Consider the following 121,896-nt stretch of genomic DNA (forward strand, 5'->3'; position numbering starts at 1 on the left):
TCTCAACATCTTCCCACATGTCTTCTTCAGGAGGTTCTTCTCCTATAGGCAAACGGGATAAAGCATCAGCGTTTACGTTGGTCTTACCACTGCGGTATTTGAGGTCGAAACAATAGTTCGCCAATCTGGAAGCCCATCTCTGTTCGAGAGCACCTAGCCGTGCTGTGTTTAGGTGAGCTAGAGGATTGTTGTCTGTGTAAACGGTAAATGGTGTAGCCGCAAGGTAGTCTTTGAATTTCTCTGTGACGGCCCACACAACACCAAGCAGCTCTAACTTGAACGAACTGTAATTGTGATCGTTCTTCTCAGCACCTCTCAAGCTTCGGCTGGCATAAGCGATGACTCTCTCTTTGTTGTCCTGGACTTGTGACAGTACAGCTCCTAGGCCTTGATAGCTGGCATCTGTATAGAGACGGAAAGGATGGCTGTAGTCAGGATAAGCCAGAATTGGAGGAGAAGTCAATAAGGCTTTCAAAGTCTGGAATGCAGTTTCTTGTCTTTCAGACCAATCAATTAGGAGTCTTCTGTTTGAGTTTTCTTTAGGACAACCACGTAGCAATTCTGTCAGTGGTTCCGCTACCTGTGCAAAGTGAGGTATAAAGCGGCGGTAGTAGCCCGCGAATCCTAGAAAACTTCTGACTTCCTTTACTGTCTTTGGAGTTTCCCAGTCTTTGACAGCAGAGATCTTGTCAGGATCAGGCTGGATACCTTCAGCACTGACTACATGACCTAAGTAATTGACCTTTGGTTTTAGCAGGTGGCATTTTGAAGGTTTTATCTTCAGGCCGTGTTCAATAAGAACCTGGAACACTTCTGCTAGGTTGTTCAGATGGTCTTCATAAGTGCGAGAATACACAACAACATCATCGAGATACAGCAAAACACTCTGGAAGTTGAGGTGGCCAAGACATCTCTCCATGAGTCGCTGGAATGTTGCTGGGGCATTGCACAACCCAAAAGGCATGCTATTAAACTCATAAAGTCCCATCGGGGTGGTAAAAGCTGTCTTTTCTCTATCCTCAGGAGCCATGGGGACCTGCCAGTAGCCACTGGTTAGGTCGAGAGTTGAGAAGTATGCAGCTGAACCAAGAGCAGTGAGGGATTCTTCAATCCGTGGAAGAGGATAGGCATCTTTATGTGTGATGTCGTTCAGTCTTCTGTAGTCAACACAGAATCTGATGTTACCATCCTTCTTTCTTACCAAAACGATAGGTGCTGCCCAAGGACTTTGACTTTCTTGGATGACTTTGGTGTCTTTCATCTCCTTTATCAGCTTCTTTACTTGCTGGTAGTTAGCAGGAGGGATTGGACGGTATCTTTCCTTGAAAGGAGGATGATCACCTGTGTTGATTTTATGCTGGATCAAAGAGGTTTTCCCAAAATCAAGTGGATGCTTGCTGAAAGCTTGGCTGTGCCGTTTCGCAACTTTGATGACACCATTGATGTGTTCCCTAGGGGTATTCGCATCCCCAATGTTGAGTTCATTCCACCAGAAGGTAGTAGGTTTGTGAGTACCTCCGGCAGGGACATGAATTGACTTTTGATAAGCAAGTGCTTCATCATCTAAGATGTCTTCTGAATTGAGCTGATACAGTTGAGCAACTGACTTAAACTTGTGCAATTCAATAGGTGCATCACTTAGGTTGACTAGCCGTACTGGTACTTTACCGTTGGAGACGGTGACGATGCTTCTGGCGGCTTTCACCAGCGGCTGTCCTTCAATCTGAATAGGATCAAGAAGAGCTTCGTAATCTTCGTTGTTAATGCCTGGACGGACTCGGCACCAGATGAGAGTCTCACTGTTAGGAGTCAGAGTGATGGGTCTGGCATCCTGGATACGGACACGACAGATTTCACCATTACGGTTAGCAAACTTCTGCTGGGCACAGAGCACTTTGATGGTACGTTGTACAGCTTGCCTGTAAGAAAGAGTAGCAGTAGGGAGAGAAGCATGCAAAGCATCTAGCAATTCAGTGGATACATGACGCATAACATTCATGCCTAATACCACTGGTGTAGCCATTCCCTGAGACTCTGTAACAATTACACCTTGTCGTGGTAATTCACGATCACCAATACGAATGGTAGGTTCCCAGTAACCTAGTTGGGATATAGGCTGACCATTACTTGCAATCAAACGTAACTTCGCTTTGCCCACAGAATTTAGTATGTCAGAGTCCCAATATTTCTCAAAGGCTTGTTGCCCAATAGTTGTTACTTGTGACCCAGTGTCCACTAAAGCTTCTAATGGTACACCCTCAATCCAAATAGTTATGTACGGGCACTTGGAGACGAATCTGGATGTCCATGGCGATTGTCCCCCTGGGCCTTTGGATTCACCTCCCGAGGGGCGGCCCTTGGCCTCGGTGGTGTCCCGTTTAACTTAAAGCACTGGTATTTGTAATGCCCAACACGCTCACAGTAAGTACAATAAGGACGTTCACGTGGTGAAGACCGGTCAGGAGGAAGCCTATCAGGACTTGGGCGGCTAGAGTGAGGCTCTGCAGGCAATGTTCTAGATAAAGAGGGCTCACATGATGCAGACTGGCCTTTTAATTCCTTTAGGGCTTGGCAAAGAGATTCCACTACCTGAGCAAGAACATCGGTGGTAGAGGGCATAGTGGCAGGAGTAGGAGCCTGTACAGTCTGAGTGGCCTGCATGGGCACAATAGGAGGTAATGGAGATGCAGCGGAGATTCCACCAGCCAGGTCTGGGGAATATGTGGCAGAGTAATAATTAGCACAAGGTGAATCAGTTCCCACTATTCGTAGGGCCAAAGTCTTAAAATCTAGAAAAGACATGTCTGGATTTTGGGCTGATAGCATGCGGAGTTGACTCTGTATTAGTCGTGAGTCCACACCTTCTATGAACCTGTCTGTAATAATGCTTTCTGCAGCAGTAGGATCAATGTTGTCAACTTGGCGCAGAGCCCTATATGCTGACTGGAGGGCAAGTGCATAGTCTCTGAGGGTCTCACCTGGTCTCTGACGTCTGTCATAGAATTTAAGACGAACCTCAGTTGGTGATTGGACTTCGAATTCTTTTCTCAGACGCGTGAGGACCTGGTCAACGGTGGTCTTTTCTGTCGGTGGCCAGGAACGAACTTCCTCAGCAGCTGGACCTTCAAGTTGTCCTAAGAGAAGCTGTACCTGTTGCTTGGGAGAAAGTGATACAAGTTCAAGAGTACGCAATATCTTTTCCTGAAACTGAGCAAGGGTATGAGGATCCCCTCTGTAACTTGGAAGACTGGAGGGTCCTATAAAGAAAGGCAAGCCTGTCGCTATAACAGGAGTTGAAGCAGAGATGGTAGCTGTCTCCTGAGGTGCAGGAGAACTGGAGGATGAGGTTGTAGTGTTATCTGCGCCAGACAGGGCATCTCGAGGCGATGTAGACATTTTTGCAAAAATTAGGATACTGTCTCTTTAAGTAAAATAATAAGGCTTCTGTCTCTTTTATGAAATGCAAATCTCAGCAAATACAAAGTCACTTTATAAAATGCACTTATCTGTATCCCAGGAATGGCAGGTAACAGCAGACAATGGCAGTGGAGGTTCTGGCAGAAGTGATGAGCAGGAGCTGCAGGCAGGATGATCACTTTGATCCTTGAAGAGATAAGGAGTCTTTGCAAAAAGAATTGGGGGCAGGGAAGTTGGAGTCTTGTTACAGCTGGGATGGATTTGGATTCAGTGTTGGATAGAGATGGCGACACCCAGTTTTGGCACCTGGGGGAAGTTTGGTGGGGGGAGTTTACTCCTGCTGAATTGCTCAAGAAGCTAGTCAATCCAAAATGGTGGAATATGCAGTCACACAGCATGGCATACAACAACACAGTCTTTAGGCAGGCACAGAGGCAGAATGCTTTCACCCCCACTTTGTAGAGAGTATCGGTTAGTCTTGGAGCAGTAGTTCTCCAGAAGCAACATACAGTCTTTAGGCAGGCACAGAGGCACAATCCTGTTCGTGACGCCACAAAAAGGGGTTTGCAACACTCAGGAGGGCCAGGGCTGGTATCACGGTAATATATCAGATGTGGCCGGCTTGCAGGGAGTCCCTGGGTCCCGAATGTGCACAAAATTTCCCTTTTTGATGTCCCCGACTACCCTCCCCTGCGTGATATCTGACAATGACAACAGACAACCAGGCTTCGGGGGTAATCGTTGCTTTTCTTTTTACTAGCAGGACAAAGTAATACACATGTACATATGGAGGACTTCTTCACATACAATACAGCGATCTTTGCAGGTAGTGTCCAATTAGCGGAGGATGGGGCAGAATGCTTTGGATAGTGGTTGCTTGGCAGTTAACTTGTATATACTTGTAAAGATGGCCTGTATCCAGGGGGTTAGTCCTCAACAAACTGGGTACACGTATGTAGAAGAACAAATACAATTTTTCTTAGCAGCGGGAGATTCTCAATTTCTGCCAGACTAGCTATGGGCTTCTTTAAATATAGATTTGTCCCAAAGACTTACTTGGATAGAGATATACGTGGGGGGTCCCAGATGTATGGATAACCAAGTCCATCAACTTCAGCACTTGTAAGATTAGAGCTTCAGAGGAAAACGCTCTCTGAGAAGGGCCTTGAAGATAGGGAAGAAGACATCTCTGCTTGGTGCACCCTGATAAGTCGGAAGCCATTATCCATGCTCCATGTGCTCTGTCTCACAGCTGTGTCTACACTTGTAGCCCCACACAAAAGACATCAGCCAAAAACGTCCCCAACCCCCTCTAGAGAGGGTGGTCACTCAACTCTCCCTCCAGGCCAGTCAAGGGAGCCTCATTGGTCCTGGAGGTCAGCTAATCATAATGGACACTCCCTTTACAGTTACAACTCAAATTACAATGGCAAAGTATAGGCAGGTGCAGTTCACAAAAACATCCACAAGATGGCGCATTAATAGACCCCCTGTGTGCTGGCTCTGGAAGAATAGAAATATATAGAAGGAATGAAGGGGGAGGAAAATATTTACCTTATATGAAAATGTCCATGCTATCTCGGTCTGCATTAGAGGGAATTGGACTAGCAGTACCGGGACATTACAATAGTACCAAACACCCTAAGGCTAAGGCCCCACATTGTGGAAACACAGTTTTTTTGTTGCAGATTTTGCTGCGTTTTTTTAATCCAAAGCCATGAATGGCTACAAAAGGAATGGGAATATACAATAAGTTCTTATACTTCTCTTCTGCTCAATTCACTCCTGACTTTGGCTCATAAAACTGCAACAAAATCTGCAACAAAAAAAGCTGTATTTCCACAACATAGGGCCTTAGCCTAAGGCACCGTGTTGCGGAAATGCAGCTGTTTTTGTTGCATAATTTGCTGTGTTTTTCTGAGCTCAAGTGTATTGAGAACAAGGGAGACATATAAGAAACTTCCTAAATATTTCCCATTTCTTTTGTAGCCATTCTCGAAAAAATACACGCGCGTTTACTCAGTGTGAATGCACCCTTAGGGTCCATTCACACGGAGTAAGGCGAGGCGTTTTTTGTGCTTATTTTGTGCTTATTTTTACGGCCATAAAAAGACATTTCCATTGAGTTCTATAGTAAAATACGCCTGTATTTTTACGTCCGTAATTTTACGTCCGTAGGCCTTCTGCACACAAATGGCACGGATATAGTTTACACTGACCTATAGATTAAAAATAAATTGACAGGGCTGCAAATGTGAACAGATATATGACAGGTGTAGGAAAGGTATAGGACACATATAGGACCTGCTCTATATTTTGGAGCTCTTCAATATGGCCCAGACACACAGCTGCAAAAACAGGATCTATGTGTATGGGTCCATTGAAATGTACAGGTCCATAGTTTTATCCACAATTGTAGATAAAAGTCTGGCCCTGTGCATTACAGTTTAGCAACTCCATGTGCCTCATATTAATAGCAGTTAACCCCATCATGTCCCTCACATTAACCCCTGTGTAAGAGTTACTGATATGTGAGACTTGGAGGTAAAAATTAAGCATCTTCATTATTGAGGTCTTTTATTAGTACCTCCATATGTCTCACATATTAGTAACCTTTATATGGGGCACACAGGGGTTAATGTGAGGGACATGATGGGGTAAATTGCTATTAATGTGAGGCACATGGAGTTATTAACACTAAATTAATAACCCCAAATGACATTAACAGGCATAGTAACTCTAGCATCTACCTGTTGTGTGTTTTTTTCACTTTCATTTTGCTAGCAGCTCTCCTCTCCTCAGGGGCCTTTGCAGGGATGCAGATGGCAGAAGCTATCACTATAGCAGGCAGAGACCACAGCGATTAAGCCCCACCCCCTGAATTTCCTGCACCCCTATCATTGGAGGGCAGTGAGAGAAGGGGAGTGTCCTTATGCCTCAGCTCTAGCAGAGCACTGAAGGACGCTCCGACTTCATGTAATTCCTGCAGGTCTCGAGCTGCTGGCGTGCCAGTGAAATATGCCAGGAGTGCCACTCTTGGCATACGTGCCAGGGGTTGCCGACCCCTGCTGTAAAGAATATCACCAAATGCTGTTCATAGTGCAGAGGAGAAGCTCCGGCAAGATGGCAGCCCCCATAATCATGTACAAAAAATAGAATAAATAAATTTACAATTAGAAAATTAAGCATATTAGATTAAAAAAAAAGATACATTTCACATTTCTAATTTTAAAAGATAAATGTATAAAAAAAATAGCAATAAATTCCCTTTAATTCTTGGGCAAATCCATGTACTTAGTTATAGTGTTAACATTCAGCTAGGGTAGGGGAGATCTCAGCACACATTCAGTCTTCGGAGGCTGTTATTTTGTGTACGCTGCGTAATGATGTATTTGAAACCACTTTTCTATGGCTTTATTTAAGAAAGAAAGCGTCTCTGTGTGGCCTTGACTGAAAAATTTCACACTTAGCAGTGAAATACAGTTTATACAATACAATGAAGGTTAAAAAGAACTTGATGTTCTAAAATTATGCAACTATTACGAAAATTGTAGGGACAGCAATTTTGTAGAGAAAAATCGGAGGTACAATTGTGAAATAATGCATCTTTGTTCTGGTATTTTATTTGGAAGCTTTCCAGTTCCCTAAGTACGAAATTTAGGTTGTTTTTTTTTTTGTTCAATAAATAGCACTACATAGAGGTCTCATAACTACAACCCCCCTCCCCATGTGGTAAACAGTAACATCTGAACACAAACATATACATTATTTACAAAGTATCCACGTCTATATTTCTCTACACACAATATACAATACATGTATATTATATTCTATGTATCCAACACACATCACATAACGTACAATATGTTCTTTTTTATTATCCTAGAGCAATCACATGACCATTGTGCCAACCACAACAAGCTAAGATTAGGGTTTAATTGATGGTATGAAAGTTACATTTTTTAAAGGGGGCGCGAACGTTCTTTTCTGTCCATTAAGCTAATTAATAGGCTGGATAGGCGACCAAAACAAAGGTGCAAAAATAGCTTTGTGGCTGTAGTGATAGGGCTAATTACTGAAAAAATAATGTTTGTAATACTGTCGTAGTTCACAATATACTGTCTGGTGTCACACAATGCATTAAGTGTCCGCTGAGGCCAATGTTCATGCTAGACTTCAGTGATGTAAAGCAAAAGAGTATGATAGCACTGAAAGCACCAATGAGGTCCAAAGGGTAATATTACACAGTGCCTACCATAGTATAATATGTGGCCCTGAGCCCCCCATAGTGGCCCCACATGGTATATAATGCTCCACACAGTATAATATATTCTCAAGTGCCCCAACACTACAGTACATAAGCTCCCCAGAGTCACCATACAGTATAATACCCCTTAGTGGACCCCTCATAATATAATATGCCCCATACAATATACAAGGCTCCCCACAGCATCATCCCAGTTTAATGCTCCACAGTATCCTCACACAGTATAATATTCTCCCCACAGTGGCCTCACAAAGTATAATATGCTCCCCATAGCCTTCCCCCCACCACAGTATAATGCTCCATGGTGTCCCCCACACACCATGCTCCTGAGAAGCTTCACACAATATAACATTCTCCACAGTGCAGAAGAATAAATCTCAGAGTATAATATGCTCCCCAAACAACCCCCCCATTATAAAGCTCCACATTTTGTTTTAGTTTGGGCCCTGCACAGTATAATATTCTCCTCAGTTGTCCTGCACAATATAACATGCTACCCAGAGGCCCCCCAGTGTAATATGACCCCCACAGTGGATCCACGTACCGTGCTTCCCCGAAAGTAGGACACCCCCCGAAAGTACGGCATGCGGGGGGGGGGGGGGTTCTGTTGAATTGCCTAATATAAGGCACCCCCGAAAATAAGACATGCCCAAAAATCTTTGCAGCTGACTGAACACTGTGCTCTGTGCTCCGTGTGCACAGGAAAGCCGGCTGCTGCCTCTGCTGTTGTGTCCACTGTCCCTGCTGCTGTAGGATGAGCTCTCCCAGCTCATCCCAGAGCCAGAGGCAGCAGCTGGCGTACAGAAGAGGCAGCAGCCAGCTTTTCCTGTCAACACGGAGCACAGAGTACAGCATCCAGCCGGCTGCAGTGTCAGTGAAGTGATGATCACTAAGCCCCGGCCACGAAAGGCCCGCCAGGACGAACAGTAGCACCAGCGCTACTATGAAGATGGGATAGGTAAGTATGATACCTTCTCCCCTCCCCTACACTACCTACAACCGGCAGTCATACTGACGCTCCGCTAAGGAAGTGCCAGCATGACTGCCGATTGTCATAAGACGTCCCCCGAAAATAAGACAGGTCCTATATTTAGGATGACAATTTAATATAAGACACTGTCTTATTTTCGGGGAAACACGGTAGTATAATATATAAAATATATAAAAGTAATATATAGTAAAACAAAAATGTCAAAATTACACCTTTTGCTATTTGAAAAATACAATTAAAACAAAACAAAAAACACAACTACCCTGTTTTTCCAAAAAAATAATCCCTACCCCGAAATTAAGCCTTAGCTTGACTTTGTAGGGTGTTTGGAGTAGGCATGAAATAAAAGCTGTTCCCAAAAATAAGCCCTAGTTAGTTATCGCCTCTAGTGCTAGGTTATGTCATGTGACATGACGGAGATGGAGAATAGGCATAATGTAGCTCCCAACTGTCCTGGACAACTCCCACTACGGCGGGGCAAAATCCGCTCCCGTGCTCCCAAGTTCTGGTCCAGAGTCCCACGTCCTGTGCCTGAAAAATGAGACCTAGCCAGAAGATAAGTCTTGGCCCTTTTCCAGAAAAAAAAAAAAAAATTTAAGACCCTGTATTATTTTCAAAGAAACACGGGTAACGTCATTGCACCTGAAAATGTCAGTCATTTTTAGAACACAACATTTATTATCTGTACTTTGAATGCTGCAACAAAAAAGAACAAAGCAATTTTTTTAAAAGGGTTTTCATTTTACAAAAGCAGCAAAACATATAACAAATCTATACTTCTGTAAACCTAGTGACCCCAAGGGTAAAGGCTCTACACTGTAAATAAGAGCAGATTCTTTTTTCTCGCTGTTATTACAGGGCACTTTGACCTGCTCTTATGGGGGCTAGAGCACTGCAAAAAATGATCAATTTTGAAATGTGTATAAAAAATCATATTTCTGTCCTGTAATAATAAATTTGAGATCATATTAAGCGGATACTAATAGAGCTGCCCCTGCCTCCACTAATAAGACCCCCTGCACAGTGCAGAAAACAGGGCTACATGAACTGCCAAGCAGGAATTATGTCTGTTGTGAACGCTCTAGTCACCAGATTGAAATCTACAATTTTTGTGCATAAAGACATGAAAATTTACAATAATTAGCAAAAAAAAAGTTTTTTTTAAAAAAAACTATGCTGTGCATAAATATATGGTTTAAATTCTATGTTGTTTTTGATGATAATTACTGTATTTTTTTTTTTTATAAAGTTGTCTTCTTTGATGTTACTACAGTCCTTTGTAGTATCAGTCGATTCATCTTCCTTAATGAACAATTCGGACTCTTTTGCCAGCACAGATCGCGCTGAATCCTCCAGACTGCTGTTCCTTTTGGAGCACAGCCCATGATCAGCATCAAAATTCTTTCATTCCCAGATGTAAGCATGCATAAAGAACATCATCTGGTCCGCTGTCGCACCATCCAGACATTAAAAGAGCAGACGTCTTGTTCATTCTTAGTAGGGAATCTGTCACTTTTTTAAACTATTTCAACATATACCCAAAATATTTTTTTTTTCCGATTGTATATGTTTTAGTTTTATCTTCAGGAGATCGTTGGAATGGCCTTATAAATTAGATTTATGATATACAGGCTGCCAAATACGTCTCTGTAATGTGTCAGGAGATCATTTAGCTTTGATGGCGAAAGTAACAGTAGGTTAGTATATAGTCAGATAAGGAAGGCTGGTAAGAAAAATGTAGCTGAAAGGGTTACAGAATTAGATAGGAGATTACCCTTTACAGACCACAGTATAGGACTTAAAGGGGTTGGCCACTTTCAGACCAATATTGACAAACAAATGTACAATAAAAAGATATACAATTTTCCAATATACTTTCTGTATCAACTCCTCATGGTTTTCTAGATTTCGGCTTGCTGTCATTCATTCTGTTACTTCTAGAGGATAAAACTCTGACCATGGTCATGTGATTTACGGTCCATGGTCATGTGATCTGAAAGTGGCCAACCCCTTTAAGTACAGGATCTTGTTTCCTTGATGTTTCTTCCTTCATGTTTGTCTTATATCCAACCCCTTTATGTGTAAGATTGCTGGGGGTCCGCATTAGTGCTTCATTCACAGGAAACATATCGGGGAAATTTCCGTCCCCTAGCAATCTGACATTTATCCCTCATCCTGTGGATAGAGAATAAGTGTCTTTATGGCACAACCCCTTTTAGGCTAAGGGCTCCATGGGACAATCCGCAGCTCTAAACCGCTGCTGGAAAAACTGCGGCAGGAAAGTATCACGGTACTTCCCGCTGCACTTTAAACAGAAAGTTAGCAGAGTTTTCCTCCGCGGACTTTCTGTTACAATTATATCTACACGGAAGCCGCCGACGTTTCCGTAGATATAATTGACATACTGCGATTTCCAACACCACGATGGATTTGGAAATCGCAGCGTGTCCACACTACAGTTTTTACTGCAAAGTGGGCTTTGGATTCGCAATAATCCCATCCACTTTGCAGTTACTGTACAACACCGCGATTTTTCCCGCAGCAGGCAAATCACAGCCCCGTGGGGCCCCGGCCTTAGGGTGCATACAGTCCTATGAAAAAGTTTGGGCATCCCTATTAATCTTAATCATTTTTTGTTCTAAATATTTTGGTGTTTGCAACAGCCATTTCAGTTTGATATATCTAATAACTGATGGACACAGTAATATTTCAGGATTGAAATGAGGTTTATTGTACTAACAGAAAATGTGCAATATGCATTAAACCAAAATTTGACCGGTGCAAAAGTATGGGCACCCTTATCATTTTATTGATTTGAATTCCCCTAACTACTTTTTACTGACTTACTGAAGCACAAAATTGGTTTTGTAACCTCAGTGAGCTTTGAACTTCATAGCCAGATGTATCCAATCATAAGAAAAGGTATTTAAGGTGGCCAATTGCAAGTTGATCTCCTATTTGAATCTCCTCTGAAGAGTGGCATCATGGGCTACTCAAAACAACTCTCAAATGATCTGAAAACAAAGATTGTTCAACATAGTTGTTCAGGGGAAGGATACAAAAAGTTGTCTCAGAGATTTAACCTGTCAGTTTCCACTGTGAGGAACATAGTAAGGAAATGGAAGACCACAGGGATAGTTCTTGTTAAGCCCAGAAGTGGCAGGCCAAGAAAAATATCAGAAAGGCAGAGAAGAAGAATGGTGAGAACAGTCAAGGACAATCCACAGACCACCTCCAAAGAGCTGCAGCATCATCTTGCTGCAGATGGTGTCACTGTGCATCGGTCAACTATACAGCGCACTTTGCACAAATAGAAGCTGTATGGGAGAGTGATGAGAAAGAAGCCGTTTCTGCACGTACGCCACAAATAGAGTTGCCTGAGGTATGAAAAAGCACATTTGGACAAGGCAGCTTCATTTTGGAAACAAAAATTGAGTTGTTTGGTTATAAAAAAAAGGCGTTATGCATGGCGTCCAAAAAGAAACAGCATTCCAAGAAAAACACATGCTACCCACTGTAAAATTTGGTGGAGGTTCCATCATGCTTTGGGGCTGTGTGGCCAATGCCGGCATCGGGAATCTTGTTAAAGTTGAGAGTCGCATGGATTCCACTCAGTATCAGCAGATTCTTGAGAATAATGTTCAAGAATCAGTGACGAAGTTGAAGTTACGCCGAGGATGGATATTTCAGCAAGACAATGATCCAAAACACCGCTCCAAATCCTCAGGCATTCATGCAGAGGAACAATTACAATGTTCTGGAATGGCCATCCCAGTCCCCAGACCTGAATATCATTGAACATCTGTGGGATGATTTGAAGCGGGCTGTCCATGCTCGGCCACCATCACACTGAACTGAACTTGAATTGTTTGTCCAAAATACCTTTATCCAGGATCCAGGAACTGATTAAAAGCTACAGGAAGCGACTAGAGGCTGTTATCTTTGCAAAAGGAGGATCTACTAAATATTAATGTCACTTTTCTGTTGAGGTGCCCATACTTTTGCACCGGTCAAATTTTGGTTTAATGCATATTGCACATTTTCTGTTAGTACAATAAACCTCATTTCAATCCTGAAATATTACTGTGTGCATCAGTTATTAGATATATCAAACTGAAATGGCTGTTGCAAATACCAAAATATTTAGAACAAAAAATGATTAAGATTAATAGGGGTGCCCAAACTTTTTCATAGGACTGTATGTAAAGAGCAGGCTGAGCATATGTGCCACTGTGGAACACATTGTACTGTGTGTGAGCCACTGTGCGGAAAATTGTAATGTGTGGGGGCCACTGTGGAACATATTATACTCCTATCGTAGTTAGGTTAGGAGCATGTCATATTATTAACATGCTAGATTTAATCAACATTAAAAAAATAAATAAAACTGGACTGCCCACTCACATATTAAGCATTAATCTATTACCTCTAACCTAAATTGATGTAATTGAATATGAGGTCCATGGTATTAAATTGGATCAACTTGCACTTAGTCACTAACTTCTCCATGATGACCTCATCCTAGTTGGTCACTACAATGCATGTCATCCACCACCACTATGCCATAACTGTGGGGGGAGAGACCCAGTAGCCTGATAGAACCCCTACTGCCAAGTTTAGCCTCCATGACTCCAAGTTCCACCACCCCACAGTCACAGCACCGCAGCAGCAACCAACACCATGCAATATGGCACCACTAATAGATCATCTATTAGTCTGAAGCAGACAACCAGTTCACCTAGATTCATTCATGCCGTCCATTTATTACTGCTCTGCATCTTCCTCAAGCTTGGGAGATTTGTAAATCTGCATTATGGATTATTGATCATTGTTATGTACGGAAGGCTATTATTATTAGTCTAGTCAATAAGACAGCATTTTTTTCTCAGTTGCCAGAGAGATAATATCTATCTGCGAATAATAAGAGGGGGGAGATGAGGACAGAGTTAGTTACTGACAATACAATCTACCTTACTGAGTATACGGCGTATGACCAGGGCAGGTTTGTCTGGCAGTTAGAAGCATGCTGGCAAAAACATTGATTGTCTTGATTTCTCTGGCCTGCCCCCGCACTATATTTCTAAGGATTTCTCCAGCAAAGAACAGAACACTTTGTACACACAGTGAGATGACAGGTGACTGCGTCTGTCTCTAGCACGCTACCTCTTAGCCCTTGTAGCTGAGTCTGTATGCCAGGCACACGTATACAATACTCCCTGTTTAACTTAACATTTTATTAGGTGCCATAAGCAGACGATGATTTGACATACTCGACGTGATGTTGGATTACTATTGCTAAAATGTCTGATGTATCTTTGCTAATAAAAAAGAAAGAATAAATGAAGTTATCGATATACATTTATTAATGAAATGCCAGCCTGCTAGACTGCCGTGGACGCTGGGCTCAATGCATCACCGCTTCCCCGCAGAGGACCACCAGCCTCCATCAGACTCACAAGGCAGATAGAACTATAGCTTATTCCTCACATCAATGAGAATATTAAGAATCACAGGCGTACTCTGAACTGATGGAAATGAGAATAGCGAGTGCAATGTCTGTGCCCATGGACTTCTCTAAGAGGTAGAACAGTGGGATCAAGAGATATAGTCCCTATATAATGCCATAAATGGCTTACGGCTTTGCTATGGTGTCAAATAACGTTAAAGGCTATTGAAATGCTGCTTTGCATGAATATTAAATCATAGTTTGCAAAATTTAGGGTGCCCATACACAAATCACGCAAGTCACAATATCACAAATTGATGCAATTTTGTGGTAAGAACAGGTGAAACGTGTGGCTTTTATTTATTTAACATGTACTTGCCTCAAAACGACAGTAATTTGTAGGAAAAATGTGTTCATTTTTGTCATGCAGTGCTCACATCATGTACAGGCAACCTAAGGAGGCTTTTAAGGACTTCTATACAATTCTGCTCAGCGCTCGATACCAGATTTCAATATAAAGTGTGAACAACAAGAGTGAAAATGTTGAATAGACCCAATGTCAAGCACATCGTGATATATACCAAATACTATTAAAACAAGAATGAATTTATCAATACAATTACAATCATATACAGAATATAAGGTGCATTATTCTCCAACACATTGTCACTATTTGCAGACAGCGGCTGGTCAGTGATCTGTTATGAATATTATTGATAGCAAAATCAACATAATTCATGATAGACTAAGGATATGCTCACACTGAGTTTTTTGGCAGCGGATTTTGAGGCAGAATCGACCTCAAAATCCACTGCCAAAAACGGCTCCCATTGACTTCAGTGGGAGTCACTCGCTTCTTTCTTCCGCTAGCTAGTAGTGGAAAAAAGAAGCGAGCTGCGCTATCTTGCCGTGGATTCTGTGGCTGACTCAGCGAGGCTCCCTCACGATTAGGTCCATTCATTCAGGCCTAATCAGGAGCGAAATGCCGTAACGGGATGCCGGAGCACTGCACCAGTGTCCCGTTGTGGCTATCCACGCAGAATGTTCACATGTGGAATGCAAATTCCACCGTGTGAATATACACTTAACTCCTCAGGCTGCTCAAGAGCCATACAGTGCTTTACGTAAATTCAATCCAAATACACTGGGACTAATTTATTTTCTTATTTGCACCTGAATTATGGGTTGTTTTTTCTCAAATATTTGCACAAGCACACTCCACTAACTTGGCTTACAAAAAGGCAACCAAAAAGCCCTTAGTATAGGCTAAAGAATTGAAAGAAATGTATGAACCAGTATGAGATAAGTTAATACCAGTGGCGTAACTAGGAATGGTGGGGGTTCCGTGGCGAACTTTTGACATGGCCCCCCCCCCCTTCCTGACCAACACCGACGACCTTGACCGACCAATCCCCCACTGCATTCCTGTGCGCTGTATTATGCCCCATAGTGGCCCCTGCACACACTATTATGCCCCATAGTGGCGCCCGCACACAGTATTATGCCCCATAGTGGCCCCTGCACACACTATTATGCCCCATTGTTGCCCTGCACACACTATTATGCCCCATTGTTGCCCTGCACACACTATTATGCCTCATAGTGGCCCCTGCACACACCATTATGCCCCATAGTGGCCCCTGCACACACCATTATGCCCCATAATGAACATCCATGAACAATTATTATACTCTGGGGTCTTTTCAGATCCCAGAGGATAATAATTGGAGACCGGGGGGGATACAAACATAAAAAAAAAAAAAAAAAACCACTGTTACTTACCTATCTCTGGCTCCCCTGCAGTCCTCGGTGGTGTCGGCAATCTTTAATGACGTACAGACGTCACATGACCCGGGACGCAGGGACGTCAGACAACTAGGCTCGATGCCTGTACGAGAGGTAAGTAACAGTGTTTATTTTGTTCTCTTACCTCTCCCAGGTCTCCCATCACTATACTTGGGGGTCTGAAAATCCCCCCGAGTATAATAGTTCTTGTGGGGACCGCGGCGTCACTTACCGATTCCGGCCCCTGCCAGGATCAGTAAGTAAATAGGGCCCATTACTGGCTGGTGTAACTCCAGCTGGTAACGGCCTATTAAGAAAAAAAAACTTGCAGGGGTAGCGGCTGTTGCCAGCCCCCTAATGTCCCGGCCCTGTGGCAGCCACTACCCCTGCTACCCGGTAGTTACGCCACTGGTTAATACACTTTTCACAAAATAAACATTGGCAAATAAATAAAAGCCAAGGCAGACAGACAAGTGGCATAAAAATAAATCAGCCCCAATGCTTAACGGGATCCTATCATTAAAACGCAATTTTTTTGTGACTAACACGTAGGAATATCCTTAAGAAAGGCTATTGTTGTCCCACCTTTAGATGTCTTCTCCACGGCACCGTTCGGTAGAAATCCTGGTTTTCATTGGTATGCAAATGAGTTCTCTCGCAGCACTGGGGGCACTCAAACAGCACTGGGGGTGTCCCCAATGCTGCGAGAGAACTCTCCAGCGCCGCCTCCATCTTCTTCTGGAACGACCTCTTCACGCGTCTTCTTCCGACACTGGAGGTCAAACTTCTAGGCCTTGGGCAGAGCCGACTGTGTAAGCGGCCATTTTTCTTGTGGTTGCGGGCATGCGCAGTCGGCTCTGCCCGAGGCCTAGAAGTTTGACCCCCAGCAAGTACAAGTCTTGAAAATGGTAACTATAATATGTCTATTAGAAATGCTGATGAAACTTTACAGAAAATTGGAAAACCCCTTCACATTTAGATAAAGTCTCCAGCTTTCAATAAATGCAACCATTTACTGTAAAGTTCCCCAATTTCTACTTCATACTTTTCATAGTTTCGGTCATAGTCATCATACCTTTCATGCTCAATAACAAGTGAGAAATAACATTTGCTATAAAATATGAAATGCATGGGAAACTATACAAATGGATCAGATTTTGCAAGGTTTTCACTTAAAGATACGATAATTTTATTTAAAGAATGTTCTTATGTACAGAGCTATGAAGTGTTTACGTCCAAGCCCCCCCACCCTAAGATTGCATATTTTGAACACTGAGCGATTCCTGATCTTATAAAAATATATATGATAAGTGAAACTAAGGAAATATGATATACAGTACTTTATTATTCTCTATTCTCCTTTCCCCACCTCCATCAACCCCCAACACTTAGCATCCCTCAATAGGCCGCTCCATTGATTCTGCCGAAATTTTTCTCTAGCCCTCACCATTTCAAGCGGACAATAAAGAGTATAACTATCCCCAAAGTTTTCACAAGGGGTTAAAGGAGAAAAAGACTCACACAGTTTATTACACAATTATTCCTGAATACATACGGTAAATACCCCATATGTGGCCATAAAATGCTGTATGGGAACTTGGAACCAATACCCACAATACTCACATCACAAGTTGTAGCCCCATCACTGGTAACACATCACTATATAAAAAAAAAAAAAGGAAAAAATATGCAACAATAAAAATAACAATAATAAAAGATGCAAAAATTAGCCCAAACACAAAAGATATCATAGCCCTCGAGATTGGCCTAATTGACCTATTCCAACAATAATTATATATGTCGATAGATAGATAGATAGATAGATAGATAGATAGATAGATAGATAAAATTCAGCCTATATTACATTATTTCGTTATTTATTTCCGTCTGAACCCTTCTCTTCAGTAAGGTCATGCGACTCTCACTCTGGCTGTGATAAAAATATGCATGGAGTAATGCAAAGATCCCTGAATTTCTGCACATTGGACTGTACCATACAGGTTCTCCACAGGGGGAAACAGATATTTCTGTCAATAACTACTGATGAGCAGACAGTTCCTGTCACACAGTTATAATGAAGAATTTCACAGATATAATACAGTCTCTAGATGCCCATGTGATGTTTTTCTGATCCATCGTGGGACTGATAGCAAAGCAAAGATGAGAGTGCAGTATGTATGCAAGAAGCCTGGTAAGGAGTACAAGGATGGAATTTTTTTCTGAAATGTGCAGAATTAAAAATTACAAAGATGACACGTAAAAAACGAAAAAAGTAAATTTACTTATTCAATTTGACCTTTTTCCCCCTTTTCTAGGTTGTCAGCTGACTCTTAAACAACCCCCCTTTTTCTTAGGGTTCATTCACACGATGTATTTTGGCTCGTAATCTGGCACGTCTACGCCGTGGGAGCTTTTGCGGGCTGTATACGCTCCCATTGATTTCAATAGGAGCCGGGATCGTATACGCGGCGCTATTTTGCGGCCGTGATTTTGCGCAAAATCACGGCTGCAAAATAGCGCCGCGTATACGATCCACGCTCCCATTGAAATCAATGGGAGCATATACGGCCTGTAAAAGCTCACGCGGCGTCTACGTGCCACATCACGCGGTACTTTCCTCCGTGTGAACTTACCCTTACTCCTCTACATAAAAAGAATTTCTGAAAACATAAATACAACAAATATAAATACGATTACAAAAAGGTTTCATATAACTTTATTTTGACAAAATTTTGATTCTGATTTTTCTTAATATTCTGTTCCCATTGTCAATTTCTCAGCACTACCTATATACATTTTCAGTATCTTCCTCCATTGTTTGCAAGAGCATGTTACCTTTCCAGTCCTGTCTTCCTTCGCCTATCATATTATGAGCAGCTTGAGCATGAAGCAGAATCGTACATTCATGTGATCAAAGTTTTTGCTTCTCTCACTTCTCTCCATGTCAACTGAAAACAGTCCTGACAGTGACACATTCCTGATAATTGAGCGGCCGCCGCTGGGATCCTTGCCATGTCGTCCAACAATCACAGTCCTTCATTTCCCTGAGAGTGATTTTATTTTTTACTGAAAGTGACATTCAAAAATCGTATTTGGAGCATTATAGAACAAGATGTTTGACACCTATATTACATACGACCATACTAGTCACAGCATCGCATACTACAAAATAGGACCACAAAGCATCAGTACAGAAAGTAATGCACAAGGGAGGAAAACGTCAAACACCTTTGGGAGCAATGTAGTTAATTTATGTAAATTTATGAATTAAAATAAAAATATGGATGGTTTTTTAGGAGAAAAGGAGAAAGTATTTTATATCTTGTTTATAGCTCAACAAATAATATTATGTAAGTACAATGGGGGGCAGAACACAAAGCATAGAAGAAGCATCTTGTGACATCAAAATATGACATAAGAAAACAATGCAATATAATAAATATAACCATATACACATACAAAGACTTTTAACACGAAATGGATATTGGAATCTGGAATTGATTTAATGTAGGGGCTCATTGCTTCCAATGTCCCAAAGTAGGCACTATACATGATGTATACATTCTTCAAAGCAAGTCAACTTAAGGCTGTGGCCCCACGTTGCGGAAACGCAGCTTTTTTTGTTGCAGATTTTGTTGCGTTTTTTTGAGCCAAAGCCCGGAGTGGATTGAGCAGAAGTTAGAAGTATAAGAGCTTCCTATATATTTCTGATTCCATTTGTAGCCATTCTTGGCTTTGGTTCAAGAAATCCACAACAAAATCTGCAAGAAAAAAAGCTGCATTTCTGCACCGTGGGCCCACGTTGCAGAAATGCAGCTTTTTTTCTTGCAGATTTTGTTGCGTTTTTTTGAGCAAAACACAGAAGTGGATTGAGCATCAGGTAGAAGTATAAGGGCCCCTTCACACGGCGTAAGCGCTCGGCTCATTCCAAGCCGTACACACGAGCGCTTCTAAACACTTCCCATTCACTTCAATGGGAGCGCGCGTAAACCCGGCTTTACGAGCGCTCCCATTGAAGTGAATGGGAAGTGTTTAGAAGCGCTCGCGTGTACGGCTCGGAATGAGCCGAGCACTTACGCCGTGTGAAGGGGCCCTAAGAACTTCCTAGATATTTCTCATTCCTTTGGTAGCCATTCTTGGTTTTGTCTCAAAAAACCGCAACAAAATCTGCAAGAAAAAAAGCTGCGTTTCCGCAACGTGGGGCTTTAGCCTAAAGGACATTCATGAATATGGTCCTTTTGTTTGACCTCGTATCGGGCCAGAATTCATGGGTATAGCTATGTCTCTAGTGGTATATATACTAGTATTCCATAGACACCAAATTTTAAGGCAAGTTGGGGTGGCATAGAACGGGCAACAGTTCCAGATATCTCCATTGTTTAACATTTCCACAACGAAGTCTTTTTTATTAGAACATTTCAGTAAGAAAAAAAATGATCTTCCTACATAATGTATTTTTCCTGCTGCCTGCTCCCGTCACAAACACATTATTATTCTCTGGTGTCTTTAATCCTCGCTTTATCAAAATAAAAGAAAAATCGCATATTGTGGAACCTTTTTTTTTTTCTTTTGGCAAAATTAATAAAATGTGCTGCACAGTCTGTTTCTGAGAAATTCTCTATCGATAGCTCCTGCAAATAATACTTGTTACATGGGGAGAATGTTAATGGGCATTGCCCACCGAGGGCTAATTTACACCGGCCCATGGAGCTAAGGGAAGGGGGGGGTGAATACAGTATGTTTCCCTAGAAACCATCAATACAAAAGTGAGGAGAACAGAGGCCATACACACACAAGAGCAAGCGTCGATTTCTGAGTCAGATGCCCTCCTGAGATTCTATGTTGCATTTGTCCCAAAGGATGAGGTGCAGACCATGAATGAAGCTCGCCTTATGATTCATTTTGGGAAATTGTTTGCACGGCGGGATCAGCACCGTTTCCAGAGCTTTTCCAGAGCTCCCCCCCAACGACAGCTCGAAAGGACCGTCTGAACTCTTCATTCTTCCAGGTGTAGATGAAGGGGTTAAGCACAAACAGAAGACAAAGCAAGAGCCAGCTCCCCGTCTCCACTCCTCGGGGTAGTGGCTGGAACAGGCCGTAGAGGACTGACCATGCAAAGGGCTCGGTGGTCACGGTGAACACACAGCAGACAATCAGCACGTACAGACCCAAGCGTTTGTCCTTGCGTGGGCAGGAGCAGGGCAGGTTGTGGACCACCTGGAAGTTCAGGACGCTCACTCTTTTCAGGCTGACCTGCACTTTTCGGAAAATGCGAAAATAACAATGAAAAAGGATTACTGTTTGGCTTAAAACCGTGACCGCAGAAAGGATGGCAGTGTACAAACTGGAGGCGGGGACCTCGTGGCCCCAAAACACATAAAGTCTAAGTTTTGGGCACTGAAGGCTTACTTCATAAGGCCGCTGTCCGAAGAGCCAAGGAAGTAAAAACGCAAGAGGCATTACCCATGCCATGGCGATCATCCACTCCGTGTTCCTCTTCTGATACACAGTATGGTATACGGTCGGCAATTTGGTTATGAGCACAAAACGGTTTAATGCAATGAGAGAATGGGATAATAGAGAGACCGTCATCCACAGGAAAAAGACCCCCTCCATGAATACCCTGTAAGTAGGGTTCTCCAGGCGACCGGTGGAAATTAATATGGCTTCTTGAGGCATCCAAAACGCACAGACTAGGAGATCAGAAACGCAGCCGTTGACAATGAATGCATTACTAGTTGTCTTGAGTTTCTTGAAAGAGCAGACCAGGTAGATAACCAGCACGTTGGCCATAGTCCCAGACACTGAGTACACAGAGTATGCAGCCGCCACCAGGACACGTGTCCCCAGAAGTCTCTCACAAGGCTCTGGGGGAGACGTCAGATTGTTCATCCTGTAGAAAATGAAGAAGCCATTCCCAGAGCAAACGTAAAATGGGAAAGTGCATGTGTGAGAAGGAGCAAGAGAGTGAAGCAGGCAGCCAGAGAGGGAGAGAGAATATGAGATTGAAGAGGGAGGGGTGACACGGCGGTGACAGCTCCCCGTCTTATACTCTCGGCTCACTTTACGTCTTTGTGACATTATACTCTAGGAAAAAAAAGCTTTTGTAATGGATTATTCAACAGGTTGTGAGGCAGAGAATGGGAGTCGATACTGCAGTGAATGTGAAGTGGATGTCTCTCTTTTATGTTTGTCGCCATGAAAATGTGTAGAAAAGTGGTTAAGGCTCATTATTGAGAAACTTCTCATCTCTAATAGGTCCAGCAAGACACGTTACACATGACAATAAGGGCAATGCCGAATATGATAGGGGAGCGGGGTACACGTTATACTCTGCACACTGGGATATATTAATATCAGGCTTGTACTTAAAGGGGACCTGTAATCCTTCCTGACACGTCTCTTTGTGTACATAGGTATTTCCCATAATAGTATTTTTTGTTGGAACTCTGCATGGTGCCATTCCTCTGTTACACTTCCTAGAACATTATGAATAAACCGACAGGGTGTTACAATGGGGAGGGGGGCTGCACGGACCTTGACACTATCCAATCATTGCTGACTGTGTAGGGACACAGGGGGAAACGGCAACAGATACTTGTCAATGTATTCATACATTTCTAGGAGGAATAACAGAGGAACAGTATATTGCAGAGGTGCAGGAAGAGATGCTCCAAGATTGTTATTTCATGGAGAAAATAAACACATGTAAGAAGAGCTGGCAGGTTCTGTTGCTGGGCTACTATCATTATAGCTGGGCTACTATCATTATAGCTGAGCTACCATCATTATAGCTGGGCTACTATCATTATAGCTGGGCTACCATCATTATAGCTGGGCTACCATCATTATAGCTGGGCTACCATCATTATAGCTGGGCTACTATAATTATAGCTGGGCTACTATCATTATAGCTGGGCTACCATCATTATAGCTGGGCTACTATCATTATAGCTGGGCTACTATCATTATAGCTGGGCTACCATCATTATAGCTGGGCTACTATCATTATAGCTGGGCTACCATCATTATAGCTGGGCTACCATCATTATAGCTGGGCTACTATCATTATAGCTGGGCTACCATCATTATAGCTGGGCTACTATCATTATAGCTGGGCTACTATCATTATAGCTGGGCTACCATCATTATAGCTTGGCTACTATCATTATAGCTGGGCTACCATCATTATAGCTTGGCTACTATCATTATAGCTGGACTTTCATCATTATAGCTGGGCTACTATCATTATAGCTGGGCTACTATCATTATAGCTGGATTACTATCATTATAGCTGGACTACCATCATTATAGCTTGGCTACCATAATTATAGCTGGGCTATTATCATTGTAGCTGGGTTATATCAGGCTATGACTAAGGAATTCAGGGTTCCGAAATGCCTCAGCTGTGACGCCAAATCTACATCAATATCCTTCGGAAATATCTATATGCCACCTCTATGATGTTATATTGTTTTAAATGGACTGAATAAAAGTTTGAAATTTTATCCGCGGCTGCTGGACTTCTCTTGCCTTTCTACTACCATTATAGCTGGGCTACTATCATTATAGCTAGATTATCATCATTATAGCTGGTTTACTATTATTATAGCTGGACTATCATCATTATAGCTGGGCTACTACCATTATAGCTTGACTACTATCATTATAGCAGGGCTACCATCATTATAGCTGGGTTATCATCATTACAACTGGGATACCTTCATTATAGCTAGGCTATCATCATTATAGCTGGGCTACTATCATCATAGCTGGGCTACTATCATTATAGCTGGGTTATCATCATTATAGCTGGACTCCCACCATTGTGGCTTTAGCTATACAGATACATTTAAAAGTCATTTAATAATTTAATAGCATTGATGAATAAGCGAGTCAGGGACATTATTAAACTACTGTCCACTATCCAAAAATATAGGATACATAGGAGCATATTTATCAATGCAATTGCGTCGGTACTCTGAACGCCATTATTGCCATGCCCCTAACTCTTTACTCCACTACCTGCACAGAATTGGAAAAAAAAGGGGGCCTTGCTGTATAGCAATACGAAGCGCAACTTATTGCAGACATTTTTGACACATTTTCATTAAAAATGTGGATATGGTAGAGCAGGGATCACATGATGGCAACAACAGAGATTGGCTAGTATGATACATACAATATACAGTAACTGGTACATTCAGGTCAGTGCTGGTGAGGGGAGAAGCTAAAAAGAATCTTAGGGTGTGTTCAATTACAATTATATCCAGGGTCACTGTGGTGTCTAGGGCCATCAATATTAGAAAGATGGATAAATCCTTTAAAGATTTGTCCAGGAATTGGAGCAACTCATCTGTCTGGCGGGAGGTGGAAAATAATAAATAAATATAAAGCGCACTCACCTGTCCCCGTTGCTCTGATGTCTGCCGCTAGTGTCCATTCAGTCTCGTGTCGGTGCCTCCTTGCTGGGAGTCCTGCACCTCATGTGACCGCTGAGACCAATTAGATACAGGATTTCCAGAAATGAGGCGCTGCTAGGAGACTGAACAGACATAGAGGGGGACAACGGGGTGCTGGGGACAAAAGCTTAATGAAAAACACTGTTTTAAAAAATACATTGTGATTCACCGCAATTTTTTTCCCACAGTGATTTCTAGCTGCGTTTTGCTGTTGGGCCTAATCCTTATTATTTCAATATACTGAGCATCACACTATAAGGATAAGGCCTAACACAGTGTCCCGCAGCAAAAAAAGTGCTGCAGGAAAACCCCGGCGGCAACGCATCAGTTTTTCCCACAGCGCTTTTTGCATAAATTCCACAGAGGTTTCATCTGAGGACTTTCTGCTTCTTTTATACCTATAGGGAAACCGCCAATGTTTCTGTAGGTATAAGTGACATGCTGCGATTTCCAAAAACCGCAACAGTTTTTGGAATTGCAGTGTGTCCGCTGCGTGTATTTTTCTGCAATATGTGGATGGGATTGTACTGTACACACTATATACCTACACACTCATAGGGTCAGGGGATAATCATACACATTAGGGAGAGTGTGTGCCTACATAGGCATACGGAGACTTACAAGTCATTCCTGCTCCGCTAGGGATTCTGGGTAAAAATATATGCAAATTATTCTCCAGGATGTAATTAGGAGAACAGTGCCTCTGTATGCTGCCCTCTAGGGACAGCCCCCTTAACATCATGCATGACTCAGTTATAAAGCCTACTGACATGATGCGGAGTATATTGCCAAATTTGTATTTCTATTCCAAAAGGAACAGATTCCCAGCTATGGACAGCACTGTTTTGGTCTTTTGGACCTCCTCAGCATAGCACAGGAGAATAGATTTGCATATTTTTTACCCAGAATCCCTAGCAGAGCAGGAATGACTTGTAAATCTCCATACACCTATGTAGGCACACTCTCTCCCTAATGTGTACGATTATCCCCTGATCCTGGTCTATAGTCTCTCACTTTACCAAATCAGTATCCCTGCGCTATGCTGAGGAGGTCCAAAAGACCGAAACAGGTCCTCTTTAACCCACATGGAGAAACACCCCCTGGCCCTTTGTGCCCATGGGTACTGCCGTAAACAACATGTTGTGCTATCACTGACCTCTATCCAAAAAGCTGACAATCCTATTAATAGTGATTTGGTATCAGTTCATCCTATAGAAATAAATAGAATGGTCCATTATGACCTGGTCCATTATGATATTCCACCATGTCTAATCAATATGTGGTGGTAATAACTGGTGATGTCTTCACTGCAGCTTTATTTGCCTCTTGCAAAATCGATCCTGAAATCTCAAGATCGGCTCAATCCTATTCAAGAGAGTATAGTCATAGATTGCAACAATAAAAAAACCTCATTTTGAAGGTCTTCATTGACTTATTTTCACTGAATGTATATAATTGACTGCTATAAAATATAGTTGATTGATTAGCTAGCTGTTGTTTTTGCTACAGTATACACTTCCATTTGATTTTTTTGTCAGCTATGAAAGGGGTTAATCCATGAATACCATGAATACCATGAATGCACCCATCTCCAATCACACGGGTGCAGCTAGTTTTACATGCTCTTTTGTTCTATGCTGCACACACTTCGTCCTAAGGGTGCATTCAGACTACGTAACGCCGGGCGTGTATGAGAGCCGTACACGCCGGCATTACGACAGACTGCCGAACACTTCCCATTCACTTCAATGGGAGCGCTCGTAACAGCGGCGTTTACGAGCGCTCCCATTGAAGTGAATGGGAAGTGTTCGGCAGTCTTCCGTAATGCCGGCGTGTACGGCTCTCATACACGCCCGGCGTTACGTAGTCTGAATGCACCCTTAGATCTGTACAAGTGGAGGTGAAAATGAACCGGCCCTCACAATATGAAGCTGATTGAAAAGTGCGCTCGCCATAGAAGATTTTTACACTGCTGAGCTGTACCTGTGGCTATCCATCTGTTGTACTTGTTCTTCTATGATATAATAATGGTTTGACCAATTTATTTTTAGTGTAGTATTCTGTATCTGACTACAGACATAATGCTTATTGCAGCGGCGTCGCTGAAAGCTTCTGAGCCCTAATGCAAAATCTGTAATAGGGTTCTGTGCTGTCCTTTTTATGTAGATGAGCAATGTCGGGGCCCCTCAGGCCCAGGTGCGGCTGCTACCGCTACAACCCATATAGCTACTCTCTTCACTTAGTAATTCTAATAATGATCAATATTGATAGTTAGGTCTATAGTTCTGAAATAACCAATATCTGCTCCAATACTCAGCATATCAAAAGGATATTCTCTACATTCTTTCTTGTTTGTTAATGAATAAAGTTGTTTCCACTGCCCAGCCATTTTACCCACGACTGCCGAGCCAATTGCACATAAAACATGTTAAAAATATTGGAAAAGCCCCCGCACCCCCATTCCTGACACTAGCACAGACACAGCAGTTGGAAGTTAAAGCAGAGAGGTTGACAATCTGGTATTAATAACCCTTTAGATGCTGTGGTCAATAACAACTGCAGCATCTAAATGGATTTAGAATCAAGGGGTTCCCTCTAGTAGGCATTGGCACCCCAGAAATGTGATAGCAGATGGTAGTCGGGGGGGCATAGTGAAGGCATCAAGGTCTACTTTCCACTCATGCCTAATACACTGCCTGTTATTTTTGCATTGACAGCACAATAAATTATATTGCTTAAGAAGTGTATTGTGTAAATGATCAAAAGATCACAAGTTCAAATCCACTAGTGGATTTAAATAATTAAATAAAGTTTTATTTAAAAAAATAACAAACAAAACACAAGGTAAAATATAATAAAACTTTCATCCCCCATCCCACAATATACAAAAAAAAAATCTAAATATAATAGACATAGTAAGTATTGACGCATCTGCAATATAACTTAATATTATTTTCCCTGCTATTATTATTATTGTTGTTTATTTTTTTAGCGCCATTGATTCCATGGTACTTTACATTTGGGGGTTTACATACTGTACAGAAAAGTATACAAACAGATATAATACTAACAATGGCCGACTGGCACAGTGGGATAGAGGGCCCTGCCCGTGAGGGCTTACAATCTATGAGGGAAGGGGGCATAGAGACAGAAGGAGAGGGGGAGACTGTACAGATGGTGGTGTGGTGACAGTAGTGTTATTGGGGGGTGTAGGCCTTCCTGAATAGGTGAGTCTTCAGGGCCTTCTTGAAGCCTGTGATTATGGGGGTCAGTCTTATGTGTCGTGGTAAGGAGTTCCAGAGTATGGGGGATGCACGGGAGAAATCTTGGAGACGGTATGTGAGAAGCGGATGAGAGTACATGCGGACAGAAAACTACTTCATGATCTACTTTCCTGTCCAAGTGACTCGTGCAGACACCGCACAGAAAAGACACAGACCCCATTATAGTCTATGGGGCCCGTGTGCCTTCACTGCTCACCGTTTGTTAATGTGTTCAGTATTCCATTCGGGGGGTCCCCATGCAGACTCCCCAAATGGATTCCCGAACACAGATGTGAGCCAGGCCTAAGATAGCAGGAGAGACAAGTTCTGTGTCTTCCTTGCATTTCTCTAAACTAAGTTAACCATTAGATCATTAGTTTTATACAGTCAAAGCAGAAGCGACACAGCAAATTTTCCTTTGTACTGGGATACCATGTAAAAAAACGGACTCGGCTTATGAAAATCACAAAGTCATTTTAATGTGATAGTTACTGCAACATTTGTATGAAAGCTTATAATATAAGAAACCACCTTCGTAATACTAATAAGTGACATTTAAGTGCTAAGCGAATAAGTTCAGCAGAAACATTGTAGACACACTATTAGCATTCCTAACACAGAAATGCGCTCCATCAGGATTTATTAATCTATTAAGATACTGATATGTTACAGAAGTGAATTAGCTAATTGGTATTTAAAGTGCACCTCCGAGTAGACACGATCTTACATAAATCAATAATGCAAGCAAAGAGATTAACCTTTGTAACATGTCTCATTAGTAGTGCCGCTTTAACCATAGGGCCAATGGGTCCTGTGGTAGCGCGGGCCCCCTTTGGATAGTGAGACAGTCCAGAATTTTCTGTCCCACTTTTTAGGGCAGTGGGTCCGGTCTGCACTGATGAGTTGAAGCCAGTTATGAAGTAGGGAGCTGTCCACTCTCTGCCTCACCACCCAGCCGCCATCTTTGCTCCTGGTGTCCTGGGAGCAGGAGGCGCGATGTGGTGACATCACTTACATCGCGCCTGTTACTTCTTAAAGACTCCGGGACCAGAGAGAAGAGTGAAGAGGGAAAGGAGAGTAATAAGGTTTAGTTTTTTCTTTGGATTATATACAGTGTGGGACACAAAACTGTAGAAGCAGCCTGGGGGCCATGACACTGTAGGAAAACATATTGTAGGGCAACCTCCTGAGGGGTCGGGAGACAAAATACTGTGGGGGCAACCTGAGGGGTTGGGGGACATGACAATGTGTGTGGGACATACTGTGGGGGTAACTTGACGGTTTGGGAGACATGACAGGGGGAACATGATGCTGTGGGGGCAATCTGAGGGGGACATAACACTGTAGGGGACATGATACTGTGGGGGGCAACCTGGGAAGGGGGGGAACATGACACTGTGGGAGCAACCCGAATACAGGCTTGACAGTGTGAGGGCAACTTGTTGGAGGTACATTACACTGTGTGGGCAATCTGGAAGGTGATATTATGAGGGGTCATTATGGGGCCACTAGGGAGGCATTAGCCACTAAGGGACGTTATGCTATGTGGGAGTCATCTAGGGGGCATTAGAATTTGTGCAGGTAGGTGATGGCGATAGGTGGGTCCCACATATGAACCCCACCAATGTGTTATAACGGCCCTGCTTATTAGACAAAAATGCTTCTTTTTCCATTTATCAGGCTGCCTTTCTCCTTCCCTGCATCATCAAAGAGCTATTCTGGTAACAATAACTTACCCTCAATCCATAGGAAGAGGAGCAACTTGCTGATCAGTGCAGATCTGACTGCTGGGACCCTCACAGATCGCTGGAGTGTTTTGTGCCCCAGTAGGAATAGAGCTGCAGGTTTGAAATGAATGTCACTGCTCCTTCATTTCAATGGGAAGCGCTAGAGATAGGTGAAGTACAGTGTTCAGATCTCTGTAGCTGAATGAGGGGTGCCCCCTTTCATTCTTCCACTCTAATAAAAAAAACACCCCAATTCTTGTGATCAGTGATAGTCCTAGTGGTCAGACCTGCACCGATCAGCAAGTTATTCCCTATTTTTTGCATGGGGGTTATTTGTTGCTTCCGGATAGAGTTGCTTATAGTAATCTGCAGAGAAGACGGACCATGGGGAAGGAAGCAAGTGCAGAAAGAGGAGAGAAGCTGACAGACAGACAGACAGACAAAGAGGCTGCTGAGGGGCATACGAAGCTTTCTGTCTCTCCTAGTGCTGAATTCACGGCTATAGTTTCTCTCTATAGGATTAAATGGTGTTTTGCAGAAATTATCAGAGAAGTTGAAGAGTCTTCTCCTCTCAAGTGACTGATTTTATCGGTGAATTCAGTGTAAGTGAACAGTTAAAGAAACAAGAGAAAGAAGATAAGGTACATTATACAGTGATGTGCAAAAGTTTTAGGCAAGTGTGGAAAAACTGCTGTAAAAGTAAGAACGGTTTCATAAAAGAATTTATTTTTAGTTTATTTTGTCAAATAACAAGATTAAGTGAATGGACAATACATAAACCTAAGTCACACCAATATTGGGTGACCACCCCTTCCCTTCAAAACAGCATCAATTCTTCTCTGTTCACTTCCAGACAGGAAGGTTGTTCCAAACATCTTGGAGAACTAAGCACAGATCGTCTGTGGATATAGGCTTGCTCAAATCCCTTTATCTCTTCATGTAACCCCAGAGAGATTGATGTTGAGATCAGGGCAATTTGAGAGGGTGGAATTGCACCGGGCCCAGGAGCCTTAGGGGGCCCATAAGCACTGGAATCAGTATTGGGATTGCAGCTTCCACCTGGCCCATAAACCAGATTACCATAAATGATTAAACTCCTTAGCACCTGTAACCATCACTATCAAGAATTTGCTGTAGGGATGAGGTAGGGGGCCTCAGACAAAAGATTGCATCAGGGCCCACAAGACTTTAGTTACGCCACTGGATCAGGGCTTTGTGGGGGTCTTACTATCACTTCCAGGACTCCTCTTCCAAAGGTCATCATGCCAAATATTGCATGAACTTCAAGAGCAAGAGCAGCCTCCCAAAAATGGCCGCCGGCCAGCATTCGCACTCGGCTCTGCTGGTGTCTCACTGGCAGAGCCAACCGCGCGGGCGTCGGAGGTGACGCAGGAGGAAGACGACAGAGAAGGGGAGGATCCAGCCGAAGATAGAGGCATCGCAGGATCGTGTTAGCGAGCAGCAGTGGGGACGCCCCCATAGCATTTTCAGTGCTGGGGCCCGCCCAGCTCGCTGCCAGAGAACTAATTTGCATACCATTAAAAACCGGTATTTCTAAGGAACGGCGCGGCGGAGATCACATCTAAAGGTAAGAGACGAATAGCCTTTCTAAAGGCTATTCCGACGTCTTATCCACAAAAAAGAGGTTTTAATGGTAGAATCCCTTTAAACATTACTGTAATTGAAGAAAGAGGTATTTTTCTCCAATAAAATATTTACACAGTAACAATGTTTCCTCTCTTCACTCGTTCTATCCATTTATGTAAGTTTCTGTAGGTACACTTCAATTTTTGGATGTTTTGTACCTAACAGACAAAAGCAATAAATTCTTTATACAATAAACATTGCAATTTTACATATAAGATCCAATAATCTAGAATCTCCGCTAATCTGATTAACAAATCATTGTGTAGTGGTTCAGCATTTGCAGGGGAAAAACTGCAGAAAGAGCAAACGGTACAAAAATATGTTTGTAGTGTCTGAAGGCAAGCAGAAGACTTGCGTAGGTAATATTAAAAGACGAAATCGTCTGGAAAATGTGATAACGCACTTGAGCAGTGTGTAGTAAGATGGAAATACCAATGCTTCCATATTACATCTCCTAGACACAATGTTCTCATCCCAGCAGCCTTACTAAGGGTCATTTATAGAGATGAGCGAACACTAAAATGTTCGAGGTTCGAAATTCGATTCGAACAGCCGCTCAATGTTCGTGTGTTCGAACGGGTTTCGAACCCCATTATAGTCTATGGGGAACAGATACTCGTTAAGGGGGAAACCCAAATCCGTGTCTGGAGGGTCACCAAGTCCACTATGACACCCCAGGAAATGATGCCAACACCTCTGGAATCACACTGGGACAGCAGGGGAAGCATGTCTGGGGGCATCTAACACACCAAAGACCCTCTATTACCCCAACATCACAGCCTAACAACTACACACTTTACACACTCAATACCACCTCTCTGACAGTAGGAAAACACCTTGAAACATGTGTATTTGGCACTTGCAGTGAGGAGAGCTTGTCACCAGCAGTGAATTTGGCCCTTGTAGTAAGTTGAGGTTGGCACCAACATTTGTTTTGAAAATCAGGGTGGATTGAGCCTCTAACCAGCAGAGTTTGGGCAAATTCATGGTGGAGGGAGCCTCTAAAAACCCCAGTTTGGACCAATTCATGGTGGAGGGAGACTCTAAAAACCCCAGTTTGGACCAATTCATGGTGGAGGGAGCCTCTAAAAACCCCAGTTTGGACCAATTCATGGTGGAGGGAGCCTCTAACCAGCCCAGTTTGGGCAAATTCATGGTGGAGGGAGCCTCTAACCAGCCCAGTTTGGACCAATTAATGGTGGAGGGAGCCTCTAACCAGCCCAGTTTGGACCAATTAATGGTGGAGGGAGCCTCTAACCACCCCAGTTTGGACCAATTCATGGTGGAGGGAGCCTCTAACCAGCCCAGTTTGGACCAATTCATGGTGGAGGGAGCCTCTAAAAAACCCAGTTTGGACCAATTCATGGTGGAGGGAGCCTCTAAACAGCCCAGTTTGGGCAAATTCATGGTGGAGGGAGCCTCTAACCACCCCAGTTTGGACCAATTCATGGTGGAGGGAGCCTCTAAACAGCCAAGTTTGGACCAATTCATGGTGAAGGGAGCCTCTAAAAACCCGTTTGGACCAATTCATGGTGGAGGGAGCCTCTAACCAGCCCAGTTTGGGCAAATTCATGGTGGAGGGAGCCTCTAAACAGCCCAGTTTGGGCAAATTCATGGTGGAGGGAGCCTCTAACCAGCCCAGTTTGGACCAATTCATGGTGGAGGGAGCCTCTAACCAGCCCAGTTTGGGCAAATTCATGGTGGAGGGAGCCTCTAAACAGCCCAGTTTGGGCAAATTCATGGTGGAGGGAGCCTCTAACCAGCCCAGTTTGGACCAATTCATGGTGGAGGGAGCCTCTAACCAGCCCAGTTTGGGCAAATTCATGGTGGAGGGAGCCTCTAAACAGCCCAGTTTGGGCAAATTCATGGTGGAGGGAGCCTCTAACCAGCCCAGTTTGGACCAATTAATGGTGGAGGGAGCCTCTAAACAGCCAAGTTTTGGGAAATTCATGGTGGAGGGAGCCTCTAACCAGCCCAGTTTGGACCAATTCATGGTGGAGGGAGCCTCTAACCAGCCCAGTTTGGACCAATTCATGGTGGAGGGAGCCTCTAAACAGCCCAGTTTGGGCAAATTCATGGTGGAGGGAGCCTCTAAAAAACCCAGTTTGGACCAATTCATGGTGGAGGGAGCCTCTAATTAGCCCAGTTTGGACCAATTAATTGTGGAGGGAGCCTCTAACCAGCCCAGTTTGGACCAATTAATGGTGGAGGGAGCCTCTAACCACCCCAGTTTGGGCAAATTCATGGTGGAGGGAGCCTCTAACCAGCCCAGTTTGGACCAATTAATGGTGGAGGGAGCCTCTAAACAGCCAAGTTTTGGGAAATTCATGGTGGAGGGAGCCTCTAACCAGCCCAGTTTGGACCAATTCATGGTGGAGGGAGCCTCTAAACAGCCCAGTTTGGGCAAATTCATGGTGGAGGGAGCCTCTAACCAGCCAAGTTTGGACCAATTCATGGTGAAGGGAGCCTCTAAAAACCCGTTTGGACCAATTCATGGTGGAGGGAGCCTCTAACCAGCCCAGTTTGGGCAAATTCATGGTGGAGGGAGCCTCTAAACAGCCCAGTTTGGGCAAATTCATGGTGGAGGGAGCCTCTAACCAGCCCAGTTTGGACCAATTCATGGTGGAGGGAGCCTCTAACCAGCCCAGTTTGGGCAAATTCATGGTGGAGGGAGCCTCTAAACAGCCCAGTTTGGGCAAATTCATGGTGGAGGGAGCCTCTAACCAGCCCAGTTTGGACCAATTAATGGTGGAGGGAGCCTCTAACCAGCCCAGTTTGGGCAAATTCATGGTGGAGGGAGCCTCTAAACAGCCCAGTTTGGGCAAATTCATGGTGGAGGGAGCCTCTAACCAGCCCAGTTTGGACCAATTCATGGTGGAGGGAGCCTCTAACCAGCCCAGTTTGGGCAAATTCATGGTGGAGGGAGCCTCTAAACAGCCCAGTTTGGGCAAATTCATGGTGGAGGGAGCCTCTAACCAGCCCAGTTTGGACCAATTAATGGTGGAGGGAGCCTCTAAACAGCCAAGTTTTGGGAAATTCATGGTGGAGGGAGCCTCTAACCAGCCCAGTTTGGACCAATTCATGGTGGAGGGAGCCTCTAAACAGCCCAGTTTGGGCAAATTCATGGTGGAGGGAGCCTCTAAACAGCCAAGTTTGGACCAATTCATGGTGAAGGGAGCCTCTAAAAACCCGTTTGGACCAATTCATGGTGGAGGGAGCCTCTAACCAGCCCAGTTTGGGCAAATTCATGGTGGAGGGAGCCTCTAAACAGCCCAGTTTGGGCAAATTCATGGTGGAGGGAGCCTCTAACCAGCCCAGTTTGGACCAATTCATGGTGGAGGGAGCCTCTAACCAGCCCAGTTTGGGCAAATTCATGGTGGAGGGAGCCTCTAAACAGCCCAGTTTGGGCAAATTCATGGTGGAGGGAGCCTCTAACCAGCCCAGTTTGGACCAATTAATGGTGGAGGGAGCCTCTAAACAGCCAAGTTTTGGGAAATTCATGGTGGAGGGAGCCTCTAACCAGCCCAGTTTGGACCAATTCATGGTGGAGGGAGCCTCTAACCAGCCCAGTTTGGACCAATTCATGGTGGAGGGAGCCTCTAAACAGCCCAGTTTGGGCAAATTCATGGTGGAGGGAGCCTCTAAAAAACCCAGTTTGGACCAATTCATGGTGGAGGGAGCCTCTAATTAGCCCAGTTTGGACCAATTAATTGTGGAGGGAGCCTCTAACCAGCCCAGTTTGGACCAATTAATGGTGGAGGGAGCCTCTAACCACCCCAGTTTGGGCAAATTCATGGTGGAGGGAGCCTCTAACCAGCCCAGTTTGGACCAATTAATGGTGGAGGGAGCCTCTAAACAGCCAAGTTTTGGGAAATTCATGGTGGAGGGAGCCTCTAACCAGCCCAGTTTGGACCAATTCATGGTGGAGGGAGCCTCTAAACAGCCCAGTTTGGGCAAATTCATGGTGGAGGGAGCCTCTAAAAAACCCAGTTTGGACCAATTCATGGTGGAGGGAGCCTCTAATTAGCCCAGTTTGGACCAATTAATTGTGGAGGGAGCCTCTAACCAGCCCAGTTTGGACCAATTCATGGTGGAGGGAGCCTCTAACCAGCCCAGTTTGGGCAAATTCATGGTGGAGGGAGCCTCTAAACAGCCCAGTTTGGGCAAATTCATGGTGGAGGGAGCCTCTAACCAGCCCAGTTTGGACCAATTAATGGTGGAGGGAGCCTCTAAACAGCCAAGTTTTGGGAAATTCATGGTGGAGGGAGCCTCTAACCAGCCCAGTTTGGACCAATTCATGGTGGAGGGAGCCTCTAAACAGCCCAGTTTGGGCAAATTCATGGTGGAGGGAGCCTCTAAACAGCCAAGTTTGGACCAATTCATGGTGAAGGGAGCCTCTAAAAACCCGTTTGGACCAATTCATGGTGGAGGGAGCCTCTAACCAGCCCAGTTTGGGCAAATTCATGGTGGAGGGAGCCTCTAAACAGCCCAGTTTGGGCAAATTCATGGTGGAGGGAGCCTCTAACCAGCCCAGTTTGGACCAATTCATGGTGGAGGGAGCCTCTAACCAGCCCAGTTTGGGCAAATTCATGGTGGAGGGAGCCTCTAAACAGCCCAGTTTGGGCAAATTCATGGTGGAGGGAGCCTCTAACCAGCCCAGTTTGGACCAATTAATGGTGGAGGGAGCCTCTAAACAGCCAAGTTTTGGGAAATTCATGGTGGAGGGAGCCTCTAACCAGCCCAGTTTGGACCAATTCATGGTGGAGGGAGCCTCTAACCAGCCCAGTTTGGACCAATTCATGGTGGAGGGAGCCTCTAAACAGCCCAGTTTGGGCAAATTCATGGTGGAGGGAGCCTCTAAAAAACCCAGTTTGGACCAATTCATGGTGGAGGGAGCCTCTAATTAGCCCAGTTTGGACCAATTAATTGTGGAGGGAGCCTCTAACCAGCCCAGTTTGGACCAATTAATGGTGGAGGGAGCCTCTAACCACCCCAGTTTGGGCAAATTCATGGTGGAGGGAGCCTCTAACCAGCCCAGTTTGGACCAATTAATGGTGGAGGGAGCCTCTAAACAGCCAAGTTTTGGGAAATTCATGGTGGAGGGAGCCTCTAACCAGCCCAGTTTGGACCAATTCATGGTGGAGGGAGCCTCTAAACAGCCCAGTTTGGGCAAATTCATGGTGGAGGGAGCCTCTAAAAAACCCAGTTTGGACCAATTCATGGTGGAGGGAGCCTCTAATTAGCCCAGTTTGGACCAATTAATTGTGGAGGGAGCCTCTAACCAGCCCAGTTTGGGCAAATTCATGGTGGAGGGAGCCTCTAACCAGCCCAGTTTGGACCAATTCATGGTGGAGGGAGCCTCTAACCAGCCCAGTTTGGACCAATTCATGGTGGAGGGAGCCTCTAAAAAACCCAGTTTGGACCAATTCATGGTGGAGGGAGCCTCTAAACAGCCCAGTTTGGGCAAATTCATGGTGGAAGGAGCCTCTAACCAGCAGAGTTGTGGGAAAGCAGGGTGGAGGGAGCCTCTAACCAGCAGAGTTGGTGGAAATCAGGGTGGAGGGAGCCTCTAACCAGCAGAGTTGGGGGAAATCATGTTGGAGGGAGCCTAGTATTAGCAGAATTGTGCAACGCTTATGGTGGATGAGTATGAGGATGCGGAGGAATTGGAGAGGTTGAGTACAGACATGGAGTTTCATGTTGGGGTGCTTTACACAGGTGGGCACAAAAATGAAGGCTCTATCCAGTGGTGGTTCATTTTTATCAAAGTGAGCCGGTCGGCACTCTCAGCTGACAGACGGGTGCGCTTGTCAGTGATGATGCCACCGGCTGCACTGAACACCCTCTCAGATAGGACGCTGGCGGCAGGACAGGACAGCACCTCCAAGGCATATAGGGCAAGTTCAAGCCACAGGTCCAACTTCGACACCCAATACGTGTAGGGCGCAGAGGGGTCGGAGAGGACAGGGCTGTGGTCGGAAAGGTATTCCCGCAACATGCGCCTATACTTCTCACGCCTGGTGACACTAGGACCCTCCGTGGCGGCACTTTGGCGAGGGGGTGCCATCAAGGTGTCCCAGACCTTAGACAGTGTGCCCCTCGTTTGTGTGGACCGGTGAGAACTTGGTTGCCTACTGGAGGAACTGCCCTCCCTGCCGCCAACGTCACATGCTGGAAACATCTCCATCATATTCTGCACCAATTGCCTGTGGCAAGCATTGATGCGATTGGCCCTCCCCTCTACCGGAATAAAAGACGAGATGTTGTTTTTATACCGGGGGTCAAGGATAGCAAAGATCCAGTACTGGTTGTCCTCCATGATTTTGACAATACGCTTGTCGGTTGTAAAGCACCCCAACATGAACTCAGCCATGTCTGCCACAGTGTTAGTTGGCATGACTCCTCTGGCCCCACCGGAAAGTTCAATCTCCATTTCCTCCTCATCCTCCATGTCTACCCATCCGCGCTGCAACAATGGGACGATTCGAAGTTGCCCGGAAGCCTCCTGTATCACCATCACATCATCGGACAACTCTTCTTCCTCCTCCTCCTCCTCCTCCTCCTCCATTAAACGCAGTGAAGCGGACAGATGTGTGGACCTACTCTCCAGCTGTGACGGATCGGATGCTATCCCTAACTCCTCTGTGTGATCTGAGTTATCCCTGATGTCAATCAGGGATTCTCTCAGAACACACAAGAGCGGGATTGTAAGGCTCACCATCGCATCCTCAGAGCTCACCCTCCTTGTGGACTCCTCAAAGACCCGTAGGATGTCACAAAGGTCTCTCATCCATGGCCACTCATGGATGTGAAACTGAGGCAGCTGACTTTGTGGCACCCTAGGGTTTTGTAGCTGGTATTCCATCAAAGGTCTCTGCTGCTCAACCACTCTATTCAACATCTGAAACGTTGAGTTCCAGCGTGTGGGGACGTCGCACAAAAGCCGGTGTTGTGGCACATGCAGGCGTTGCTGGAGAGATTTTAAGCTAGCAGCGGCTACTGTCGACTTGCGAAAGTGGGCGCACATGCGCCGCACTTTCACCAGTAGCTCTGGAACATTGGGGTAGCTCTTTAGGAAACGTTGCACCACTAGGTTGAAGACGTGGGCCAGGCATGGAACATGTTGGAGTCCGGCAAGCTCCAGAGCTGCTACCAGGTTCCGGCCGTTATCACAAACGACCATGCCTGGGCCCAGGTGCAGCGGCTCAAACCATATTGCCGTCTCATCGAGGAGGGCATCCCTCACCTCGGAGGCAGTGTGCTGTCTGTCCCCCAAGCTGATCAGCTTCAGCACAGCCTGCTGACGTCTACCAACGCCAGTGCTGCAACGTTTCCAACTCGTAGCTGGGGTCAATCTAACAGCGGAGGAGGAGGCGGTGGCGGAGGAGGAGGCGGTAGAGGAGGAGGAGGAGGGGGGTGTTCTTCTCGTGTCCCTGCCAGGAATGTTAGGCGGGGAGACGAGGTACACCGGGCCAGTTTGGGAAGCAGTCCCAGCCTCAACTACATTCACCCAGTGTGCCGTCAGTGAAATGTAGCGTCCCTGTCCGCATGCACTTGTCCACGCGTCGGTGGTCAAGTGGACCTTTGTGCAAAGCGCGGAACTAAGGGCCCGCCTGATGTTGAGTGACACGTGCTGGTGCAAGGCGGGGACGGCACACCGGGAGAAGTAGTGACGGCTAGGGACGGCATAGCGAGGTGCCGCAGTTGCCATCAGGTCCAGGAAGGCGGGAGTTTCAACAAGCCGGAACGCCAACATCTCCTGGGCCAGCAGTTTAGCGATGTTGGCGTTCAAGGCTTGCGCGTGTGGGTGGTTAGCAGTGTATTTCTGCCGCCGCTCCAATGTCTGAGAGATGGTGGGTTGTTGTAAAGAAACGCCTGATGGTGCCTTTGATGGTGCAGGAGAAGGAGATAAGACAGGACCAGGGGAGGATGAGGTAGAAGTCAACAAAGTGGCGGAGGCAGATGAAGTGGTGTCCTGGCTCGTCCTCTGGAGTGCATCGCCAGCACAGTCAGCAGTGGCAGTGGCAGAGGCAGAGGCAGTGGCAGTGGCGTGAACGGCAGGCGGCCTTTGTCCTGCCGTTGCTGCCTGCCACTGATTCCAGTGCTTGGATTCCAAATGACGGCGCATTGAAGTGGTGGACAGGTTGCTCTTCTCAGAGCCCCTAATCAATTTCGAGAGGCAAATTGTGCAGACAACACTATATCTGTCCTCGGCGCATTCCTTGAAAAAACTCCACACCTTCGAGAAACGTGCCCTCGAGGTGGGAGTTTTTCGGGGCTGGGTACGAACTGGAACATCTTGGGAGATTCCGGGTGTGGCCTGGCTTCGCCTAAGCTGCTGACCTCTGCCTCTGCCTCTAGCTACCCTTTTTGGTGCTGCACCTGCCTCAACATCCACACTACTTTCCCCGCTTGACATCCCCCCTGTCCAGGTCGGGTCAGTGTCCTCATCATCCACCACTTCCTCTTCCAACTCCTGTCTCATCTCCTCCTCCCGCACAATGCGCCGGTCAACTGGATGCCCTGACGGCAACTGCGTCACATCATCGTCGATGAGGGTGGGTTGCTGGTCATCCACCACCAAATCGAACGGAGATGGAGGAGACTCTAGTGTTTGAGCATCTGGACACAGATGCTCCTCTGTTAGGTTCGTGGAATCGTGACGTGGAGAGGCAGGTTGAGGGACAATGAAAGGAGCGGAGAACAGCTCTGGGGAGCAGGGACAGTTTGGGTTATTGTTCTGTAAAGCTTCGGAATTTTGGGAGGAAGGAAGACAAGACTGTTGGGTAATAGGAGGAGAGGAGGCAGAGTCTGACTGGCTGCTGGACAATGTGCTGTAAGCGTTCTCTGACAGCCATTGCAAGACCTGTTCCTGGTTCTCGGGCCTACTAAGGTTTGTACCCTGCAGTTTAGTTAATGTGGCAAGCAACCCTGGCACTGTGGAGTGGCGCAATGCTTGCTGCCCCACAGGAGTAGGCACGGGACGCCCTGTGGCTTCACTGCTACCTTGCTCCCCAGAACCATTCCCCCGACCTCGCCCACGGCCTCGTCCACGTCCCTTTCCGGGAGCCTTGCGCATTTTGAATTCCTAGTTAGAAATTGGCACTGTATACCAGTAGTAAAAATTGTGGGTGCACGTAACCCCAATATATTCTTTGAATTCCCAGTCAGAAACTGGCACTATATGGCAGTAGCAAGAAATGAGGGTATTTGTATTCCCAATATACTCTTTGAATTCCCAGTCAGACAATGGCACTGTATACCAGTAGTAAAAATTGTGGGTGCACGTAACCCCAATATATTCTTTGAATTCCCAGTCAGAAACTGGCACTATATGGCAGTAGCAAGAAATGAGGGTATTTGTATTCCCAATATACTCTTTGAATTCCCAGTCAGACAATGGCACTGTATACCAGTAGTAAAAATTGTGGGTGCACGTAACCCCAATATATTCTTTGAATTCCCAGTCAGAAACTGGCACTATATGGCAGTAGCAAGAAATGAGGGTATTTGTATTCCCAATATACTCTTTGAATTCCCAGTCAGACAATGGCACTGTATACCAGTAGTAAAAATTGTGGGTGCACGTAACCCCAATATATTCTTTGAATTCCCAGTCAGAAACTGGCACTATATGGCAGTAGCAAGAAATGAGGGTATTTGTATTCCCAATATACTCTTTGAATTCCCAGTCAGACAATGGCACTGTATACCAGTAGTAAAAATTGTGGGTGCACGTAACCCCAATATATTCTTTGAATTCCCAGTCAGAAACTGGCACTATATGGCAGTAGCAAGAAATGAGGGTATTTGTATTCCCAATATACTCTTTGAATTCCCAGTCAGACAATGGCACTGTATACCAGTAGTAAAAATTGTGGGTGCACGTAACCCCAATATATTCTTTGAATTCCCAGTCAGAAACTGGCACTATATGGCAGTAGCAAGAAATGAGGGTATTTGTATTCCCAATATACTCTTTGAATTCCCAGTCAGACAATGGCACTGTATACCAGTAGTAAAAATTGTGGGTGCACGTAACCCCAATATATTCTTTGAATTCCCAGTCAGAAACTGGCACTATATGGCAGTAGCAAGAAATGAGGGTATTTGTATTCCCAATATACTCTTTGAATTCCCAGTCAGACAATGGCACTGTATACCAGTAGTAAAAATTGTGGGTGCACGTAACCCCAATATATTCTTTGAATTCCCAGTCAGAAACTGGCACTATATGGCAGTAGCAAGAAATGAGGGTATTTGTATTCCCAATATACTCTTTGAATTCCCAGTCAGACAATGGCACTGTATACCAGTAGTAAAAATTGTGGGTGCACGTAACCCCAATATATTCTTTGAATTCCCAGTCAGAAACTGGCACTATATGGCAGTAGCAAGAAATGAGGGTATTTGTATTCCCAATATACTCTTTGAATTCCCAGTCAGACAATGGCACTGTATACCAGTAGTAAAAATTGTGGGTGCACGTAACCCCAATATATTCTTTGAATTCCCAGTCAGAAACTGGCACTATATGGCAGTAGCAAGAAATGAGGGTATTTGTATTCCCAATATACTCTTTGAATTCCCAGTCAGACAATGGCACTGTATACCAGTAGTAAAAATTGTGGGTGCACGTAACCCCAATATATTCTTTGAATTACCAGTCAGAAACTGGCACTATATGGCAGTAGCAAGAAATGAGGGTATTTGTATTCCCAATATACTCTTTGAATTCCCAGTCAGACAATGGCACTGTATACCAGTAGTAAAAATTGTGGGTGCACGTAACCCCAATATATTCTTTGAATTCCCAGTCAGAAACTGGCACTATATGGCAGTAGCAAGAAATGAGGGTATTTGTATTCCCAATATACTCTTTGAATTCCCAGTCAGACAATGGCACTGTATACCAGTAGTAAAAATTGTGGGTGCACGTAACCCCAATATATTCTTTGAATTACCAGTCAGAAACTGGCACTATATGGCAGTAGCAAGAAATGAGGGTATTTATAACCCCAATATATTCTTTGAATTCCCAGTCAGACAATGGCACTGTATACCAGTAGTAAAAATTGTGGGTGCACGTAACCCCAATATATTCTTTGAATTCCCAGTCAGAAACTGGCACTATATGGCAGTAGCAAGAAATGAGGGTATTTGTATTCCCAATATACTCTTTGAATTCCCAGTCAGACAATGGCACTGTATACCAGTAGTAAAAATTGTGGGTGCACGTAACCCCAATATATTCTTTGAATTCCCAGTCAGACACTGGCACTATATGGCAGTAGCAAGAAATGAGGGTATTTGTATTCCCAATATATTCTTTGAATTCCCAGTCAGACAATGGCACTGTATACCAGTAGTAAAAATTGTGGGTGCACGTAACCCCAATATATTCTTTGAATTACCAGTCAGAAACTGGCACTATATGGCAGTAGCAAGAAATGAGGGTATTTGTATTCCCAATATATTCTTTGAATTCCCAGTCAGACAATGGCACTGTATACCAGTAGTAAAAATTGTGGGTGTATATAGCCCCAATTCTATTGCTAGGGGACTTGCAGGGTATTTCTGGGGTGAAGGTGGGGGGGCACACCGTTGGAACGGGTATCGGGGTATATATCGGGTATACGGGAATACACTGACAGTGTATTCCATTCAGGATCCTGGGAAAGCTGGGTTGCGGCGATTGAGCCCGTCAGTGCCACGTTACACTGACAAGCTTCTCCCTGGAATTTAGCTCTTACAAGAGCTGTTGGTTGTCTTCTCCTTCCTATCCTAGCCTGTCCCTGCCTACCCAGAATCTAAGCCCTAGCTAGCTGGACGGAAACCTCCGTCCTCGGTGAATTGCAAGCTCAGAATGACGCGAAGCTGGGCGTCGCTGTTCTTTTAAATTAGAGGTCACATGTTTTCGGCAGCCAATGGGTTTTGCCTACTTTTTTCAACGTCACCGGTGTCGTAGTTCCTGTCCCACCTACCCTGCGCTGTTATTGGAGCAAAAAAGGCGCCAGGGAAGGTGGGAGGGGAATCGAGTAATGGCGCACTTTACCACGCGGTGTTCGATTCGATTCGAACATGCCGAACAGCCTAATATCCGATCGAACATGAGTTCGATAGAACACTGTTCGCTCATCTCTAGTCATTTATTTAGCAGTAATTTCAGCACCAATGACATACGTCACCTTAATCAGCCATATCCTTATATCATAAACTGGAGCATTGCCAAGGCAAAACCTACCAACGAAAGACATCTATAGCTCAAAACACCCGTTCACCAATCACTAAAATTACAGGGAATTAAACAGCATGAGAAAAACAGTACTTTACCGTGTGATGTTTATGGCAAATCCTTCCATTGTTCTGCTAGAAGTTGAAAAATGTTATTCAATCTCTTTATGTGACAATCATATTCCATTAGACAAATGCACAAAAATGGGAAATGAAGGACAATTTTACACCCACATAGGGGAGATGACAATATCGCAGATATTATACAAATTTAAACATGTACATTACGTCTAATGTTTCCCAATGATGTTATGTCGTATGTGGTCCAGGTTATTGTGCGGCTACATATGAAATGTGCTCGAATCATTTGACTATGTGTCTAAAGGGGCTACATCAGAGAGACGGTCTCTTCTTATATTCACTTTGATGGACTTGGCCCTCTGCAAAGGAAATACAAGACTGGTCAGAATTTCCAGAATCTCAAAAACTAAACCTGCAACCATCAGACAATCTGCAGGGTAACTTCATTTCAAAGGGATTATTTTATAAGTTTTCCCATAATCTTAGATGGGGCTGCAAAGGTAGAAATGAAAAACGTTGCCAAAAATAAGTGAAAAATGCAAAAAAGAAAAAAATTCCCAGGGTACTTCTAACAATTACGGTATTGTGCACATCAACATTTGGTGTGATCGCCCTTTGCCTTTCATCAGTTCTTTTATATAGACTTGCAATTTTTGAAGGAACTCAGCAGGGAAGGTTATTCAACATATCTAGGGGAACTAAGGACAGATCCTCTGTGGATGTGCTTGCTCAGATCCCTCGGTCTCTTCATGTAATCCCAGACAGACTGGACGATATTAAATACATTTATTTAAAATGACATGAACTTTTATCTAATGCAGTTTTAATTACCCCACAACTACACAGTGTGAATTCACCCTCAGAGCTATACCATCCTATACTTCCCACCCAGCCACCCCTACGTAGCACATATCAGAATTCATCCTTTACCATCACCCTGAATGACTCCAGAAAAGTATAATGGTCCAACACAGTATAAAGCTCCATTAGGCCAGGTTCAGACAGGGTTTTTTTTGTCCGGAATTTGACGCGCAGGCCACCTCAGATTCCGGACCAAAAACAGCTAGCCGCGTCTGGATGCCGGTGCATTCCGCTCTGGATTAGGCCCAAATGGGAAGTGTCGCAAGGCGGATGTCCGTGGCTGAATCAGCCGCGGAATCTGCCTGATGAAAGGCCATGTCGCGATTTGTTCCCGCTCACGGAAAACGGAAATAAACGGCTCCCATTGATTTCAATTGGAGGCAATTCTTAGAGCAGGATTCCGCGTCAAAATCATGACCAAAAAACCCCATCTGAACCCAGCCTTAGAATATGTTCACACATAGAAATCTGCCTTTTATTTATCTATCGAGACAGAGATTGCAGAACAACGTGGAAAAAAATCTGCGTCCTGCTCGATCTTGCTGCAGATTCCGCAACTTGGGACTTCCTGCAGATTAGGCCCATTCGTGGCAATTCAGTAGAAGAAAATGAAGAGGAATTTCTGTTCCTCAGTGGCCCCTTTATAGTGGTCGATTAAAGGGGTTGTCCCATCACAAGGATCCTATCTATACTGCTTGTTAATGTGGATGTAAGACTTTTCCTAAATACACTGCTTCAGCAAAACTGCTTTGTTTGTCCACTATCTTACTTTATTCAATTCATTGTTGACACCTCCCTTGACTTATCTGCTCAAAAGTCAAGTGATGAATCTGCTGCTCTCAGGGGGGAGGGAGGAGGGGCTAAGTGCAGGGGAGCGAGCCTGTGTTTCTAGCTATTCTTGTGTCTATACCACGTGACCTAGGTCCTGCACTCAGATAGGGGAGAGGAGCTGCTTTCATTTCTGAAATTTCCCCACTGTGGGACTATTAAAGGATTATCTTATCTTATTTCTGAACTCGTCTTCTGTTCTCCCAGTTATCAGGCTAGCTAATTCAATTGTGTTCATTATGGCAGAGACAGGCAGTCTCTGTATGTAACATAGAATGGAGTTGTTCCTGCCTGTAATTTATAGTCCAATATTGAGGACCTTTGATGACATCACTGGCCCTTCAGCCACCCCATAGGATCACGCTATGCGTTGGGCGGAGCTACACGCTAATTTGGGGTGGAGCTAAACGGCAGGTTGCGTGTGAAACCCCACCCACCAAATGACACAAGAAACCAGGAAGAAAGAAGATTGTATAGCAGTGAAGACTGGTGATTATGCGTCGTGGGAATACCCCTTTAATGCTTAAACATTGTATTCAACCTATCTGCATCCGAAGTACAGGCAGAGTTAAATGAGAACGTGTGGGTACCCTTCCATCAAAGGATTGCCGCACCCCAGGAGGTTTCCACAGCAACCCGTTTGGAAACGGTTAGGGGAAAACGCAGGATGATAGTCAAAATTTTAGGAGTATACACTATATCAGAGATCAGCAACATTCAGCACGCCAGCTGTTGTGAAACCACAACTCCCAGCATGCATACTTGATGACAGAAGTGACTGCAGCATGCTTGGAAATGTAGTTGCTGAAGGTTGCCGATACCTGCTTTGCATAAATTAGGTGTAACACTAAACTCAACTCAAAAGATATTAGAAAGCTAAAACGTAAAAGTGGAAAATCCCTTTAAATGTTGTCTCCATGTCACTTTGCTGATAGTTGTGTTCTAGATCTGACAGCGGTGTCTCTAGCATCACATATTTGTACTGAAATGCATAGTCTGATGTTTTCTGTACTCGACTGTCCTTGGAAACCATCATAACGTTGCTGGACGGAGAAGAGAATGATTTGCATTTATAAGCCTTGAACGTTTTTTATTGCTATTCAATACTTATTTTATTCTTCAATCCAATTAATAAATGTAACTCTGAATACGACTCAATAACCAGCACGGCCTATTCCTAAAAGCAGTTCAAGACTGGGAACCTTGGTGTACACTTTCTATTCCTCAATGACAAGAAAGCAGCCTTGACCGTTCAAACGCTTGAAAATATATCCAAAGTGAAAAACTTAAAGCTGCAACACAGGGAATTCCAACTTTGAGTTTATTTTCTGAGCAAAAAAGTTGACTAAGGTATGCTCTAAACTTTAGGAATATACCAGTTTCTTATGCCATTCAGATGTTAGTATATCACATTTATATTATACGCATATATTAGCTTCTGCACGGGACTTCGTCTGTGTGGACTTCAAAATTGGGTCCAGAGAGAAATGAAAAATGTGTAATAAAATAAATAAATCGCCTGCTCCGGCGTTTCAGCAGCTCTCAAGCTGGCCTGCCGCTGAACTTGTTCCTGGCACAGTGCCTGTAATTGTTCCAGCATCTCAGCAGATCACTGGGATGCCACATAATGATGATCTGCCTGATCCGGCATTTCAGCTGCTCTAAAGAGCCACTTAACGAGTAGCTTGCTCAATCCTCCTCAGCTCCGCTTGAGGAAAAGTCTGTTAACTTCTAGCTACCTTCATAGCTCTTGTTTTTGGAGAATTTTGCGACACATTAGATTTTCGTAATCCCAGCATGTTTAAATATGGGAAACTGCCAATTTGGATTAAAGGGGTTTTCCCATCTCAGTGTCTCAGCACGCTGCCTAGAAGACACAGAACACTTATGCAGATCAGATAATATGCAAATGCTTGTATAGAATGGACTCAGTGTTATCTGTGTGTTTACATAGAGAGATAACAGACTTGGTTTTATCAGCAAAGTGCAATTAGCTGAATTGTCTTGCAGTTTAACACAGCATATTAACATAAATTCATAACAGTCGTTAAGCCATGTCATTTACTGGGATAAAAAGTAGCCTTTGTGTTAATCCAGAACTCAAGGCTCAGTCTCTGCTTTCTGATGTGGGTTCCATAAAGGGTTTTCATGGAAGACCACCTCAAAAATCTGCTCCATAATCCTCTGTGAACATTCCCTATCTGCAAAATGTGTCAATGCATGCTTGCCTTTAGTGAATCTTCTGTCACGTACCTGAAGCATAGCACTCTGTGTATTTTTTTCCATAACCTGCTTCTGTATGACCACACGGACACACTTGTATAATACAGTTTCTTTATTAAATAAAATAGTAAAATCAATAAAAACAGTTTCATTGGAAGGGGAGGTAGAAAGACTTCCATTGCTGTACATTTATTACGAGTTCTTCTATTACTTTAAACTAAACATAATATTCCAGTTTCTTCAAAAACATTTTCATCTCATCACTTTTTGTGTCCAAGTAGTTCATAGTCTCCCAGGAAAATAAGATTACTGCGACAGTCAAATTCACATTTCACCAGAGCTAAGCCACACAATGGCCGCCACTAAGCTAAACAGCTGAATTGGACATGTATTAACACTTTGTAGGATCTAAATTGCTTTCTAATTGTTCATAATGGCGGGAATTTTGAAGCAAAAGGCCAGTAGTCTGGCTACTGTGGGCCATACAAGCAAACCAATGACTGTAATATGACAATATAGTGGGATACCTAAAACGTTTATTGCTTTATACAGGTTCATTGTATTGTTCTGTTCATTTCATATGAGCCCAGTTCCAACCTAGAAGTAAAGGTGTGACTACTTTAATTCCAATGTCCTCTTTTTGCCAATGTTCCATGTACAGGGGATTCAGAAGGACCAGTTACTGTATGTTGTACGAGTCGAAAGCTGCCCCAATTGCCTATGACATGGCATTTATTCTAATAGACAGTAGAAATCTGCTAGGCTAAGGCCCCACATTGGTGACCCCCCCCCCCTTTATGGAAAGCCCTAGCAGAAGGCTAATGCTATGTGAGCCTAGCCGTGACTGAAGTCACACCTGACATTACAGATTATGAGTGGAGTTGCATTTGTCCAATTACGGCATCTAAGGCCTGGTTCACATCTATCTTTAGTAATCCGCATGGGGAAGTGGTGAGCACTGAAAGCACACAGACCCCATAGCCTAGAATGGGGTCCGTGTGCTTTCCGCACGGTCTCCACACGAGTTATGCAGACAGGAAAGTAGATTGTGAAGTACATTTCGCTCTGCATGTTCCATGTGGAAACTGCACGGAAAGTACACTGACCCCATTCTAGTTTATGGGGTCCGTGAGCTTTCATAAGCTCACCGCTTGCCAATGCATTCAGATGTCCATTCCCTGAACAGATTACCGAATGCAGATGTGAACCAGGCCTAAGCCAGAGATCAGCAACCTCTTGGCCTCCAGCTGTTGTCAAACTACACTTCCCAGCATGCACACTTGATCGGCTACTCTTGAAACTCCTACACAAGTGACTGAAGCATGCTGGGTGTTGTAGTTTCACAACAGCGGATGCCTTCAGCTTGCTGATCGCATTCCAAGCCACAAGACTGAACCAAAAATCCAGTTTACAGTTCAGGAAATAACAGCTCTTATTGCTTGTAAATATCTAACATGATCTTGACAAGGTTTGGATGGAGGGATGAATGGATGCTGTATGTAATGTTTCTTTGATGTGCCCATATTGACGGTGATATGAAAGGGATTCACAGATTTAAAAAACATCCTGATCATTTTGCTAGAAGGCAAAGCACTTCAAGATACACGCCAAAGATAGTAAGATGGCAGCTGAGACATACAGCTGAAGTGCAGATTACATGGGAAGTATTCATTTTTTTTAACACCATGTTTCTGTAAATCCTATGGATCCATTTCCTTACATCAGCGTTATATCGCATGACTTGTATTGCCCAAATGGGCTGATGTACAGTATAGAAAGGGAATATTGATAAGGCCCTTTAAAAGTAATAAAGGGCCTAAAGCAATGTCATAATGCAAGAATAAAACATTACTACTGCATAAAAATGATAGGATGCCAAACACCAAACAAGATGGTGCACATTAGTCAAAATCCTCACTGCTCTGCACACCATGAAGATGCCCGCCTCAGTCACCATGTTGGCCAGGGACTGGTTGAGTGGGCATCTCCAGGATACCAAGTAGAGGACAGCCGCAGAGATACAGGTTGTGAGAATTGGGGAAGGACAGGAACTGAAGCGTATAAGGTTTTATACATCATATAGCTAATATATATATATATATATATATATATATATATATATATATATATATATATATATTGTATATAGGTCCCCATGTTTAGCCGTTTTATGTAGATTTTCCCTTTACCATGCCACTGCAATGCACTGTTGTAGCTGAATTGTACAAGCTAGTGAGAATGCATATGCATTGGCTGAATTGTGAATTTTGGGGATAGGGTTAAAAAAAAAAAAAAATTGTTTTCTATCTGTTACACTTGAACTACAAATCATTATTCGTCATGTATAAAATGAATGGACATTGCAACAATATGTGTATGTACATAGCAAACAAAACAGTCTACACAAAACAAAGCAAATAAAAAATTGTATTAATTCATCGGTTCCATCCTTGTGTGCAGCTATTGAGATCCCAGCAGCCATTACTTTGCATTGAGTGGTCCACGCTTCACTTCCTATTTGCATTAGTTTGAGAAATAAATCTTACACACATTTCCACTGTAACAAAACAGACTCAACAGTCTTATATGCCAGAAGAGTATTTTAGTTCAGGAAACAGGTTGCAGACCATGATCATATGGAATAAAATAACTTCCCCTACTATATAAAAAAAATCAACTGCTTTCTTCCAGAAACAGCACCACATTTATACAGAGGTTGGGTCCGGTACTGCAGTCCAACCTCGGAAGTGAAGAACACTGAACGTTTAACTGATCCCGTAAAAACAAATGCAAATGGATGTCAGACAGAAGGACGCTCTTTTACATATAGTTAAAGTGTCTGTTGCTGTCTTGCCCTTCCTATACGGCATCTGTTTGTGTCCATTTTTAACGGATCCAGTAAATGGAGTTTTTCAATGATGTCATCTGAATATACCCTTAATTTCATAAAACCCAGTAAGGGTGCTGTGTAAGTTTTCACCTATCCAAAAAAAATAGGTGTCAAGTGTCCGATTTGTGGGTGCCCAATAGTTGCGACCACCACCGACCACTACTATGTGGCCCCTTGTATCGATGTCAGAATGAAGCAATGGTCACACAGGTACACTGCTGCTTCATTCGTCTCTATGGGACTACTAAAGAGAAGCTGAATAGTGTGACAATCTCCTGTAGTCCCATAAAGCACAATACAAGTAAAGGGCGCCTGTGCGACAAATCAAATGGGGATAAAAGTGACCCCTATTTTCATGATGGGAGGTCCAGTGGTTGGACCGCCACCGATCAGACACATAACCTATTCCACAGATAGGAGATAAGTTGTATAGGTGGCACAACTCCCAACAACTCACAACATTCAATAATACACTGAAAATGAGTAAAGATAAACATATGGTATAAGTAACAGCAAGTGACAAGAATTCAGTATGGCATGTGTGACAGCAAGTGACAAGAATTCAGTATGGCATGTGTGACAGCAAGTGACAAGAATTCAGTGTGGCATAAGTAATAGCAAGTGACAAGAATTTCCACTCAATAAATTACATATTAAATAAACTCTATATTTAACAACAAGGTATAAATAGAGCAAATGTACAGTAACTTGTACTAAATAGTCACTGCAGCTTTAATTCAGTGAGGTTTCTCCAAGTTAAAAAAGATGTGGCTGCCATGGTCTTAAAGGGGTTGTCCAGTGTGGATTCATTGATGACCAATTATCAGAACAGATCAGCGGGGGTCCGGCCTGTTAGAAGGGGCTGCAGAGCTTGGACAAGTGCCAGGGCTGTGGAGTCAGTAAGCCAAACCCAACTCTACTTTCCATTTCCCAACTCTGGTTGTAAACTCAACAGTAAAGAGCGCTAATTCACAGGCGTCAAATCCAGCCTGCGTCCTTGTGTTCTGTAGCCCATGGCCCAGGGTCACATCTGCAATGAAGGCAGGGCCTCCCATGAACTAAGGAGGAGGGCGGTATTCTTTTTCAACCAGCTGCTACTTATTGTAATATTGCAATAGATAGCGGGCAATCATTTACTCACCTATTAACACTCCTGACCAGGCATATTGCAACACAACGCTGAAGAATTCAGAATTCAGTGCGCCCTGGTGGTGACGGGGGCCAGTCTGGACAGAAGCGTGGATAGGTTAGTAAATGGGCACTGTCCAAAAAAGGGTTGGGGGTGTCATATACTGTGTGGGAGAAAATAAAAGGTGTCATATAGAGTGTGGGGGCAAAAGGGGGGTCATCTACTGCATTGGGGTCCAAAAAAACCTTATTATGTGTTACAAGATATCCAAATGTTCTGTCTTCAGCTGGTAGGTCTCCAATACTCTATAGCTGGGGAGTGCTGTGGCCCTTCCAGCCAAACACAGAACAAACAGCTATAGGGGTCACAACAGTTGCCATTGTTACTGGGTCCCTAAACCAGGAGGCCCCCATAGGCCCCCTCACCACACTACTGCCTCCATGTGTAAGGAAATCCATACTTTCCTCTTCTTTCAGCAAAGTACAGATGAGGCTCTGGGCTGTGCACTTCTTATAACGTCCTTCCAGCCAGATAGTCTTCTGGTCTATGATATAGCTTGCAATGCGATAGTGCAGGAAACAGGGTGGCCTGGAGGATAATAGAAGAGGTGCACAGCCCGGAGCCACATCAGCACTTTGCAGAAGAAAAGGCAGGTGTGAAATTCATCAAAGTGGGGTGGCCTGGACTGTATGAATGTAATCTAGGGTGAAGTGGGGGAACCATTACCTGTGAGAGGGGGTCACCAATATCAATGTTAGGGAACAATTAGGACACTATTACCCATGGAGGGGAATGTTATCTGTAGTGGGGAGACAATTAGGACTCTATTACCTTTCTGTACTAACAATATGTTAATGCCTTCATAGAGCTATAAGTGTAACTACGCCAAATTGGCTACGTTTATACAGTCGCAGAATTACTAATGAGCCTTTGAAGACAACCATAAGGCTGATGTGGCCTTTGGTGAAGATGAGCTTGAACACTAATATATACTAATATATAAAACTAATTCAGGGAGTCCAGGGTGTTGGACCCCCACTGATCTTTTATTGATAACCAATACAGAGGACAGGTCCTCAATTAAAAATCAAAAGTGAACAACCCCTTTAAGCACATTATGCATTGCGTTAGTTAGGCGAGGCCATTCTAAAACAGAACCCTAAAAAAAGGGGAAGCTGCCCGAAAAGAAAAACACAAATAGGAACACTACACTACAGTCGAACTACATGTCTCAGGATGTTCATCTGGGAATGATATGAACATCCATTTACTGAATATTTTATAAATATTAGATTAAAAAAGTTGCACATCATCCTTCAACCGTCCCTACAACCATTTGTTTCCTTTTTCCAAACGCCTTATACCAGCGCCCTTATTATCAGGTTATCCCATTATTGCATTTATATAAAATGTACCCGCATCAACAATGCAGGTAAAGAATAATCCACAGCAAACATCAATATAAAAATAGGATTCTAGACAGAAAAATATATCTTCCGATTTTTTTTGGTTACAAAGATATCCTAAACTTGAAAATAGATTTCATAAGATATGTCGATATATATATCCCTCATCTATCTAATGTATGTATATATACATATATATGTGTAAGTATACATATATACATACAACATATATAAATATACAACATATATAGCTATATAAATATATACACACACAGTGAAAAACAGCTCCAATGCCAGATTGTTATGTCTAGCATTTCAGTAATGCACGTACACACAGTCATAATATGGCACATTTTAGCACCCCTACTGTGGCCACAATACATGACCTTCCTTGGTTTTGGCTAAACTGGACACAAATCATGGCGGTCTCAGTTCAGTTTAGTTTAACAGCAGGAAGTCTGGATGTTATGACCATAACATGGATGTTAAAGGGGTTGCCTGGTCCCAAATGGATTGTTCATACTGTAGACCTATCCACTTTATGTATATGTGATCCAACACCCGGACCCTGCACAGATCAGTTGTTCCAGAAGCCTCCGGGCATTGAAGGTTACAGCAGTGGACAAGGAGCTGCTTGTTCCTATTCAAGTAATGGGAACTATTACTTGAATAGGAGCAACCTGCACACGCTGCTCGTCCACTGCAAAATTTCAGGGCCCATACCTATTGGGTGGATAGTAGGGTTGAGCCGATCTTGAGATTTCAGGATCGTTTTTAAAATCCGATTTCCGATCATTTTCCATTCAAGTGCAAGTCAATGAGATTTTTTAATGATTGAAAATCGGATTTTAAAAATGATCCTATTCGCTACACAGCGTGGAGTCCAAAAATTGAAGGCTTCAAATTTTGGACTCCACGCTGTGTAGTGATTAAAAAAATCCGGCCGGCCCCCCCCCCCCCCCCCCCCCCGCTTACTTTCACAGAACCGCTGCCGCTCACTGGAGCTCCGGCCATTGTTCTCTGTCCTCTTCTCTCTCATGCAGATGCCAGCAGAGTCCCGGCCTCCCTAGGCTAGTGTTACTGATGCTGGGAGTAGGCAGGGCTTGTTGTGGCTTAGGAGAGTGTGGGCGGGTACAGGGCGGGGAGATGTCTCCCCTCCCAGTACCCGCCCACACTTTCCTAAGCCACAAGCCCCGCCTTCTGCCGGCAACTGAATGCGAAAGAGGAGGACAAAGAACGACAGCCCGGAGCTCCGGTGAGCGGTGCGGTTCGTTGAGCGATTGGAATTTCGTTGCCGATCTTTTTTAGGCAGGATCGGAACCCGATCGCGAAATTTACTCGATTGCCGATCGGGATCCGATCTTTTCCGACCCCGATCGTTCAACTCTAGTGGATAGGTCATCAGTATGAAAAATCGATCTGGGGCTGGACAACCCCAAAGTGACTGCATTATGGTTGTGTGAAAGCAGTCTAACTGTAAAGTCCTGGGGAGCATTGTAAGGAGTCTTTAAGAGATGCTTCTTTCTGATACTGATGATAGACTTCCTTACCTGTCCCTAGGCAGTCAGTGCATATGTTGTATACCAGTGGAAAGTTGTGACCTCCAAGAACAAGGGCCTAAAGACATTGCAGAAGAAACCTTGGGAAGTATCTTCCGGCATTAGTCTTCACACTTCCCACTGCAGCTGTCAACTTCCCATGGTCTGGCAATTTTGATAATCCAGCATTCTATCTATGTGGTCCTAAACCTGCCGGATTATCAGAATTTACTATATATGTACATACACCTAAACATTCTCTTATTAGTACATTCGTATTATCAAACCAAATATGTACAAATCAGCTCTGAATTCTACAAAAAATAAACTCAATATAAAAATCCAGTTCATAAAATAACAAAAAAAAAAAAATCAATTAGACATGTTTAAAAAAAAAACAGTCAGTAGCAGAGCAATGTACGTCAGTAGTGGTAGATATCATGCATTCATTAGCTTTCATTAAGCTTCAAACGCTATCTGGACAATGGACTCCTTTTTTTTGTTTCGCCTCCGTTTCTCCATGGCAAAGGATTCACGACTGGGAAAGGGTTAACCGCTGCGTGGGCACCTTTAGAACTGAACAGATTCAGACTGAAGGGACTGGAAGAAAAGAGATGCATAGTCATTATCTAGCAGAACCACGATCAATAAAGAAATGGGGAGGGGATGGGGGGGGGGGGCTATAGAAGGAAGCAGAGGGAACAATGAAACTCAATGGACTTTTAGGTCCAGTAAAAATGTTTACACTGCCAAGATTGGACACAAACGGAGGAAACTCTCCATATTACATACATAAAATGATTGCATATAAAGGGTCCCCCAAGAAAAAAAAAAAGCACCCTGCTCAATGCTGCAGTGGATTCCACAGAAGTTTCAGCTGCAGGACCTGCAGTGCAGCCCACACCACCGCTCAGTCCCAATCATAGGAGCAGAGTCAGCGAGGGCAAGCCATGGCTCAAAGCCAAAAGGGACGGAAAGGAAAAAGGAATTTAAGGTGGAAGTGCACCTCAAATACCTCTCCCATTTCTGCCGTAAAATGTAGCCAATGGCCGAAAAATAGGAAAGTAAACCATATATTGTTCAATCCCCTGGGAATCTTATCCAACAAATTCCCCACCATTACGATTTCAATGGAAAATCCTAATTTCAGTCTTCACACGTAAGGTATCTTTCCTTTGCCAACATAATTTCCTGAACGAGTTATCGTTGCAGGGATCAGGAAAGCAACTGTATGTCAAGTATTTAAAACGTCAGTTTCCTACTCAATAAGTGGTTTTTTTGACGTCTCAAGAGATATGAAAAAGGTTTCTGAATATATCCTCCCGTTTCTCATTGTCTGCAGGATGCACTCGATTCTTAAAGAGGTGCTCCAGTGGCCCCATACACATCTGACAAGGAGCTTGTGTGTAATGCAATGTTGTTGAATAACTTAATGACAGTGTTAATGTGAAGTTATATGCTCTCCTCTGCAGCACTGAACTCTTCTCTAATCTTCTCATGTACACAGCGTCTCCTGTATGAGCAGGTGGTAAAGCTCACAGTGCAGGTCTAGGAGATCATGTTGTAATAGAAATACTATGTCTCTGCTCCTCTGATGCTCAATGTCAGTGCTTCATAGAGGAGCATATAACCTTAAAGATGCCAATAAGATATTCATTAACATTACTATACACACAGGCTCATTTTCAAATGGAGGGGCCATTTTTTTATTAAATGGACTACTACTTTAAAATCTACTAGCCACAAGACCGCATGGAAATGAAACTTAACTTATTAAAGAGAACCTTTCATGAAAAATTAGGCCTCAATCTTTCGCCAACCAGTTATCCAGGAGGGTAACAGATTTACAATGATGTTCCTCTATATCCTGGCCTTAGAATACAGTTTTCAAATGCCTCAGCAGTATACAAGCTGGTTCCTATGCAACTTATAGCCATGCTGTGTAAGGCAATGTACAAGGATTACAAACATACCTAGGAGGTGCCTAAATCATTTGGCATGTTTGGGGGAATAAACATTTTTTTTAATTCTGTATGTAAATTTATTTATTGGTGTAGCAGAGGGAAGGGAGAGGTAGTTTAATTTTTTATGCTGTCCCTCTCTGGACAAACTGACCCCATAGCTTAAACATATCCTTTTCCCCCTGGAGCCATTGTCACAACTCCCATCTAATATGTCACTTGTGCACAATGGGACACAGCAAGTGTATGTGCGGTACTATAGTGAACACTGTACCCAAGGAGAAACATTACTTTACATGCACCTGTCTACCATGTTCATGTCCCATTCGATAAGGGTGTGAAATTTTAGTTGGATGCCATCACAATGGCTCAAGTGGGGAAGGGGTCGGACATGTTATAGCTGGTGGGTGGGTGTGCTTGTCAAAGGAGTGAAGCATGAAGAGATGACACCCCGGTGCACCAATAAACTTATGTGTAAGGAATAAAAAGGTGTTATTTTTGCAACCAGGCCAGATAGTTCAAGAACAGCAAAGGTATGTTTGCCAACCTTACACATTACCCTACACCAGTGGTTCTTAACCGGGGTTCGATCGAACCCTAGGCCCTATGCACGGTTCGTTTTGTGTACCAGTAAGAAAACATATACCTATGTCTTGAATTTGGAAAAAAATCATATTTGATTTATCCCTAAAGAAGGGTTCGGTGAATGTGCATATGAAACTGGTGGATTTGGTACCTCAAACAAGGTTAAGAACCACTGCCCTACACAGAACTAAAGTTGCATAGGCACACATGTAGTAGATTCCCTTTAAGGGTCTAAATCTTCAAAACATTATATAACTTTCTTGTAAAACCACATTGACTATCTATTCTAGAAAGACAGGCATTCAACTGTTTGCAACATGTGCCACTCGCTGCAAGTGATCTCAGTAACCTTAGGGTCCATTCACATGGAGGAAAATGATGAGGAATTTGGTGTGGAATTTCAGCTCTGAAAAAAAGCCTCCTATTGACTTCAATGGGTTCTGCTAGCTAGTGGGAAAAAAGCTAGCAGAACCCATTGAAGTCAATGGGAGGCTTTGTTTTCAGCATGGAAAATTCCTCACCATTTTCCTCCGTGTGAACGGACCCTAAGAGTTAAAACATTCCATTCTTCAATGTTCATATATGGGAAAAAATAAATCAAGTGTAGTAGCCCTTCCTGCTTTGATGGGTTAAATTTCTTCCAATTTAGGTTATCCATAATAAACATATATGCATAAAACATGTTAGGTAAGCAAGGCAGCAAGGCTATGTTAGCTAAGACCAAACCTAGGGCAGGAAGGCATAAAGCATAGGCAGGAAGGTGTACCATCAACCTGTTAGCCAGATGGTAATGGGGGTACAACGTGAGGACACTTACAGGAATAGAGCGGCTCAGGTAACGTGCAGTGGAAGTGAGGCCTACGTATGTGGGTCGGACGGGTCCGTATGAATCATTGCCAGCAGTAGGAACATTCCAGTTACGGTTGTTGTTGAGCTCGCCTTGGCTTCGGCCATGAGGACTGGAGGGGTACAAGCTGGAAGGGTGAACCAGGGAGTAGCTGGGGTGGGAGAGAGGAGAATTGCGGGAGCGGTCTAACTCTTCCAGGGCAGAGTTGAGATTCCCAAGCGAGCCAGCATACCGTGAAGTTACAGAAGAACTGAGAGGAGAAAACATGAGGGGATATCACAGAGCCTGGTGCACTGACACAGCGAATGAACATGCAGGAGAATGACATGAACTGATGACATGCTTTCATAGGTCATGCTGGAGCTTGTCTATATGCAATTAATGAAGCAAATACAGTATAAAATATTGCACAAATGTTACATATCTAAAGCGTCACCGGCAGGGAAAACTGCTAAAATACCAATAAAACTGTATATACATATATTCATACAATTCATTACAAATTAGCAATATACCATCTTATGACAAGTCTAAGGACACATGTGGCCAAGCTAACTCAATTTCTTATAAATGCAACTGGATTCCACAAAACGGATGCTATTTAATAAGTGAGCGCGCGAAACTACAGGAAATATTCTGTATACTGTAGAACAATACACGGGAGAGTAAAAAGTCTACTAGTGATTATTATTTCCTTTACAGACTGGACCGTGCTAGGATGACTTTTAGAATAAACTAGAATATCAGATGAGGTCATAAAATTTCCCTCTAAAGTGGAAATAACTTGTTCGCTTTCAGTAGTATAATGGGAATTTCCAGTAAGAAGAAGTAGAGATCTGGACAGCCGGAAGAATTAATTCTCCAAGTATGGAAAAAGCTCAAGATCTTGTCATCCATAGAAGCCCATGTCTCTATTCACATACCACATATATAGATGTGCCTGACAGATAACAGATCTGTGTATGTATACTAAATCCTTCATGTACTGAATTATTCATTCATGAATGGACCCCCTTGTTCTATCTATCTATCTATCTATCTATCTATCTATCTATCTATCTATCTATCTATGTGTATGTGGTGCCACTCAACAGCATACATTTAGTAAGGCGGACCTAAAGCGGCCTAAACTTGGCGCATTTTTGCTTCACTATGGCACAACTCAGACACTGCGCCCTGATCTCCAATTTTTTTTTATATGAGATAGTGGGCAAAGCGAGGTGGGAATCTAGATGGGATTAGGTCACCGACTGGTGTAGATCTGCAAACAAGCATACCTACATGTGCTAGAATTACTAGAGGTATGTTCACACAGGCTGAAAAATTTGCTTCAGGAATTAAAGAAAATGTCTCACTTTTCTGACCTCCCATTGATTTCAATGGGTTTTTCAGGCTTAGGCCCCACGTTGTGGAAACGCAGCTTTTTTTGTTGCAGATTTTGCTGCAGTTTTTTGAGCCAAAGCCAATAATGTCTACAAAAGGAATGGGAAATACATAGAGAGTTGTTAGAGTGCATTCACATGGAGGAAAATAGCGCTGAATTTGGTGTGGAATTTCCGCGCTGAAAAGAAAGCCTCCCATTGACTTCAATGGGTTCGTTTAGCAGAAAAAAGGAGCCCACTGAAGTCAATGGGAGGCTCTTTTTTTTGCGCTGAAATTCCACACCAAATTCAGCACCATTTTCCTCCATGTGAATGCACTCTTAGTCCAAGGCCCCACTGGGAGAAAACGCAGCGCTAAAGCTTTAGCGCTGCGTTTAGCACTGCGGAAAGAAGTGCGACTTGAACGCATTGCGGTTCTTTCCGCAGCGCTTTCAACAGAAAGTTCACACAGTTTTCCTCTGCAGACTTTCTGTTACAATTATATCTATAGGAAAGCGGTTGTGGAAATCGCAGTGTGTCCCTAAAGTGGGCATGGGCTTCACATGAATCCCATCCACTTTGCAAGTAATGTAAAACGCTGTGATTTTTAACGTGGTGTTTTCGGCCAGTGGGGCCCGGCCTTATACTTCTCCCTTCTGCTTATTCCGCTCCTGTCTTTGGCTCAAAAAACGCAACAAAATCTGCAACTACAAAAGCTGCATTTTTGCAACGTGGGGCCTCAGCCCTGAGGTGGAATCCGCCTGAAGATACGTCATATCTCTTTTTTTTCTTTAGCTGAAACAATTCAACTAGAGGAATAAAACTGCTACTGACCCCCATTGAAATGAATGGGATACTGCAAAAAACTCTGTGTGAACATACCCTAAGAGGCCAAAGCCTCTTCATAATGGAAAGTAGTGACTGGGGATGACTCACGACTGGTTTAAGAATGGCTAGGATAATAAATCCCCCCCATGTTCTAGAATGTGGCTATGGCCGTATTCAGTCCAAGGGCCCATCACTTAATCTCAGCTGCAGACCATTACCGGATGTGAAACTTTGCTATTACAGAGTGGCCAATACTGATATATGCTGAAATGAGCTAGTGTTTCACTTGGGCTGGGTTTACATGGTGCGTTTTTGGCTGAAAAACACATACGCAGTTTTCAAAACGAGATGTAATATTAAAAAATGCAGGCACTGAGCAAAAACACATTGTGTAAATGCAGCCTTATGGGGAAAAAGTGAAAGAAAAGATGGCCCTATACTAAACTGTGGTTATAGCCACATTCTGGAAAATCGTCATTTTAACCCCTTGAGGACACAGCAATTTTTTATTTCCATCTGCCCTTTCTGCCTCTGTCAGAATTCTGCTCCAGATAATGTATAATGGCAAGTATATATATATATATATACGTGGCAGATGATACCGCTAAGAGTCATTAGTACAATGACATAATAGAATTGTCACTTGCAATGATAGTACATTATCCCACGCAGACATTCAAGAGCGACAAAGGTGTTAACCTCTTCAGTGCCAATCATTAGCTCATCTCCAGCTTGTGCTTTTTATTCCTCAGGCAGAGACGTCCTCAACATGATCAATGTCAACCAGAACCCTGAACTGAGCTTTAATGCAGCAATAAGTTTCCATCAATTCTGACAGTATAAACAAGGCCTCTAAACCAGATATAAACAAAGCCTTAAATCTTAGGCCGAGTACAGACAGGGTCTTTTAGGCTGGATTTTGACTCGGAATCCGTGTCAGAATCCGGCTCAAGAAACCGCCTACCATTTCCTTTTTTTCGAGAGAGAGCGAGAAAAAAGAAGCGATATGCCCTTTCTTCAGGCTGATTCAGCCGTGGACGTCCGCCTTGCGGCACTCCCTTCCAACTAGGCCCATTCATTTGGGTCTAATCCAGAGCAGAGTGCCGCGACTGGATTCCGTGCACTGTATGCCACCGCCTCAAAATCCGGTCCAAAAAACTCCCGTGTGAACCCGGCCTAAAGTATACATACAGAGAGCTGCGTTGGTCACTCACCATAAAAACTGTAGTGGAGGGTGTAGGTACTGCAGCACAATCCCACTGAAGTCTATGGGACAGTGCTGCAGTACCTTCACTCGCTGCTAAGGATAGACCATCAATACTATTGATGACCCCTTTAATTTACTTAAATACTACAATCTAGTAATCTTGCCCATAGATAATAAATTCTGGAACTCACCTTTTGACCTTGATGGCTGACCCTGAACTCTGCCCTACTCTTCTAGCAACTGCTGATGTGGACGCAGAAACCCTAGACGACTTCAGTGGGGACATTGAACCTTGGCCACTGTTAGAGGCGATTATCCTAAAAAATGAATTTAATTTTTTTTTTTCAATCATATCAACATGAGGCTACAGTAACACTAACGTTGTCTGATCATTTAGGGGCTCAGGCCACCATTCCACTTAAAATACGTGGACTCTTATGTGCTGATTTTGAGCGGAAATCTGGTGGACTCCATTATAGTCTATTTTAAGCAGATAAGGTTTCAGTTTTTCGGCTCCACAAGTGGACCTGAAGAACAGAAAACCAAATGCTAGTGTTAACAAAGTCATTCTTTGCTACAGAGTGTACAAATTAGGTTGTTATCCCCAGGTCTGTGGAGTCCATAGGCTACGATTCGTGGTCTGACTCCAAACTCCTTCATAAATGGTGGACAGCCATGGTCAGTCAGAAGCAGTACAAAGCCTCTAGTTAATTGAAAAGCTAGTGACTGAACTCCTATGAAAGTAACTATTTAACAAATTATACATCAAATTATACAATACCAATAATTGTACAATATAATTAAAAATAATAAATAATTTTATTTTGGATCCGAGTCGGTAACTTTTTTCTGACTCCAACCCAAAATTGTCCACCACGGACTCCATGGCCTTGGTTAACCCCTCCTGCTCAGTGATGCCACAATGGTACAGAGCTGTGCCCGCTACATTTCTGCCGGGTTCCTGCTGTATTATGCAGGCAGGATACGGATCTAGCTGTCTGAGTTGTAGAAAACTTTGAATCTGTTTAAGTGCTGTGGTCACTATTACATTAATAAGAAAATACATTAAAGGGGCTCTATCATTGAGAAAAGTCATTTTTAGATAAGCACATCCTTGCATAGCCTTTAGAAAGGCTATTCCACACCTACCTTTTGTATGTAAATTGCCTCAGTAGATTTTGAATAAGTCCATTTTTACTCATATGTTAATGAGCTTCCACTATGCACTGAGGTGTCTCTCTGCACGGTCTGCTCTATGTGTATGTATAGCAGAGATAAGTCATCAGCACAGCAGCCTCTCCTATACATACACATAGAGCAGACAGTGCAGAGAGACACCTCAGTGCATAGTGGAAGCTCATTAACATATGAGTAAAAATGGACTTATTCAAAATCTACTGAGGCAATTTACATACAAAAAGTGCATGTGGAATAGCCTTTCTAAAGGCTATGCAAAGGATGTGCTTATGTAAAGATGACTTTTCCCAATGATAGAGCCCCTTTAAAGAGGACCTTTCATGGTTTGGGGCACAGGCAGTTCTATATACAGCTGGAAAGCCAACAGTGAATTCAGCGCACTTATCGGCTTTCAGGATCTGTGCCCTGGGTGAAGAGCTAGCGGTGCCGGTACCGTAGCTCTTTACAGTCAGAAGGACGTTTCTGACACTCTGTCAGGAACGTCCTTCTGAACAAGCAGCACCAATAGCGCTGTACTGTGTGAGCGGGGAGGAACGCCCCTCCCTCTGCTCACAGTGCTCGTCCATAGATGAGTATTATCAGGAGGGGAGGGTGCACCCTTCTGATTGTAAAGAGCTACAGTACTGGCACTGCTAGCTCTTCACCTGGGGCACAGATCGTGAAAGCCAACAGTGCGCTATATTCCGCGCACTGTCGGCTTTCCAGCAGTATATAGAACTGCCTGTGCCCCAAACCATGAAAAATCCTCTTTAAGATATTCTTTCATGAAGTGACTTGTAAAATAAGGATGAAGCCTAGTCAATTTTACAAAAAGGGATTACACCAAGTTTTTAAATTCTCCTACCAATATGATATGGGATAACTGCATAATTGGTGGGGATCTGACCCCAAGATGGAGGGATCGGTACTCTAGTCCTGATGAAGTGGCAGGTCAACCATGCACCATGTTGTTCCATTCACTCTCTATGGGAGCGCTGGAGATAGCCAAACGCTGTACTTGGCTATCTGCAATGCTCCCTTAGATAATGAATTGGGTGTCAAGGTGAATGCTTGGCCTTCTGCTCTACCAGGACAGTAGCATTAGATCCCCATCCTGAGGACTAAGCAGTTAGACTGATCATGAAGTTCTCCCCTATCCTATCAATGGGAGATAGCTTCAAGACTTGGCATAACCCTTTAAAAAAAAAAAAAACCAAAAAAACAAATATCGGTGTTCACAGATATCAGACATTATGGTTTATTCTGGTCATGTTGAATTTTTCAGCTGATCAGTGCTGGAGCCGTTCTATAGATGGGCACTGCAGCTGTCCAGCAGGTGATCACTACTTCTCCCAATAGGGAAATAAATTGATAACTACAAAGTCAACTAATTGGCTGAATCAACCTACAGCCAAATGGAAAACCTCAATGGACAAGCAAAAGGTAATACAGCAATGTATAAAGCAACCAATTTGGTAATGCAAATCACCTGAAAGGCTGTGATGTAGATCTGGTGTGGGGTTTCATTTCCTCTAGCCTGTAATGGAAGAAATATTATATCATGAGTTAGGGATATAAACCTTAAAGTACAATCATTGACCTAAAAAAAAAAAAAAATCCACACACTTCCAGATAGAAATGTCAGGTTGCTGCAAAACTTGGCATGTAGTTTTGTCTCAGGAAGGTAAAGGTTTAAAGGTAAAGGTGGGTGTTGCCACAAGAGGGCATAAACGTACTTCCTCTGAGGCCAGAAAAGGCTCTCAGAGGCTACTTTTTGGTAGTGTACCTTTTGGTGACAGATCATTGATGGCTGCACATCCCTTTGACGTATTCAAAGATGTTTTTCCCAGTTGACAGACTGATAGGGGGCACTTGATTTTACAAATGGTTGTTTCAATGAACTTCCCACCATCTAGGCCGTTATGACCTAGTTGTTAGGAGGAGACGGGTGCTATGGTTATGTGAGGGGACACATACATGGCGAGCAGGCTCTAGAAGAACCAAACAGACCACCTGTGGGGACAACTGTTAGATCCGCCAACAAGCACAAGCAGCTCACACCATTTCCTTGTCCACCATCCACAGTTGGCACCTTCATTACAGACCCCCACCACCCCATGCCCAACCATATTTCATATTATATCCAGACGAGATTTCCCCAATAAACTTATCATTTGTCTCTAATATAGTAATCATGTACACATATCATTATATTTGACTGAAACAACGCCTCCTTGGTGCGTTATATTTTTTGTCAATGAGAGTATACAGTATTACAAAAGTGGGAACAAATACATTATTAATAATTCTTAAAGCAAACAAGTGAGACAGTGAAATACTTGGATGGAATGAAGACTAGATATTGCGAGTTCTGATTACCGTAGAGCTCCTGTGGTGGCCGACCTTGGCTGTCTTCTGCTTTTTAAGGCACGTAATTTGTCTCCCTGTGTTAATCCATTTTTCTGTTCTAATTCATCCTCAGAATCAATCTGCAAGTGAAAAGCCATTCTATTTAAAGCATGTCGGATAAAACAATTATCAAATCGATGGCAGAGTATTTTAAGACAATGAGTGTGAGTTTCAGAGTATATATAAAAACCGGAAGGGTACAAGGAATGAAGCACAAGCAAGAAAGCAATTTACAGTACTGGCGGCGATGGGGAGAGTTAACAATATTAAAGGGGTTGTCCCATCACAAGGATCCTATCTATACTGCTTGTTAATGTGAATGTAAGACTTTTCCTAAATACATTGCTTCAGCAAAACTGCTTTGTTTGTCCACTACCTTACTTTATTCATTTCTTTGTTGACACATCCCTTGACTTATCTGCTCAAAAGTCCAGTGATGTATCTGCTGCTCTCAGGGGGGAGGGAGGAGGGGCTAAGTGCACGGGAGCGAGCCTGTGTATCTAGCTATTCCTCTGTCTGCACCACGTGACCTAGCTTCCTGATCTCAGACAGAGGAGAGGAGCTGCTTTCATTTCTGAACTCGTCTTCTGTTCTCCCAGTTATCAGGCTAGCTAATTCAATTGTGTTCACTATGGCAGAGACAGGCAGTGTCTGTATGTAACACAGAATGGAGTTGCTGCTGCCTGTACTTCATAGTCCAATATGGGTGGGCGGAGCTACATACTAATTTGGGGCGGAGCTAAAAGGCAGGTTGCATGTGAAACCCCGCCCACCAAATGATGCAAGAAACCAGGAAGAAAGAAGATTTTACAGGAGTGAAGACTGGTGAGTTTGCGAAGTGGGAATACCCCTTTAACACTGTAGGAGTTTTATAAAAGAAAGAAAATCTGTAAGAAAGAAGCGAGTACTGTACAATGAGGCCAAGGCATGAAATGATAAAAAGACAAGCGCTGAGGGTGGAGGAGGTAAAAAGTATATGTAGAAAAGACTAAAATAAAGGAAAACAGGACTCATTAGGATTGTCCGGCCAACCTTAGTGATTCTATTCACATTAGTGTCACGTCTTCCATTCTTGCTTCTATAATAATTCAATTAATTATATATATATCACCATTGGCTGAGCTCCAAAGTCCCATAGAAAAGATTTCTTTATATATTATATTCTACTCTGTGTCCTTCTTTGCAGAAACACAAAAATATTGCTCTACCCTGCTCACTTGGCTGCGCCTCACCCAAAACAATACTACAGCTCTACTTATGCCACAGTCCTGTGTTGAGGGAGTACTAGGCAAGGTTATGGTATGTTTACACAGCGGAAAATGGATTCCACGTGTGAAAATACTGCACGGCTAGCTGCGACGGAATCCCGATGCAGTGCACTGACATCCCGTCACAGCATTCCGCTCCGGATTAGGCCCGAATGAATGGGCCTAATCGGGAGGGAATCTCGTGCCGTGGACGCCGCGGCTGACTCAGCCAAGGAATCCGCACCAAGATTGGTCATCTCGCTTCTTTTTTCCGCTAATAGCTAGCGGAAAAAAGAGACGAGTAGCTCTCATGGAAGTCAATGGGAGCCATTATGGCATGTGGATTTTGAGGCGGATTCCGTGTCAAAATCCACTGCCAAAAAACTCTGTGTGAACTATCCCTTATACTTATTTTATGAAGATTCTGTATTACAATGTACACGTTTGTGAATATCTTTTCCATTGCTGAAGACTTTATGTAATGTGAACAGTCTGCACCTTTAGGGTGAGTTCACACATAGTTTTTTGGTCAGGATTTTGAAGTCGTATCTGCCTCAAAATCCTGACCAAAAAGACAGCTCCCACTGAAATCAATGGGAGCCGCTCAGGAGTTTTTTCTGGCTCCTGGACAAAAGAAGCAAGATGTTCATTCTTCAGGCCGAGTCGCCTCGAAATTCGGCCTGAAGACACTCCCTCCTCCGGACTAGGCCCATTCATTGGGCCTAATCCGGAGCGGAGTGCGCGGTTGGATGCCGATTCAGTTTACCGGCTTTCAGTCGCGGCTACACGACTTTTGGTCCGGAACCTGAGGCGAACTCCGCCTCAGGTTCCGGACCAAAAATCGCTGTGTGAACTTACCCTTAGTCTATGGTCATCTCCTTTGGATAGCATTAATGACAAATACCCTCTAACAAAACAACATGGTGGCTCAGTGGTTAGCACTGCAGTCTTGCAGCGCTGGAGTCCTAAGATCAAATCTAGCTAAGGACAACATCTATGAGGAGATTGTATGTTTTCCTCATGTTTACATGAGCTTCATCCCAAATATATGCTGAAAGGGAATTTAGATTGTGAGACAGTCTTGACAATATCTGAAAAGTGCTGCGGAATATAATTACAGTATATAAGCAAGACAAGATTGTACAAAGGAATGGACTTGTGTATGGTAAATTAAATTTTCCTTTGGGACATGGCAAAAAAATATTTTTTTATTTTTTCCTTAGCTAAAACAAGGTCAATCTTAGGAGAAACCTGAAGATGAGCTGGATATAATCCAAGAGGATGCATCAAGAATGTGGAGAGGAGATGAATTCTTCAACTAGACGTGTGAAAAGCAGGTATGAGGAGAAAGCTCAAAATCATGAGAACAATATCACAAGAGGGCTAAGACATGTAAATGTTCAAGAAGGAGGCTAGAAGATCTGAGAATGTCTGTCATTAATAGGGATAATGGCTCCATTATGCTACCTTTGAAGGAAAACACTTCTTGTCAGGGCCAACGATGAGAGATTAGTATGAGGGAAGCGGAGCTTTTATACGGCGCACTCTGTGCCCCCGCACTACACTTATACAAATGAGCGGACTGCTCGCAGCCCCAGAACACTGAAATAACTCCGTCACGCAGCAACTTACATCCATCTTCAGATCCTGAGCTCATACGTACATGGAACATACTTCGTATATACAGTAACAAGCCTTATAGGATCATGTGACACCCAACACACAAGTCAAACACATAGAAATCAGAGTCATAATCTACATCCTATAGCTCTCTGTTGGTGGTTGTACATAACAATCGAGGGGAAAGGATGTCATATGTATTAAAAGCAATTGCCAGGAAAGAAACTGCATTTCGTTTTTTATTAGATGCAATAGTACAGTTTGTGTTCTGGCCAAAATGTGATCTGAACATACTCTAAGCTTTACAATAATATGTTTTATGCATAAGTGAATCATAATCCTATTTCTAGTACATTTGTTTGATGCTAGGGTTCACTTTTGGGAATTCTCTTCACTTGTATGTATGTAGTATGGGCCTCTTATTTTTTTAGTGTAGTATTATAGCGCCACAACTTCATTGTACGTTCTAATGTGAGTTCAAGGTTTTTCGATCCAGTATGGAAAACTAATAATATCACATCAGAAACATTATGCCTTTGAGCAGAAGGAATGTGGCAAACTACAAGTATGCATTAATCCATCCGACACTCGTTCATCTGGAAAGGTGCAGGACAGATATACAGCCCCATGTACATGACCATATTTGCTTCCAGTATGTTGTCCACAATTAGGCATCCATAATTGTGGATCATATACAGACCCTTTCATTTCTATGTCCCCATATACACATCCATCACTTTTTTTTTACAGATCAGTTTCTAGGCCTGAGATGGCAAACCTATGGCTCACTGTGTGGGAACCATTTCGCAGAAGATTGTACAGTCTGGGGGCCACTGTGGAATAGATTGTACTGTGTGGGGATCACTGTGGAGCAGATTGTATTGTGTGGGGATCACTGTGGAGCAGATTGTACTGTGTGGGGATCACTGTGGAGCAGATTGTACTGTGTGGGAGCCACTGTGGCACAGATTGTACTGTGTGGGAGCCACTGTGGTGCAGATTGGACTGTGTGGGGCCACTGTGGTGCAGATTGGACTGTGTGGGGCCACTGTGGTGCAGATTGGACTGTGTGGGCGCCACTGTGGAGCAGATGGTACTGTGTGGTGACCACTATGTTGCATATTGGCCTGTGTGAGGGCCCCTTCACTATTTTTATCATACAGTATCTGATTTATAGCAGACGTGATATTAGTACAGGCTGTAAAATCACTGCATGATCACTATAAAACAGATCCTGTGCAAAGTAAATCGTGAACATTAAATTATACCAAATGCAAACTATTATCTTTCAGTACAAAGTTGTTTTGTATCATTGAAAGCTCTGTAAAGCCCCATTCACATGACTGTATCTTGCAGGTCTGTAATTGTCCACAATTGTGGATCCGCACAGTATTGAGGTTAAATTGCCGTATTGGCACTTGGCGATAAATTAGTGGGTTTTGGGTTGCAGATTGGGCACTTGGTCTCTAAAAGGTTTGCCATCAATGGGCTAGGCCATTGAAATCATTCAGAAATGTTGAGCCCAGACTCTCCCATGCAAGTGTATGGGATCATATAAGTCTTTTTGCAAACCGCAGAAGCCACACGGATACAAGTTGTTTATGAATTATATGTAAGTTATGCTGAAATTTGGATTCACAAGTCTTGGTCTGACACTGACTGAAGGCAAACAAAACACAACAATAACTTTAAATGGGTTTCAGAAAGTGGTCAGAAAATACAGGGATTCGCCTCAAAAGAGATGCGGGCTAATAACGCAGACAGAACTGTCAGATTTATGTAAATGATGGGAGCTTCATACATTATTAAGTATGAGCTCTACACATTGTGTGCACATAAAGGTTAAAGAGGGCACCACATTTGTTCTGTGAGAGCTTTATAACAAAACCAAAATGTATTCTTGGCCAACAGTTACATTGCTCACCAACAGTTACATTGCCTGTTATATCTACATGCTGTGCCCCCCCTCCTCATGTCCTCCAACCACGGTCGGGCTGTATTATCAACATCACTTCACACAGAGAACTAAATGATCCTGCAGTGTGTCTGTGTTTCTTTCTTTTTAGTTGCTATGATTCCTAGGATTTCTCTATCTGCCATGAGCTTGTATGTGTTTCTCTCTTGTTATATACTACTGTACCATCCATGAAACTGTATCACTGAAATTTCCCCATTGTGGGACTATTAAAGGATTATCTTATCTTATCTTAACTATGGCTGTAACTTACATGATCTTCCATCATGTTGGACAGAGTTTGATCTGCTACTACTTTACAATTGGAGCTGTAGCCCTATCTGCAGTTTTAAGCCCTCTAAGTTTTGTGGGGTAGCGGAAATTCACTGATGGACCAATGAATAGCCCTGCGTGACAATGTATTCACCGGTAACATGAATTCAATAGTACTTTGAGTCATTAGCTTGGATCCATTTTTAGGAGACACCCTGAATATAAGACATAAGGACTGATTTACTAAGCAAAATGCACTAAAATTCTGGCATATTTTGCACCGAAAAGGGGAAGACTTGATCGAAAAGGGGCATGGCCTTGTGGAAAATGGGTGTAGCTTCAAGGCGAAGGGTGTGGCATAACTTACACCTCTGTAACAAAAATGTGTCAAGAACTTTTAAGCCAACAGGAGGTGTAAGCTTAGAGTAGGACAGTCTAAGAATACACCAAATAAATCTGGCGCCGTTTCAGATGGTTTTGTCCTAGTTAGATAACTTTTAGACACTATTAGTAAATCTAAGCCACAGTGTAATAAATCAAAACTGTATAAAAATTCAATGACCCATGAACATACTAACCTCGCCTGATCTATCCATACTATGATGGCGACTGAGCCTGCTGCTCACAGACAAATCTTCAAATTCCGATAAGATTCGGTTCACTGTCCCGTCTTCCATTTGGATCTGTTTTTGTTTACTCCTATGCAGATCCCCCTGCAACCACAGCCAAGTCTGCTTCCTAGAAACAAGAGAATATTCTCACAATTCAATGTATTTAGAGAGACAATGATAAAATACAGAAACTGTTCTATTTGCACTGAAAGAAATGATATTTAAGTAAGAGACATCTGATGATACTTGACAGTGAGCTGAGGTGACTTATTTTACCAGGCTGGTATTGGCATGCATACAAGGTAATTCTAGTGCCAACCAACCTACCATCTGTATACTCAAGTGAAGTCATACATCCTGGATGAGAACCGATCATGCAATGTGCTTACAATCTGTAGACAGCATGGGATAGAATAGGCAGAGATAGATAGCTTTGTGGGAGAAGATTCAGCATAACCTGTCATTTATCCATTAAATTTGTTCTGTACTGGAGGTGAACTTATGAGACTGACAGCTCTATATGCACAGTCACAGGGGGAAGGTTGTCAGTCACTGATAGGACCACCTCCGACTTCTCTAAATAGAAAGAACAGAGAATTTAACGGATAAAATAAAATGATATAAAATCATTTCCCATAAGCCTATATCAATCTGCTCTATGACATGCTGCCTGCAGACTGTACTGTATTTTCCATGTGACAGGCTCTCCGTCAAGGTCTCCAAAGACCCCAACTGATAACTAGAATCAGGTTTTCAAGACCCCTGTTCCTCCACCTTGCACAAACACGGTGAAGAGCAATGTAAATGGAGTGACAGTCAAGCATGTGCCCCATGGCGTAACTCATTGTCTATGGGGCCGATGAAAACAGCTATATACAATACTTGTCTGCTTTGGCCAGACCCATAGACATTGAATGAAGTGGCAGGGTGAATCCATGATCATTGCTCCATGCAAACCTATCCTTGGTGCATAACTATATTTAGAGCCCATCAACAGTGATCAGTGAGGGTCCCGGAGGTCAAACATACATTCAGACAGTGCGTCAATTATGGCACAGCCCCTATGGGATAAGCATAGCTATATAAGCCACCTGCATTTTGTCATTCCCAGGGACAACCTGCCAATGATATAATACTTCAATGGATGCCTCAATTCTCTCAACTATGTACCACAAGTTTGAAAGAGAGATGACAAAGGCAATGGACCTACCATATATAAACAGACATGCTTGCTTTATAAACCTAAAAATGTCATTTTGGCATTTTCATCTAATATTTACTGCAAAGAACAATGTAAAAGGACAGTCCCTATAGGACCAAATACAACTATTTCTGTAAGGGGGGGGGAATACGACAACATATGTTTTATACATAGAGCAGGTAACATCAGAATGGACCTGCAGTGAGTGATGGATCCAATCTGTGTAACCTACTAATGTGTTGTTGTGAACATCAGGGGTGGTGTTAGTAAAGCGGCGGTGATTCTGACACGTAAACTCATTGAAGTCAATGGGATTCTGTTTTGCAGCGCCGATTCTGACACAAGTTTATGTGTCAGAATCAACGTCGCGTTATAGCGTGTGAATGCCCCCTAAAAATGATGACCCTTTTGAATGATTCACATGACTTAGGCTGGATTCACACCAGGACTTTTCTCCGTATTTTTCAGGCGGAAACCTGGCAGACCCCATTAGTCTATGGGGTCCGCGAGATTCCTTGGGTAACAGCTTTGTAAGCAGATTGGGTTTCCATTTTTCAGTTACCCCAAGCGGACCCGAAGAACTGAGACCCAAGTGCAAGTGTGAACATAGAGTAAGGGTTTGTTCACGTATATCCAGCCATTTTCCCATCTGCGGATATACAAAAACACTATAAGGAAACTTGGAAGAATATGCAAATCTGACTTCCATGATGTAATTAGGATGCCAGTACCTCAAGTATGCACACCAATAGAGGGCGCTGACTGAGAACGTGCAAGTCTATCTTCCATGATGTAATTAGGAAGACAGAGTCTCAGTCAAGACATCCAATAGAGGGCGCTCCCTTTAACATCATGCCGACCTTCTCAGAGGCCTTTGTTTGCAATGATGTTGGGATTTTACCAGATACAGTCTCTCAGCCAAGGGCAGCTGTTTCAATGTATTTGCATCTCATCAGCTTGGTGCAATTGGACAGTGATTTTCTGCTTGCAATACTTTACTGACTATAGGGATATGTAACCTTTTCCCAATAGTCTTATCTCAGACATCAACATAGCAATGAGATTTCCTAGTTAGGAGAGAGTCACTGGCAAGGAACTTACTCTTCCAGGAAGTGTTGCTGGGGTCCAATGATAGAACCAGGTCGACATATCCGAATCCAAGCTATTGCTTCCGCATGTGTGAACCTATAGTGCTTCATGATATAACAAGCTATCAGGGTCCCTGTCCTGCCGAGGCCAGCTGTGGAAAACAAGAAAGGAAGGCAAAAAAGATGAGATATGAAGTCTTCAGGTAATGAAGAGAGGAAGAAAACTGGTTACTAAAGACTAGAAAGGTCCTATAGGCTTCAGTCTCTTATTATATTTTAGTTAAATTGGTTGCCTGTCTTATAGCACCCATTCACATACTGGATTGGACCAAAAACACACTAAATGGGTCTGCTGTGGGATGTCAGACATCCTGCAATAAACCTAGCTACAAAAAAATAAACAAAATTACGCCCACACACAGAGATATTAATATGAGAATATTAAATAAAATTAAATATTATATGTAATGCAATTGGTATTTGCTCCGGTAGAAAATCTACTGCGTTTCCTTATTTAATTACCAATGCCAAGAAATCTATTACTTAGCAGCTGAAATCTAGACGTGTGCTCTGTCTGTGCTCCAGAGGCGCTCGAAAAATCATACACATTTACTCTCCAATGGCTGTAATTATGAGACTGCAAGCCAAGGAGCGTGTTAAGTGCACATTAATTACCGCCGTATAAATAGAAATATTTACATGCACGGCCTCTTGAGGCTGCTAATACAACAGTTCACAATAGTAGGAAGAGGGTACACAGCGCCACCTGCTGGACAAAGATGGTAGAGATGTATTTAAAGGAGCTTTTTGGGATTATGTATAAATAATTAATAATAAATAATAATAATAATAATAATAATAATAATAATAAATAATATATTATATAATAAATAATAATCGCAATAATAAAATATATTATATAATAAATAAATAATAAAATAAAATAATAATAAATAATCTAGAAAAGAAAAAAAAGAAGTATACATTGTATACATCGGTAAAACAAATCTGAACTAAATGCTAGAATAAGGACTTTGGATATCTTCGCACAAGAATTTGTCAGTTCCTGCCTCAAAATCAGCTCAAAATTCCCCCACTGAAACTAGCCTCCATTCATTTCAATGGGAATCAGATGCAGATATTTCCAGCTTGCAGAAAAATAAGAATCGTGTTCGGTGTTAAGGCTGAGGCCCCACATTGCGGAAACGCAGCTTTTTTTGTTGCAGATTTTGTTGCGGTTTTTTGAGCCTAAGCCAAGAATGGCTACAAATTGAATTGGAAATATATAGGAAGTCTTTATACTTCTAACTTCTGCTCAATCTAGTCTTGGTTTTGGCTCAAAAAACCGCAACAAAAAAAGCTGCGTTTCTGCAAGGTGGGGCCCTGGCCTAAGGCGGATTCCACCTGAACACTCCCAGTGAAGTGAATGGGAAGCAGAAAATATCGCTTGGCAGGTGCGGATTTTGACAAGCTAAAAATTCAGTTTGCAAATCCCTGAAGCCGAATTTATCAGCTAGGAAGATTTCTTATATGTGAGCTCCCCCTTAAGTTTTGCACAAAAGTAATTCTGCAACTTTGGTCCATTCACACAGTTTTTAGGATCTCAGCTTGCTTACAGTGAATTAAAACTCTATATATCCAGGGACTGCAAACCTGTTCTGATAATGCTGCTCCCACCGGTGTACAACTTGAGCAATGAGCAACTTATCAGGACAATCTTCAGAACAATGCTATGCTTAAAGGGGTTGTCCAGCCCCAAAACGAATTTCCATACTGACTACCTATCCAGATCCATCTGTGCCAGAAGTTGCTAATGGACGGACCGCACGTGCAGCGCTGCTCCTACTCAAATAACAGAAGCAGTGCTGAAATTTATCAGAACCACCATTATACAGTGGATAGGGTGTCATCCATGTATTTCACACGGACCCATTCTTTTCTATGGCCCCGTACACAAGACTGTGATTTTCACGGTCCCGTGTAGGGCCTGACAGACTGGGCCGCATCAGATAGAACAGGTCATATCCCTGTCCTATTTTGCGGCCTGTGCTTCCGTGGCTCCTATTCATTTAATGAAAGGGGCTGGTGAAGTGCACGGGGACATTCCGGAGTCCCCCGTGTGTAACCCGTGCTTTTATATCACGGCAGGCCAATTGTAGTACGGTCATTTGCAACCGGCCTAAGACAAATGGAGTTGCAAAGGGCGGACAAAAACCATATGAGGGCAAATTACTACCATTTGTCCACGCCTATATGTCATAATCAGCATCCACCTACAATTATAGATCGCGTCCACAAAATAGGAAATTCTAATTAAATCTCTATTTCAAAATTGTAAAAAATTACACAACCCATAATTAGTAGCATAGGATAATAACCATAAAACTTGGGACATTACAAAAAAACAGCAAAAAGTTATATACAAAATGCCTGCTCGGTACAGATGTGATATCATAATGCTGGTTCTATCAAAGTATACCATGACTGACCATGAATTTGGTATAACGTTATAATAAGCCACTATGTATCACACAAAGAAATAGGCAAATCCATACTCAAATCAAAGGTAAGGAGAAGCACAAAACTAAATGTGGCAGTATAGACTAAACTACATCGCTCTTTGGGTGAACGGCCGTAACCCCCTCATGCCGCAGGCGTTTTTCAACTCCACAGGACACATAACCACATTGAAACCAATAGGGAAAAAAGCATCCCATTCATTTCAATGGGGAGCGCATGTATGCCGGCTCCCATTGAAATGAGTGGGATCTGCTTTGTACGCCCTGATTCTGAACGTGTTTTAACGTTCAGAATCAGTCAGCGTATACTCAGTGTGAATGCACCCTAACAAACTTGGCTCATTTCAACATATGAAACATGTCTTAATGAATCTCCCCACCAGCCTCCATATAAGTTGGGGAAGCACCACTCTCAGTCAGTATATTTAACATACCTTTGCAATGAACAGCAATAGCCCCTTCTGTATTCTCACAAAGATTCAGGAATCTCCGTACTATGCCATCGCTCGGGGTGCTCCCGTCTACGAAGAACAGGTCATAGTGATCAAACCCAGCATCTGTAAACCGCTTGGAATCATAAATCTTCTTATTGAGCCGGATGATGGCGGTGATGTTGTTTTTTCTAAAATACGGAAAGTAAGCTTCTGGCGCATGGAGGGGATAACCTAGAAAATGATACAAATAAAATTGATGATAATAATAATAATAATAAGTTAATTATATGTATAACGCTGCATTCATTCAGACCGGCCAGAAATCTTACATGTATGGGGGCCAACTCCATGACATCAAACATTAGTAGAAAGAGAGAACAGGTATTTCGAATTTCAACAAGCAAAACCTTTTGTTTCCATTGGCGTTAAAGGGCTTGGCCCAAGTTTTAGGGAGCCTGCACACGGAGTTAACGCTCACTCATTCTGAATGTAAAACTTGTTCAGAGTACGCGCATATCACATTGAAAGCAATAGGTAAAAAAGCCTACCATTGATTTCAATGGGTAGCGCGCGTATGCCGGCACCCATTCGAGTCAATGGGATCTGTTTTTTACACCGCTCACTCTGAACGAGTTTTACATTATGAATGAGCGAGCGTAAACTCCATGTGCAGGCTCCCTAATGTTATTGCTTGTTGATAAGAGGAGAGCCATCTGCTGGGACCAACAATGATCAGGAGTCCATTCTCCCACATGTATAAAATAGCAGGCAGAACATGCACACTGCCACTACATTCACTGTAATGGTACAATTTATAATTTTGTATAAATTGTACCATTTATACTGGAAAGCTGGAATTGAAGAGAAACTGCATGTATGCAACTTTTAAACCTGCAGTCTTTTTACTGTATGTCCCATAGACTACAATACAACTGTGTGTGATAGACACCCAATTAAACACAACACATGCTCTCTTGGGAATTTAGCAGAAAGATGCAAATTATTTCTCCTTGTTTAAAAATGAAAACTGTGTCGCTAACACCCCTCCTGACCGACATTAATGGCCTCTCAACTAGCCAGCAGGTGCCCTGCTCTGAGGGGCTGTCTGTGTATGTGTGACTATAAAAAAAACAGCTTTTCCGTAAAACGTGGCCCAAGAGCTGACACTGACTTATAGAGACTAGTCAGCAAGGAGAAATATATTTCATTTCCCAGAAACCAGAGAGCTTGAAAATGGAGACACAAAAAAAATATGGAAATATTAATCACTTTTTATTGTACAATGAATAAGCTTTATTCACCATGGGAACCCCCATAATTTTGCCGTGTGAATACGGTGTGCAGGTGTCAGGGATTTTTATTTAGTTTTTTAAACTAATATTTGTAATGCCCTGTTCACATCTGCGTTTGGATACCATCCGCGGGAGTCCGCATGGGGACCCCCGAACAGAATACCAAACGCAATTGCAAGCGCTGTGCTGTAAAAGCACACGGACCCCATAGACTATATTGGGGTCCGTGTGCTTGCCGCGCGCTGCCCGCACGAATCATGCGGACAGGAAAGTAGATTGAGAACTACTGATCTGGTGGCAAGCACACGGACCCCATTATAGTCTATGGGGATCCAATACTTTTACTGCACAGCGCTTGCAATTGCGTTTGGTATTCCATCCAGGGGGTCCCCATGTGGACTCCCCCGGGCAGAACCAAAAGGCAGATGTGAACGAGGGCTTAGACTTACCGTTTTCAATTTTGCTTTTTGGATGAGGACCACTAAATGCCAGAAATTTCCCTGGGACAATCCAGTTGAAATCTCCGTTTTCCACTCTCTGTAAACACAAGAAGATAAAGTGTACCTTGTATCATAAGAGGTTGCATTTATTTGTGCTGGAGTGTTTGATGAAACCTCCAGATAGAGATTTAGGCATGACCCCTCAGTTACTTTATTTTAGGTCATTCTTTCCAGAATGTGAACACTTGCAAACACTCCCAAAATCCATGATAAACACTAGCCGGATGTAATCTGAATTTTGGGCAGATTCTTTGAAAATTTTATTCCAGTTATTAAACTGCAGTTCAATAGTGTAATATGAATTAAGCGAAACATTACCTTCCTCCAAGTCTGTGAAATTATACCCTTACTCACCTTAAGGCTGGGGCCCCACGGGACGTAAACGCTGCGATTTGCCTGCAGCGGAGATGCTGCGGGAAAAATCGTGGCGTTTTACAGTGCAAGCAAAGGGGATGGGATTCATGCGAATCCCATGTCCACTTTGCAGAAAAAAACGCAGTGCGGACACGCTGCGATTTGCAAAGCCGTTGCGGCTTTGTAAATCGCAGTATGTTAATTATATCTACGGAAACGTCGGCGGCTTTCCCGTAGATATAATGGGAAGAGAAAGTCCGCAGAGGAAAACTCCGTGAACTTTCATCACGCAGCGGTTCTTTCCGCAGCGCTTTAGCACTGTGATTACGGCGCGTGGGGCCTTAACCTCAAAGGGTTTTTAGGGCCCATAAAAATAGAAGTAATAGGGCTTAACAAAGGCATATGGACCTAAGAAAAGGTTACGTGGCATTCACACTTGCGTCTGCTGTCCGTCCAGGGGTTTCCGTCCAAACCTGGATAGGGGATGGCTTGCTGGCGGTAAGTTTAAAAATGCAGCCATTTGAATGGGTTTTTAAAGCAAACCACAGTTGTCCGTATGCAGTCTCTCTGCGTGGAAACCATATTTCTTGAACAAACACAAAGTCGGGCCCATGTAGGACTTTGTGTCCATCCAAAAAAAAAAAAAAAAAAAACGGTTTCTCCGCCCCCTGACCCACCTCACTGCAATCTGGTTCACTGCTGAGCTCAGTTTCCTGGTGTCTCCCGATACCACAGGAAGTGCCCTGAGATGCCATCCAGCCAATCACTCGCAAGAGCAATGAGCCACCTCGGCTAGTGACTGGTAGGACAGGCATCTCATGTGGGGTCAGACGTCACCAGGAAATGGAGGTCGGCAGGGACCCGGGTAGCCTGTGAACCGGAGCAGCAGATAAAGGTTGTTCCAATCACAGGATTGGACTTATCCAATTTGTAATACTGTATATAATAAAGGTACGTTTCAGTTAAGTAATGTTATACGTTTTGATCTAAGTATTTAGAAAGAAAAGGCAGAGCAATAAGGCTTCGATATTCCTCCAGGAACAACACAATAAACTCACCTCATAATGCTCATATTCATCCACATCAAAATTTTCAAAGTTAAAAAACCCAAGATGAAGAGCCTACAAAGAAACAGACATAGTAGCGTTATCAAAGACATACAGTTATATACTATGGAAAATTCTGATCTAAAACAGTCACTTTGTATAAAACTTTATCTGTTACTTACAAACATGTAGTCATGATATAAACCGTGCAAACTTTAAATTCTATGGTTTCACTTTTCAGCACATAAGAAAACATCTGGTCCTTAAAGGGATTCTATCATTAAAAGGCAATTTTTTCTCATTAACACGTAGGAATAGCCTTAAGAAAGGCTATTCTTCTCCTGCCTTTAGATGACTTCTCTGCGCCGCCGTTCAGTAGAAATCCCGGTTTTCTTCGGTATGCAAATGAGTTCTCTCGCAAAATCTCCAGTGCCGCCTCCATCTTCGCCTGGAACGGCCTCTCTCTGCGTCTTCTTCCGCCACTGGGTTCAGACTTCTACGCATGCACAGTCGGCTCTGCCATCGGGCCTCGGATAGAGCTGACTGCACATGCCTGCAGCCAATTTTTTGTGGCCGCTTACGCTCTGTAATATGTTGAACTATAGAAGTGTACTGTGCAGCATTGGGGACGCCCCCAGTGCTGTTTGAGGGCTGGGGACCGCTCACAGTGCTGCAAGAGAACTCATTAGCATACTGAAGAAAAACGGGATTTCTACCGAAAAGCGGAGCAGAGAAAACATGTAAAGATAGGAGAAGAATGGCTTTTCTTAAGGCTATTCCTACATGTTAGTGAGAAAAAAAACTGCATTTTAATGATGGAATCCCTTTAAAAAGTCTTAAAAGTAGATAAATCCACCCTCAGCTGCACAACAGCAACTCATAGGGAATTACACAATCATTCAATTAAGAAAAACTTGGCCAAAATGCAGAAGCAAGTGTCAAAAATTAAGTACGGTACACCCTTACTGCTCCCATAGGAATTAATGTCAAAGGTATTATAGAATAACAGCAGTAGCAGAATACAGGGACAGATATGGTAAGCATAACAACAGTGCAAATATACAGAGCAAAGTAAATAGAAGGCAAGGAGACAGTTACACGTCCATAGAAATTAAGTGAGTAATTAACAACGAGGTGCTGATCATTAATTTCCCTTGATTAATCGATCAGCAGCAAGTGTCACCGCCTCGACAAAAACAGAAGTTTTGGCAGTTTGCTGGTCTGTAACATTCAGAGATGTGTTATCACAATATCATGAAGGAAAGACATCAGAAATGATCTTATGGTAGAAACAATTGCTTCTTCGCATTAATTGTATTTGCATTTTTCAAGCGGAATGGGGGACAGAATCCCTAAACGGTGTTCACACGCAGATGTGAACCCAGCCTTTTATGTATTTGTATCTGCTTGTGTGACTACAGATGGGATATTATTCACGGACAGCAGCAGCCTTACTTACTAAGCACAAATCGTTTTTTTCTTGTATTTTATCTGCTTGGTTGCATGCTTTTGCCCTGTATTTACAGTTCAGTGGTCCTGAATCTACTATATTATAGCCTATAATGAATGCCGACTTAAAAGAATTTGAACATTTTGAGACTACTGTAGTAACACTCGCATCCTGTAGGTGGCAACATCTGCCTAATAATAATTGTAGAGACATGCGATAGTCCTGATGGTGATTATTAAACAGAATTTCCAGAATTTGTAATATATATAGAAATGATTAAAATCAGCATTAACATATAAATACACTACGAGGATGTGGGTAGGAGGTAGCGTGCAAGGTCAAGAGAAGAGTAAAGGAAAACTACAACAGATGGAGAAGCAGAAGGCTTAGTAGGCCTACAGTAATACATCAGACAGGCAATACAGTGGTATCATTACGTGTAATGCCAGATAGTATGTGTCTGGTTGGCACTAGTACAAATACTGTACATGCATAGTGTATATGCAACTGGATTTACCTTGCGAATGCCATACAAACAGTCCAGAATTGTAAGATTATAAGTACAGTTTCCGAAAGAAGCATCTCTGGAAAAAAATAGAATATGTCATACAGTTTAGTGAACACGATGAAAACTGGTCCTTGAAGGCTATAAAGTCATAATAACCTAATGTACATGATGATAATAGGCTCGGATCACATCTGCATATTTGACCTACAACTTTGCATAACCCAGTGGACCGCATTATAAATCTATGAGGATCGCCGGGGACCCTCTAACATGCATAGGAGATGTCAAAGTGCTTTAGTTATAAATGGAAGCTTTAGAAATGAAATATCATATGATGGTAATGTATCCAGACCGTCCTCCATCTGTCACTTATTTGTTTTTAATACGTCGTTCAGTTTTTAAGAACCTGAACTGAAGTTTTGTCAAATGACATATTGCAGCACCCAGCTTTCCCAGACTCCTAGATGAAAACCTGCAGTGATATATTACAGCGTTTCCATATTGGAGGGTAATTACGCAGATGTGTCTTTCTGAAAGCTGGGTATCACTAGGTCTTAATATATATATATATATATATATATATATATATATATATATATATATATATATATCAGCTCTATCAACATATTGGGATTTACAAATATATTGACTAAAATCCCACACCTCAGACCAATTTTATCCTACGTCGATAAGTGACATGGCTGCACTGTATGCACAACAATATCCCTTTAAGATGTCAGGAGATGAAGCAATACTGCGGTATATATGTAATCACTAATCACGTGTAAATTATGCTATAATGCCGTATGCACGTAGGTGTGTGACAAATACGTAACCGCAATATCCCACAGTGTAAACACAGGAATAATAGCTACCAGAAAGCCATAAATTCCCCTGAGACAATATAGACCAGAGAGGGTTCAGAGCAGGATAGACAACATATTGCAAGCACACAGTCATAAAGACTCATAAATGACAGGGAAACAGGTTGGGACAAGGTGCGCAGCCAAAATAGCCTGCAAATAAGATGCTCCTGGAGTCCTTGTGTACAGAGGTGATCGGATAGATGACTCAGGGGTAAGGATTAGGGATTGGACCAGACAACAATACTTAAAGGGAGTCTACCGCCACCAAGATCACTTCTAAACCACTTCTATACTGTTGTAGGGTCCATTAGCGCCATAGTGAACATCACTGTATGAAAGTACAATCTTGCTGCCAAGAAAATCAACTTTTAATCCATATTAAAAGTGCAGAGCACTCATGTTCTCCAGTATGTCACTGTCACATTACCCGAGTCACATTGCTCCCCCAAGCACAGCTCCTGCCCCTCATGTCATTCTACATGAAAAGATAAGTCCATGTATTCACTCAAGGCATATGAAGGACATCTGACCTGAATGAGGGGACACAGTAGTCCATAGGGCAATGTGATGATAAATAAGGTTCTGGATAGTAAAGACTGACTTGCAAAAGGATAAGAGGAAAAAATCCCTTAGTAGGGTTGTCCCGCCTGCTGCAATTGATAAGCTATCCTTAGTATTGGCAGGGATCAGACACGTGGCATGGGCACTGTATACTGGATCCACGCCATCCACTGTATAGTGCCAATGGCTGCTGATTCAGCTAAACGTTTTAGAGCAGTGGTCTCCACCGGTCACTTACCTGCTGTGACAAAGCTACACATCCCAGAATGTCTTGTCAGTGGTCTCTGCATCTGAATGCAGCGGAAGGTTGGAAATGCGAGGCCACACTACATTCAAGTCAATGGGACCGCTGAAGGCATGCAGCACTCGCCATCTCCGGTGGCAGTCAATGAAATGAATGGATCATTGTGCATTTCCCACCTGTTACTCCATTAATACTGAGATACAAAACACCCTGGTTGGGGCCCCAGTGCTTCCCCAGTATTCAGCAAGTTACACCCTATACTAACTTGCTGTATCTGGAATAACCCTTTAAGCTTTTTTTGCCAGCCATATGGTATACGCCCCTTATAAAAGCACAAGACTTCTAAAGCATGTGGCCTGTCTATTCATTCAACGTTCCTAGTGGTGAATTTTTCGTGCCATTTTGACTACTATGGTAGGAGCACAGACCTGACGGCTGTAATAGGCCGCACTTACAAGGAGCAGCTGTTGAAGCCGAGAGACCCGCTTTAATATATAAAACCATTGGACTGCTTAAGGCACAATATGCAGAAAGAAAAAAAAAATTTTTGAAAAGATTTTTGAAAAATATCCTAGTAGATAAAATGGGTTGTGAAAATGGCATATGGCCATCGCTTTATGAAAATATAAAAAGCTGACCTTCCAATAGATATTTGATTCAGGATTTATCTATTTTTTCCTTCCTGGATAGTGGTAGGAGCATTTTGGTGCTGGAGATAAATTCTATGTATTGTATGTTTGTGTTCCTGGTGTTAAGTCATAGTTTACTATATTCACCTTTTCCTTGAAGCATTAATGTATAGATTCAGATATTGACTGTAATTTTATTCAAGAAGAATATGCGTGCAACAACAAGAGAGGACAAGCAGTCCATGTATAAGATTTGGAGTCCGACAACTAATTCCAGGTATGGGATCCCCTGAGGTAAGAGTGACACGTGGAAAATATTCTACATATAAAGCTGGAAGCAAGGGTTACCTATAGCATCTGCCTCCCCAAGCCTTCTTCTGTAAGTGAAACCCAAATTCTTTTTTAACATTTTATATGTTTTTAGCTATCTTCCTGGAAAACATCTAAGTGGTTAAAACTCTCCATTACATTCTAGTGGAAAATACTGCTAGCTCCTATATCACTTCTAAAATGCAGGGCAGTGCACTGTGTAACTCAATGATCTCTTATAGTCCATGCAAACATTGGGTCCTGGGGGGGTTAATTCAGGATGGCAATGATCATTTGTGCCCATTCAATTAAAGTACCACATGAAGAAACTGCAACCCAAGATACTCTAAGGCTAAGGCCCTACTGGGCGGAAAGCACTGCGGAAAGAACCGCGGCGTGAACACATTGTGGTTCTTCCCGCAGCGCTTTCAACAGAAAGTTCACGCAGTTTTCCTCCGCGGACTTTCTGTTACAATTATATCTATAGGAAAACCGCCAGCGTATCCGTAGATAAAATTGACATGCTGCGATTTTCAAAACCGCGACAGTTTTGGAAATCGCAGCGAGTCCGCGCTGCCATTTTTTCCACAAAGTGGGCATGGGATTTGCAAGTACTGTAAAATGCTGCAATTTTTACTGCGGCGCCTCCGCCTCAGGTTTCTGATCCAAAAAAAAACATGTAAACTTACCCTAAATGTCTTTGTTACTTACTATGATTTGTGACAAACTTTTCATACAGTGTATAAAAGTTATGAAATGGTTATAAAATATTACTAAATTGCAAGTTTGCAAGTTACTCTCCTACTTTAACACATAATATATATATATATATATATATATATATATATATATATATATATATATATATATATATATATATATATATATATATGAGCATAGCTGAGCCTGTGGCTGCCTGCCTCTCATACACAAGGCCCTGGGTTTGAGATGAAAAATTGGCAATGAAAAATTAAAGAGGTTTTCCCATGAACAGAACCATATAGAAAAAAAATCTCTAAAACTCTTAATGATTTATAACCATGGTAGTGGTGGCAGTCTGGTCTTGATCTGTTTGCCCATACATACAACTATGAATGTAGGAACCTTCTACCCTCTGAAATACAGCCATGGCCAGACTATTCTCTTGTGCATGCACCCTGTGTCTGATAGACCATCCAGAATAAGGAAATTGTGGCTGGGTTTCTGACAGGTTCCAGACCACAGAAAGTTACTGCATTCATGGCTGTATTTATTGGAAACCGATCAAGACAAAAAAAAAAAAAACTTGCAGGATGGAGGATCCCCCAGTAACCTCTCCATTAGTAGTCGCTATATGATGACATCACAGTGCAGTGAATACTAATGAGGAGGCTACGCAGGTGAAAGTCAATACTGACCAGATGAGATGTCTGATGAAGCTCAAATAGAACTCTAAAACTTTCACTTTCTTTGACGTGTTTATATGTCCGAAAAACAATACATGCCGGTAAATAGATCTTACCTGAAAGGGAGGTACTGGGGGCTGGAACCACTTAGTAGTGCTCTGTGCGCCTCTTCTGGGGACTTCCTCAAGTAGATAACCTGATCCAAGAGTAAAAAGAAATTGATTTAAAGGTCAATACAAATATTTTGTTAATTTTTTTCTATTCCATTAACATAATGCAATGAACTAAATGCTGGAGCGGACTAACCAGCAGGAGAGCGGCGAATGACTAAAGGGAACAGGTCATTGTGGGTGCTGTAAAATATTCTTAATGACAAGGACTCCTTTATTACATAATGAGGAAAGTCCCTAAATCCTCTGTAAACCTCGCTAGAATCTGATCCAGATAAAATATATATATCTATATTATAAAGTCTAACTTCTCTCGACAGTATAATGTGACTAGTAGGGAAGGACATTGGATACCGTGTCATGATGGCATCAGTGGCGGGGTTGTAAAATGAGATTAAAAGGTTGGAGAGAATGCATTCATGGGATTGTTTCATGCTTACACATAGCAGGTAATCCACTGTACATTTATATCACTGGGGAAGGTGAATGTCGCAGCATTGAGGTCAGAAGGAATAATGCTGTGCAGAAGATCAGGGATATGAGCGTATTGTGTATGTATGGCAATATAATAAATTACCGTAAAGATTAGACCCTGGCTGACAGTATACAGTACCATATATTCTGGCTCAGTCTGACTATGGCTCTCACAATCTTATCTTTTTGCACACATATTACTGCACGCTTTACAGAACGCTATCTGACTAGGCTTTGTTCACACACACATTAGCCATTCTGTTTTTTATCTTTGACAGTAAGAAACGCTCAGTTTGCAAAAGCAGTAAAAAAGCTGTAGGCCACAAAGAAACACTGAGAGAAGAGTCACAAAGCTGGTGTGCATAAATCTGTATACTTTCTGTACTGCGGTAGGAACCTTGTGTTAGTGAGAACATAAAAATACCATATCATGGAAATCACTGGTCCTAGTGCTAGAAGACAAGTTATCTACTTAGGCTTAGGCTTGGTTGACATCTGCGTCACAGTCTCCGTTTGGAAACTCAGTCACGGTGCCCACCAAAAAGTGCCAGATAAAAAAAAGCTGCAAGCCTAATTTTTGTCATCTGGCTTTCTCAGTTTAAGAATCAGACACTTGATGAATCCCATTATTGTCAATGGGGGGTCCACCGGTGCATGCTATTATAGCAGCCCATTGTTATGGTCCTCCGACAGACCAAAAAAAGGCAACCAGACGCAGATGTGAAAATAGTGCAAGCAGTGGAGATTGGTCTGCCAGGATCCCGACAGATCCCAAGACTGCAGCACTATTTTGGCACTACAACAACTTCAACATAGGCGTTCTGGCTATCTGCTGTTCATGAAACTGCAGTATGGCCAAGGTTACCAGATTAAAGCAGTACTGCAGACTGGCTGACGCTAGGTTCACACCAGCATTTGGTCTTCGTCCTTCAGGTCCACTTGGGAACCTGAAAGATGGAAACCTTATCCGCTTAAAAAGCAGTTATGTGGAAACCTACAGAACCCATAGACTATAATGGGATCTGCACAGTTTTTGCCTAAAGTAGCAGAGAGAGAAGCCGACCTTGCAGGATTTTAATTGGAATCTGGGACAGAGAGGCTCGAACGCTCATGTGAACCTAGAGTAAGAACGCTGAACTCTACAGGAAGACTGAAGGAAATTAAAAACTAAGGCAGGGTTCATACGTTCTCCCTCTATTCCTTAATGGGCACACAAGTGTCAGAGCCAGCTCTCCTGCACAGGGATCCCCTCCAATACCTAGATCAATGACCATCTATATGGTATACCCGGTCTTCATTTGAAGAGGACGAAATGTCTGAAAAACCCAACGACATCCACCATCTGATGTCCCCTTATCCAAATGTGTTCAGCCAATCCAAAGATATAAGCCCTTTTAGTGTTGATATAAATTAGGGGATACTAATCTAGTCCAGTGGTCATTTGCAGACCTAGTGAAATGTTCTCTTTAAGGCCCCTCATACATATTACAGCAAACCTGTTAACTTTGGCACGAGGGAGATCAGGTAAAAGGATCTGGTACATTGAATTACAGTGAATGATCCTTGTGTGTTTAGGGGTGATAAACCAAATCCGGAGATATCTGGCAACGGCATATTCCCCTCTCCCCATTAACAACACATGCATGCTCTGATGTCAAACCAAAAAGTAGAATCACAGTTTTGCTGATGGCAATCTTCTCTCGGTGTAGATTTACCTTAGATGACAATGTCCTGTATCTCAATATAGACTATGAGTTAACTGCATTAGCTCCAGGCACTGCTACCAGGGGAGCCTTTTAATACCAAGCCAGTCCTGCACCGCTTGGTTAGCTCCAGACAGTATGATGTCTATGTAAGTTCACAAAGCCTGAACTGGACCCTGACATATGAGACCTGTTCTATTTATTGCTGTCCTGTAGTAAAATATTAACAAGGCACAATGAGAATCTGTTTCAGACAAAGGGAGGGTCGGCTTAGCAAGGAATGGCAGCAGGTCAGGAACTTATCACTCCTCGCACACACAAGGGGAAGGTGACAGCCCCCCGCCATGATCTGAGTATAGAATGGACGGCGGGCTTCTTGGATTCTCATCATTAATAAACACTCACCGCATAGGCGCTGATCAGGAAAGCGGCGTTGGCTCTCTTCCTCTGATCATAGCTTGTGTAGTGGACAATCTTCTTTCTTGACAAACTGAAAGACTGAAAAAAAAAAAACACTATATAAGAAACTAAACTGAGCAGATTGCACATTTACATCCCTGCAGTATCAGGGTAAGTTCACACGTAGTTTTTTGAGGCCGTATCCGCCTCATAACCCTGACCAAAAAGACGGCTCCCATTGACATCAATGGGAGCCGCTCAGGAGTTTTTTCCGGGAGCCATTTCTTCCGGCTCCCGGAAAGAAGAAGCGAGGTGCTCGTTCTTCAGGCCGAGTCGCCTCGCGATTCGACTTGAAGACACTCCCTCCTCCGGACTAGGCCCATTCATTCAGCTACCCGGCTTTTGGACCGGAACCTGAGGCGGCCTGGCAGTTCTGGTCCAAAATCGCCGTCTGTGAAGAAGACAACTCTCCATTACATATTTCCTTGGACTGGCAGTATTGGCTTATGATTTGTAATGACACTTTTGAGCATGCTTCTATTCTTGCTGCTCTTTGTTCACACGGCATTTTTGTCAGGGAGTTATCTGGTTTCTAAGATTGATGACCTATAGAAGTCTATGGAGAAGTGCTGCAGTACCTACATTCGCAGGGCGGCTCGCTACCAGTAATCTGCAGTGGGTCTAGGTGTCACACCCCTGCAGATCTAATACTCATGTCCTGTCTGGAGGATAGGCCACCATAGAAACCAGGTAACTCCTTTATATTTCTCCATCCTACTGCATCCACTTCCGACTTTGGCCTGAAAAACTGCACATGTGAAACAAACCCTAATGGTGAGCCTTTGGCTACTAAAAAACAGAGATTACTTACAATCAATGGTAATAACGATGACGATATGGTATATAATAGTGTTATTCAGTCCTACAATATATCATAGCAGTGGTCTGCTGCAAACTGCAATGGTCTAGCACCAATGCAAACGTTTTTACAATTTCTATTACATATCTTGTTGTGCGGTTTTATTGATTGATTTATTGATATTATGGAAAAATATTTTTCCCCCATACTGTGATCACGGGTAAGCGGATCTCTATATTAGGATATCCCATGCACCTGATAAAGCCCTGGACACAGCAGAAATACAATCCTCTCTCTCCATCCAGGTGCCTCCAGCTCACAAATGTATAAAATCCAGTTTTATCACAACCGTGCTGAGCAAACTAATCTAGATATAGTAAATGATAGCATAGAATAAGATTTAATGCAAGACAATATGTAACATTTACATCTCGTCACATTGCTGGGGTTAATCTCTACTGCTGGGTACATGCAGCTTTAAAGGCCCTAATAAAGGCTCCGTTATCTGAAGATCCCAGGAGTGATGGATTCGCTCTTCATCTCCATGTCTGCAGCATCCCCGCTACCTCCATGCACCTGTGGTGAGCTGGATATAGATGGGACCACCCAAGGTTTGGTGTTAATCTGTTCTCATTAATATCAATAGGCTTTTTGATTGTAAAAGGTCAATAGATGACTTTGCATGCAAAAAAAAAAGCTCTGTGTAAACCAGTCTTCAGTTTTTAACTGCAGTAATGAGAGTAGCAGAGGAGCTTTCACCATCTCCAGTATTCTAGATCTTAGCATCTATTAGACACTACTTCACTGATTCCAGCACAGTTGGAACTCTCTGTCTAGCCCCCACTGCTCCTGAGCAACAAGTGCAGGTAGTTTTGGTGTATGATGTGCTATTTAAGCTCTGCAATGTCAGGTGGGCGGTGTCAGACAGGGGGTGTGATTTACATCTCCAACCAGAAGCAGCCAGTGTCAGAGCTCAGAATTACACCCCTTGTCTGCTCCTGCCCGACACCTCCCTCCTGACAGTACAGAGCCTAAATGGCATATCAGGCACCAAAACTAACAGCATTGATTGCTAAGGAACGGTGGAGGCTAGAGGAAAAAATACAACTGTGCTAGAAGTAGTGGAGCAGAGCCTATTAAATGATGCAAAGAGCTGGACTCACACAATCGATGGACAAAATGGCCGTGAAAAAAATGGCACAGATACCAGTAGTATAGAGCTTTACTAACATAGCAATATGTACTACTTATTGCTGCAATAAATAAAAAAAAAAAAGTGCCATATACATCCAAGCCTCAGCCTCCGTTCTGTCAGGTTTCAATTATTTTGGCCGGGTAGATTAGTACAGTCTACAATGCAATTAAAAAAAAAAAAAAAAAAACTAGTGGACTCCACTGAAACTGGTGGACTCCACTGAAGCTGAGGTAATACATAGTATAGTTGCAGTGGTATAGCCAAAAATGCAATTTACAGTGTATTACTAGTGTATTAATCACATCTATATTGTGAAGGGCACAATGCCTGGAGCATGTCCATTTCTCATTGCAAGTTCAATTGGCTTTTCATCCCTTCCAGAAAAGAATCCAATGTCTGCTGCTTTTCATGGACCCAACCCATGTGGTCCTGGCCTATAGGGGGATGTCTAATAATAGACATTGATGGCCTATTCTGCTGCAGCCACTGATATGCACAATGTATAACGCCAGAAGCAGACAGCTCCATACAATGTAGGCGACTTTGCCAAGGTATTGCCATTCAGTGCTTTGTACATCTGGCAGACAATGGTTGTAGGATGTTGTACAACCCACAGGCACACACAATTACCATTAGGCTGAGTTTATACTTTTATTTTTATGCATTTTTCTGGAGAAAAGCAGTTTTTAATACACAAATCTGCAGAAACACAGCTTTTTTTTTTGTTGCAGATTTTGCAGTGTTTGTGCCAAAGCCAAGAATGGCTACAAAAGGAATGGGAAATATGTAGAAAGCTCTCATACTTCTACCTTTAATCAATCCACTCCTGGCTTTGGCTTAAAAAAAACAAACAAAAACAAAAAACACACACCACAGCTGTTCCTCAATTCTGGGCTTCAGCCTCAATTGTGTTTTTAAAGAGGACCTTTCACCATATCCTGGCACAGGCAGTTCTATATACTGCCAGAAAGCTGACAGTGCGCTGAATTCAGCGCACTGTCGGCTTTCCCGATCTGTGCCCGGTGTGAAAAGCTTATGGCCCGGTACCGTAGCTCTTCTATGGTCAAAAGGGCGTTTCTGACCATTAGCCAGAGACGTCCTTCTGCCTCGTGGCGCCTATCCCGCTGTGCTGTGGAGCCGGGAGGAACGCCCCCTCCCTCTGCTCACACAGCTTGTCCGTAGACTAGCATTATCAGGAGCGGGAGGGGGGAGTTCCTCCCCGCTCCACAGCACAGCGCGATTGGCGCCGCGAGGCAGAAGGACGTCTCTGGCTAATGGTCAGAAACGCCCTTCTGACTGTAAAGCGCTACGGTACCGGGACCGATAGCGCTTTACACCGGGCACGGATCGGGAAAGCCGACAGTGCGCTGAATTCAGTGCACTGTCAGCTTTCTGGCAGTATATAACACTGCCTGTGCCCAGATATGGTGAAAGGTCCTCTTTAAGCAAAAATGTGCCATGTCAGTCCAGTGTAAGCCCTCGTTCATATCTGCATTTGGTTTTTGTCCGGGGGAGTCCACATGAGGACCCCTTTCCCCCCGAACGGAATACCAAATGCAACTGCAAGCGGTGTGCCAGTGAAAGTCCAAGGACCCCATAGACTATAATGGGGTCTGTGTGCTTGCCGCCAGATGTCCGCAGGGATCATGTGGCCAGGAAAGTAGTTCGCAATCTACGCACGTGTCAAGCACACGGACCCCATTATAGTCTATGGGGTCTGTGTGCTTTTACTGCACACCACTTCCAGTTGCGTTCGGTATTTCGTTCGTGGGGGGCCCCATGTGGAATACCGAACGCAGATGTAAACGAAGGGTAAGAAGTGCTGTGAGACATTATCCTTTAAAGCAATTACTTGCACCCCATTAGATATCAACCTAAAACACAATTCACAAAAATGTATCCACATGTAGTTAATAATAATATTATATTATTATTATTATTATTAATCTTAGGGTAAATTCACACTGCGGATCAGAAATTCCTCTTCATTTCCAGCCACTTTCTGGCCGAAGTCTTTCCGCTTCTGATTAGGCACAGATATGCAGAATTTTCTTAGATATTCTGCACCCTTTGGCAGGTTCTATGTATTATAAGACATAGTAAACTGCTGCAGAATATAATTCACTAATAAATCCATGAAGCCATAAATCATAGAAGCCAAAATAATGGTAAACAAAACTTACAAAAATGCTTTTAGCCAAATATATGCATTAAAAAAATGCTGCCAAAAGACATCCATAGCCTTTAAATAAGTAAACTGCATTTCGGAGAATCATTCAAATGACTGACTGTTCATCCTGTTCAATCCTTGGGTGTACATAAATGTATAATAGATCGCAGGAAGCCAATGTATCTCATAGATGTTTACTTATGAAAAATGTATTTCTACAGGAAGAGCGCGCCGGCTGCATGACTCCATGATAAATGGCTTCTTCTCAATGTTCACATGTTGTGTCACCTCCCTCGGCTTCCTGAAAGTGAAGGGTCATCCACTTCTGTTTATTCATACATGGATTTTCCATCTACCAACCCAGCATGCTGTTAGCCTATATTCCTAAGGTGACCATCACATCTGGTGCTCTTGGCAAGTATTAGGCAACATTTATAGCGAATGACAAGTGAAGAAAGCACTGAAAGCTCCATTCTATTGAACCTGTGTATTTTAATTCTGTTAATGACCATGCAAAATATTTTTTAGCTGTTCCTTTTTAACATCAGTTTATATACAGAACCGAATGGACAAGAATAAGAACATTTCCAAAATATTTTGTGCCTTAGGACATGTTCATACTTTGCAGTAGTCAGATCTAATATTTTAATGACATGAATTTTTACAGATTGTTTATACTCTTCACAATCTTGGTTTAAGGAGAGAAGAGAACTTGCAGTAAAAGAGCGCAGGAATTCGGGAAGCGCTGTTGCAAAAAACTTCTAAATTGCTACTGTACACTAGGCAGCGTTACTATGACCGAGCTAATAAACCCCATACCCTTCTAGCTCGCCAACTGCGTGATCAGCGGGAGGGGGGTTCGGCTTACGCTTTGCGACGCTCTGATGGCGCGGTGGCTTACGACCCGGAGGAGATAGCCCGTCTCTTTCACGCTTATTACTCTGAACTATATTCTCTCCCTTCGGATCTTCCTGCAGACCCCTCGGAACGCTCTGCACTCCTCCAAGATTTTCTGTCCTCCTGTTGTCTCCCCACACTTTCTTCCGATGACCTGGCCTGCCTTAATATGCCTATCTCGACTGAGGAAGTCTCTCAGGTTCTCCAGGAGCTTCCTAATTGGAAATCTCCTGGCCCTGATGGGCTCACTTACCTGTATTACAAAGTGTTTGGGGCAGAGCTCCTCCCCCATCTTGTCTCGCTATTTTCAGCTTTTATGGCAGGTGAGGCCATCCCGGATTCTCTCTCCCACTCTTTCCTCACACTCATCCCGAAACCCAGTAAAGACCATCTTGATTGTCGTAATTACAGGCCTATCTCGCTTTTGAACGCGGATCTTAAACTGTTTACCAAGCTCCTAGCCTCTAGACTGAACATGTGTCTTTCCTCCTTGGTCCATAAGGATCAAGTTGGGTTTGTCCCCTGTCGTCAGGGTGGTGACAATACTAGGAGGGCTATTGATCTAATCGACGTTGCGTCGCGCTCTGAGTCGGAGCTGTTGGTACTCAGTTTAGACGGGGAAAAGGCGTTTGATCGCCTGGGCTGGCCCTTTCTCTTTGAGACTCTTTCGTCTTATGGCTTTCGGGGACCCTTTTTGTCGGCCATTCGGAGCCTCTACTCATCCCCCTCTGCTACGATTAAGCTTCCTCATGCTTCCTCCCCTCCGTTTCGCCTGTATAACGGTACTAGACAGGGTTGCCCGCTATCACCTCTCCTCTTTGTCCTCTGCATTGAGCCCTTGGCGGCGGCCATTCGGCTGTGCCCTGATGTTTCTGGGGTTCGAGTCCGTGACAGAGAGTTTAAGCTTTCTTTGTTTGCGGATGATATTCTCCTTACCCTTACTAATCTTCACGTTTCCCTTCCCAATCTTCATGCTATTCTTACCAAATTTGGCCGTTTATCTGGTTACAAGGTTAATACTTCTAAGACTGAGGCGCTCCCCGTCCGCGTTCACCCCTCTACCTTGGCTGGCCTTCAGGCCTCCTTTCCGTATACGTGGAGGTCCTCCTCCTTAAAATACTTAGGCATACATCTGACTGGGTCTGTCTCTCAATTGTATCAGGCGAATTTCCCTCCACTTTATAGGCATGTTCAGGCCCTTCTTACCAGGTGGCGGGGTCTGACCTTTGTCCCTCTTTGGTCGCATAGCTGCGGTTAAGATGACCGTGCTGCCTAAATTGCTATATTTGTTTGAGACCCTCCCGATTCCTGTTCCTCTTAAGGATCTTCGGGCGCTACAGGGCTCGCTTCTTCGGTTTGTGTGGGCCGGAGGGAGACATAGGCTTTCGCGACATCTGATGATGACTCCGAAGTCGAGGGGAGGGCTTTCTTTTCCTGACCTGGTGTTATATTATTGGGCTGCTCTGCTACGTAGGATTCCGGCCTGGTCTGCTCTTCATGCCTATTCTAAGTGGATGGAGATTGAGAAGCTGTGGTTGGCTCCGCATCATCCTGCTTCATTGATATGGTCTAATCCATATTCGCCCCCTAGAGATAGCTTGTTGGGTTCCATGGCACTTACCAGGGATGTCTGTTTGTCCCGTTTCCCTATTTCTTCCCCCAGCTCGTCTATGACGCCCTTCCTTCTGCACTCCCACTTTCCGCCTGGACTCACTGGGCCTGTGGCGGGCCCTTGGTTGAAGGCGGGCCTCTTTCGGCTCGCTGATATTATTGATCATAGGACTCGTTCTTTGCTGTCTTTTGCCGAATTGCGATCCCGCTTTGGCCTTCCTGGGTCCAGTGAGTTCACATATATTCAGATTTCCCACCTTGCTTCTTTTATCTTTCGGGGTCCTGTGGCACCTGTCCCTACGTCGTTTGAGAGAATTTGTAAAGCTAGCACTGGAACTAGAGGACTGGTTTCCGATATATATCGCTTTTTATCTGACCCCTCACCTGATATCCCGCCTGCACACTCGTATATGACACGATGGGAGGTCTATCTGGGTCAACCTATCTCGACAGAAGAATGGTCCCTTATCTGGAGCAGGGGTTTCAGGACCTCGAATTGTGTGACTCATAAAGAAAACTTCTTTAAAATGTTGATGCATTGGTACCACACTCCGGCTCTCCTCCATTCCTTTGATAGCTCTATTCCGGATTGCTGTTGGAGATGTGGTGCACGCCCTGCACACATCTTTCATCTGTTTTGGTCTTGTCCCTCCCTGCTCCCTTACTGGACTCAGGTTCAGGACCTTTTGTGCCGGGTTCTCGGCATTTGCCTCCCTCTATCCCCTAAAACCGATCTCCTTAATCTCCCTCCACTGAAACTGCGCAAGCCGGCCCTGCGACTTTTTCTGTTTCTTCTCACTTCTGCCCGGTGTTTGATTGCTAAATATTGGCGTCAGTCAGCACCCCCATCCCTGGAGGAGTTATACTGCAGGATCAGGAATGCGCGCTCCCTGGAATACCTAACAGCCGTGCTTAACGATGAGGAGGAGCGGTTTCACGCCGTTTGGGATCTGTGGGACTCGTTCTGGGCCACCCAGCCTCTGTAATTCCACCGCCTTCTGGAACTTCTGGTTTTTTCTCCCTCCCTTTCCCCAGCCTTGTCTTGTCTGGTTTGGGTTTGTCTTCCCTGTCTCCCCTTTTTTTTTTTTTTTGTTTCTACCTAGTTTACCATTTGTAATTTCGTCATTTTCTATTGTACTGTTCTTTGTGATCTCCTCTGGCTTGGTAGACATGTTGCGTTTCTTTATTGTTACAAATTTTCATAAATAAACAATTAAAAAAAAAAAAAAAAAAAAAAGAGCGCAGGAGTTTTATGAAACATTGTGTAAGTGAAATGACACAAACTTGCCCACTGATCATATACCAGCTCACCTATAACAGATGCCCTATGGAAAATAAACGGAGCCCCTAAATAGTTATACACAAGAAATCTGCTTTCCTATCACACTAATAAATATATAGTTATACTTATCACCATGTATGTGCAAGGAGAGAGGAGGATCAGAATGTAAAATGCCTACACGAAGAGGAAAGCAGCAGAGTAGAGCGCCTGCACAAAGGGAAAAGCATCAGAGTAGAGCGCCTGCACAAAGGAAAAAGCATCAGAGTAGAGCGCCTGCACAAAGGGAAAAGCATCAGAGTAGAGCGCGTGCACAAAGGGAAAAGCATCAGAGTAGAGCGCCTGCACAAAGGGAAAAGCATCAGAGTAGAGCGCCTGCACAAAGGGAAAAGCAGCAAAGTAGAGCCCCTGCACAAAGGGAAAAGCAGCAGAGTAGAGTGCCTGCACAAAGGGAAAAGCAGCAGAGTAGAGCGCCTGCACAAAGGGAGAAGCAGCAGAGTAGAGCGCCTGCACAAAGGGAAAAGCAGCAGAGTAGAGCACCTGCACAAAGGGAAAAGCAGCAAAGTAGAGCACCTGCACAAAGGGAAAAGCAGCAGAGTAGTGTGTCTGCACAAAGGGAGATGCAGCAGTGTAGAGTGCCTGCACAAAGGAAAAAGAAGCAGGGTAGAGTGCCTGCACAAAGGGAGATGCAGCAGAGTAGAGCGACTGCACAAAGGGAGAAGCAGCATTGTAGAGCGCCTGCACAAAGGGAAAAGCAGCAGAGTAGAGCGCCTGCACAAAGGGAGATGCAGCAGAGTAGAGCGACTGCACAAAGGAGAATGAATAGATTACAGTGCATGTAGAAGGGAGGAGCTGTAGAAAACAAAGTCTTTAAATTGGAGGAATAGTAAAGTAGTGTGCCTGTAGAAAAGAAAAGCAGTTTAATAGAGTGCCTGCAGAAAAGAGTGCTTTTAGACAGAAGGATTAGTAAAACAGAATGCCTGCATAAGGAAGAAACACCAGCATGGTGTTGAGAGAAGACCTGAAATGGGGTTGCATAATTAAAGGTGATGACCAGGAATTTGGATTTTACGTCCTATCCATAGGAACTTTCACTTCAATGGCAGCAGAGCCACAATACTGGCATCCAGTCACTACATAGGGCACATTCTTCTAGGTATACTTGCAGACAGTTTTTGAAGGACTTGGCAGGGACTTTTTTCCTGCCATCTTTGAGAACTGAACACAGATCTTCTGTGGATGTAGGCTTGCTCCAATCCTTCTGGACTCTGTGTATCATCATTTCCAGAACTCCTCCACCAAAGGGCGGAAATATTGATGTGATTTAGATTTCTTTTTTGTTCATTGATAAAAATAAACTTTTATTCTATCTGGGAAAGCATTCTTACTTTGCAGCCTTTTTCCACATCTGCCACAATGCTTACTACTTTATCTTATACAGCTCCAGTTTTAAGAACCTCTGAATCCTTTTTATTCAGGTTGAAGATGATATTGTAGGTTCTTTGCAGACTCTCTAGCCAGCTATGGATACCTGTATGGGCACCATTCCTGTTGCCGTCCTCTGACATTAAAGGGATTCTATCATTAAAATCACATTTTTTTCCTCAATAACAAGTAGGAATAGCCTTAAGAAAGGCTATTCTTCTCCTACCTTTGGAGGTCTTCTCTGCGCCGCCATTCGGTAGAAATCCCGTTTTTTTGTCTGTATGCAAATGAGTTCTCTCGCAGCACTGGGGGCGGTCCCCAGCGCTCAAACAGTACTGGGGCGTCCCCAATGCTGCAAGAGAATTCTCCAGCGCCACCCCCATCTTCTTCAGGAATGAAGTCTCTGCGCGTCTTGTTCCGGAGCTGGGTTCAAACTTCTACATATGCGCAGTCAACTCTGCCATCAGGACTTGGGCAGAGTCGAATGCACATTTGCGGCCATTTTTTTTTTTTTGGCCGCTTACCCCAGCTTACTGTGTAAGCGGCCACAAGAAAATGGCCACTTACACCAGGCGGGCATGTGTAGTCGATTCTGCCCGAGACCCGACTGCGCAAGTTTGAATCCAGCTCCGGAAGAAGACGCGCAGAGAGGCCATTCCTGAAGAAGATGAAGGCGGCGCTGGAGACTTCTGTCGCAGCATTGCGGACGCCCCCAGTAATGTTTAAGTGCTGAGGCCCGCCCCCAGTGCTGCAAGAGAACTCATGTGCATACAGACGAAAACCGGGATTTCTACTGAACGGCGGTGCGAAGAAGACATCTAAAGGTAGGAGAAGAATAGCCTTTCTTAAGGCTATTCCTACGTGTGATTGAGAAAAAAAAATGTGATTTTAATGATAGAATCCCTTTAACTGCAGCAAAGTAAAGGGACAGGAGAAAGACGTAGGCGGCTCCCCCTCAATCTGTGTCTGTTCCCATTGACACTAATGTAAGACAGCACGACGGACACTTTAGTATTGGAAAAAAAAAAATCCTGCATGCATGACTTTCTACCATCAGAAAAGTGGAAAAAAAAAAAAACACAGAAGAAATCTGCCGCCATGTCGTTTACATTGGTGAATGCAGACGGACACTCAACAGGACGGGCTTTGTCTGCACCTGTCATTTAATGTCCATTGCTCTCATCCTGCGATGGATGAGACAATAATAACCGTAATGTGAACCCACGCTAAAATTCAACCACACGACATATACATGATTTGGGTGCTGCAGACATACTACAGACACTAAAAAGCTGCAATATCCTACGTTTAGAATCACTTTAAAGGTTTGCAGCAGCAAATGTTAAATTTAGGACACTAAAATCTTGCAGAAAAAAGAAACTTGGCACAACATGCCATGAGTAGAGAGATGACTTAAAGGGGTTCTCTTGGGAAATAAACAGCATTAGAATAACTGAGCAATACAAGTCATCTAGGCTTGTAGTATACAGACTGTTTCAAGAAAGTCCCTGAGCAGTCAGCCCGAGGGCCTGTCCATGGACATGGGGAATCATCATGAGATCTGACAGAGTTTCAACAGTGATTATATTATACAAGCACGTCCACTGACCAGGCATTAAAATGCTATTTATATGCCCAGAGAACCCCTTTAAGCGTCACGCGATGGACATGCTTCTACTGGAGATTTATTTCTGTACACAGCCAAGCACGAACAAACACTTCTAAGGACTCTTGCCATTAAGGAGGAGTTGGGAGCAAACTTGAAATCCCAAACAGTTCCCTTGACAGCGTAACATGCAGAGGAGTCTTAGCAGCAGCTGAAGCTTCCTCCCATAGCTCGGGGTTGTGGCCATGCTCTGCCCATTTCCTTGGTGATCCCAGGGCAACACACACAAGCCAAGCAGCTTTCAAAAGGTGAAACTTTACCTGCAGCTTCCTGATAAAGGAACAGCCTCGGCAAACAGTCTGCATAATAAGACACAAGTCACACAACGCTGCTTCTTCACAGCTTTTCAGTTTGATCTCGACAACTCTACAATAAATATCAATGTTCATTCTGTATTGTTCCACCAGAAGAGTAGCGGGTTCTCGGAATCGACTTTTAGGGGACAAGTGAAAGGGTTTCTGCGTTTTGAGTATAAATTATACAAAGTTCTTCGATGTTCTCAATTTCAACATAGGGCTGTGCAATGAAAAATATCCAAAACCGATCGTCAATCCGGATTACTGATGTGACTTTGTGCACATGGGTTAGATCGGTTCAGTTATCTCATTATTAGTGAGCCTTTACCTGCAGTTTTGTTTGGACCAGAGACCCCAACCGGAACTGTTATTATAATCTGGGGTCTCTTCAGCCCCCGGAGTATAATACACGGAGGCCCAGGAAAGGCGAGTATAACCATATTCTTATTCTCCCCATGGTCATAAAATGTGGCCGATACACAAGCTTATTTATGGCCCTGAAAACAACCTTACTAATATACTATTCCGTACCATGATGCCCAGGAATAAAGGGCTAAATACAGATCACGTGATCAACAACAATCGGATTTGTACTATGATCACCTGATCAGTTTCCCTGCTGCGAGTCCACAAGATAAGAAACGTCACAGGTCATGTGACGAGTGATCTGGGCTCAGCAGCGCCCCCTGAGAACTAATTGTCAGATCATGTGACGATGCACACGTAGTCTATAAACACATTCCTTAAAGTAAATGTAATAGAGTAACCAGAGTGACTATTACGCTGACATATGACACGACTACGACTACTACGTGGCAGTCTGCACACCCCTAATCCTCATGTTATCTGTTCTTAGCAATGGATACAAACACAACTGGTAACACCCAGGACCATTTTAACAGTGTCCCTCCATATACTCTAATAATCCCTCAAGTGAACCACACAATATTCTGATCCTAAAGCCGCTCCCACATTAAAAAAGAAAAAAAATTGCAGAAAAACGCAGTATGAAAATTTATCCATGGAAAAGCCTATAGATTTAATGAGAAAAAAAAAAAAAAAAAAAAAAAAAGCTCCATTTTTTTTTTTACAGTTGAGGTTCACTATGTGAGGCCTTAGGATACAAGGTATTATGGGAGGTGTAGTTTCTAGAGATGAGCGAACACTGGTCGGATCAGCCGATCCGAACAGCATGCTCCCATAGAAATGAATGGAAGCACCTGTGACGCCGGCCGGCCGCCGGCAAAGTCAGCATCATAAGTGCTTCCATTCATTTCTATGGGAGCGTGCTGTTCGGATCGGCTGATCTGAACAGTGTTCGCTCATCTCTAGTAGTTTCACATCTTACAACAGATCCAAAAGTAACAAGTACAAATTTTTTTTTTTTTTTCTTCTTCACAGGCCTAGTCTACATATGGGTTGAAACTTCTTCTTTCGTGTACGTAGAAGCAATCTAAGAACAGCGATACAATAAAGTACACTTCTGGATTGTACCAGTTTTTAGGCGGTACGCTCCCTAGCGTCTAGTGCGGTCAATGATCCAATAATGAAAGCTTCTATGAGTCGCAATTACGTACAATATCACCGTGAATTTACAGATTCTATCCTCATAAATATCGGCCCTACATTATGTACGTCTCAGCTGTACGCAGGGTATATGTCCATTTCAAGATCAATACAGCAAAACCCACTGAAAAGGGATTACACCTAAATTGAAATCAATGGCCTGGTCGCTGAGTACTGAGGTCATTTCATTTAGGACATTAACCCCTAATTCATACAATCTTCTAAGTTTCTGATATTTTTAGGGTGAGTTCACATGGAGTTTTTGGCAGGCGGATTTTGACGTGGAATCCGCCTCAAAATCCACCTGCAAAAAAGGCTCTTATTGACTTCAATGGGAGCTGCTCACTTTTTTTCTGCTAGCTAGTAACAGAAAAAAGAAGCGACGTGACCTATCTTGTCTCAGATTCCGCAGTTGAGTCAGCCGCGGAGTCCACGGCTTGAGGCACGCTCCTGTTTAGGCCCATTCAATCGGGCCTAAACAGGAGCGGGATGCCATGAAGAAAGACCAATGCACTGCATCCCATCGAGGCTAGCCGCATGGAAGTTTACATGGCGGTAACCATTTTCCACCGTGTGAACATACCCTTAATGGCATGTTCACATTTGCTGCAGAAATATCTGCGCCTGAAAAATCTGTTCCATCCGACAGAATAAGCCTGTCACTGCAAAACCGTTGAGATGGAAATGTCTGCAACAAATCTACTACATGTGAAAAACCTGCTCCCAACTCCTACTGAAATAAATGGGAGTAGCGAGCGCCTCAAAACCCTTGTGAAATTACCCTTAGGCTAAGACCCCACATTGTGAGCTGCAGCCAAAGAGCCAAAAGTTTTCCTCTGGGGACTTTGTACTTCAATTGTAACTATATGGAAAACTCCAGCACTTTCCGCAGGTATAACAGACATGCTGTGAATGACAAAAATTCAGTGATTTGGAAATGGCAGCATTTCTGCTGTGGATATTTTTCTGCAATGTGGGGGATCGGATTATCTAGAATCCCACCCACTTTGCAGGTACTGTAAAACACCGCAGTTTATGCTACGTGGGGCCCTGGCCTCAGTGAATGGGGGATATTCACATGACATCAAAATATAGGTCAGGTGCCATTTTTGTCAGTTTTCACTGATCCATCCATACTCTAAGGTAAGAGGGATCTGTATAAACTGGTGCCGTTCGGGTGCAAGATGGTGTGAAAAATGTACGTTTTTACAGGTGTTTTGCACCTCGATTATCTAAGTTTAGCCTTAGACTGAAGCCACAAGTGAGAAAAGATGGTTTTTGCAGATTCTCATTTTTTTCAGCTAACACCAAGAGTGGCTTCAAAAGAAATGGAACATAAAGGAGGGAATTACACTTTACCCTTCTGCTAAATCTATTCCTTGCTCTGCATTTTTTTTTTTTTAATTGGATCCTATCACTCACACATGATTTTTTCTAGGTATCACGTACCGCTTACAATACTGTGCAAGTGGCCATATTCTTGCGGCCTGTGGGCATGCGCAGTCTGCTCTGCCCTAGGCCCGAGGCCTAGAAGTTACAAGCCTCTGCCGGAATAAGAGGATGCTGCTGACGAAGATGGAGACGGCGCTGGAGAGAGTTATCTGTCAGCATTGGAGACACCCCCAGTGCTGTTTGAGAACTGGGGCCCGCCCCCAGTGCTGCGAGAGAGCTAATTTGCATACCAAGAGAAACTGGGATTGTAGGCGAACGACAGTGCGGAGAAGACGACGAATGGTAGGAGACGAATAGCTTTTCTAAAGGCTATTCCGACGTGGTACCTAGAAAAAATTGTGTGTGAGTGATAGTATCCCTTTAATTAGTCAATCTTTGACCAAAGAAAAAAGAAATAAAGCTTTTTCGCTGTGTTAAATCTGATCCACATGACCACGTGTAAGAGCTGGCTCCGTGGTCGAATGGCACATGGATGATATCTGCTACCTGTGCCTCTAAGGACTCATTAACATCAGTAAGCCTGAATTGCAAGAAGGTCTAGGAGAGCACCTGTCCTGAGGTTTGTGTATGGGGCCATGGAATAAAATAGGTCAGTGTGCTAACCGTGAAAAACATGGCAAGCACACTGAATGCACACAGTCATGTATATGAGGTCTTAGGATTTGTTTTTTAAGCTATTGAGTGAAGTTTTAACCAGTTTCCATGGGGCATCTGTGAATCACCGGTCATTGAGCATCAGGGTTCTGAGTCATGTTTGCACCTGATCTAAACACTGTGAGATGGTGACAGGCAGAGTGCTGGAGTCACAATATATACCCCCAGATTCCTGACATGTGTGTGGTACAGAATCGGTCTGGAATAGGCTACAGCCCCAGGTGTGGGCCATAAGGCTTGTTACTAGGCCATAAAAGGCTGCAGAGCCTGCACTTGAGGGCAGATCCAGGGAGTGATAGCAAGTGCCTGGGTCTGTCCTGGAGATCCGAGTTTTGGTGAGACTAAACTAGGACTTGTGCTTTGTTTGATCGTGTGGCCGGAAATAAGCCACACGTATAGTTAGCCTTATTCTGTATTAGTTAGAGCTCGGACGAGCAGGAGTTTTGTTTTCCCTTTAGTTGAAGTTAAGGCTGTATTTTATTTTGCTTATTTTTGGACCCGACGTGAAGATTTATTTATTTTGCCGTTATTCTAAATAAATCTGTTTACACCACATTTTATTTCCCTGTCTCTGATTGGTTGGGTCCACACTATTGCTGCTACCGAGCTACCTTCCCACAACCCTCACCTTTAAGAAAGTCAGATAGCGAGCTAGATGGCTGCAGCTTAGTGTTTTAGAGAACTACCCAGCTTCTTTCCATAGTAACACATTGTTCTCAGAGAATTTCGGATAACACTGTTTGTACACAGCCTTTCAAACAAGTAAAGCAGTAATTCATGCTAATAAGCCCGGCTGTTCTGGCTTGTTTGACTTCTTAAGGGGCATTGTAATTATCAGATTACGATCCCAGATAGAGAAACCTTACACACAGAGAACTTGAGGAATGGTCCTGACAATAGAATTAAAGGGCATCTACAGTACTGTGCATAAGTTTCAGGCAGGTGTGGAAAAAAGTTGCACAGTAAGGGTCGGTTCACACTCCATCCCCCATTCTGCCTAAAATATGCAGGGAGAAAAGTCATGACTTTTCTACGCCAATTTCAGGTGGAAACCAGCGGACCCGAAGAATGGAAACCCGGACATTAGTGCGAACCTAGTATAAGAATGCTCTCAAAAATAGGTGTCAGTATATTTTTGTCAATTACCAAAATGAAGCAAATGAACAAGAGAAATCCAAGTCAGATCAATATTTGGTGTGACCATCCTTTGGAGGAGGAGTCCTGAAAACGACGATATGGCCCCACAGAGTCCTGATCGCAACGTCATCCAGTCTATCTGGGATTAAATGAAGAAACAGACGGATTGGATCATGCCTACATCCTCAGCAGATCTGTGCTTAGTTCTCCAAGAAGATTGGAACAATCTAGAAGAATATATGCTGATTTAAAGGCAAAGGGCGATGACACTCCCAATATTGATGGGATTTAGATTAGGATTTTTTTTCTTCATTCGCTTCATTTTGTTACTTGAGAAAAGTAAGCTATTCAGACTTCTATTTCTGAAAACATTCTTGCATTGTTTTTCTACACCCGCCTAAAATTATTCACAGTACTATAATTTTTTTTTATTTCAGATGGTTTCTAAAGGAAATAGACTCAATAACATTCCATTGTGCAACGTTCTCAAAGCCCAAAGTTTGTCTTACACCAAATGTATAGCAAATATCAAAGCAGGATGAGTGGAATTTACTTCTGAATGAGAAGGAGGAGGATAAGATTTCTCAGCCCATGCTGTCTGACTTGTAGGGTTGGGGATGTATCACAAGACTGCTTGAGGGGTAAATTCTCTAAAAATCTTGTACAGTGATACTTGTCACACTAAGGATAACTCACATTACCGTACAAGCGACATGATCCAGTTACACCTTGCTCAAATAAATGCCCAAAGTCAATTGGCCTATTTGCTATGCGAAGGTCCTATTCATAAGGTAAGGCCTTGGTATCAGATTCAACTGAACCCAGTTTATACTAACTGTCCTGGAATATTTGGGAGGCTACCTGAATAAAGGGAGACCTCCTGAACTTCCAGAAGAGCTGGTCGCTCTCTAATATTCTCCATAGGACATGGGCACGGTTACTGCTGGCCACATCACAAAGAGACAAGGCTGGCAGATTCTCCTGGGCATGGGGAAGTGAACGCCCCCAATACACTGGCCTACTGGCAGCAAATTTTGGCAAGTATTGGTTTATTCCAGGTTATTGTGTCATGATAATTGAGGTTTTCTGAATTTAGCAAATACTTTATTCACTGTATGATAGAGATGTTGTGTACGATTTCATCAAGGAGTCCATTATCTCTGCTTGTCGTGCGGTCATGGGGAACCTTTTCTGTTTACCATCCAGGTAAACATTGAGAATCTTTTAATGGCTAACAGAAAAGATGATGACAAATAAGCTTTCAAGATTACTCTCCATGAGGCGTCATCCTCTAGGGGATGATAATCTGCCCCAGTCATATGCTGATGACAGTCCAGTTATCAGAGCATTGCCTTGTAATGAGCCGTAAGGAGCATTGTCATCTGTGTGACCATCTCATGACCAGGACAGATTGTCACCCTATGGAAATAAACAATGAAAGGCTCCTATTTCATGAAGAACTGATCCATAGAGTATATTTATTATGGAATGACAAAGCTGGAAAACCCCTAAAAGCACATAATATTTTGCTATGAAGGACCACAAAGACACTTGACAGACCCCCATTATAGTTAATAGGGTCTGTGGGGATCCAAGTGTGACCAATGTTGTAACAAGTCACCTATATTTTGATCTGGTCCTCTGATGGTCCAGAACAACGGAGGCAATGAGTGTGTGATGTCACTTCTCCTATCTCACATTATAGTGCTTATATATACAGGGTGGCCATAATATAACCTCAGGTGTTTGGAGTCGTGTGCAGGCTGACCCAATGGACGGAATTGCCTGAAAATTTGTATGTGTGCTAATCAAGGCATGGGGAAACGGACGGCATGAAAAAAATTTTTTATACAAAAACTTTTCAAAAATTAGCCTTCATCACCAACTGCTTCCTCGTGACAATGACACCCGCATGACATTTGCATTGATGTTTCTGGCCAGAGTGGAAGTGGCTACCAATTGGCCATGGAATATCCTGTGGAGCGATGAAGCGCATTTTTACCTGAATGGAACGGTCAACACACAGAACTGTCGCATATGGGCCACCGAAAACCCGCATGCGCTCGAGGGGGTTCCGCTGCATTCGCCCAAGGTGACCGTTTGGTGTGGGTTCACCTCATCGTTCATGATCGGACCGTTCTTTTTCGAAGACTTGGGCCCAACTGAGGTTGCCACCTGTTCCGTCACAGCAGCGAGGTACCGGACAATGCTGGAAACAGTGGTCGTTCCCCAACTCAAACAGCGGCAGTGTCTGCAGACGATCACCTTCATGCAGGATGGAGCCCCTCCTCACATCACAAATCCTGTGAAGAACGCTCTTCGTGCACATTTACCCATTGACAGGATTTTAAGCCGCTCATTCCCTACAGCGTAGCCACCGCGCTCTCACCAAGGATCTCACTCCTTGTGATTTCTGGTTGTGGGGACACTTGAAGGAGCGTGTTTATTGGGGGAATGTCAAAACCCTGCCTGACCTCAAAGGCCGCATCACGTTGGAAGTGCGCAGCATCTCACCAGAGATGTTACACGCAAGTGTCGAGCACGTTCTGCATAAAATGACCATGCTCACCATGCATGATGGCGGCCACATTGAACAGTCATGCTAGTCGGTGGTCCAAATGGGACATCCCTAAGTATCGACAGACGGGTTTTGCTCCGCGCGTTCACTGTACAACGCCACATTATTCCCTGGTGGGGAGTTTTGGTATTACATTTTTTTTTCATGCCGTCCGTTTCCCCATGCCTTGATTAGCACACATACAAATTTTCAGGCAATTCCGTCCATTGGGTCAGCCTGCACACGACTCCGAACACCTGAGGTTATATTATGGCCACCCTGTACAACTGTAGAAACTAAAAAGGAAGAAATATTTAAATTAAACCCAAAATGCAAAAAAAAAAATTTAGAAAAAATTATATATTTATATTTAGCCTAAAATACATACAATTCAAAATTTTAAAAAAATCATTGCAAACGTGAACATGTCTCTGCACATAGACAATTCAAAGCCATACAAAGCACAGTATCCGTTATAAATAAGTAATAACCCAGTAAAGTAGTGGCATGTCAAGGAGAAAGAGGCACCTGGTAGGAGAAGGGGCAGGAGGGGTGCGCATTCAGCAACATTTACTTGCTGCTCAAGCAAGCTTGTTAAAAGATTCTGCTCAGATTTCCTAGCCCAGATACAGCGGTGTCTTTTGTGCAGAGCACACGGATCTCGGATTCCTTGCACAATCAGAATGAGCCGAGGAGGGGCAGATTATACAATGGGGGAAGGGGAGCAATAACACTGGCTCATTTAATTCTAAGAGAACGGCCGTCTTAATGCCAGTTCATCTCCTGGATACTGTCTGACAGACTCAGTAATAGGAAAAACCATCCACTGTACAGGGAGACAAGCCTCATCAGGTACAACAAAAAGTCAACGTCAGGTCAATGAATCCTCAATGCAGAGTTTGCAAAGCAGCTCTCTAACCTTGCCCAACAATCTCAAGTAGTTAAAGGTCTTTAAAGGTCTATCCTTTACTATTCCTCTATACAGTGTCATGTGCACTAGATCGGTTACAATATACCTGAAATAGTGAAGAGGATCTGTCACCACTCCTGACGTGTCTATTACGCAAGTACACGTATTCCTCATGAAACAACAATCCTAGAGTGTCTTTTCTTAGAATGTGATGTTCCTCTGATCTTCTGTTGTGAAATTTACAAATTACCTTACAACTAGGTGTTACCATTCCTCTTGTCAATATGGTGTGATACTGTCTGCAATGCTAGAGAGGAGTTTGCTGAATGGGGGAGGCCACAGGAAAATGGCCGACGGACATGCGCAGTGGGCACAGTCGGCCAGTTTCCTGTGGCTGAACAGGAAAAAAGAGGCGGCAAACAACAGAAGGGGGCGCTGGATAGTTTTCTCACAGCATAGGGGACGGCCCCGTACTGTTTGAGCGCTGGAGACCGCCCCCAGTGCTGCAGGAAAACTAATTTGCATATGGACGAAAACCAGTATATCTAAGGAACGCGGCATGGAGTAGACATCTAAAGGTAGGGGAAGAATAGCCTATGTGGCTTTAGCAAAAAACGGGATTCTAATGATAGAATTCCTTTAAAATAAAGCTGCCCGACCTGACCTCCCTCATCATCTGCTACTGGCGAAAAAGTCAGGAGGCCCCCATACAAATTATAGGGTCAGCAAAACCCATCAAAATTAGGCGGTTCAGCTGATACACATCTACTTTGTACAGCCTGCTTTTGACAGGAGCCCATGTATCAAATTGTTCCTACATTTACAGGAGGAATAACGTGGGAACTACGTGATGCTGAGTTTAGGAAAAGAAGGGAATGTATCTGACAGGTCATCTTTATGAATCAGTGCAAAAACTAGACCATGGACAGAAAGAGATTGGATCTCTGAGCCTTCATTTTAAAGGCATTCACCAAGGTTTAAAGGGGTTTATCAAGATGTATTAATAGATTAATTGTTTGGATTTGTTTTGTGGTTTTTTTTTGTTTGTTTTTTTAAAGTGGCTGTGCTTGGTATAACAGCTCAGTCCATTCACTTGAGACTGAGCTGCGATAAGGCCATGTGACCGATGAACACAACATCATGAGGCCTGTGAAGCAGAAGACAAGCTCAAGGAGAACCACTGCTACTTTAAACAGCTGATCCATGGGTTCCTGGGAGTTGGACCCCACATATCTTAAATTGAGGACCTATCCTAAGGATAGTTCAACAGCTTAAAAGTCCCAGAAAACCCTTTGAGAAAAAAAACTTAAAGGGGTTATCCGATTTCTAAGATGATTGATGACCTATTCTTAGGATACGCCATCAACATTAGATCTGTGGGGGTCCGACACCAAGGACCCTGACACACTGATCACCAATACCAAGGCAGGGAGAGACTCACTGAAGTCTAGGTTAGACCATCAGTCTTAGAAACTGGATAACCTCTTTAAGTAGTGATAAAACTTCGTAAAATACACCTTGAGAAAATCAGTTACGGAGTTTGCATAATTTAGCACCTCCATATAAACAGGGTGTCCACTGATAACACTTATCCTTGCTGCTGAGATCCCAGATCAGAAAATACATTTTCACTGGGTGTAAATGAAAGAGACAGTATATCCTAAGTAGAAACTCACCTTAAGCTTTTTGTTGAGTTTGCAGCAGTATCTGTAGAGCAATGCAAGGTTCAAAGGCCCAAAATCTGCATAGAAGCTGAAAGATAGGGGAAAAAAAAGCAGTATAATGAGGTAAGTGGGAAAGTATTCATTTATATCCTCTTAAGGTGGCCATAACCCATTCAATTGCTGTTGACCAAACTCTTTCGCTGATCGCTATTCCTCCCATCCTGCTCACACACATGCATGCTCAGTTCAGCTGAGCTGAATAGGGTTTGGGGAACTCTGAATCAGGATAGGGGAGTGAACTGCAACCAGACCCCCGCCCCGGCCCTAGTGCACTTGCAGGATGATTTTCATAGTTATACAAAAAAGATTTTCCTCTGCATTGTTTCATCAGGTTGTGGTCATAAAGATATGACCCAATAGACAGGTATGGCGGCCATGCTGCTGCTCTGCCTTCCACTCCTGCAATACAGGCCTCAAACCAGGACCCTCCCCTGGTTCTGCTTCATCAGCCCTCCCTGGAACTTCATCCATGTCATGGAGCCTGACGAAGGGCAGTTTTGCCCCATATAGGGATCATAATGTACATTTTTCTTTCCCTATCAGTATGTCTTTGTAGAATGGGAGGAAATCCATGCAAACATGCAGAGAACATACACTCCTTGCAGATGTTGTTCCTGGCAGGTTCAAACCCAGGACTCCAGCGCTGCAAGGCTGCAGTGCTAACCACTGAGCCACCGTGTTGCCCCTCAAAAAAGAAAATCTGTAGTGCTGTCCCATTCTTTCCTATGTATTATCGTGTCTGTGGGGAGTCTGGTCAGTGCCCTTGGGAAATTACATTCACCATTACAAGAAGAGGAGTGTTCTTCCTGTCTACTGAAGAACAGGTAGGTGGGATTGTGTGGCTGCGGATCAGAGAGAATGGCTGGCCATCTTATTTGTATTGGGGCCTTCTGGCCCTCCCTTGACAGATCATACATGTTGAATTTTATCATGCCTGATAATTGATGACGCCAGAGGAGTCTGAACAGCTTCGCTTATCTTCAAACTAAAAACACATGCACAGAGTTGTACAAGCATACATGTACACGTGGTGGACAGGAGAAGTAGCTCAGCAAGTCCTGTCCGAGGTTCACTCATAAGTCTCTGCAACAAATTTGATCCCAAAAAACGCTTTGAAGTGAGACACGGCTGCCTGTTATCAGATTCAAGAGAAAAAGGAATTGAGTCTCTGGCGTAGATTCCATCAAAAATTCTGTCTTAAAAGGTCTTACTGTTTCCATCAAGGAAAACCCCAAAACGGAAAACTTATGCCCTTCATTTAATGGATCCATTTTTGGCGTCCATTCCGTTTTTCTGTTCCTATAGGGACTTAAACTAATAATATAATAATAATTTTTTTTTGTATACTGTTGCAATATTAGGCCTTACAGAGCTTATAGTAGCCCAGAAATAGACAAGGAAGGGTTGTGGAAAAATGGGAGGGATGGCTGATCAGGAGTTAGAGGAAGTGGAAGAAGGGAAATATGACAAGATCGGAGGGTGGGGAGGGAGCCTGAACTATTGTGTGGTTTTCGTAAGCTCCCTTTTGTTACAATACTTACTGCCTAGCAATGTATTCCCCAGGGCCCCTTCTACACACTTGTCACATTGAGGCACAGTCACATTGTCTGCACAGAGGAGCCACAGACGGAGCTTTATCAAAGTCAGTTTGTGAATTGATAGTAATGGGACCAGCGAGCACGCTCGGGCTATTCAGGCCGCATCACAATAAAATGAAGATATATTATACAGTGACACGTACACAATTACAGCACATAAAAGGGCTTTACTATCTGCCCAGATTTATATCAGGAATGTGGATCATTTATTTATGATGCACATGAGGCAGACTTTATACTGGAAGATGCCCATAGAGGGATTAAACTATATGTCCTTATAGTATGGAGACTGTATACTGTGCCTGGCAAAGAGCTAAATGGGACAATATGAACCGTTGTCAGTCAATGGACATCACCGATATTGTTAGGGTGAGAGTGGCTGACAGGCAGGGCTTACTTTATAATGCCCCTTTCATAGCTGGTCGGTGAGGAGCGCCCTTGTACTGAGCTGTGCCCTTCTGACAGTGGAGGGATATCTGCACCCCTATCTCTGGCACCAGGGTGCATAACAGCAAGCAAACAGTGCACTGAACTCAGCCCTCTGTCAACTCTCTAGCGGTATATAATACCGCCCATGTCAGAGGACATGAACAGTCCTCTTTAAAGTGACAATACACATTTATGAATGTCGACTAAATCTGTTGATATTTGCAGGTCCACTTAAACACCGGGGGTAGGGGGGGCAGGGCTGCGCTGGAGATGGGTCATTGGGGGGGGGGGGCACGGACAAAGTCGCGAGAAAGGTTAGTTATTAATAAATATCATCACTTAAACACATAAACCAGATTATACTCTAATAAAAAAAAAAAAAAAAGCACGAAATGTAAATCAAGCTGCTACGACTCTTCCCCGACGCTGAGCAATAAAGGACAGCTTAATTATATGCTAGAAGTTTCCTTCACACCTCTGTTTGCAATGTGTAGGTGTAAACTATTTAATATAAAAGAGTTCCCAAGTGAGATGAATGTTAAACAAACCCCAATATCTTATATACTATGTATTAAACAAGGACAGGTATACCATATATATGAAACCTATGCAGCTGTCTTTAGGTAGGGCGACCTAAGTAACCTTAAAGGGCAGGTCATATTGATTGCCAATCCTATATCTACCTCATCCTGGCATCCCTACTGATCAGCATAATGTACGGTGCAATATACAGATAGCATGCCAAGGGATGGAAGCCGAGCTGCAACAGTGCGGCACAACCATGACATGTAGCTCTGTTTCTGGCTCTGTACACTGTGCACATCCGGCTACAGATGCTAAACAGTGAGGTTACTGGGGATCTTCTCATTGGATATTAATGACCTATCCTAAGAATAGGCCAACCATATATGCTCTAGGAAAAACCCCTTAAATACAGCTTTTCACAACAGCCAATTACTGGTGAATTGTTAGACATACATAAAGGGGAGCTCTATGATGAGCGACTGGAGAGCAAGCGATGCATATACTGTTCATGCACAGGGGCCAACACCGGTCTGTAACCTTGTAATATACAGTACTCTCTATACAGTCTATACTGAACTTAGGAAAAAAGGCCTGTTGAAGTGTGTATGGGACCCAGAGCGATATTAGAAAAGAGTGCCTGAATGTACCCCCGAATCCTCCAAGTGAATAGTGTGGGGGTGTACTCTCTATAAGGCTGAGATTTCCTCTGCCGACTTTCTGCCCCTATTAAACCTATACGGGAAATGCCAGCGTTTCCATAGGTATAATTGACATGCTGCAATTTTCAAAAAACGCAAATGCTTTTGAAAACGCAGTTTTTCCACTGCAGATTTATTTCTGCAATGGGTGGATGGGATTAGCCAGAATCCCATCCCCTTTGCAGGTACTGAAAAACAAAGCATTGTCTGCTGCATCGTTTTCGCAACGTGGTACTACAGCCTTATTTTCACTAGACAGCTGCACTGCCAAACTGAAGAAGAACGCAGCCATGTTCTTTAAACCTGCGCAACCCGAACGTTTTTCTAAACTGTAGCGTAGCAGTCCTGAGCTTTCCTAATACTCTGCCTGCAACAAGAGGTCATACTAACTAATGATTCCCCTTCAGGCCTGGCATCCCCTATCGTCTGCCTACATGGGTAGAGCAATGAGAACTATGATGAAGGATGCACTGTGCACAGTACAGTATAAGTTACCAGAAAACAGGTATTAAGAAGTCTAATGCCCTGTTCACATCTGCTTTTGTATTCCGTCCGGGGAGAGTTTGCATGGAGACCCCCCGAACGGAATACAAACGCAATTGCAAGCGCTGTGCTGTAAAAGCACACGGACCCCCATAGACTATAATGGGACCGTGTGCTTGCCGTGCACTGCCCGCAAGAATTATGTGGACATGATTCATGCGGGCAGTGCATGGCAAGCACACAGAGCCCATTACACTGTATGGGGTCCGTGTGCTTTTACAGCACAGCGCTTACAATTGCGTTTGCATTCCGTTCGGGGGGTCTCCATGCAAACTCTCCCCGGACGGAATACAAAAGCAGATGTGAAGCAATACCTTAGAGCAGGGGTAGGGAACCTTCGGCTCTCCAGCTGCTGTGAAACTACAATTCCCATCATGCTCCATTCACTTCCATGGGAGTTCCAAGAAAAGAAGAGTAAGTATGCATGCTGGGAGTTGTAGTTTTGCAACAGCTGGAGAGCCGTACGTTCCCTACCCCTGCCTTAGAGTCTCATCTATCCCATAATGGATCATACTGTATAAGCTAGTTGAGCATCATAATGGGTCATTTCTAGACTTCACACTTCCCAAGAGTCTTCCAATGACTGCATATTATTGAACCCCCAAAACATTATTTCTTCTTATTGCTCCCTTATCCGTTTATTAACAATAGAGGTATAACAAAAACCTCCTGAATTAACAATGATGAGGCCCTTTTCAGAAAAGTAGGTCAGTGCTGCGTGACAACATGTTCACTAGACCAGAGACTGTCATACTTTGTGTGAACCATTAGGCTTAAATCTTTACACAGTTTCCATTGCTAAGAATTCATCTATATACCTTCATGCATGTAAAGAACTTTAATCTCCCTTAGATTTGATCTTATAGCTAGGGCTGGGTAATTTTGTCTAAAATGAAAAATTTTGAAGTTTATGATTTTAATCTTCATTTTTGCATTTCTGTTAAAAGAAATAAATAAAAATAAAGGCTGAGTGAGCTGGCACTAGGAAAAGGAGTCAGATATACCTGATACGGGCTTCCTCGCGCTACCATCCAACTACTGAACACAGTTAAGAATCTGTCGATCAATTGCAGCTGATGGCGGAAGAAGAAGGAAGCCTGCATGGAATATATCAGACACCCCCAGGCTCCAGCTCACTGAACTGTGCTTGCTGCATAATGTAAAAGGGCTGGGTGTAATAAAGTACCATAATATGCACTTTCTGTGGACTACCAGTACATGTATTAATACTGTAATATAATAGTCACTGAATGCACAGAAAGCATATTTATTACTCTTCTGTTTCTATTTCAACCTTGTTATTAAAGAGGATACAAATGGAAAGTGGTGTCGGACTCATCAAAATGCCAGTTTTAAAGAGGACCCTTCTCTGCCTCACCAGTCCAGCTCAGGGGCTTAAGGATAGGACCCAGGACGTCACTTACATAAGTTACCTGTGATGTTTCAGGTGCTTTCCTTAGGCCGCTGACTCAGCAGTCACTTGTACAAGTCCATTGGCCTGGGGCACTGGGAATAGGGGAGTTTTTTTTACCCCCCCCCCCCCCCCCTCTCCAGCCTCAAGGGGAAAAAAGAACCTGGACAACCATTATGTAAGTCTTAATCTGATCCACGACAGATATTAAAACAGTAGTGTGGAACTACCTACATATCCAATACTACTTCATGGATAATACAGTGACAAGAGCCATATAGACACTGCTAAGTGGCTGGAACTACTTAAAGAAGACCAAGAATTGATCAATTTGGAGTCGGGAAGGAATTTTTTCCCTGAATTGGGGCAATTGGCATAAGCCTCATGGGGTTTTTTGATTTCCCCTGGATCAACACTGTAGGGGATTGTAGGGTTATAGGTTGGACTTGATGGACTGATGTCTTTATCCAACCTCATCTACTATGTAACTATGTAAGACCTTCTACCACCTCGAGATCTTATACCTTAATAGGCATCGCTCTACTGATTCCAGCACAGTTGGAATGATTTCTGAGCAACGAGAGCGGTTTGTTTTGGTGCCCAATATTATAACAGTCTCTATGTCAAGAGCTTATACAGTATATAGAATACATTCACAAAACATGTAACTCTGTAAATACACTTCTGTAGGATGATATAGGATAATAGATGCATTTACAGCAGCTTATCTGAGCTCTTACAGTCCAGCAAAAGAGCTTGATTTTCACCTTACTGTACAGTGCCCAGTGTAAAGAGGTCACTTTCCAGAATGAAAACTACCAGGGCAAGCTTATTGCAGTCAATGGATATAGCAGCAAATTCTTAGAGATTTACAGCTCTGAAGGATGCACAAAGGTAAATGCAGCTATTACAGGCTGTAACTCATTCAATACAATAAATATGCTTACCCAATAGTTATGCAAAATGTGATAAGATGCCCATTCTCGAAGCTTAGCACCCCTCAACACTAGAGGAAGTGCCGTTCCTTTAACACTCATCACCACACCAAGAAGTAACCATCTTCATTTGAGAAATTTTTACTCCAACACATACTGGGGCAGATTTACTAAGACGGGGGTTTCATACGCCAGTATCAATAAAATCCCCAATTGGCGCTAGGCATGCCTGAATTATCTAGAAACTGCGGCCCCTGTTCCAGGATGGAAGTCTACACCAGCCAAGAACTGACATATAATTTCTGTAGAACTCATGTAAGATAGCTGGCATGAGTTATAATAAATAGGTCAGGTAAGGAGTCTCGAAAACCTATATGTGTGGACCATGGCGAGCGAGGTGCAGAATGGAAATGTGCCACATCTTTGGTGCGAAAAAGGGCCAGAAAGCCGGAGTAGATATGTTGGTAAATTCCCCCACTGTCTATAACCCGAAGGGCTGCATTTACATTGGTGAAAAATCTTTTAGACAAGCTCAGATTTCAGAGAAGACATATTTATACTTTATAAAAATTTGCATAGAATAAAGAAAGTATCATATCCCTAAAAAAACGTGGAAATGAGCCGCACTTACTTCTCATACACCAGCTCTTCATCAGTACAGAAGTAGTGGGTGTTTATAGTACTTTTTGGTTTGTTCCTCAAGGTTGCAAAGTACAGGCGATCTAGAAAGAAGAAGGAACGTCGCTCAGTGTTAAAGTTTTATTCAGCAGCTGCCTCTAGAATGAGGGTCTGTCTAGCATAGATTCATGCCCCGCTGTAGGGTCATCAGACATCATGTATGGTGATGGCGGTATGTATAGTGAACACTTCTTCAGTCACAAACATAATACACAAAATTATGTTGCTATTCCTTAATAAATATCTCAAAGGATTTCTTCACATCTCCAAAAAATGTTTGTTGCAAATGCACATTTTATAGTCATTTAAAGCAAACCTGTCATGTTGAAAATGCAGAAGCCACATATTATAGAGTAGGAAGAGCCGAGTTGAATGATGTATAGTTTTGTATGAAAAGTAGCATAACTTATTCACTACACCTCTGCTCATTTTGGGTGTAGGAATGGTTGGGCCTACTTAGTGTCTGACAGCCTTCCCTGTACGAGTGTGCACATACTGTATACACCTAGATTGAGAGATTCTGCACCATACTCATTCACTCAGAAGCAGACCAGCACTATATAGGATATTATAGAGAAGTGCTGAACAGTACAGTAATTCATTTCAGCACCAATATCCCTCCACTGTCAGAAGGGTGAGCTTTACAGCTCAACAGTACAAGCCTATGCAATAGTATTGTCAGGACGTTCCGCTCCTCCTAGCGATGATGCTAGGCTGTAAGGCCTGCCCTTCTGACAGTGGAAACTAATGTCACCCATGAACATACACTATGTGATCAAAAGTATCCGGACACCTGGCTGAAAATGACTTACAAGCTCGTGGCACCCTCCATTGGTAATGCTGGAATTCAATATGGTGTTGGCCCACCCTTAGCCTTGATGACAGCTTCCACTCTCGCACGCATACGTTCAATCAGGTGCTGGAAGGTTTCTTGGGGAATGGCAGCCCATTCTTCACGGAGTGCTGCACTGAGGAGAGGTATCGATGTAGGTCGGTGAGGCCTGGCACGAAGTTGGCGTTCCAAAACATCCCAAAGGTGTTCTATTGGATTCAAGTCAGGACTCTGTGCCGGCCAGTCCATTACAGAGATGTTATTGTCATGTAACCACTCCGCCACAGGCCGTGCAGTATGAACAGGTGCTCGATCGTGTTGAAAGATGCACTCGCCATCCCCAAATTGCTCTTCAACAGTGGGAAGCAAGAAGGTGTTTAAAACATCAATGTAGGCCTGTGCTGTGATAGTGCCATGCAAAACAGCAAGGGGTGCAAGCCCCCTCCATGAAAAACACGACCACACCATAACACCACCACCTCCGAATTTTACTATTGGCACTACACACACTGGCAGATGATGTTCACTGGGCATTCGCCATACCCACACCCTGCCATCGGATCGCCACATTGTGTACCGTGATTCGTCACTCCACACAACGTTTTTCCACTGTTCAGTCATCCAATGTTTACGCTCCTTACACCAAGCGAGGCGTCGTTTGGCATTGACCTCCGTGATGTGTGGCACCCAATCACCTGACCACGTTCCGCAGAGCGCCCCATTCTGCTCTCTCACGATGTCTAATGTCTACTGAGGTCGCTGATATGGAGTACAATGCACCTAATATGAAAAACGGATGTTTTTGGGGGTGTCTGGATACTTTTGATCACTTAGTGTACCTGCAAAGTTGACAGTGCACTGGATTCAGAGCATTTTTTTTTATTTATGTTTTTTCTAATGTAGATTGTGAGCCCCACATAGAGCTCGCAATGTACATTTTTCCCTATCAGTATGTCTTTTTTGGAGTATGGGATGAAAATCCACGCAAACACGGGGAGAACATACAAACTCCTTGAAGGTGTTTTTTTGCCCTTGGCGGGATTCGAACCAAGGACTCCAGCGCTGCAAGGCTGCAGTGCTAACCACTGAGCCACCATGTGGCCCCCTCTGAATTCAGAGCATTGTCAGCTTTCTAGTAGTATATGCCACCGGCAATTTGCAATGAATGGTCCTCTTTAAAGGGAGCCTACCACCTCCCTCTCTTCCTCTTCCCCCCCCCCCCCAAGTATAGGCAACTGGTCCAGAGCACATCATATTTATAAAAAAAAAAACAAACCAAAAAAAAACCTTACCTTTATTATGTTACTTTTATAGATTTGGAGAAAAAGAAGTTTAAAGTGTTAAGTGAACAAGGCAGTAAAGTGCTCTGTAACATGATGGTAGCAGTAGAATAGGTTTGGGGGAGGTGGTAGACCCTTGTAAGTGGAGCGACAGCCCATCTTGTGAGATTACAGAGATTTAAGAGTGAGAGAAGAGCTTAGGAGGGATGGGGGAGTAGAAGAGGTGCCAGGCAAACGAGAAAAATATGTCTTCCTGAGAAGATAATCTTACAATGTTTCTTGTACTATTGAGTCATGTACCGCGCGTTACAAAGTTAGTTTTATTTAAGGGAATAAATGGCAAGTTCTATAAAACTCCTAACAAAACTAGCTATGAATATGCTTAGCGAGTCCGGCTCTATAGCATGCTGTCTGCAGATTGGAAAAAAAAATTATTTTTATGTGGCACATTCCCTTTAACAATCCGATCACAACATTTAACGTTCACTAACTGTAATCCCATTTCAGGCCGGGGCCCCTCGTGGTGTAAACGCAGTGATTTGGCCACAGCAGAAACACAGAGGTAAAAACCGCAGCATTTTTCAGTCCCTGCAAAGTGGATGGGACTCTAGCAAATTCCATCCACACATCGCGGAAAAACACGTGCAGTGGACACGCTGCGATTTCCAAAATCATTGCGAATTTGGAAATCGCAGCGTGTCAATTATACCTACAGAAACACCCAGTGTTTTCCCTATAGATATAATGGAAGCAGAATGTTTGCAGACGAAACCTATGCGAACTTTGTGTAAAAAGCGCTGCGGGAAAAAACGTGATGCGTTGCCGCTGCAGTATTTCCTACAGTGCTTTTTTCCTGTGGCCCCCTATGTGGGTCCATATTATAACCACAACAACCTGACCTTATACTTGAAAGACAAACACAGATCATCTGAGGCTGCTATGGTGTCCCAGGGTCACTTCTATGATGGTCTAAATTCAGTTTAGTGGTGGTTCTAGTGGTCTGGACTAGAACATTGAATTGTTTTATGGCCTGCTGTTGGATTATAACTACACAATACATTTTACAGAAAATATACAGTAGTTGGTGACAACTAAGACAGTAAAGCTCCTTTAATCAGGTGTCAATTACCCATTATAAGTTATTTACTTCTATGGGACAAGGCTCTATTCACACTGTCATTGTGGCTCCTGTTTTTACAGGATCCATTAGACAACACAATTCTGGATCAATTTCTTTATTCTTTTTAATGGGTAGAATAGTGCAACATGTTGTGCTATTTGGCTCATGAAAAAAGCAAGTGAGACCTGATGGAAAGGGATATATGAAAATCTGAGAAGACCTTCACAATCGCTTGCAAGGGTTCAGAATATTCCCAAGGACAACCCCCAAAAAGTGAAGCTGAATGCTAAATGGATTACCATTGAAAACTGTTACCTATCCATATGATAGGTGATATATGCAAGATTGCTGGGGTCTCCACCTATTAGGAGATTCCTAATTCATCAGACTCTTGTCAACCATAGACTGTAAGCCCTTGCGGGCAGGGCCCTCTACCCCACTGTGCCAGTCGGTCATTGTTAGTATTATATCTACCTGTATATTCTGTGTACTGTATGTAACCCCCAAATGTAAAGCACCATGGAATTAATGGTGCTATATAAATAAACAATAATAATAATAACCATCCTGCTGCTAGATTAGCAAACTTTCTGGATTATCAGATTAAAATTAATGTAGACTAGAACATGAAACATTAAAGGGAATCTATAAGCAGTAAATTCATTATAAACCTGATCACAGAACCTTCATATTCAATGTGGGAAGAGTGCTGAGAATCTATAAGACAGACCAAAGCCCAGGGAAGCTAAGGTACAACCCAAGGCACATTTCCCCAAATTTGCAAATAAAATATTGATTAGAATGAAAGTGGGGCTCCAAAGCTAAATAGCAGAGGAATATTCGGAAACTATAGTATCACATCTACAAGGTACTTGGATTAGGTTTATAATCAATTTACAGCTGACAGACTCCCTTTAAGAGGTATACATTACTTTAGAAAATAATTTAGCTATGGGAAATCAGATCCTTCATGATGGATATTTTCCTGTAAGTGAAAAGTTGGGTAATTGGAGAACACGTGTGGGGATCTGTTCATCTGTAAAGTGTATAGTGGGCGTCCTAGGGTTGTTCCACACACTTTGAGTGAGTGTGTGTGTGTATATATATATATATATATATATATATATATATATATATATATATATATATATATATATCTATATCACACAGGGGTGCCACTGCATCTTGCTTATAATGATGGCACATGAACCTACCTTAGACATGCATACTTCCATTATATATGGACCACATAGGGTGTATCTTAAAGGTTCTGTGCGTGGCTTGTTGTACGCTTGTAGCCACTGACCAAACAGTTGTAACATACTAGCATTAACACCTATTACCGCCAGTGTCAATGGGGCTAGGTTTGCGAAACACTTGAGTATTTCGTTACTATGGGGACAAAGAATGTATTACCACAAAGACACACAGTACAGGAAGTAGAGCTGAGGAACCAGCAAGTAAGAGAAAAGAGGCTCGAAAGTAAACTGTGCCATAGAGATGATGATAGATAGATAGATAGATAGATAGATAGATAGATAGATAGGAGATAGATAGATAGGAGATAGATAGATAGATAGATAGATAGATAGATAGATAGATAGACAGATATGATGACAAATTTACGATCTACACAACTTCAGTTTAGTTTTCATAGAAAAGTCTTATACTCAGAAAGCGCTCAGTCTAGCATGGCCGATCTTTATACAGTGATCTATGGTAAGAAATAAATATCTTCGCCTCTCAAAAAAAAAAATCCCATCCAATTCCATCAAGTGATCTAAGGTGAAGCTTTGGAGAGTCATTGACGTGTGTTAGGCAAATCTCTAATCTTAAAGCTGTCCATAGACGGTGATGATTTTTACGCTGATCACAGTGATCGTGGACAATCAGAGATCAGTGGGTGTTTTGTAAAGTTTATATAAATGTATCGGATGGGATTTAGAGTTCTGATGGTCGCTTATTGTTATTTTATTATCAGGGGAGAAGATTTTAGGCAGGGGGCACATACTTATCTACAGACAATGAAGTGCAGAATAACAGTCTGTTTGTGGGACACTGAGTTTATATGTAAGTAATGGGCGATGATAACCAAAATACTGATCATATGCATGGAAGTATCATTATTAGGATGATAGATAGATAGATAGATAGATAGATAGATAGATAGATAGATAGATAGATAGATAGATAGATAGATAGATAGATAGATAGATAGATAGATAAGCATATGTGCAGTCCTGGACAGGGTGCAGCACCGCTCTGATATCTGTGCAATGTGTCTTACCCTTGATAATCTCCGCTGCGCTGATCAGCTCCTGATTCTCCATCCCCGGATCACAGGGAGAGCGCGGCTTCCCCTGGCATCGCCCCCCGGATAATCCTCTTGTCCCGTTACACTCTCACATTACTCTCTCTCTCTCTCCCTCCCTCCCGGCCTCTCCCCCCGCCGTCTCAGCACTTCTTCCCGTCTTGCCCCCCTGGTGTCAGCCTCTCCCCCAGCCCCGCGTACTCTGTGTCCAGCTCTCTTAAAGTCGTACGTCTTGGAAACCGCCAGCCAATCCTCGGCCGGCCTCCGTTACTAGGGCTTTGTGTCTCCCGGCCAATCAGGGTGGAGTAAGGAGCGCTGGGGATTAACTATTGCTGTGCCTGAGCGCTGCTAACAGGACTAAGCTCAGGGTGATGTACTGTGAGAGGAAGCCGTGTCCTCCTCACACCGTGCCCGCCTGAAGCCGTGTCCTCCTCACACCGTGCCCGCCTGAAGCCGTGTCCTCCTCACACCGTGCCCGCCTGAAGCCGTGTCCTCCTCACACCGTGCCCGCCTGAAGCCGTGTCCTCCTCACACCGTGCCCGCCTGAAGCCGTGGCCCCCTCACACCGTGCCCGCCTGAAGCCGTGTCCTCCTCACACCGTGCCCGCCTGAAGCTGTGGCCCCCTCACACCGTGCCCTCCTGAAGCTGTGGCCCCTCACACCGTGCCCGCCTGAAGCTTTGGCCCCCTCACACTTGCCCTCCTCACACCGTGCCCGCCTGAAGCTGTGGCCC

General features: G+C 43.4%; 2 protein-coding genes across 3 annotated transcripts; both read right to left on the reverse strand.

The window, feature by feature from the left end:
• Positions 1-20,796: 20,796 nt before the first annotated feature.
• GPR88 (G protein-coupled receptor 88) lies at positions 20,797-21,831 on the reverse strand. Its single transcript, XM_075286472.1, has one exon. It carries the CDS (start codon positions 21,796-21,798, stop codon positions 20,797-20,799), a length of 1,002 nt encoding a protein of 333 aa, XP_075142573.1. The 5' UTR covers positions 21,799-21,831.
• Positions 21,832-53,894: 32,063 nt separating this feature from the next.
• On the reverse strand, positions 53,895-121,315 carry CDC14A (cell division cycle 14A). Of its 2 annotated transcripts, XM_075286658.1 has the most exons (16): positions 121,141-121,315; positions 115,575-115,665; positions 108,757-108,832; positions 87,413-87,505; positions 84,777-84,856; positions 80,676-80,742; positions 78,721-78,783; positions 77,258-77,345; positions 75,517-75,747; positions 72,577-72,715; positions 70,242-70,401; positions 64,540-64,649; positions 63,650-63,697; positions 61,176-61,301; positions 57,559-57,838; positions 53,895-54,795 (listed from the first exon to the last, which is right to left on the reverse strand). In XM_075286658.1, exons 1-16 carry the CDS (start codon positions 121,181-121,183, stop codon positions 54,766-54,768), a joined length of 1,725 nt encoding a protein of 574 aa, XP_075142759.1. In that variant the 5' UTR covers positions 121,184-121,315; the 3' UTR covers positions 53,895-54,765. The 2 variants fall into 2 exon arrangements, with proteins under 2 accessions (XP_075142759.1, XP_075142760.1); XM_075286659.1 differs by lacking the exon at positions 57,559-57,838.
• Between the last annotated feature and the right edge of the window lie 581 nt (positions 121,316-121,896).

The sequence above is a fragment of the Leptodactylus fuscus genome, chromosome 9 (assembly GCF_031893055.1).
Source record: "Leptodactylus fuscus isolate aLepFus1 chromosome 9, aLepFus1.hap2, whole genome shotgun sequence".
NCBI lineage: Eukaryota > Metazoa > Chordata > Amphibia > Anura > Leptodactylidae > Leptodactylus > Leptodactylus fuscus.

Coding starts and splice junctions, on each gene's coding strand:
- CDC14A (XM_075286658.1), bottom strand. CDS start 121,183: ATGGAGAATCAGGAGCTGATCAGCGCAGCGGAGATTATCAAGG. Junction 84,857..87,412: donor TCCTGATCAGCGCCTATGCG/GTGAGTGTTTAT, acceptor CTCTTGGATCAG/GTTATCTACTTGAGGAAGTC. Junction 57,839..61,175: donor TCAGCCATCAAGGTCAAAAG/GTGAGTTCCAGA, acceptor TTCTCCTCTCAG/TTCTTCTGTAACTTCACGGT.
- GPR88 (XM_075286472.1), bottom strand. CDS start 21,798: ATGAACAATCTGACGTCTCCCCCAGAGCCTTGTGAGAGACTTCTGGGG.